The 144,179-nt window shown below is 41.2% G+C and overlaps 4 protein-coding genes across 19 annotated transcripts in view; 1 reads left to right on the top strand and 3 right to left on the bottom strand.

Moving 5' to 3' along the window:
- The first annotated feature begins 27,559 nt into the window (after positions 1 to 27,559).
- Positions 27,560 to 39,716, top strand: UTS2 (urotensin 2). 3 transcript variants are annotated; one of them, XR_007516521.1, is made up of 6 exons: positions 27,750 to 27,822; positions 30,828 to 30,902; positions 31,633 to 31,681; positions 36,965 to 37,278; positions 38,278 to 38,452; positions 38,955 to 39,716. XR_007516521.1 is itself a non-coding variant. In XM_049877817.1 (4 exons), the coding sequence occupies exons 1-3, from the start codon at positions 27,720 to 27,722 to the stop codon at positions 31,674 to 31,676; spliced, it is 255 nt and encodes an 84-aa protein (XP_049733774.1). In that variant the 5' UTR covers positions 27,560 to 27,719; the 3' UTR covers positions 31,677 to 31,681; positions 36,965 to 37,049. The 3 variants fall into 3 exon arrangements, 1 of the variants encoding a protein (XP_049733774.1); XR_007516520.1 differs by lacking the exon at positions 27,750 to 27,822 and having other exon boundaries at positions 28,895 to 30,902; XM_049877817.1 differs by lacking the exons at positions 30,828 to 30,902; positions 38,278 to 38,452; positions 38,955 to 39,716 and adding an exon at positions 30,695 to 30,802 and having other exon boundaries at positions 27,560 to 27,822; positions 36,965 to 37,049.
- PER3 (period circadian regulator 3) lies at positions 37,273 to 103,143 on the bottom strand. 5 transcript variants are annotated; one of them, XM_049877805.1, is made up of 21 exons: positions 102,968 to 103,143; positions 102,173 to 102,318; positions 101,118 to 101,233; positions 99,438 to 99,639; positions 90,762 to 90,813; positions 89,249 to 89,391; positions 87,272 to 87,350; positions 85,289 to 85,395; positions 84,878 to 85,034; positions 80,487 to 80,592; positions 79,379 to 79,507; positions 78,662 to 78,788; positions 75,294 to 75,426; positions 74,749 to 74,873; positions 74,176 to 74,346; positions 50,987 to 51,232; positions 49,482 to 50,179; positions 46,715 to 46,826; positions 40,459 to 40,642; positions 39,711 to 39,861; positions 37,273 to 38,288 (listed from the first exon to the last, which is right to left on the bottom strand). In XM_049877805.1, exons 1-21 carry the CDS (start codon positions 103,141 to 103,143, stop codon positions 38,205 to 38,207), a joined length of 3,444 nt encoding a protein of 1,147 aa, XP_049733762.1. In that variant the 3' UTR covers positions 37,273 to 38,204. The 5 variants fall into 5 exon arrangements, with proteins under 5 accessions (XP_049733762.1, XP_049733764.1, XP_049733763.1 ...); XM_049877807.1 differs by having other exon boundaries at positions 50,987 to 51,229; XM_049877806.1 differs by having other exon boundaries at positions 90,762 to 90,810.
- Positions 103,144 to 111,369: 8,226 nt separating this feature from the next.
- VAMP3 (vesicle associated membrane protein 3) lies at positions 111,370 to 121,266 on the bottom strand. The gene is made up of 5 exons (XM_049877794.1): positions 121,126 to 121,266; positions 118,394 to 118,475; positions 116,811 to 116,969; positions 113,817 to 113,868; positions 111,370 to 112,825 (listed from the first exon to the last, which is right to left on the bottom strand). Coding segments are annotated over exons 1-5 (315 nt in total). The 5' UTR covers positions 121,128 to 121,266; the 3' UTR covers positions 111,370 to 112,805.
- Positions 121,267 to 124,943: 3,677 nt separating this feature from the next.
- The window catches only part of CAMTA1 (calmodulin binding transcription activator 1), a 1,103,644-nt gene continuing 1,084,408 nt past the window's right edge, over positions 124,944 to 144,179 (bottom strand). For 2 of the 10 annotated variants that reach the window (XM_049877784.1, XM_049877782.1), the window contains exons 10-13: positions 142,133 to 142,153; positions 140,508 to 140,701; positions 138,921 to 138,995; positions 124,951 to 126,233 (exon numbers count right to left, since the gene is read on the bottom strand). In XM_049877784.1, the coding sequence (XP_049733741.1) occupies positions 126,170 to 126,233; positions 138,921 to 138,995; positions 140,508 to 140,701; positions 142,133 to 142,153 (354 nt within the window). In that variant the 3' untranslated portion in view covers positions 124,951 to 126,169. Of the gene's footprint in view, positions 126,234 to 135,675; positions 135,707 to 138,920; positions 138,996 to 140,507; positions 140,702 to 142,132; positions 142,154 to 144,179 lie in introns of all 10 variants that reach the window. The other 8 variants (XM_049877793.1, XM_049877787.1, XM_049877783.1 and 5 more) reach the window with 8 other exon arrangements.

Raw genomic sequence — 144,179 nt, 5'->3', positions numbered from 1 at the left:
ACAGAATCTGTGGGTCAGGAATTCAGACTAGGATGACTTGTCTCTGCTCCACAGTCTGGGCCTTTAATTGGGAAGATTCCATGGCTGGAAGTGACATCATAGCTTGGGGATGGATTGTCTGGAAGCTACTTCACTCACATACCTGGCAGTCAATGCTGGCTGGGACCTCACCTGGGGCTGTCAGCCAGAGCACTTACTCAAGGCCTCTCCACGAAGCCTGGGCTTCCTCACAACATGGTGGGTGGCTTCAGCTTTCCACAGGAGAGTCTCCCAATGAACGATGAAGAAGCTACAGCCCCTTTTATGGATTAATCTTGAAAAGTACAGTGTCATTTTCCTACATTATATTAACAACAAGTCATAGGGTGCAGTGGTTTTAAAGTATCCCCACAAATTCTTTCATATGCTGCCCTTCAATCGAACACTGAGACATCCATGAAGGAAAAGAAAGGAAAAGATCAGTTTTTAGCGTAACAGTTTCGTTTAGGTAGGGTTTCAACTCCAGACAGCCCATCTTCAGGGGAAGAAATTGAAGTATAAAACAACTACCGGAGAACTCTGAAAAGTAAACAATAGTAGGTGGACTGGGAAGGGAGTCAAACCTGAAGAAGAAACCTTGGACCAGGGGAGGGGCAAGAGGAATGAGTTTCCAGTTGCTTTTCCTTTTCTGTCCTGGCTTTGACCCAAAGACAGCTCCAATCACATTATTTAAATATATATATATATATATATATATCTCCAACAACTGTTAATGGATTTTTTTTTTTTTTTTTAATTAGAGGACAGAGATTGATGACCTCAATAAGGCACTATCAGGGATTCTGGAAAGATGGTGGCATAAACTGGCCAGTGTTCTAATTCCTCCTCCAGAAATCCAACAAAAAATACCACAAGGAAATGGTGCTCAGCTTTGAGGAACTCTGCACTGGGGAGTAGAGGAAAGCAGCGAGGCATTGCAGACAGGCAAGAATCAATGAATCAACAATGACTCCCATATGGTAGGAAAATTGCTTCTTCCACCGTCCCTGCCTCTCCCCCAGCCTCGTGGGCCTCTGGCTGTTGTGACCTGGGGAAGTGGCCCTAACAAAAGAGAAGTTTCCCTAACCACCACACCCCCTGCCTATACAAAGAAACAAGACCCCAAGCTTCTGCTTTAAAATCAACAAGGGAGATCTTCCTGGGGGCCTGTTGGAGAGTGCCAGTACCTCCCGCACCCTGCAAGCCTACCTTGAATTGCTACAGATTACCTTGCAGTGGAGTCTGCTCTCAGAGTCAACACACTACCTGCCTCCCTGCACACCCCATAGCTTAGGCATCTGAAACCAACGGGGCAGATGTCCCGGGGAGCCAGTTTGTGTCTGTCTTCTCCCCGTTTCGGTTGGTGCTGAGGACTGCTGACTGAGGCTGCAGTGTTCTAGGAAGCAGGCATCTTAAGTGGAGGCTACACCCACAGCCAACATACTACAGTGGGGGCTCTGATAGAAACAAAGCAGTCCGTGGGTCCATTCGGAGTGTGAAAACTCCTCCCCTACACAGACACTGTCACCTGCAAGCCTGCTGTGAATTGCTACAGAAGGCTTCTGCAGTGGAGTCTGCTGTCACAGTCAGCACTCTACCTGCCTCCCTGTGCACCACATAGCTCACGCCTCTGAAACCAATGGGCCAAACTTCCCTGGGGGTTAATTTGGGTTAGTCTGTCCCCACATCCCCACCTCTGGTTAGCACTGAGGACTGCTGACAGAGGCTGCTGTGTGCTAGGAAGCAGGTGTCTTGAATGGAGGCTGCACTCACAGCCAACAATCTACCCAGGTGGGGAGAGGAGGGCTCTGATAGCAATAAGGAAACCTTGTGAGCATCTGACCAGAGCGTGACACCCCCCCCACCCCCACACCCCCAACTAGTAACTGTTGATTGCCAGGAAGCCTCGAGTGAACTTAAAGGGCAATACCCAGCCCAGAAGGGGGCTGCTGGGTGTGGGTTTTCCACTGAAAACATGGTTGCAGGAACTGCTACAGAAGGCCCCCACGGTTGGTGTCTGTTCCCATAGCCAATACTCTATCTTCCTCCCTGTTCACCCCGTAGCTCAGGCCTCTGAAACCAACAGGAAAGACCTCTCTGGGGGACAATTTGGGTCTGTCTGATCTCTCTTCTGGTCAGTACTGAAGATTGCTGACTAAGGCTGCTGTATGCTAGGAAGTAGGCATCTTGTGTGGAGGCTGCTCCCACAGCCAGCATACTAGGACCGGGCTCTGATAGCAACAAGGCAGACCTCCCTGGGGGTCCTTTCAGAGTGTGACTACGCCTTTTCCATGTGGTAACTGCTGGATGCTGGACTGATACAACTCCTACAGAAGGTTTGCTACAGTGGAGCCAGAAGGAGGGTCACCTAATTGGAGACTGCTCCCTCCACCATTACAGGACCACTGGGGCTCTGAAACCAACAAGACAGATCTTTCAGAGGTCCTTCTGGGGAGTGCCAGCCCCTTCTCCTCCTGAAATAGAGGAAAGTCCGCCTGTGCTTCCCATGAATGGCACCTCAGATACAAGCAGCCCTTATAGACCAGGGAAGGAAGCCTCAGGCAAAACTGAAGGTCAATACCCAGCCCAGAACGGGGCTGCTGGGTGTGGGTTTTCTGACTAAAAACATGTTTGCAGAAATGATAAGAGAAGGGAGAAATCACCAGAGAGGGAGGACTGCACCCCCTGGTGGACAGATCGATTAGTGTATGATATCTCCCCTGAGTGCAGGTGCCCCTGGTGGACAGATTGACCAAAGTGTGCTCCCCTGTGTGCTTGGGAGACACAGAAAGTTGAAAACTGAGATCTGGAACTTTTGGATCCTAATCAACCAGGAAGGGAGAAAGAGACAGAGAAAGATAGGAAATGTAAGCAAAGGCTGGAGGCTCAGCCTGCCTAAGAGTTTTTTGCAGAAATTAGTGCAGAAGAAAAACACTAAATACTGGGGGGAACTGAGAAAGTTAACACCTTCAAAAATTCCAATGTCTCAACAAAAAAAAAAAAATCACAAGACACACAAAGAACAGAGAAATGAACATGACAAAGTGGTGAAAGTACACCTAGGAATGACCAAATAACGGAGGAAAAAAAGGGAAGACTCTAACGCAGCAGCATTAAACATAATCAAACAGTTAAGGGAAAACATAGACAAAGATCTCAAATAAGAAAAACAATACAAGAGCAAAACGAGGATCTAAAAAAAGAGATATTGCAACTGGAAGGAAAAATAAATGAAGTGAGAAACACAAAGAAGGATTTACTAACAGACTTAATCAGGCAGAAGACAGAATCAGTGAATTGTTGTTGTTAGGTGCCCTCGAGCCAGTACCAACTCATAACGACCCCATGTACAACAGAATGAAACAGTGCCCAGTCCTGCACCATCCTCACAATCCTTGTTATGCTTGAGCCCATTGTTGCAGCCACTGTACCAATCCATCTTATTGAGGGTCTTCCTCTTTTTTGCTGATCCTCTACTTTACCCAGCATGATGTCCTTCTCCAGGGACTAGTCCATCCCGATCACATGTCCAAGGTATGTGAGATGAGGTATTAGTGTTCAATGTGCCGAATCTATTCTTGAGATGGTCTCCAAATTCAGGTGAGATATATACTCAAGGACGTACTTTGGCGCTTGTGGACTTGTTCTAATTTTCTTCAGTTTCAACTTGAACTTGCATGTGAACAATTGATGGTCTGTTCCAGAGTTACCCCCGGCCTTGTTCTGACTGATGATATTGAGATTTTCTCTTTCCACAGATGTAGTTGATTTGGTTTCTGTGTATTCCATTGGCGAGGTCCACATGTATAGTCGCTGTTTATGTTGGTGAAAAAAGATATTTGCAGTGAAGAAGTCCTTGGTCTTGCAAAATTCTCTTTTGTCATCTCCGGCACTGTTTCTATCACCAAGGCCATACTTTCCAACCACTGGTCCTTCTTCTTTGTTTCCAACTTTCGTATTCCAATCACCTGTAATCATCAAGGCATCCTGATTGCATGTTCAATCAATTTCAGACTGCAGAAGTTGGTAAAAACTTCAGTTTCTTCATTTTTGGCCTTAGCGGTTGGTGCATAAATTTTATTAATAGTCATATTAACTGATCTTCTTTGTAGGAGTATGGATATTATCATATCACTGTGCTTCAGATAGAAGTCATTCCCAGCATAGCAGACCATATGATTGTTCGATTCAAAATGGCCAACACCAGTCCATATCAGCTCACTAATGCCTAAAATATCGATGTTTATGCGTTCCATTTCATTTTTGATGATTTCCAATTCTCCTAGATTTATACTTTGTACATTCCAGGTTCCAATTATTAATGGATGTTTGTGGCTGTTTCTTCTCATTTTGAGTCATGCTACATCAGCAAATGAAGGTCCTGAAAGCTTGACTCCATCCACATCTTTAAGGTCAACTCTATTTTGAGGAGGCAGCTCTTCCCTAGTTGTATTTTGAATACCTTCCAACCTGAGGGGCACATCTTCCAGCACTATATCAGTGTTCTGCTGCTATTCATAAGGTTTTCACTGGCTAATTCTTTTTAGAAGTAGACTGCTGGGTCCTTCTTCCTAGTTTGTCTTAGTCTGGACGCTCATCTGAAACCTGTCCACCATGGGTGACCTTGTTGGTATTTGAATACTGGTGGCATAGCTTCCAGCATCACAGCAACATGGAAGCCCTCACAGTATGACAAACTGACAGGTGTGTGTGCAATCAGCGAATTAGAGGATAAGATAGTTAAAATTATAGACGCTAAAGAGCAACAAAGAACAGAGGCTCAAGAAGGCTGAGCACAGTTTAATGGAATTATGGAACAACAGCAAAAGACCTAATATACACATCATGAGAATTCCAGGAGGAGATAATAGAGAGAAAAGGGGACAGAAAGAATATTTGAAGAAATAATGACAAGAAATTTCCCCACTATAACAAAAGACATGTATCTACAAATCCAAGAATCACAAAGAACTTCAAGCAGGACAAACCCAAAGAGATCTACACCAAGACACGTCATAATTTGTCTCTCAAAAAATAAAGATAAAGAGAGAATCCTGAAAGCAGTGAGAGAGAAGCAAACAGCCGCATATATAAGGACACCCAATAAGATCAAGGAAACCCTGGTGGCATAGTGGTTAAGTGCTATGGCTGCTAACCAAAGAGTCGGCAGTTTGAGTCTGCCAGGTGCTCCTTGGAAACTCTATGGGGCAGTTCTACTGTGTCCTATAGGGTCGCTATGAGTCGGAATCAACTCGACGGCACTGAGTTTGGTTTTGGTTTAATAAGATCAAAAGCCATTTCTCCTCAGAAACATTGGAGGTCAGAAAGCAGTGGAATGAAATATTTAATGGTGAAAGAAAAAACTGTCAAACAAGAATACAATACTCAGCATAACTGTCCTTCAAGAATAAGGGTGAAATTAAAACATTCTCAGACAAACAGAAGCTAGGATAGTACATATCCACCAGACCAGCCCTCCAAAAAATACTAAGGAAAGTTCCGTAGATAGAAGGGAAAAGACACTAGAAAGTAATTCAAAGACATACGGAAAAAGAAAGATCCCTAATAAAGGGAATTGCATGGACAAGTATAATGGCTAGTAATAAGGTATTCATGCTTGACAATGCTAATTGTTTTGCCCTTCACACTTTTTAATGACAAATGTATACAAAGCAGGGATAAAATTATGTAATAGGGCACATGAATATAAAGATGTAATTTGTGCTAACAACACCAAAAGGGGGGAAGGGGCATTGAAAGCCTATAGGTATATAATTTCTTGCATGTTCTTGAAGTTAAGCTGGTACCAACTTACCCTAGGATGTTATAAGTAAAAAGTACATGCTGTTAAATGTAATATTGATAACCACTAAGAAAATATGCAAAAAAGGAAAGGAGAAGGAAACCAAAATGGCTCACTAAAATAAAGCAACAAAACAGAAAAGCAAGCATTAGTAAAGGACAACAACAAAAAAATCTTAAGACACACACAAAAACAAATAACAAAATGGCAGAAGTAATTACTTCTTACTGTAATTACAGTGGATGTAAATGGACTAAATGCTCCAATCAAAAGGCAGAGAGTGGCAGAATGGAGAAAAAAACATGATCCAACTATATGCTGTTTAGAAGAGGCACACCTTAGACCCAAGAACACAAATAGATTGAAAGAAATAGTCCATGTAAATAATAACCAAAAGAGAGCTGGGGTGGCAATCTTAATATCAGACAAAGTAGACTTTAAGGCAAAATCTGGCAGAAGAGATAAAGCTAGACACTATATAGTGATAAAAAGGTCAATCAATCAAGAAGATTTAACAATCATAAATATATATGTACCCAATATTGGAGCACATAAATATATACAGCAAACACTGATAGAATTGAAGGGAGAAATAGCATTACAATCACATTTGGAGACTTCAACACACCACTTTCAATATTGGACAGAACAATCTAGAAAGAAGGTCAACAGGGAAACAGAGGACTTGAATAACACTATAAACCAACTAGACTTAACAGACATATATAGAACACTCTACCCAACAACAGCACAATATACATACTACTCTAGCGCACGTGGGTCATTCTCCAGGATAGACCGCATGTTAGGTCACAAAGCACGTCTTGATAAATTTAAAAATATTTAAATCATACAAAGTATTTTCTCTGACCACAATGGGATGAAGCTAGAAAGCAACAGCAGGAAAAAAAAAAAAAAAAACCCTGGAAAATACACAAACATTTGGAAAATTAAACAACACACTATTGAACTATCAGTGGGTCAAGGAAGAAATCATAAATTTCCTACAGTCAATTGAAAATAAAAGCACAATATACCAAAACTTATGAGATGCAGTGAAGGCAGTACTCAGAGGGAAACTTATAGCAATGAATGGCTACATGAGAAAAGAAGAAAGATCTCAAATCAACAGCCTAACTCAACAACTTCAGGAACTAGAAAGAGAAGAACAAACTAAGCCTAAACTTAACAGAAGAAAGCAAATACAAAGATCAGAGCAAAAATAAATAAAATTGACAACAGAAAAACAGCAGAGAGAATCAATAAAACCAGGAGTTGGTTCTCTGAAAAGATCAGACAAAGAAAAGATCAGGTAAAAAAGAGAAAAGATATAAATAAAATAAAAAATGAAAGGGGCACAATATAACTAACCCGATAGAAAAAAAGAGAAACTATGACAGAATATTATGAACAACTGAATGGCAACAGACTTAAAAACCTTGATGAAATGAATAAGTTCTTAGAAGCACACAACCTACCCACACTGGCTCAAGAGGAAATGAAAAGTCTCAACAGACCTATAACAAGTGAAGAGATCAAATCAGTGATCAAAAACCTCCCAACGACAACAAAAAAGCCCTGGACCAGATGGCTTCAGTGGGGAATTCTATCAAACATTTAGAGAAGAATTAACACCAATACTGTTTAAGCTCTTCCAAAAGATAGAGAAGAAAGGACTACTCCCTAATTCATTCTATGAAGCAAACATAAACCTGATACCAAAACCAAAGACACCACGACAAAAGAAAATTACAGGCTGATATATTGTATGAATATAGATGCAAAAATTGTCAACAAAATAATTAGCAAACAGAATCCAACAGCGTATTAGAAGAGTCATACACCATGACCAAGTGGGATTTAGTCCAGGAATGCAGGGATGGTTCAACATTAGAAAATCAGTGTAACACAGCACGTAAACAGAACAAGGAAAAGAACCACATGATCATTTCTACGGGTGCACAAAAAGCATTTGATAAAATCCAGCACCGTTTTTTGATGAAAACCCTAAAGAAGATTGGAATAGAAGGGAAATTCCTCAATATGATTCAGGGCATATACGAAAAGTCAACAGCCAACATTACACTTAATGGAGAAAGACTGGGAGTTTTCCCCTTGAAATCAGGAACAAGACAAGGGTGTCGACTCTCACCATGTCTCTTCAATATTGTATTAGAAGTCCTAGCCAGAGCAATAAGACAAAAAAATAAAAAATGAAATGAAAAGTATTCAGATAGGAAAAGAAGTAAAATTATGTCTATTCACAGAAGATATGGTCCTATATATAGATAATCCTGAAGAGTCTGCAAGAAAACTTCTAGAGCTAAGAGAGGAATTAGCAAAGTTGTAGGGTATGAGGTCCACAAACAAAAATCGGGTGGGCTTCTATACACTAGCAATGAGAAATCTGAAATGAAATTAGAGAAAAAAATTCCATTTATTGTGCATCTAAGAGAATAAAGTACCTAGGAATAAATCTAACCAGGGACTTGAAGGACTGATAAAATGAAAACTGTAAAACACTTTTGGAAGAGATTAAAGAAGACTTAAATAGATGGAAAGATGTTCTGTGTTTTGGGGTTGGAAGACTTAATATTGTTGAGATGTCAATACCACCCAAAGTGGCCTACAGGTTCAAAACAATCCCAATCAAAATTCCAACCACCTTCTTTACAGATATGGAAAAAAAATCCTCAACTTTATGTGGAATGCCAAGAGACTCCAAATAGCTAAAGTGATGTTAAAAGACTCACACTTTGATTTTAAAATATGTTATACAACTACAGTAATCAAAACAGCCTCCTGCTAGTATAACAATAGACACACAAACCAATGGAATAGAATCGAGAGTACAGAAATAAACCTACATGTCCGTGGTCAACTGATTTTTAACAAGGGTGTTAAGTCCGTTCAACGGGGGAAAGAAGGGTCTGTCTTTTTTAATGTTGGGAAACTGGATTTCCACAAGCAAAAAATGAAATAGGATCCATGCTCCACAGCACACACAAAAACAAATTCTATATGGATTAAGCACCTAAATGTGTAAACTAAAACCATGGAATTCCTAAAAGAAAATGCAAGGGCAACACTCTCAGGCCTAGCTTTTAACAATAGATTATTTAACATTATAAAAAAAGCACAAACAGCAAAAATAAACAAATGAATGGGATCTCATAAAAATTAAAAACTTCCATTCATCAAAAGATTTAATCAAAAAAGTGAAAAGACAAGCTACCGACTGGGAGAATATCTTTGAAAACATATATCTGATAAGAATCTAATAACCAAAATATATATAAAACTTCGACAACAACAAAAAGACATATAGCCCAATCATAAAATGGGCAAAGGACTTGAATAGACATTTCACTAAAGAGGACACTCAAATGGCCACCAAACACATGAAAAGACGCTAGACATCATTACCCATCAGAGAGATGCAAATTAAAACCACAATACAATGAGATACCATTTCACTCCCACTAGAATGCCTGCGATTTAAAAAACAAAAAACAAATGTTGGCAAGTATGTGGGGAAATTGGAACACTTATCTGCTGCTGGCAGGAATGCAAAATGCTATAGCCATTGTGGAAAACAGTATGGTGGTTCCTCAAAAAACTAAAAATAGAATTACAATGTTGTTGTTGTTAGGTGCTGTCAAGTTGATTCTGACAGCAGAATGAAACACTGCCCGGTCGTGTGCCATCCTTACAATTGTTGTTATGCTTGAGCCCGTTGTTGTAGCCACTGCATCAATCCATCTCGTTGAGAGTCTTCCTCTTTTCCTCTGACCCTCTACTTTACCAAGCATGATGTCCCTCTCCATGGACTGGTCCCTCCTGACAACACGTCCAAAGTATGTAAGACGCAATCTAGCCATCCTTGCTTCTAAGGAGCATTCTGGTTGTACTTCCTCCAAGATAGATTTGTTCATTCTTTTGGTAGTCCGTGGTGCATTCAATATTCTTCGCCAACACCACAATTCAAAGGGCTCAATTTTTCTTCAGTCTTCCTTATTCACTGCCCAGCTTTCACATACAGAATTACCATTTGACCCAGCAATTCCACTGCTAGGTATACACCCAAAAGACTTAAAAGCAGAGACTTGTACACCAATGTTCATGGCAGCACTATTCACAATAGCCAAAATGTAGAAACAATCTAAATGTCCATCAACAGATGAATGGACAAAATGTGGTATATACTGGAATACTACTCAACCAGTAGAAGAAATAAAGTCTTGATACATGCTACAGTATGGATGGAGCTTGAAGACATTATGCTTAATGAAATAATTTAATAACGAAAGGACAAATATTGTATGACCTCACTTATATAAAAAGACAAGAAAAGACAAATGTATAGAGACCAAAGTTTATTTGTGGTTACCAGAGGCAGGAGGGAGGGGGAAAGCAGGGATTAAGGGTATGGCTGCACAGCCAACTATAGTAATTGATGTCAATAAGTCCTACACCAGTGAAGAGTTGAATTGGCAAAAGTTGTGTGATAGATATATTTACAACAATGACAAAAAAAAGAGTAGCTGCTGAGACTGCTTGTGTATGACCAGAAGTAGCCCTCCAGGTCCTTCTTCCTAGTCATTTTTAGGAAGCCTAAGTATGGATTACACCTCAACATAAAGAAAATAAAACTCCTCACAACTGGACCGGTAAGCAACATCTTGATAAACGAAGAAAAGATTGAAGTTTCCAAGGACTTTATTTTTCTCTGACTCACAATCAGCACCCATGGAAGCAGCACTTAGGAAATCAAACGACACATTGCATTGGGCAAATCTGCTCCAAAAGACCTCTTTAAAGCGTTAAAAAGCAAAGATATCACTTTAAGGACTAAGATGTGCCTGACCCAAGCCATGGTGTTTTCAATTGCCTCACATGCATGCAAAAGGTGGGCAATGAATAAGGAAGACAGAAGAATTGATGCCTTTGAATTATGGTGTTGGCGAAGAATATTGACTATACCACCGACTGCCAGAGGAACGAACAAATCTGTCTCGGGAGAAGTACAGCCAGCAGGCTCCTTAGAAACAAGAATGGTGAGACTTCATTTCGCTTACTATGGACATTTTATCTGAAGGGATCAATCCCTGGCGAAGGACATCATGCTTGGTAAAGTAGAGGGTCAGCAAAAAAGAGGGAGACTCTCAATGAGATGGGTTGGCACAGCTGCTGCAACAATGGGCTCAAACATGCCTCTTACTGCAAGGATGGCACAGGACCAAATGGTGTTTTATTCTGCTATACATAGGATTAGTATCAGTTGGAACCAACTTGACAGCACCTAACAATTTCTTAGAAAGAAAAAAATTACTATGTTTTAGGTGAAAGTTTACAGCACAAATTAGTTTTTCACTCAAAAATTTACACACAAATTGTTTTGTGACATTGGTTGTAATCCTTACAATGTGTCAGCACTCTCCACCTTTCCTTTTCCACCTTGGGTTCTCGGTTCCATATTTCCAGTTTTCCTGTCCCTTCCTGCCCTCTCATCTTTGCTTTTGGGCAGGTGTTGCCCACTTGGTCTTGCATAACAACAATCACCTTAACAGAAGCAGATTGCCAGGCTTTTCTTCCGCAGGGCTGCTGGGTGGGTTCCAACCAGCAACCTTTGGATTAACAGTTCAGCACAAACCATAAATTGTAAAATAGTTTCTTAGCTCCAATTTGATAAATATTAATAATTTTATGTCCCTTGAGAAGGTAAAACTGTCCTCTGTTCCCTCAGCCTGAGCCAAGATGGACTTGGAGCGAGCAATCCTGGCAGAAGGAAAGCCATAGACTTGAAAGCCTCCGAAGTGTGGAGACTGCGTGAGCAAAAAAAAAAAAAATTGTCAGATCTTCCCCCTGTCCACATCTGAGATAGGAGGGGAGGGCGGAGATCCCCTCGGAGGCTGATACCTGGAAACCCCAGGTGCGGTGCAGGCGATTTCTGATTGGCCCGAGAGACAAGATTTCCTGATTCTGGGACTGGAGCAAGAAATGGCCGCCCCAGACCACACCTGGTTGGATCTTGGGTTCCCACGCCCTCCATCTCTGCCCGCCCGCGCCCCGCCCGCCCCACCCTACATGCCCAACCCCGCCCCCCCCCCGTTGCCCCGACTCCCTGGGCTCCGCCCCACCCTCTCGCCCCGCCCCCGCCCAACCAGCCTTGGCAACGCCCCTCCTTGCCCATCCAGCCCGCCCCCGCCAAGTTTTGGCCCCGCCCAGCCTTGTCCAGTGTTTTGTTCTGGTGTGCAGCGAACCGACTCCCCGGCAACTAATGACAGCCTGTCCCCCGCGCCACCCCAGCTCGGACCCGCCCCAGCACGGCCACCACACCCATCCCTGGCCCCACCCCGGAGACCGAATGAGCCCGAGGAAGCAGCCCAGGAGGCAGGTTCTAGCCCAGAAGGAGGCAGCGCCCTAGTGAGAACCCTGAGTCGCCCCTCCCCACCCTGGCTTCGAGGTCACCCTATACCTAGGCTTCTCTTGCCCTTCCAGGGCGCCGGGATCTCGTTCTCGTCCAGCTGCTGGTGTTCACCTCTCAGACCCACGGACATGGCCCAGGTGTTAGCGAAGCCCTATCGACGCACACTGAGGGCCAAGGATGCGCAGATCACATACGGACAGGCAAGAAGGAAGAAAAGAAAAGGTAGCTTGGGAAAGCCTTCAGAAGATGTTCGCTTTCCGAATGAGGATTACATACAACCCAATAAAAGCGGTGGGTGGATGGGTGGATGGGTGGGTGGATGGGTGGATGGGTGGGTGGGTGGATGGATGGGTGGGTGGGTGGATGGATGGATGGGTGGGTGGATGGATGGATGGATGGATGGATGGATGGATGGATGGATGGATGGATGGATGGATGGATGGATGGATGGATGGATGGATGGATGGATGGATGGATGGATGGATGGATGGATGGATGGATGGATGGATGGATGGATGGATGGATGACATGGAGAAGAAGGGAGCGCAAGGATAACGCAGCACTTGACTAAATGAGATCTTGCTTGCAAATGATCGCGAATAGTGCCTGTCACAGAGAGGACATAAAGGCACAAATGAATGGGAAGAGAAAGTGACCCTGACAGAGGGAGCTGACCCTCAAAGCTGGGTTTTAGTGAGCTCTATTTATTTGAAAATCAACAATGTCACAGAACACCAGCCTCAGACAAGACCGTCCCATGAGCATGACCACGACCATGACGGATCAAGACAAAGGCAAAACCCTTCTGTAATCACATCTGAACTCAGACAAAAACAAGAACATTGTCTAAACCACATAAGTGATCTAGCTTCCCCTAGCCTGGCTGAGACAAGTGACTGCTGCTACTTTAGCAATTATAACTTTTGCCTCACATGGTTTACCCTGCCTTCCAGATAATAACTATTAAGCTATCCAGACATAGAATTACCCCTGCTTCCAGAAACATCCAATCCAGAGCTAAGCCCTGCTTCCTTGGACCCTCCCCAAATCACCTAACACAAACACAAATCCTATAACAAGTCCTTTTCAATACCCTCTTAATGAGACACCCCACAGCTCCTGAAGGTATACAGGTTTATAAAATGAGTCAAAAAAGCCTTAACTTGTTCAGCTACAAATGTGTTCCTCGTAGGTTTTGGCTAGAGGATGTCAACAATGGGGAAGTGGTAAAATCAAATGATTTAAGCAGAAACAGTAGTTCAATATTCCATATTTTTAGAGACTTTAGGAGAGGTTCTTTACCTCTGTCTTGAAATTGGAGGACTCGGTTTTGGTCCTAGAAAGGCATCTTGTTGTTGGGTGCTGTTATGGATTGAATTGTGTTCCCCAAAAATAATGTGTATGAATTTGGCTAGTCCATGGTTCCCAGTATTGTGTGATTGTCCACCATTTTTCATCTGATGTGGTTTTTCTATGTGTGGAATTGACTCGATGGCAGTGGGTTTTTGGTGGTTTATGATATTAATGAGGTGGGATTAGTGGCAGTTATATTAATGGAGCAAGACTCAATTTACAAAATTAGATTGTCTTAAGTCAATGTCTTTTGAAATATAAAAAAGAGAATCGAGCAGAGAGGCAGGGGGACAACATATCACCAAGAAACAAGAGCCAGGACAATAGTACATCCTTGGATCTTGGTCCCTGTGCTGAGAAGCTACTAGACTGGAGAAGATTGATGACAAGGACCTTCCCCCAGAGCTGACAGAAAGAGAAACATAAATGCACAGAAAGCCTTCCCCTGGAGCTGGACGTGGATTGAATTTGGACTTCTAGTCAACTAGACTGCAAGAGAATAAACTTGTTTGTTGAAGCCATTCACTTATGGTATCTCTGTTATAGCAGCGCCAGATAACTAAGACAGGTGCCAATGAGTCAATTCAACTTATAGCAACCCATGTGACAGTGTAGAACTGCCTCATAGGGTTTTCTAGGCTGTAATCTTTACGGGAGCAGATCCCATGGAGGCAGGGTGGGTTTAAACTGTTAGCCTTTCAGTTAGCAGCTGAGCACTTAACCACTGTGCCACCAGGGCTCCTTAGAAAAGGCCTACAGGAAACCTAGGGAGAACTTTGGAAATCACAGCTTGACCACTACTAGCTTCCTGTGGCCGCCTGAACAAAACACAAAGTGGATGGCTTAAAACAACAGAAATTTATTGTCTTACAGATCTGTAGGCTAGAGGTTCAAATTCAAGGTGTCAGCAGAGCCATGTTTTTTCTGAAAGCTCTAGGGAGGATTCTTCCTACCTCTCTCTTAGCTTCTGGTGGTTGCCAGCAATCCTTGGTGTTGCTTGATTTGTCTGTGCATCACTCCAATCTCTGTTTTCACATGACCATTTTCCTGTGTCTCTTCTCTTTATAAGGACACTCCTCATATAGGATTAAGACCCACCCTACTCCAGTGTGACCTCATGTTCACTACATGATAACATCTTCAAAGACCCGATTTCCAAACAAGGTTAGGTTCACAGGTACCAGGGGTTAGGACTTCAACGTATCTTTTGGGGGGACACAATTCAATACATAACAGTTACTGTTCTTGGGGCCAAGAGGGTTTTCTCCCCTGAAAAATCAAACGTGCTCATGAAGCAGCTACTCCGATGCCAGATGCAGAACTTTTTATTGATGATGGAAATGGAGTAGAAGCATGAAGGACATAGCCTACCTTCCCCTATATATTCATTAGTAAAGGAAATAAAACTGATAACAAATAAAATCACCAAGCTGGCTCAGCTCGGCCCAGCAGAGTCATCACTATGGCACGGCCATGTTGGAATTTTTCCATCTTGTTTAACTTTCCACCCAGTTCTCAGTAGCGATGTCAGGAGTATGACAAAAATGCTGTCTGAAGCCTGCGTGCATCATTCAGGTGACATTTGAGTCATTCCCTCTATCCTATCCTTAACGAGCCTCCTAGTTAATTGGGTGAATGGAATCAATAAATAGAGCAGATATTTATACTTCACCCTGCCTCTCCCACTGCCTGTCACTCACCATGGTGACGCATCCCCTGGTGGATTAAACCCAGACCTAGAATGTCCTTTCTTTGGCAGCTCATCCTTCTTTGTAAAGTGGCCTTCTAAGTCACAAAGATGAAAATGAATGTCTCTGCTGGAAAAATGAGGCCTGGAAGTACCAACCTAAGTACCAGCCTACCTGTGGCTGCCCACAGTGTCCCATAGAAATGGGACTTTTCAAGGCAAATATATGGACATGTTTTTCAAGGTGCTTTTTTAAAAACTCGCCTTTATTTTTTACAGCAGTTTTAGCTTTACGGACATGGTGCGGAAAGTACAGAAAGTTTCCATAGAGCCCTCTTTCCTATTATTAACATTTTGCATTGGTGTGGCATATTTGTTACAGTCGATGGACCAATGTTGATACACTGTTATTAACTAAAGCCCGTAGCTTACATTAGGGCCCATTCTTTGTGTTGTGTAGTTGTGAAAATGCCCTGTGCTCCACCTATTCATCCTTCCCCCTACCCCCTGGCCACCTTCCAATCACTGATCTATATTTTTGCCTTCTGTAGAATGTCATGTTGTTATTAGGTGCCATTGAGTCAGTTCCGACTCATAACAACCCTATGTACAACAGAGTGAAACACTGCCTGGTCCTGCACCATCCTCACAATTGTTGTTATGCTTGAGCCCATTCTTGCAGCCACTGTCTCAATCCATCTCATTGAGGGTCTTCCTCTTTTTAGTTGACCCTCTACTTTACCCAGCATGATGTCCTTCTCCAGGGACTGGTCCCTCCTGATAACATGTCTAAAGTATGTGAGACATAGTCTCGCCATTCTTGCTTCTAAGGGCTATTCTGGTTGTACTTCTTCCAAAACAGTTTTGTTTGTTCTTTTGGCAGTCCATGATACATTCAATATTCTTCGCCAACACTATAATTCCAAGGTGTCAATTCTTCTTTGGTCTTACTTATTCATTGTCTAGCTTTCACATGTATATGAGGTGATTGAAAACACCAAGGCTTGGGTCAGGCACGCCTTAGTCTTCAAGGTGACATCTTTGCTCTTTAACACTTTAAAGAGGTCTTTTGCAGCAGATTTGCTCAATGCAGTATGTCGTTTGATTTCTTGACTACTGCTTCCACGGACGCTGGTTGTGGATCCAAGTAAAATGGACAACTGCAATCTTTTCTCCATTTATCATGATGTTGCTTATTGATCTAGAATGTCATATAGTAGGAATAATCCAGAATGTAGCTTTTTCAGACTGGCTTCTTTGACTTTGTTATCATTAGCTGCCATGGGGTGGGACTGGCTCATGGCGACCCCACGCACGATTGATCAACTGTGAATCGGACCATTGTGATCCTTAAGGTTTTTGTTGGCTGATTTTTGGAAGTAGATTAACATGCCTTTCTTCCTGGTCTGTCTTAGTCTGAAAGGTCTGCTGAAGTCTGTCCACCATGGGTGACCCTGCTGGTCTTTGAAATACTGGTGGCATAGCTTCCAGCATCATAGCAACATGCAAGACACCACAGTAAGACTAACAGACAGTTTGGCAGGTGGTGGAGATGTTGGTGGAATGACTATAAAATTGCCTCCTCTGAGTCTGAATTGAAAATTAGAAGGCTAAGATCCAAGATTATCCTCTTACATTGAAATGGGACTTCACTCCTGGTGGTGATCAAACCCATGTCTGGGAGAAAGCCACCTGCCTCATTTGCAGTAAATCAGTGGGAAGCATTAACATACTGACTCTGTCAAAGTGAAGATGAACACACTTTGTTGTTGTTGTTGTTAGGTGTCGTTGAGACAGTTCTGACTCATAGTGACCGTGCATACGACAGAATGAAACACTGCCTGGTCCTGTGCCATCCTCACAATCGTTGTTATGCTTGAGCCCATTGTTGCAGCCACTGTGTCAATCCATCTTGTTGAGGCTCTTCTTCTTTTTCACTGACCCTCTGCTTTACCAAGCATTATGTCCTTCAGGGACTGATCCTTCCTGGCAACATGTTCAAAGTATGTGAGAAACTTTAGGAGAATGCAAACTCTGAAAGATACCTTCATTAATAAAACTGCCAGAGCACAGAATAGCAGAAAAAGACTTTTTTTAGAGACTGATTGGCAGAACTATGAATTTGTTTTCAGTTTGTGGAAGCCACTGTGTAGGGAGAAAGAGCGAAGCTTTGAACTTTGCATTATTTTGTGCTAATTCTTGTCTAAATTTTTCTGGGGGATCTGATTTAATGCATTCTTTCATGCAACCAGCCAACATTTTATTATGTTAGGTTCTTCATTTGGGGGGAATCTCTCCCCCCTACTTTTTTGCAACTGAAATTGATAATGTATTTTAAACGTACACAATTTGATAACCTTTTATAAAAGCCCCAGTTCTGTGCTGGGTGATGTGGTTGGCACTAGGGAATGAAGATGCTTGGGGAATGAAATGGGATCCTGTGTGATAGCACCTAGCATGGTACCTGGTGTGGGCTTCTCGTGCCCTTCAGGGTGTTTTGCCCCAGATGGAGGAGAAAGGTGGGCTCAGGACTCTCTCCAACACAGCATTGTAAGTGCTTTTCTCCCTCCAGGCTCCCTGAGGAGGGGGAAGGGAGAGAGCTCAGAGGTGCCTTCAGCTGGGTCTTAAAGATGAGATAGATTTCTTTAAGACAAAGAGGGAGCATCATGGCAAAGAAGAGACTGTAGAGGGACAGGTTTCCAGCTAGAGGCTCACCCTCCCAAGGTTGGAGCCCAGGGCATATGGTCAGGAGCCGCTGGAGGTGCTAGGAAAGACGGTGTGAAGTCAGATTATGCGAAGACTGGAGCTTAGTGCTGAAGGGTCCGGACTTTTTCCTGAAGGCCCTGTCCCATGAGAATACTGATATCATATTTCCATTTTGTTGTCTTTCATGGTGAAACAAGTTTTGCACTATGGGAAAATCCATGCTAATCTCACAACCACCCATCCTGCCACTGATTCCTCTGATGAAAAACTCAATCTGCTGGTGTTGAGTGGAAGCACTTCCAAACTCTAGCCACGTCTGCCTTCTTGTCTACGTTGGGCAGTGAAAAGGGTCTAGAAGTGGGTGGTCTTATACGTTGGCGAAGGGATAAGGGCTGGTTTGCTAAGTGTGGTTTGCAACAGTTCCTCCATCCCTGTGTGTTCTCCATTTTGCCACAGTCCTCACCACTCTCTATTGCAATTCACCCAAATCTGCCTCACTCATTTACATTATCACCTCCCTGGATCCTATCATTCCTCATAGACCACCCCAACCATGACAGTCATTCATCCCCAAGATGAAAGTACCAAATAGGCTTTAAACACTTGACAAAGCCACTTCCTATCAATTTCTCTGCATGGAGCATCCATAAACAAGGACACTCAATTCAAATACTATGTTTGAAAATTTTGATCGTGTTGCAAAAGGGTAAAATGGCAGCAGAGAGGGTGGACTTAGGCCAATTTCAAACAAAAGACTGAAAAGAGGTTGTTGGTTTTTGTACTTACCCAATATAGATACCGGTGCTCTGTTGGCAAAAGTCACCCAAAGGATATCATATGAACTGTTTGCTTCCTTATGACACAAAAAATACCCCTCTGTTTTAAAAACATAATTGCCACTGGTTAAGGGTACCCACCTTTTGTAAAAGGTGGTCATTGCGCTAAGTGCACTGACATGAACGTGAAGCCATACTGGGTAGAACGATGTGCTCAGTGCATTTCTGGGACAAGGTGGCACTGTCATTGATGGTCTATTGATGGAAAGAAGCTAATTTTCTTTTTAAGTTTAAGCCTTTAGTATTAACTTAATTGGGCCATGCTGTAAAAGCATCACTAATAACTGTCAGAAGTACCCCCGAGTCACCAGAGAATGACAAAGCGTGGCAAAGGCCTCTTCCACTTGGTACAGAGTGAGCTGAAGTTCTCCTCCTGGCTCTCTCTGAAGCTGTCCTCAAAGGTCATCAAAGACCCCAAGGTGAGTTACTGTTTAAGAAGCATCGAGTCTTTTTTTGTGGGGATGGAAAATTTGGCAGAGGATATTGGCAATGGTAGTGTAACGTGATTGGTGTAATTGATCTCACTGGATTGTATTAATGAAAAATGTTAAATTGGCAAATGTTGTGTTGTCTATCTTTTTACAGAAATAAAAAGGTAAAGTAAAAAAGACCCTCAAATTCTCGGCCTACTTCCTTCTCCACCTCTCAGTGAGACTTCATTTCATAAATGCTTTATATATATAGTGTGAAGCGTGTGTGCGTAACACTATTAAATCACCTACTAAGAAAAGAAAAAAATCATCCATAATTCCTTTACCCTAACACAACTATTTTCATGTTTTTAATAGTACATGCTAGTTCTTATTCACATACCAGTTTTTTTTTAAACAGTGGCAAACACTTTATGTTCTAATTCCTTAATATTATATTTTCCAAGTTTCTATAATCTTTTAATTACTATTTTAATGATTGCTAAAATTACAAATTGATATGCTCAGTAATCTACTAATTTATGTCTTTATTGTGGATATTTAGGCCAAAGGTCAGAAACTGGTTGCCTGCCGGCCAAATTACGACCTGCAGAATGTACTTTGTTTGATACACACAGGAATAGCTCAATATCTAGTTTTGTTTTGTTTGAATTAGTTGCCAAGGAAAAACATGAGATAGCCCTTAAAATCCAGATTTCTCACATTCTAATGTGGCAACAAGTGGCTGCAGTCTACCTTTAGAGAGAGCATGTGCTCTGTACTTTCCCACTGTCCCCACCTCTCTCTATTGTCTCTCTATTGCTTCATTCATTCATATTAACATCTCCCTGGTTCCTATATGCAATGAGTCTGCAACCCTTGACTTAGTCACTATAGATAAGACTGCAGATAATACCATCAGATAATTTTTTGTTTCTGTTGTATTGTTTCCTTCAGGTCTGTTTCTGAAATCAGGCTTCCCAGGTACGTATACTTGGGGTCTTGCCAAATTGTGTTCCATTTGGGATGTCTTTGAGGGCCACAACCTTCTTTTTTTGCAAATGTTGCCCTATGTACTCCCCCTCCTCCCACACAGAGGTGGACAGTAAACTCCCCACTGAGCTGGGCCAATCAGTCCCTTCCTTCTAGGACTTTAGATAGAATTCAAAGATGTAACATTTCTGAGCTGATTGCTTAAACTGCGGAAATTAAATTTTGGCTATGGGGGGCATATTTGGCCAAATGCATGTGGAAAACAAAAGAAAACCAGTTTTTGCCAAGAGAAAAATAAAATACGTATGGACAGAAAGGATCCTTGGTGGTGCAATGGTTAAGCGCTCAGTTGCTAACGAAAAGGCCAGAGGTTGGAATCCAGCAGCTACTCTGCAGGAGAATGGTGTGGTAGTCTGCTTCCATAAAGTTTACAGCCGTGGAAACTCTATGGGGCAGTTCTACTCTGTCATATAGGGATGCTATAAGTCCGAATCAACTCAATGGCAACAGGTTTTATGTGGATAAGGAGGCAGTAAGGCAAGAAACCATGAAACTGAGAGACAGAGTTCCCAGTGGGATTCTGGTTCTGCTAGTCTGAATTTACTTGGGCTCTGGAAGCTATCCAGTGTCTTTCCAATACGCTTTTTCCTTTAAGCTGGATGGAGGTGGGTTTCTGTAGCCCCCATTTGAACATCATGCTCTTGAGGGCCAGATTTCTGTCCCCCTAGCAGTGCTGGCACAGAAAACCAAAAAACCTGCTGTCGTCCAGTTGGTTCTGCCTCACGGCGACACTATGTGCGGAGTAGAATGAGCACAGGGTTTTCAGTGGCTGTGGCAGTAGGTTGCCAGGACTTTCTTCCCGGGTGCCACTGGGTATATTTGAACCACCAACTTTTCACTTAGTAGCAGAGCACAATATCTTTGTGCCACTCAGCGACCTTTTGCTGGCACAGAAGAGGTGCTGAAAAGTACATGTTGAAAGAGTTAATGAGGCTTGAATAAGATGACCCCCTTACACTACCACCATGCATGTGACTGTGCCTTATCAAGGTCACTAACAAGGTCCACGCTCCCGATTCCAGCGGTCCAGTCTCGGACATTTTCTCCCTCTGTCAGCAGATGTGACCCAGCCAAGTTGCTCTCTGTCTTCACTTCTTCCTTTGGCCTCTAGGGGACTCTTCTTTTAGTTCTCCTCCTGCTTCACAGACCACAAGTCCTCCATTTCACTGACCTCCAAATGAACCTATTACTCCCCCACTTAATGAGGGTCTCAAATGTCACCTTTCGAGGGGCGTCCCCTGATGGCCCTATCAGGAATAACACTTCCCTCACCAAGCTTCCCACTGTGCTGTCTTCTTACTGTGATTTCTCCTCATAGCACTTGTCACCTGCCATATATTGTCTGTCTCCTCTAGTTAGAAAGTTCCATGAGAGCAGTGAGTTCTTTTCTTTTGTTCACTGCTCTCTCCCCTGGCATATGGTTGGTATCCCATTCATTGTTTCAACAACTGTTTATTGAGTGCCTATTATGTATGATAAATACAAAAAGTATAATATGTTTTAGAAGGTGGTAAGTGCTATGGAAAAAAGTTGAGCGATATAAGAGTGTTTCGTAACCCTGGGCTTTTTAAATAGCATAGTGAGGGAAGGCCTATGGAAAAGGAAATATTTCAGTAAACACTTGAGGAGGTGAGAGAGAGTGCCATACAGATATCTGGGGAAAGAACATTCCAGGCAGAGATATCAGCCAAAGGCAAAGGCCTTGAGACAGGGATATGTTCGTGAAGCAGCAAGGGGTTCAGAATGAACGGAGTGGAGTGTGCAAGGGGGAGAGTAGAATTAGGAGAGGTCAAAAAGGAAATGAGCCAATGGAGCTTTTTAAAATTAACTTTAGTCAGATATAATTTACATGCAATAAAATGTACCCGTTTTAAGTGTACGCCTTGATGAATTTTGACCAACGTACATATCCATGTACCCACTGCCTCCATCAAATGTAGAGCATTCCTACTGCCTGCAAAAGCTCCCTCCACCTCCCATCCCAGGGCCCCAGGCAAACCGCAGAACTGTTTTTGGTGGCAATAAATTCATTTTGGCTGTTTTAGAATTCCACTTAAAATGGAATCATGCAGTACTTACCCTTCTGGGCGCGGCTTACATTGCTCAACACGAAGTCTCTGAGATTCACCCCTGTGTGTACGGTGCAGTAAATTACTGAACGTGGACTTTCTAGCCACAGTCTTTGTGACTCCCACACAATGACTGGGTGGGCTTATGCAAATAACGCTGACATGGATAGAGTCAAACTTTCAGGACCTTGTTTGCTGATGTGGCACGACTCCAAATGAGAAGAAACAGCCGCAAATATCCATTAATAATTGGGATCTGGAATGTATGAAGTGTGAAACAAGGAAAATTGGAAATCACCAAAGAGGAAATGGAATGCATAAACATTGATATCCTAGGTGTTAGTGAGCCGAAATGGACTGGTATTGACCATTTTGAATCAGACAATCACATGGTCTACTATGTTGAGAATGACAACTTGAAGAGGAATGGCATTGCATTCACCGTCAAAAAGAACATTTCAAGATCTATCTTGAAGTATAATACTGTCAGTGATAGGATAATATCCAAGCACCTACAAGGAAGACCAGTTAATACAACTATTATTCAAATTTACACATCAACCACTAAGGCCAAAGATGAAGAAATTGAAGATTTTACTAAGTTCTGCAGTCTGAAATTGATCAAACATGCAATCAGGATGCATTAATATTACTGGTAATTGGAATGTGAAAGTTGGAAATGAAGAAGAAGGATCAGTAGTTGGAAAATATGGCCTTGGTGATAGACATGATGTTGGAGATTGCATGATAGAATTTTGCAAGATCAATGAGTTCTTCATTGCAAATACCTTTTTCAACAACAAAAAAGGCAACTATATATGTGGACCTCACCAGATGGCATACACAAGAATCAAATCAGCTACATCGGTGGAAAGAGACAATAAAAAAGCTTAATATCATCAGTCAGAACAAGGCCAGGGGCCAACTGTGGGTCAGACCACCAATTGCTCATATGCAGGTTTAAGTTGAAGCTGAGGAAAATTAGAGCAAGTCCACCAGAGCCAAAGTACAACCTTGAGTATATTCCACCTGAATTTAGAGACCATCTCAAGAATAGATTTGACACCTTGATGCTAATGACCTAAGACAAGATGAGCTGTGGAATGACATCAAGGACATCATACATGAAGAAAGCAAAAAGTCATTAAAAAGACAGGAAAAAAAGAAAAGACCAAAATGGATGTCAGAAGAGACTCAAACTTGCTCTTGAACATCAAACAGCCAAAGCAAAAAGAAGAAATGATGAAGTAAAAAGAGATGAACAGAAGATTTCAAAGGGTGGCTCGAGAAGACAAAGTAAAGTATTATAATGACATGTGCAAAGACCTGGAGATAGAAAACCAAAAGGGAAGAACACGCTTGGCATTTCTTAAGCTGAAAGAAGAAAAAACTCGAGCAAAAATTCAAGAAAAAATTCAAGTTGCAACATTAAAGGATTCTTTGGGGAAAATATTAAAGATGCAGGAAGCATCAAAAGTAAATGTAAAGAATACACAAAGTCACTGTACCAAAAAGAATTGGTTGACGTTCAGCCATTTCGGGAAGTAGTATGTGATCAGGAACCGGTGGTACTGAAGGAAGAAGTCCAAGCTGCCCTGAAAACATTGGTGAAACACGATGTTCCAGGAATTGACAGACTACCAGTTCAAATATTTCAACAAAGGGATGCAGTGCTGGAAGTGCTCACTTGTCTCTGCCAAAAAATTTGGAAGAGAGCTATGTGGTCAACTGCCTGGAAGAGATCCATATTTACGCCTCTTCCCAAGAAAGGTGATCTTAATGAATGCAGAAATTACAGAACAATATCATTAATATCACACTTACGTCAAATTTTGCAGAAAACCATTCAAAAGCAGCTACAGCAATATATAGACAGGGAACTGCCAGAAATTCAACCTGGATTCAGAAGAGGGCGTGGAACAAGGGCTATCATTGCTGATGTCAGATGGATCATGGCTGAAAGCAGAGAATACCAGAAGGATGTTTATCTGTGTTTTATTGACTCTGCAAAGGCATTTGACTGTGTGGATCATAACAAATTATGGATAACATTGTGAAGAATGGGAGTTTCAGAACACTTCATTGTGCTCATGAAGAACCTGTACATGGGTGAAGAGGCATTCAACAGAACAAGGGGACACTGCTTGTTTTAAAGTCAAGAAAGGTGTGCATCAGGGCTGTATCCTTTCACCACACTTATTCAATCTGTGTGCTGAGAAAATAACTCAAAAAGGTGGACTACATGAAGAAGAACGGGGCATCAGGATTGGAGGAAGACTCATTAACAATCTGCGATATGCAAATGACACAACCTTACTTGCTGAAAGTGAAGAGGACTTGAAGCACTTACTGACGAAGATCAAAGACCACAGCCTTCAGTATAGATTACACCTCAACATAAAGAAAACAAAAATCCTCACAACTGGGCCAATAAGCAACATCATGATAAACGGAGAAAAGATTGAAGTTGTCAAGGATTTCTTCTTACTTAGATCCACAATCAACACCCATAGAAGCAGTAGTCAAGAAATCAAAAGACGCATTGCATTGGGCAAATCTGTTGCAAAGACCCCTTTAAAGTGTTAAAAGCAAAGATGTCACCTTGAAGACTAAGGTGCGCCTGACCCAAGCCATGGTGCTTTCAATAGCCTCATAAGCATGTAAAAGCTGGACAATGAATAAGGAAGACCTAAGTTTTTTTTTTTTTTTTAAGAAGAATTGATGTCTTTGAATTGTGGTGTTGGCAAAGAATATTGACTATACCATGGACTGCCAAAAGAACGAACAAACCTGTCTTGGAAGAAGAAAAACCAGAAGGCTCCTTAGAAGCAATGATGGGAAGATTATGTCCCACATACTTCGGACAGGTTATCAGGAGGGATCAGTCGCTGGAGAAGGACACCATGCTTGGTAGAGGGTCAGCAAAAAAGAGGAAGACCCTCAATGAATGGACTGACACAGTGGCTGCAACAATGGGTTCAAGCATAACAATGATTGCGAGGATGGCACAGGACTAGACAGTGTTTTGTTCTGTTGTACACAGGGTTGCTATGAGTTGGAACCGACTCAATGGCACCTAACAACAACAACAATGCAAACAAGTGCTTGTGGACCAGCAAGGAAACTTGATGGCTTTCTGTTAATGTAAATAAAATGCATGGAACTGTTGTGGGGGTGGGACCATGCAATTAAGGTGTATAAAACCTTAACAAGGGGATTGGTCAGTTTTGCCATCGTGCTAGGCTTACAGGGAGACACGGGGAGAGAGAGCAGCTGTAACACAGAAGTCAGCATGAAACGGTGGTACAGCAGTAGCAACAGTGATAGCAGCTCGAGATGGCAAGAAACAGGAGATTGGCACGAGACGTCTGCAGTGGGGCTTGCCAACCTAGGGAGCTAGCTTTATGACACTTGCCCTAGCAGGGCAGAGGTGAGGCCGAGAGGCCAGAGAGAGTCCTGCCTGTGGGCACTCCTGAGAAGACGCTGTCCTGATCGAAGAACTGTATCCTGAGTCATTTCTGATTCTGAGTTATATCCCTGTTACTTCCTTAATGAATCCCATAACTGTGAGTATGGTCTGAGAGTTCTGTGTGGCCACTGCCATGAATTATCAAACCCAGCAAAGAAAGAGAGTGTCGTGAGAAGGACGGCTGGTGTCAGGTAAAAAGGATGGAGAGTGGAGGTATGTCTGACCTCCACCTCATAGCAATCAACTTTGGGCTGTTGATGCTGATTCTCCTCCTCCCTGGTGAAGTTAGGAGGTCAGATGCCTCTGCCATTTTTACATGTGTGTCAGTAGTTTGTTCCTTTTCATTCTGAGTATGATATACCACAATTGATTTATCCATTCATTCACCTGTTAGGCTGTTTCCAGTTTTCCACTATTATGAATAAATCTGTTATGAACCTCTGTGAACAAGTCTTTGTGTGGACATGTTTTCATTTCCCTTAAGTATATACCTAGGAGTGGGATTTCTGGGTTGCACGGTAAGTGTATGCTGAGCTTTATAAGAAAGTTTCTAATTGTTTACCACAGAGATTGTACATTTTATATTCCTACCCAATGATTGAGAGGCCTAGTTGTGTGTTTTTTTTTTCTTAGTAATCTTACATATGTTTAGATCAGTTCAGGATTTTGAGCAAAGAACTGACATGATCTGACTTATGTTCTAAAAGCATCACTTTGCTGTGTTGAGACTAGACTACAGTGGAACAAAATCTGGACTCAAGGACACTCCTTAGGAGACAATTGCAATAATCCAGGCTTGGCCAGGCTGGGTAGAGTGGAGGTGGTGAAGAGTGGTCAAATTCTGGAAATATTTAACAGCAAGGTTTCCAGGGAATGTTCTCCATCCTTCCTTGATGAATAATATCAAACTTTAAGGTAAGCTATTGCTTTTCTCAAGAGGCATGGTGGTTCAGTAGCAGAATTCTCACCTTCTATGCAGGCCGATATACCTCGTGTGCCACCAGCACCTGTCTGTAATTGGAGGCTTGCATGTTGCTATGATGTTGGATGGGTTTCAGCAGAGCTTCCAAGCTAAGATGGACTAGGAAAAAAGGCCTAGTGATCTACTTCTGAAAAGTTGCCAATGAAAAGCCCTATGGATCACAATGGTCTGATCTGCAACCAATCATGGTGATGGTGTAGGACGAGGCAGCATTTTGTTCCATTGTGTGTGGGGTCACCATGAGTCAGGGGCTGTCTTGATGGCAGCTAACAACACTGGTTTTCTCAGAAGATTCATGAGGTCAAGTGTGTGCACAGAACTTGCTTGAATGTGTGCTACGCATAGTAACTTCATTATTATAAAGTATTCTTCACTGTTTTAAAATAAATTACGGGTTTTAAATTTTGATCCCCAGATTGTAATTATTCTGGTATGGCAGCCCCAAACACAACATGCCAACTCAGCCATTCTCCTCACGATAGACTTAAAAAAAGAAAACCCAACACATTTCACATCACGGTCTGCTTCAGTTCTGCGAAGCCTCATAAATTGACATCTCACTGCTTTGGCCACTTCAGCTAATGTCCTGATTTATGATTTATGGCTGAAAGTTACTTTTTACGCCAGATTTATAAACTGGTCTTTCTTTAAGTAATACCGGCTTTGTACACCAAGCAAGACAGTAAATTTATTGTCTATGAATTGTTACCTTGAAAAAATTACATCAATGCAAAGTGATTGCCTTTTAGCCTCTATAGCCAATAAATTTATTTTTTTTTGAGAGCAATGATATTTGTGAGGTCACAGAATAATATATAATGGGTGATCTCAGACTGAAAAGGAGCAAGTTGGAAGCTCTGCACAACAGAAGCCAAGGAGGAAGACTTACATCTTGCTCCAGTCATGTATAAGCTAGCCTTGCTCTGCTTGCTTTTCATAGGTCTCTTAAATCCTTTCCTATCTTTTCCTGTCACTGACTCCAGGGAGATGTCCCCTCAGCTCTCAGGTAAGTTGAATTTTTTTCCTTCAAGGGGATTCTTAATTGACAAGTGTTGTCTTACGTATACTTTTGCAACCACCATCACAACAAAAATGAATGGGAATTCTTGCTTAATAGAGTCTTGGTGTTATTTATCATTCCAGCTATGGAAAGAATTATTACAAGATCCTCACTGTACATTTTAGATCCAGTAACAGATGCGGTATTTTTTTTCCCCCACTAAAATGTAAAAGTAGGAGGGTAATTGGTTATTTCATGTCATCTCTATAATTCAAATTTTTGTTTTGGTCAACTTAAAAAATTTTTTTAATTGCACTAAATTTGAAATACCATTTTTAGTTTTTATTTTAAATGAACTGATCAAGTGTAAGACTGGTTGTGCCTATTGTAGATTAATAATATATAAATTTTAAGATAAAGAGTAACCAGCTGATATATGAAACAAAAATGTTTATTTAAAAAGAAAAGTTAAAAGCTGGAGCTAGGGTGTCACAGATTCTCAGGTACATTGATCTTTTCTTTTTGATTTATGTTTCATTCAATCCAAGTCTAAGCTGGATTTTTTAAAAAATCTATCAGCCAGGTAGATACTTATTTTGCTATTATCTCTCATTTTTGTGCAAGAAATGAACAAGTTGATATTTGGGCATCAGGTTTCATGAAAAAATTAACTGGACTTTATCTTACCCTTAATTTTAGTCTTCTTTTTAAAATAAAGAGAAAAAAAACTCTTCTAAGCCATTGATTTTACCATTTCTAGTCTTTAATAAATAACATCTCCCAGGCAGGCTTTCTGGTAATTTCAAGCACTTTGTCATTCCTGCACTATCAATAGACTTCTAGGGTCACTGAGCTCCTAATTGCAGCCAAATTAATGGTCAAAAAGAGGCATTAACTTTACTGAATCTTTGCTATTTAAAAAGGAACAGTGAAAAGTACAAGATGAAATCAAGGGTGAATATTCAGATATTACTGTCATCTTTAAAAACTCACATATCATTGTTTTGATTAAATAAAAGAAACTTAGATGAACTAAGCATAGCATCTCACTCAAATTCTAACACAGGTGGCAGCTAGCTGACCTTACAACTTTTGCCAGGATTCTTCTCTCAGTTACTTATTTCTCCGTCAATAATCCTTCGTGACATAAACACTCCTATATGGTCAAATTTTATAGATTTTGATGAACGTTCTTTAGAAATACTGTGAGTGTACTCAGATGCCTTTATGATGGTTTGTTCACTGTCTTCCAATCAAGGTTGTAACTTAGTATTTGTAAGCCTGTCACATGCTAGTATTATATGTGGTCTCCCACCCTGACTCCCAAGGCTTCCAACCCTAACATAGTAGCATTGGCCAAGGGACCTATCCTGGTGCTAAGTCTGCACTTACCATATACCTTACATTTACTTATACTTCACACACTTGCCATGTACCTTACATGCACTTAATATACTTCACATGTACTTATCATACACACTACACATTTATAAAAAATCTTACAAAAGCTTATACCTTACCCACGTTTACCGTACACTTTATATGCCACTTAGCCTACCAAATTTCACATTGAAATATTAAGTCCCTGAAAGATTATTTTAAAGCACATTCTTTTCTAAGTTGTTTTTAGGTGCCACGGAGTTGTTTCTGACTCACAGCGACCCTATCTACAACAGAATGAAACACTGCCCAGTCCTGCGCCATCCTCACCATTGTTGTTATGCTTGAGCCCATTGTTGCAGCCACCGTATCAGTCCATCTCGTTGAGGGTCTTCTAAGTATAATAATATTTGTATCTAAATCTTGAAGTTCAGTAAGAGATGACACCAACTTATTTGTCCTTCAGGAAGAACATGAACAATACTATCTTTTAGAAAACCACTGCTTCACGCTTCCTTTCACTCCAATTTCACCACCCAAATATCTAAGAGCAAAAGGCAATAGGCAGCAGTTGGTAGGCAGAATGACGAAGAATCAGACTTTATGAGCCGAAAGTTTTTTTTTTCTTCCAACAAAACTATCTTTAATCCCAATTTACATAGGACTGTTTTGTAAAGTAAAACTACTGTTCATCATTTCCCACCCTGGAAGTACATGTGCAACCCTGCCCAGTCTTTGGCCTCTCTCTCTGCCCTCATTGTGTCTGTACAACAGTAACAAATACCACTGGGATAGCCAAGGATCTTTGGGCTAGTGAGTAGAGGGGGTTGATAATCCAAATCTATTGAAGGGTCCCCAATTCGAGGTTCTGACACGTGGAAGAGGAGAGCTCACTACTGGCTATAACACCACTTCTTCATTTTCTCAGGAGTTGAAGTGTCACACTTTGTTTTTAGAGGCATTGAGAGTTGGACCTCACTAATAGCCAAGGGTTGCCTCTCAGAGACTGCAAGGTCAGCCCCTGAGTAGGGCCTCTTGGCGGCAAGTGATGGGGCTCTAACTTGAGCTGGGATGTTAGACTTGGCAGCTGTATGTCCATGTTGGCTAATACTCTCTCAGGAGATAAGGGCTGGGATGCTTGCCAGGTGCCCCAAACTCCATGGTGCAGAATGCCCGAGGCAGGCAGAGAGCTCTTGAAACGGCTTTTAGAGATGCTGTGGAGCAGGCTGCCCCTGTAGTCAAGGAGGTTAAGCGGCTCGATGAAGAGTCAGCATCAGCTCCATTCTCGCAACTTCCTATTCTGACGGGTCCTACACTGGACTGTCACATTCCCATCTCTCTGCTGAAACACACCACTGACAAGTCATCAGTTTAGCATTTGAAGGTTTTCTAGTACTCCCACCCTGTTCTTGGTATCCCACCCCTAAAGACAACAGGGCACAGAAATAACAAATTGAAGAATGAACTGAATTGCTAATGTTGTTAGTCTGTGTCGCAGCTGATGACGATGCAAGATTAACTTTGGATGAGCTGGAGAGAGCTTCCCTTCTGCAGATATTGCCAGAGATACTGAGCGCAAAGAGAGACGGTGGTCTTGAGAAAGCAGGTAAAACGATTCTTGTGTTTTGCAGGTCGTCTGGTTTTATTGCTCTTGAATTTACCTTTTATACCCACCTACTAGATGAGGTGAAACCCTATCTTGGAAGGTAAATATGAACTGTGTGAATTAATTCTCCAACTCTCTCCCCTCCTGGCTTAAAGGCTCCTCTGCAGTTGCCTTTTGTCTTTTTCTCAGCAATTCTTTGCCAACGTCATGCTCTACTTGGCACCTCAGCACTTTTTTTTTTTTTTTTCCCTCTATGGGTATTTATTTTTTTGTGTGGTATTATCACCGATTCTAAAGAGTACAGTTTTAAATACTGGTTTCTGACTAACATCTTAAGCCAACTAATCTTTCTATACCCCAGTTTCTTAAATCAGTAAACAGGAACGATAAAAAGCACCCACCTCACGGGGTTATTGTGAAGAGATGCTGAGCACGGTCACACAGAAAATAATGAATAAAGTATCAGCTGTTACTATTTTCTCCATGACTGTATTCTTCCAAGCACCGATACAAATGCTCAGGGGCTTTTGAACATGAAATGGAGCCTTTTAATTGACATTGTTTAATAGAAAAGCATTCATCTGTTATACAGTATTTTGGGTAAACTACTGAAGTGCTATCCGAACGAGGAAAATCCTGCACCTTTTGTGAATTCCATAAATAAGAACTAAGGTGCTTGCCTGCATGAAAATAAATACAGCTAGAGTGTGAAAAAAAGGAAGACCAGACACTAAACATAGTTTAGTAATATTCTACTTTGTGTATGTTAAATAAACACAAAATAGAAATAATGGGATGATGGATCAATTTTTTAAAATACTGTTTTCCAGATCCTACTACCAACACTTTCAACCCAAGAGGAAGTGAAGTATGAGAAAGGTAAGTGACTTCATTTATGAAAATTAGGGTGGAAAAGTTGAACATTCTATACCCAATTTGACAAGATTCATAATTCACGAACTGAAGAGTGTTCTTGGCAGGAGCATTCTTGGTGTGAACTAGAATGTTCTTGATGGAAATCATACCTTGAAATAATGGGCCAATCGGTGTTATCTTAAAGCATTAATTTTTCCAAATTTTGGTTCATGTAAAATCTTAATGCAAGTAGTAGTTATCCAGTGTCTGTTTTGTGTAAATTGTCGTAACAAGTTGGAAGAGAATAAAAGATAGATAAGACCCCTGCTTTGAAGTCTGTAGCCCATTTGTGCAGTCTCATTATTTCAACACATGTCCAGGGACCAGCAGAAGGGTATCACAGGGAAGCTTGCAGAGTCTCAGACTCACCTAAGACCTTCTGAGTCAAAAGCTGCATTTTAACAAGATCTCCAGGTGGTTCACATGCGTGTTAAAGTCAGAAAAGCACTGCAATATAACAAACGCAAGGACAGCATGCTGAAAACACTGAGAAAGCATATATGTGGAAACCCTGGTGACGTAGCGGTTAGGAGCTATGGCTGCTAACCAAAAGGTTGGCGGTTCAAATCCACCAGGTGCTCCTTGGAAACCCTACGGGGCAGTTCTACTCTGTCCTATAGGATTGCTATGAGTCTGAATCGACTTGACAGCAGCGGGTTTGGTTTGGCTTTGGCTGGAATATATGCAGTGGAGGGCAGAATATCAAGAAAGTTACTTGGGATGTAGTGGAAAAACTCTAATGGGGAATGATGAAATCAAATGGTTAGAAATAGTGTACAATTAATAAAAACAAAAAGCAAAACAAAACCCCAAAATCAAAACAATTGCTGTCAGGCTCCGACTCATGGCAATTCCAAATGTGTCGGAATACTTAAAAAGTGGGGCTAATAAATGTCGACAAGGAAATACTACTGATGGGAGTTTATGTGTTCATGGGCTCTGTAGTGTTTTAATGGCTGGTTTTTCTGAAGTAGATCACCAGGCCTTTCTTTCGAGGTACCTCTGGGTGGACCTGAATCTCCAACCTTTCAGTAAGCAGTGAGTGTATTAACCATTTGCAGTATGTGGGAATTCCTATACAATAATTCGTTTTCCAAGTCAATTCCGACTCAATAAGACAGAACTGCCCCATTGAGTTTCCTAGGCTGTAACTCTTTACAGAAGCAGACTGCCACATCTTTCTCCCTTGAAGTGGCTGGTGGGTTCAAAACGCCGACCTTTCAGTTAGCACCTGAGCGTTTAACCACTGAGCCACCAGGGCTCCTTGTACAATTAATAAAAAATTAATAGAGGACTTTAAATGCTTAAAGAAAATCTGTATTTGACTGTTACCAACCTTCAGAAAAATCAAAATTACCAGTTCCTAAAGGGTTTTGTGTGCAGTCTTACAAGCCATTCCAGTCCACCCAGAGGCACCTCAGAAGGCCTGATCTACTTTCGAACAGTCAGCCCCTGAAAACCCTATGGAGCACAGTTCTACTCTGACACACGTGGGATGGCCATGAGTAGGGGTCGACTGGACAGCAACTGGTTATGCCTCGACTACAGATTCCTTTCTCATGTAGGACTCCTAATTCATTGACCTATCTAGTTTTTGTTCGGACTGTTTTGATCCGAACAAGACGCTAAGGTTTTATTGAGTCATCTTTTGGCCAGAACCAGGAAAGAGCGTAAGAAACATGAGGCTCCCTCTGAATGCTTCTGGAAATACTGTGTGTGATGCGAAATGCATGTCTGCTGGTTAACTACAATCATCTTAGAAATTAAAAATGCTTGCTTTAAAAACAGCACTACTCTGTTCATTACTATCTGGAAAATAAATCCTGTTTGCAAAAACCGTATGAGTGGCTATTTTCCTTATAAACATATCCTGAAGAATTACAATTTGACTTTCCTTCGATCAATCCCTCAGTTTAAAAAAAATCCTTTGAAAACTTAAAAGTGGGGCTAATAAATGAAGAGAAGCAAATACTACTGATGTAAGTTCATGTGCTCAGATTCCCTCTTAGTTGATTAAAGCGTTGGACACTGGGAAATTTTAATCTTTTAACACTGAAAGTTGTTTAATCACAGCCATTTATACTAGAGAAAAATCCCTTTAACTTTTTGAGAGAGAATACAAAGATGAAAAGGAGAGAGAGAAGAAAAGTTGAGGGGGGATTTAAGGCTGTGGAATGGAAGAAATAGCCCAGTTTATCAATTAAAAAAAGACCAAACATAAAGGAGCCCAGGTGGCACAATGGTAAAAGTGCTCCGCTGCCAATCTAAAGGTGGGCGGTTGGAACCCATCAGCTGCTCCTTGGAAACCCTATGGGGCAGTTCTACCCTGTTCTATACGATCGCTAGGAGTTCGAATTCACTCGACGGCAGTGGGTTTGGCTTTTGGGTTTGCTGCCCAGTATTAATTTATATTCTATTAGCACATCTACATAAGTGGTTTGTATATGTATACATACTCTGAGTTCCTCAGAGCTGTGTGTGGCTCCCAGCACAGAACCACGCATACAGTGGTGCTAAATCTTTTAATGATAGAGAAACCTGAGCCTCTGAATGGGCTCTGTCAGCGCAATGTCACGTTTGTACTGGTCTTGTCAACAAGCACCACAAATCTCTTACGAAGAACAAGCCTGATCAATCTTCCACTTTTCCTTATTTAAGACACCAAGAAGAAATTTATAGGGAAAAATGGTTCACGCTAAGAAACAGATGTGTAATCTTGAACATGCTGACATTAAGTATAGCTATGCCAGTGCTGTGGAATCTCCGTGTAGAAATTAAACTAGTACTAGCTCTCTAAAACAGAACTCTGGTGCCACAAGGCTATTTTATATTTATGATGCCAGAAAGAACTGAAAAGTGGGATTCCATTACAGTTTAAGTCCAAAACCCCTCACATGTCACAGTAATATTAGGCAGTTTTTCTTAAGGGTGGGGGCTCTGGAGTCAGATCACAAGGCTCGCATCCCTACTCCCAACACACACCAGCTGTTGAGTCCCAGACCAAATGACTCAGCTCTCTTGGCCTCTGCTTCCTTCTCTGTAAAACGAGGATAACAACAATGCGGATTTCACTGTGTGGCTGTGAGCATTAGCCGGGATAAAGCAGTTAGAACAGCACCTGCCAGAACAGTACACACTCTGTAAATACTGACCTGGCGGCACTTCTACTCTGTCCCAGGGGGTGGCTATGACTCACAATCAACTTGAAGGCAACCAGTTTTTTTTTTCTCCCTTTTTCTTCCTGCCTTTGTTATTGTTGTTTTGTTACAGAAAGGTGCAAATGCCTTGAAACATGTTAAGTTTTAAAAGCCCCGTTGGCTTCAGGGTCTTGTTCCAAATTTTAATTTCTAGATCCTGATGCCACCATCTATAGTCAGACTTTTTGTGAAACACAGGTTTCACCCCACACAATCTGCAGGAGTAATTTTGCCAACTCAATTTTATAAATGTGGTATTAAAATTGATAAGCATTAAAATATGTACCTGTATTCAGAAGCCACATACATTCTCCACAGTGCTCAAGTAAGGATTAGGTGACGATGCCCGAGTCTTACACACAGCAGGTGCTTAGACACACCTGACAATGGAGTATTGCTGAAACAACCGATAGCAATCGAACAGGAGGACCTTTTAATATCTTAATGTTGTCGTTAGGTGCCATCAAGTTGACTCCAGCTCACAGGGACCCCACGTGACAGAGCAGAACTGCCTCGCAGCATTTTCTGGGCTGCAATCTTTACGGGAGCAGATCTCCAGGTCTTTCTCTTTCTCCTGGGGAGCCGCTGCGTGGCTTCAAACCACCAACCTTTTGGTTAGAAGCTGAGTGCTGAACTGTCTGTGCCACCAAGCCTCCTTTCATATCAGAATAGATATTTCCCAATGTTATAATTTACATACGCAGGGCCAAGGTTTGTTGACAAGGTGAAGGAACAAGCTTTACATATACAGTTTATTGTTTTTACTTAAAAAAAAGTACCCAATTAAAAGATTAACAACCATTAAAAACAAGTAAATTCACACAGTTAATTAGAAATTTGGTGGAACAAAATTTCAATTTGGATTACATTTACCTTGTGAACTATACTGAAGTTTCAGTTCATTGCCAAACTACCCCAATTCACAGGGCAATTGGTTTTTCATAAATCCTGACCACTTACCCAAGAAACAACAGCTTTCTGGGTAACATTTCTGGACACACTGAAGCCTCTAATGTACACTTTTTATTACCAGTTTCTTTTTTTTTTTTTATAGTCATAGATATAAAAAGTTAATTGAGGTGACCGACAAAGTGGAGCCTGGGTGGGGCCCCTGTGGGGGGCGGAGCCGTCCTGCTGCCCTCCCCTCCCTACCTTCCTGTGCAGCAGCCCTAACACCGCAGGGATCCCAGCTCTAACCTGCTTATCGAAAAGTGAGAGTGTGTAAATGCTTTTACAGCTCTGCCTACAACAAGCACCGGTTTCAGGTCAAGCCCAGGGTGATATACACTCCCTAAAATGTGTGCTAAGGCAAAGAAATAAGCAGGTTTAGATGAAACAAGTCTCCCGAGACAATGGACAAGAGGGATTGGCATGACTGGAGAGCAGAGGTATAAATGCGCACACAGGAGGGCAGACGGCCCTCTGACAGTTGCAGGTGCCATTTCTGACTCATACGCATAAAAAACTTCATTAGCATAAAAAGGTCACAATGGCTACCTCAATGGGCACTATCCAGGCTGGTTAAAGTTTTAAAATTTGAGTTTTCACCAAGAATAAAAAAACCCCACATGACCTAACAACACAACAGTGCTTCAGGAGTCATTTACCCATCACGAGGTCATAGAATGGGAGCGTTCTCGCATCAGACGACAGGGGTATTTGCACAGGACTACTTAATATTACTTAATACTTAATATTAGAGAATTCCAAAAAATGTCAAAAGGCAGCGTTTGAAAATAGTCTGACACTTGAAGGTAAAATTACCATCCAGGAAAATGCTACTTAGAAAGGAGGCCTGCAATTCCAGGGGTCTGGGGTCAGGGTCCAGCAGTCCTCCTGGATACAACAGTCGATTCTCCCAATCCTTCTCAGGATGCACTTACAAAAAGCTATAAAACTTCAAAGGAGAAAGAAGTGTTTTCCTAAAAAAATAATAATAATGAAATAAAAAAAAGAAAAGAAAAAAAATTAGTCTCTCACATATTATATAAAAGGTAAAAGGTTACTGTAATCTTCATTTCCTTCTGTTTTCTTTTTCTGATCTGCCCAGGTGTGCATTGCTAAGTTTGGGAAGGAACCCTTGACTTCTCTAAAGAGCACCAGTAAAGAGCTGACTTATCAAGTAAACATCACACTCACTTCGTAAAAGACAATTAAAAATGGCCTAGAAAGCACTGACCATGGAAGACTTTGCAGCCTCCCAGGCTCGGGTTACAGAGCGCCCTGGACGCCTCTGTCACTGCGCAGGCCCTCGACGACATTTAGCCCTGCTTGCTGGCCAGTGACAGGCCAAGAGAGGCTGCCTCAGACACAGACACTTCTTGTGCGTCAATCGGTTGGGAAGAAAGCTAACCCTTAGTTCCGGTGAGACTGAGCATTTAAACAAGAAGACACATAAGAACAATATCAACTTTTACATAACTTGAAATTTTTTACAATCATTATTTTACAAAAACATTAAAAAGGAAAATTATCATTTGTTGAGAAAGTTCTTTTGGTTCAACATTAGACACACAAATATTAATTTCAGCTCTTAAAAGGATAAGCCAATTGTAAGCTTTTCAGTTTTTAAGATAAGACTTTCAGAAATTCAGCAGAAGGTAGAAAGGGTAGAAGGTAGAAAGGGTAAGACATCTACAGGAATGAAGGTCAAAATTCGACCCTAAAATCTCAGTATTCCAGCTATACCAATGGGCAATATAGTTGAGTACTGGTAAATACTAAAGTGACTTGTGTCATGTAGGAAAAGAAAACTGGAGTGTTGTCTTAATTTTTAGGGGAAGCACCAAACTGTACAAAGTCTAGATGAATGAAGTAAATTTATGGAAACCACTATGGTAACCGTATGGCCCATGGCGGGGATTTCTTTAAGGGCTCTCATGGGGAAGATGGTTTATGTTAACAACAGAACACAAAATAAATGATGCTAAGGTTTTGGGCTCGTTTTAGCTAAACTTCTAATCATGATTTAGTTTGGGTGACACCTGAAATAAAGTTCTGCCATGCACATACCTGGTTTGAGGCCATCCAATCTCTTTAGAAGACAGGTAAACTAGAAAGAGAGTCTAATGGACAGTTTTAATGCACCAGGAACAAAGAAAAGTAAAAGATTCTAGATGCAATGTCCACTTCAGAAAAATAATGTCTATTAAAAAAACAGAGAAGGAAAAACCTTAACATTCAATGATAACTTCATGGTCGTTTACAAGTCAAGCGTTTAAAGCGACACACAGAAGTCTAAGTGTCCAGCATGTCCTGGGAAGGGTGTGAAGGTGCCTATTCGTAGTCACTCAACTGCTGTCCTCGGCTGGACCATGGTTGGAGTATTCTGCAGCTTCACCAACTGAGTCTTTGTTTTCGCAGGTGACACAGCCCTTCAGAACAGAACAAGAGCAGATGCGTTGTTTGATGCTAATGTCATCCGAAGCCTTTTAAAACCTTCAGTAAAATACTGACCAAGGAACATACTTCAGTTTCCACAACTGATTCAGTTCAGAGCTAAGCACACCCATCACAGTTCACTATTTACTACTGGAAGGTAAATGACAGCAACTGTTTAAACGCTTCCTTTTTTAGGGGGCGGGGTGGGGGGCTCATTGTCCATATACTCTTGTCATGGATTGAATTACATCCCCCCAAGAATGTGTGTATCAATTTTGCTGGGCCATAATTCCCGGTATTGTGTGATTATCCTGTATGTTGTAAATCCTGCTTCTACGATGTTAATGAGGGAGGACGGGCAGCAGTTGTGTTAGTGAGGCAGGACTCAGTCTACTAGGTTGGATTGTGTCTTGAGGCAATCTCTTTAGATAAAAGAAAAAAGCAAGCAGAGAGACAGGGGATGTCACAGCACCAAGAAATAAGTGCCAGGAGCACAGTGCGTCCCTTGGACTCAGGGTCCTTGCACAGAGAAGGTTCTAGTCTGGGGGAAGATTGATGAGAAGGAGTTGACACCCTGAATTTGGACTTTTAGCCTATTTTACTGTAAATAAATTTCTCTTTGTTAAAGCCATTCACCTGTGATATTTCTGTTATACCAGCACTAGATGACTAAGACAACTCTTCTACTCAAAAACCAGCAAAGTGACATTTTAAAAATGAAGACACTTAATAGTGATCAGCCCAGCTCCTACTTTTTGACAAGACCACATCTCACCATTCCTAAATGGCAGGAACTCCTTTTCTTTAAAAATGGGAGTGAGTGGACTCCAATGACTTGTTTACTTTGTAAACCTTGGCATCGCACTTTTTTGAACTTCTAACTTTATTCTTTTCTAATTGTTAACATCACTCCTCATCCTCCATCTTGGCGTGTATGGGAATAAAGACCTCATCACTAGTACAGCCATTGCTGCCATCATCACAGCTGCTGCCACCACCATCTGTCTTGATCCTGGTCCATCAAAGTGTCACTGTTCAGGCGCACTCACAGATGATCTCCCTGAGACGGCCTCGTAACAGCAAAAGACCACTGGGTCCTGTGGCAGTCCCTGCTATATTGAAGCACTGCTCTGGTGTAAATCTTACATCTTGTGTTCTAAGTCCTTTCAAATATGCACTCCAACCGGTGGAAGAAAAAGTCAAAAAGACCTGTATTCAAAGCCCAGTGAACTGTGTGACCTTATACAAATTGTTGAATATCTGGACACCTTACTTTGTTGCTTATCTGTAAATGAGAGATAATACCACCTGCCACCAAAGTAACCACAAGGATTCACATTTTCAAGGGGTCGTGCAATGCATGGTACCTGGCACAAAGGACATCACTATATAGAAGCTGTCACTGCGGTGCTTACTTGCATGTCTATTTCTTGAGGGACGGTCTGGCTCTGAATCCAAGAATGCACCTTGGCCAGCTCCTCCCTCTGTTCTCGGGAAAACTGGGGCTGTCCCTGCCTCATGCTCTCCAGCTTTTCTAGGTCTTCTTTTAGTACAACTTCTTTAACCCTGCAAACAAACCAGCCAACAAACAAACCTTAATAGCCTGGGATAAGGTACAGGGTTCTTATGCTGTCATCTAAGAAAAGCACATGTCTTTTTTTTTTTTCTAATGATGAGATACCTCGTATCTCTTGTTATGACATACACTGAAAAATAGCTGAATTGCTTCTTTGTCAAGTTGGTTAAGCTTGATCTTTTTTTCTTGGTAAAAACAACTGAATAGTGTTTTAATGAGGCATACAGAAGAATGAGATTTCCCTTAGCTCTTCTATTCCTTTAGACTGAAAAAAGGAAAGAAAACAAAAACCCAGAGTCTAAAAAGAAACGTTCTTTTGCTTGTGTGCCATCTTGCAGAGCACTGCTTTTGTTTTCTTGTCTCATGACATGCAACATGTTTGTTTAGTCTCAGTCTTAACATATGTGGTACCATCGCCATAACCCTTATAAAAAATCATCCTTCACTTGACTTCAAATGAATGAATTTTACAATGCATTTTCTACGTGCATGTATAAAAATATTTTAAACCCATTTTGCATTATAAATCACATAAGAACCCATAAAGAACTTCAAGTAAAGGTGAGCCTTCTAAAGTGCTTCCTTACCTCTCGGGCACCTGATACGTCATTAGAATGCGCTCAGGTGTCTGTTCTATCATTCTCCAGATGGACTCCTGGACGGAATTGGGAGCTGTCTCTTTTTTCTGTGCATCCTGGGTTATGTGCCCATTTTGGGAGATTTCAGAAGAGTAATCACTACTAGCAAAGTATATACTGCTGTCACTGCTTCCTATGAAGAATCATCAACAACAACCGATTAGGAAACACCTGTCAGGCACTCGTTTGCAAAGCTGGCCCAAGCACAAAAGCCAGCTGGTGGTCTTTCTCACCACTAAGCCTCCCAAGGAGAGCCTTTTAGTCCTTGATCTTCCCAGTATCTCCTTTTCTACCCAAGTGGCTCTCCTCTGAAGGCCACAACTTGTTCCTTATCACCACCCACAACTGCTCCACCACTAGCACCACTGCTCAATCACTAGCATCCCAGCCTCACTTGCTTCTTTGCTTGTTCACTTTTCCCACTACAAATCTCAGACTCCCAGGGCCTTATCCTTTCTTTACCTCCCTCATCTTTCAACTTAGAGTCCACATTGCTTCCTCTTGATAACGCTCTTTGCAATACCTTAGACTTCTTTTTCCCTCTGACTTTTCCCAACTACCAAAATGTCAACTCTGAAAAAGCCAGTTATGGACTTGGTTCTTACCTAAACCCAAGCAGCAAAAGGCATGCTAGAGAAAGCCACACCTAACAGGGTAGATGGTTCCACTACAAATTCATTGCCACCAACCCCAAAAGGGCCGTCCCCTGTCTTATCAGCTATTAAGAGAGGGCTGTTAAAATGTCCAACTATAATTGTGAAGCTTGTTTATTAGTGCTTACACATTTAGGATTCTTCTTTCCTCATGATGAATCGATCCCTTTATTATGAAATGTACACCTTCCTTTAAAATCAACTTTGTCTGATATCAGTGTAGCTACTCCAGCTTTGTTTTATTGTTTGCATGGTATATTTTCCCCCTTCTTTTAACTTATCTGTGTCTTTATATTTCAAGTTAAGTCTCTTATAACCAGCATGTACAGTAAAACCTGCCAGAGAAGGAAAACTAAAATATTTTCCATAAAACAAGTGACAGAAAGGAGGTAAGAACGCACCCGTCAAAGGCAGAAAGCTTGCAAGACCTGGAAAAACAAGGCAATCCCATCAAGTTCCGGCTCTCACATATTTCACTATAGTTAGTATTGCTTTTTTATCCACAAGACAGTCAAGCGGACAGAAAACCAGTTAAGACATAAGTTAAAGCAGGTCAACATTATCAAATATTACAGATTAAACTGTGTCCCCCTATACCTCTAGGTGTAATCCTATTTGGAAACAGAATATTCTTTGTTATGTTATTGAGGCCCTATCTCTGCAGGATGTGTTCTAAACATATCAAAAAAGCAGGTTAGACACAGAAGTAAGCACAGAAGGGGGTAAAAGAGATGCCATGTGAAGATCATCACAGAACCAAGGAACACTGGGTCTACAGAAGCCGAAAGAGACAAGGATCTTCTAGCAGAGTCGACAGAGAGCCTTCTCCTACAGCTGGTGCCCTGAATTCAGACTTCTAAGCTCTTAAAAAAAATTAAAAGAGAAAATAAATAATCTGTTCCTTAGAACCACTTGCCTGTGGTTCTGTTACAGCAGCACTATCAGACATCAACCAACGTGATCTAATTTTACATTTCCAGTACCTTCTATTCAACAACAGAACACACATCTCTTTTCAAGTGCCCACAAAAAATTCACCAAGATAGACCAAATTCTGAGCCATTAAATGAGTCTCAATAAATTAAAACACTCAAAGAATATTCTCTAGCTACAATGGGATTTAACTAGAAATTAAGAAATATATCTAGAAAAGTCTCCAAATATTAGGAAATTAAACAACACATGTCTATATAACCTATGGGTCAAAGAAGAAAGCAAAAGGGAAATTAGAAAATGTTTTGACCTGAATGAAAACACAGTTATGTTAAAAAATAAGGAGTGCAGGTAAAGCAGTACTTAGAAATTAATAGCATTAAATGTTTATACTGTCGTTGTTAGGTGCCATTGAGTCGGTTCCAACTCATAGCGACCCCAGATACAACAGAATGAAACACTGCCTGGTCCTGTGCCATCTTCACAACTTTTGTTATGCTTGAGCCCACTGTTGCAGCCACTGTGTCAACCCAACTTGTTGAGGGTCTTCCTCTCTTTCCCTGACCCTCTATTTTACTAAGCATCATGTCCTTCTCCAGAGACTGGTCCCTCCTGATAGCATGTCCAAAGTATGTTAGACAAAGTCTTGCCATCCTTGCTTCTAAGGAGTATTCCAGCTGTATTTCTTCCAAGACAGATTCGTTCCTTCTTCTGGCAGTCCATGGTATAGTCAATATTCTTCGTCAACACCATAATTCAAAGGCATCAATTCTTCTTTGGTCTTCCCTATTCATTGTCCAGCTTTTTCATGCATATGAGGCAGCTGAAAACACCATGCCTTGGGTCAAGTGTACCTTAGTCCTTAAAGTGACATCTTTGCTTTTTAACACTTTAAAGAGATCTTTTGCAGCAGACTGTCCAATGCAATGCACTGTTAGATTTCTTGATTACTGCTTTCATGAGTGTTGATTGCAGATCCAAGTTAAAATGAAATCCTTGACAACTTCAATCTTTTCTCCGTTTATCTTGATGTTGCTTATTGGTCCAGTTGTCAGGAGTTTTGTTTTCTTTATGTTGAGATGTAATCCATACTGAACGCCGCAGTCTTTGATCTTCATCAGTCAGTGCTTCAAGTTGTCTTCACTTTGTTCTGCTGCACAATGTTCCACTGTTATTCATAAGGTTTTCACTGGCTAACTTTTTCAGAAGTAGACTGCCGGGTCCTTCTTCCTAGTCTGTCTTATCCTGGAAGCTCAGCTGAAAACTGTCCACCATGGGTGACCCTGCTGGTATTTGAAATACTGGAGGCATAGCTTTCAGCATAACAGCAACACAGAAGCCATCACAGTATGACAAACTAACAGATGCATGGGGAAATGTTTATATTAGAGAAGAAAAAAGATCTCATATCAATAATCTAAGCTTCCATCTTAAGAAATAAGAAAAAGAACAGTAAATACAACCCAAAGTAAGCAAAAGAAAAATCACAACAAAGATTACAGCATAAATAAATAAAATAGAAAGCAAAAGGAAAAAAATCAATAAAACCAAAAGCAGGCTCTTTGAGAATAAAATTAATGATAAACATACAGCTAGATTAATCAGGAAATATTACTAATATCCAGGATAAGAGAGGGGAATCTTATGATAGATTTTACGCACATTAAAAGCATAATGGAAAAAAAGTGTAAGGGACTATTAAAAACAACTTTATGCCAATATATTGATTACAGATGAAATGCATGAGCTCCTTGAAAGATACAAATTACCAGAGATTACGCAAAAAGAAATAGAAAACCTGAGCAGACCTCTATCCATTAAAGAAATTAAAGTTGCTGTTAAAAACCTTCCCATAAAGAAAACTCCAGGCCCAGATGGTTTTACTGGTGAATTCTATCAAACATTTAAGGAAGAAATAATACCAATTCAATACAAACTCTTCCAGCAAACAGAAGAGGAAGGAACAACTCCCAACTCATTTTTTGAAGCCAGCATTATCCTGATAACAAAACCACACAAAAATATTACAAGAAAAGAAAACTATGGACCAATATTACTCATAACAGGCACAATAATCCTTAATAAAACACTAGGGAATAAAATTAAGCAATGTACAAAAAGGATAAAATAGCACGGCCAAGTGCCAAATTAGTATTTGAAAATTAATTAATTAATTCTCTATTAAAGAATAAGGGAGAAAAACTATATATGATCATTTCAACAGATGCTTAAAAACGCATCTTAGTAAACTAGGAATAGAAACACCATCCTCAATCTGACAAAAAGCATTTAAGGAAAATCTACACTTGATTTCCTAATTAATGGTGAAACAATGAATGCTTCCCCTTAAGACTGTGAATAAGGCAAGAACGTCTGTTTTACCACTTTTACTCAACAATGTACTAGGGGTTCAAGTCAGTTCACAAGGCAAGAAAAATAAAGGCGCACAGATTGGAAAAGAAAAAGTAAGAGTGTATTTGCAGACAACAAGATTGTCTATGTAACAAAGCTCTACAGAATCTACAAAAGAGCTATTAGAACTAATAAATAAGTTTGGCAATCCTGCATAATATAAGCTCAAAATATAAACTTCTACTGTATTTCTATATGTTAACAACAAAAAATTGGAAACTGAAATTTTAAAATGCCATTTGCCATACCATGAAAAAGTATGCAATTTTAGGAATAAATTTAACAAAATGTGTGTAAGATCTGTACACTAAAAACTATAAAACACTGCTGAGAAGAACCAAAGACCTACATAAATAGAGAAAAGTACCATGCTCATGGATTAAAACACTCAGTATTTTTAAGATGATTATTTTCTCCAAATTGATGTACAGAGTCAAATAATCAAAATTCCAACAGGCTTTTTTGTAGAAATTGACAAACTGATTCTATAATTTATATGGACAAAGGATCTAGAATATCCAAAATCATTTTGGGAAAAAAAAAAAAGTATTGAAGTTGGAGGACTTGCCCTACCAGACTTCAAGGCTTACTTGAGAGCCACAGTACAGAAGAGAGTGTAGTAGGAGCCTGAGCTAGCCATATCCGTCAATGGAACATAAGAGAGTTCAGAAACAGAACCCATATATTTATATTCCAAAAAGGTGCCAAGGTAATTCAACAGGAAAAGATTAATCTTTTCCACAAATTGTGCTAGAACAAGTGGCTATCTATATGCAAAAAAAAAAAAAAAAAGTATCTTGACCTTACCACACATAATATGCAAAAATTAACTCAAAATGGATCACAGACCTAGATATAAAAGCTAAAACTATAAAACTTCCATGAGAAAGCACAGGAGACCATCTTAGTGACTTTGGGTTAGGCAAAGATTTCTTACATAGGACATAAAAGCCACAATCTATAAAAGAAAAACAATTGATAAATTGAATTTCATTAAAATTTAGAACTTTTACTCTTCAAAAGGCACTATTAAACAAGTATTTGATAAAAGATTTGTATCCAGATAAAGAACTTGTATCCAGAACATATACAGAACTCTTACTACTCAATAACAATTTTTTTTTTAAACAGGCAAGAAATTTGAACAGGTACTCCACCAAAGAAGACATATGGATGGCAAATAAGTACATGAAAAGATAATCAACATCATTAGTGAATAAAAAACCCACTCATAGTGACCCCATAGGACAGACTACAACTGCCCTATAGAGTTTCCAAGGAATGCCTGGAGGATTCAAACTGCGGACCTTTTGGTTAACAGCTGTAGCACTTAACCACTACACCGCCGGGGTTTCCATTAGTGAACATGCAAATGCAAATTAAAAAAACCACAATGAGACATCACTACATGCCCACTGTATGGCTAAAATTAAAATAGCGGACAATATCTGTATTGGCTGAAATAGGCTTTAAGCTGGTCCTGTCCTATGTTGCTAATATAAATGAAAAATGGTACAGTCACTTTGAGTTCAGCAATTTCTTATAAAGTTAGACATACACTTAACATACGACTTAGCAATTTCATTATTATTCACCTGAGAGAAATGCGAACGTAAGTCTACAAAAAGACTCCTACTCAAATGTGCACAGCAGCATTATTGGTAATAGGACCAAATTGGACACAAGCCCAATACCCATCAAGTGGTGAGTGGACAGCCATTAAATGTAATGCTCAGCAATAAAAAGGAATAAACTACTAACGTGCACAGCAATAACCATGAAATCTCGGCTAACTGAAAGAATTCAGACCCAGAAGACTACATACTGTATGATTCAATCTGTATGAAATTACAGAAGAAGCAAAACTGAAGTGACAGAAAGCAAATGAATGTCTTCCAGGGCAGAGGACTGACTACAAGGGTCACAAGGAGACTTTTTGAGACGGCAGTGATGTCCCATAACGTCATTGTGGTGGTGGTTACGTGAATGTATATGTTTGTTTTGTACACCTAAAATTGGTGAATTTTATTGTACATAAATTATTATTATTATTATTATTATTTTTAAAATTATACCTCAATAGAGCTTGCAAAAAGAGAAGAAAAATACTTTACTCCCACACCAGTGCCAAACCAGAGAGTCCAAGTCCATTTTATAGTGACCCCCTGGCAACAGAGTTTGAAGAACTCGCTGTACCCATCCATTACCTGATGCTGCAGAATGGGTTCCAGAGGGAGAATTCTGGCGAAGTAACACAGTGGACAGTTCACTGGCTGGGCAACAGTTGTTGTTATTCCCACTGTTGCCTAGAACATGTTGCTACAAAGTAAGGACAGAAGAGAAGACAGTTTAAATCTTAACATCTCAAGCATCATATTACAAAATAACTTTGCAGATCAAAATGTTCACGTTAAACAGAATAAAATTTACATATAAAACTAAGAGGTAAAATTTTCAGCCTGTCCCCAGGAATGTTCTCAAGCTTCCTTTGTATCTAACGGTAAAGGCACTCCTGTTTTTTGAGCACCTACACATGTCATCTTCCAGCGCTATGTCAGACAATGTTTCCCTGTTATTTAATAAGGTTTTCACTGGCTAATTTCTCACTGGCTAAAGACCCCCAGGAACTTCTTCCTAGTCTGTCTTAGTCTGGAAGCGTAAGTATGGATAACACCTCAGTATAAAGAAAACAAAAATCTTCACAACTGGACCAAGAAGCAACATCGTGATAAATGGAAAAAAGGTTGAAGCGGTCAAGGATTTCATTTTACTTGGATCCACAATCAATACCCATGGAAGCAGCAGTCAAGAAATCAAATGATGCACTGCATTGGGTAAATCTGCTGCAAAAGACCTCTTTAAAGTGTTAAAAAGCAAAGAGGTCACTTTAAGGACTAAGGTGTGCCTCACCCAAGCCATGGTGTTTTCAACCTCCTCATACGCATGCAAAAGGTGGGCAATGACTGAAGAACTGATGCCTTTAAATTATGGTGTTAGCAAAGAATATTGAATATACCATGCATTGCCAAAAGAACCACCAAATCTGTCTTGGAAGAGGTACAGAGCCAGAATGCTCCTTAGAAGCCAGGATGGCGAGACTACATCCCACATACTTTGGGCATGTTATAAGGAAGGACCAGTCCCTGGAGCAGGACATCATGCTTGGTAAAGTAGAGGGTCAGCGAAATAGAGGAAGAGCCTCAACGAGATGGACTGACACAGTGGCTGCAACAATGGGCTCAAGCGTAACGATTTTAAGAGTGGCGCAGGACCGGGCAGTGCTTCGTTCTGTGGTACACAGGGTCGCTATGAGCCGGAACCGACTCAACAGCACCTAACAACAACACACATGCCAGACACCATACAGATGTGGGCTTTTTTTGGTTTTGTTTTGTCATTCATTAAGCAAATATATATTGAATATTTTCTATGTTCTAAGTGTTGTTCCAAACGTGAGGGATACAATAGTGAACAAAACAAAGTTCTAGTGATCCTGAAGTTTATATTGCAGTGGGGAGAGGTATAATATATTCCTTCATTTAACCCCATTTTATAAACCATGCAGCATTAATCTTCTCGTTTTTCAAATAAGGAAACAAAGGCAAAGAAAGGTTCAATAACTTGTCTAAGCCGGCCCCCCTAATAAGTGGCAGAGCTGGGATTTAAATCCAGTATCCTAGTCCACAGCCCTGCTTCCTCACTCCAATCACTGTGTGGCATTAGATTTTTAACAACCGTACTAATACCAGGCTTTCAAAGCAGAGCATACTTTTTTGATGTATATCATCAGAGTCTGGACATCTGTTAAAGGGGGGTGTTAAACCTCAAGGGAAAGACAGAAGAAGAGCTCTGTGTAAATATTCACATACCTCTTGGACCCTGTAATTAAATATAAGGAGTTCATATTCCAAAGTTTAACCTGGTAAATAAATCTGAGTATGTCTTTTTAAGTAAAGGGATGAAAAGCTAAAGGAACCTGACCAAAAAATTTTCATTTTTGGCAATGACACGTTAACTGTGAAACTATAAACAGCCTACTTTTTTGATAAGTCACACAGAGAGGATATCCTGCCTCTTCCCTGTTAGGACAATAGAGGCTCGCCCACTGTGGCAGAACACTGAGCCTCAGTGGGTCTTATAGCTATGGCTGAAGAAATTAAAATCTCTAAACTCCTGTTTAATCGATATGGGTTCTTCTCATCTTTCCAGACCATAACCGCAGTTGTAAGTAAGTAAATACACGCCATAGGAAATAAACACGTTAATACCTGGATATGAAATGTTAAAGGAAAAAAAAAAAAAAGGCCAGTTCACACAGAAAACCTGAAAGACAGGTATCTGTTATGGATTGAAGTATGTGTTAGAATCCCAACCCCTATACCTCTGGATGTGATCCCATTTGGGAAGAGGGTTTTCTTTGTTATGCTAATGAGGTCACATCAGTCTAGGGTGTGTCCTAATACTAATCACTTCTGAGTTATAAAATGAGCAGATTAGACACAAGGAGAAGCAAAAATGGGGCAAGACAGATGCACGTGAAGATTGCCAAGGAACTGAGGAAAGCTGGGACTACAGAAGCTGAAAGAGACAAGGATCTCCCCCCAGAGTGAACAAAGACAGCAAAACCCTTATAGTAGGTGACCTGAACTCAGACTCGTAGCCTCCTAAACTGTGAGAAAACAAATTTCCGTTCTTTAAAGATACCTGTTGAATTTCTGTTACAGTAGCACTAGGAAACTAAGGTTGTATATCTAAGAGACCAGGACGTAACAGATTCTCTCATGCTTGCTTTTGAAATGTAGTTAGGTAGCCATTTCCCACGCTCATCTTCAACAAGGCTTACGGCCCCAATCAGACAGTCACAGCGCAGATTTTCCTGAGACGCACCGTTCTGCCCAACGGGAGAGCCTCAGTTGTAACTAAAGGACCCGTGTTTACTTTCTCACATACGCGCTGAAAGTCAGCATCACTTACACACTCAGCTTCTGAGCAAACATCCCTTTTCATCTGATCTGGAGATTCAGAAGACCCAGGCATTTCCTCCTGAAGTAAGTCCAACTGCAGTGGTGAGCTGCTCCGGGAAGAAATAAAAGGATGTTCTTCACCATGTGTCTCCCATCTTTCCTCCACCCTCCTTTGGTTGGTGACTGAAGATGGTGGTTCCAGGCCTGGGGCCTCCGGTGACGAGGAGGGTGGTATTTCAGGAGAGCCTGCTGCTCCCAGGAGCGGGTAAGGAGAGAATGACGGCGGTAACAGGGGACAGGCAGGGGGCGCATGCAGAAAAACAGTCATGAACGTGTCCAAGTAAGGAGCAGGGAAGGCTGGGACAGACATCAGGCTGCCGGGTGGAGGAGGCCTGGGGAAACATGGCAGTGCAGGTCCTGAGGCTGCACATGCTTCCCGCAGAGAGGTCAGGGCTGGGAGGGGACACGCTGACGTGAGGTAAGGGGCCTGGCTGGGCATCACCACTGTGGACGGGAACGACAGGCCAGGGCTGTGTGGCAGGAAGTCCCTAGGAGGCCACCAGGGCTGTGCGTCCTGCACCCCTTCTCTGAAGTGAGGACAGACGTGGTCAGCACAGCGGTTGCTGTCTGAGGGCACAGGCAGCTTCTTCCGTTTGTGTTTCCCTTTCTTCCACCTAGCTGATTTGGTCTGCCTGGAAGTAGAATCTCCTGAAAGGATAAAGATGCAGGCATATTATGGAAAACTAAACTCCCCACCCCCCTTCAAAAAAAAGAGAAGAATGCCATGTACAGGTAACTATAAACAGATTAGGTCTCTGGGTGGTACAAACAGTTAAAACACTCAGCTGCTAACTGAAAGGCTGGTGGTTCAAGTCTGCCCAGAGGTGCCCCGGAAGAAAGGCCTGGTGATCCACTTCCAGAAAAACAGTCATTGTAAATCCTAGGGAACACAGTTCTATTCTGATATACATGAGGCTGCCGTAAGTTGGAGGCGATGCAACAGTAACTTTGTCTCACATACTGTGGACATGTTACCAGGAGGGACCAGTCCCTGGAGAAGGACATCATGCTTGGTGAAGTAGAGGGTCACCAAAGAAGAGGAAGACCCTCAACAAGATGGGTTGACACAGTGGTTGCAACAATGGGCTCAAACATAACAATGACTGTGAGGATGGCACAGGACCAGCCAGTGTTTCATTCTGTTGTACACAGGGTTGCAGTGAGTCGGAACTGACTTGCCGCCACCTAATAACAACAACATAAATAGATCACAAAGGGATAAACGATTTGCGAAGAGTACCTATGTCTGCTACAGGGATGGTGAAAAAGAAGCCCTAAAACAAGGACCAAGACCCTGGATAAAAGCTGTTGCTATAAAGTACACTTACTTCAGCACGTCTCAACCAGTTTCTTACAAGCGAAACTCCCATTCTTGGCTGCTCATCTCCCAGTGCATTTGAGATTTGTAAAACTGACAGGCAGATAACGAAACATTTTAAAAATGTGGGTAACTACCTTGAACATGTGAGTATTTTGCTTTGCTTGTGCTTTCTTGCTGAAGGTAAGAGCTGTAGGGTGAGGACAGGATCTTTTCACGGAATTTATCGACATAATTCTGTTCTTCCTTTTGCGTGTGGGCTGATAAGACAGCCTTTGTGAGCCCCACGTGTTTAAATCCTTCTGAGGTCAGTGAAGCTGCCTGTGGGTTCAGGGTCCAGGGCTCGAATGCCAGAGTCGCTTCCTCTGCTGCAGTCAATTCTGCTGAGGTGGAAGAAGAAGGCTTTAATTTTAGTTTTTTTACCAAATCCTTGTACTTACTTATTTTTGACAGTTTAAATGCCTTTCAATGAATTTAACAAACATCATGATGGCAACTGGAATATAAAAAATGTCATTAGCTTAGCATTTACATTCATTTTATTTTTCTGCCTTTCTCTATACTTCTTGTACATGTGTATACGCTTTACAGAGTTATAATAATCGGTACACATATATTTAATTAAATCTTGCTTTTGTTACAGACACTTTTCTATCTCCCTAAACTCTTCAAAATTTTTGTTTCGTCTTTGAGTTTAATTTCTAATAGGTAACATGTTCACATGGTTAAAAAACCAACAAGTATTAAGTAGGTATTTATTAAATTTGCCCCATCCTCGTCTATCAGCTGCCTAGTTCTCATTCGCTCCCCCTACAGAAATCTATTACTTTTATTTGCTTATACGCCTTCTAATTTCTCTGCCTACATAAACAAGCATGGACATAGATTCTTCTCCCTCTGCCGTTTCATCCCAGAGATATACTATATGTACACTAGTCTGCACCTTGTACTTTTCATTTAACAACACCCCTTGGAGAACTTGATCAGTACACAGACAACTGTCGCAGGCTTTTCTACACTGCAGATGATTCCATTTTATGTACATGCCATAATTTATCAAAGTAAGCAGGTGAGACGTGGTTTAACAGTGCCTTTCAGTATTATAAGCACTGCTACAATAAATGTTTCATAAATACTTTTAATGAAAAATACCAATTTTGGAACAGTGGGATACAGACCACAAATTCGCATAAAAAGACCAGACTTAATGGTCTAAGACAAGAAGGACCCCGGGGACCATGGTCTGCCTTCTGTTAGCCCAAGACAGTAACCATTCCCAAAGCCAACTCTCCAGATAAGGATTGGACTACATGACAGAAAATGATACTGGTGAGGAGTGAGTTTCTTGGCTCAAGTAGACACACGAGATTATGTGGGCAGCTCCTGTCTGGAGGCGAGATAATGAAGCAGGAAATCATGAAAGGGTTATTATGGGTTATTAACCATCCCATAATAGTTGTTTTTCAGAAAAGTCTACTCTTGCTATATTCTTATTACAACTTTTACAGCACTTCACCATAACTGGTCGAATCCCCAGGTTTCTTGTCTTCTCTTGGCAGGGGGCCGAGGCACAGGCACCCTGACTCCAAATCTACCTGCTATATCACCTTCCTGGGGTGGCAGTAGCGAGCCACTGCCATTTTTTCAGGGCTGTGTGCAGTATTTTTAGAGCCGTGCGCAAAAACTCATTCACTAAAATTATGCGGACTGAGCATGCATCACAAGACTGAAGATCCTCCCCTCACTGTTCATGCATATGTACGTCACTCCCTATAAAAGGAGCAAACCTGCCTCGGTTCAGGGAGCTGGCAGCCTTAAGTCACAAGACCCTGCCTGTCTCCCAGTTTGCAAAGTGCGAATAAACCTTTCTGTTCTTCCAACCCTGTGTCTGGCTGACTTCGATTCACTAGTCTGCTTGACAAAAACCCATTAGTTGACAGCTTCATTTGGCACCCCAGATGGGACACAGCAGAGACTCCAGCTCAGGGTAAGTTAGGTCCTGAAATCTCCGAAGGGTGCCCTCGGCTCTCCACTGGGTCGGGAGGACTTTCCGGGTGGTATCAACCCCGGACCAGACAACCCATGAGTCCCCTCTTGGAGAACAGAAATGTTCTAACAGCACTGTGAAAACAGGTACCTATTTTAAGTTTCATTTTGGAGTAGCTACTAGGTGGTGGATTATGTCTTTGGTAACGGGTGTTATTGAGCCTTGTGGTGATCTCGCTGTATCCTGGGGCTGACCCCCCACGTGCATGAGGGAACAGGTCTCCATCTGGTCTTCTGTCTTGATGGCTGCATGTTTTTTTGGTTGGGATCTGGTTATGGGATCTGGTTAATTGTCTTTGTGTCTTGGGCCCTGGTCTGTCTCGTGTGTTAGCTAGGAAGACCCGACTGGCTCAAGTCCAGGACCCTCCCCTGCACGGGACAGTTTTCTCTCTCACTCTTTCACTTCTTAGGAGTGTACTGAAACATTCTTTCTAATTTTAGATACTACATCTTACGTAAGACACTAACTTAGCTGGAGAAAATACACTCTTTACAAACACTGGCTTTGAAAGGTGTGCTACTTGAACTGCACCATCTGAGATTATTTATCAAGGTAACCAAGCTCTGTACCTCTGTACAGCCAGGGCCTCCTGAATACATCCTTCCCCTGGCCAACTAATTAGAAGCAATAAGATCTATAAACAAGTTGGGTGCTGGTCAGTCCACCCCTAAACCATTTCTGTTAGAGTACATCTTGACCCACTGGCATTTTTTTTTAAACTGGTGACACCAGGAAGAAGCACGTGAGGTTCCTCTGTGGCACAGCTTGGCCTCAATATAACTTAAAAGATCAGGAAAAGTGGCTGGCTGAGAAAAGTCTGAATTATAATACCATTTTACAATTAGATTGGTTTTGTAAGAAAACCCACGAGTGGGATGAAGTGCTTTATGTTCAAATGTTCATTGCTCTGTATCATATTCAGGGATTACAACAGCAATACAAATTAATGGTTCAGGTTAATCAGAAGTCTAAACAAGTTCTCAAGGCAGAAGAGTCCGAGGTTGTGGTGGGACTGCCACCCCCATATAATGCTGTTTACCCTCAGATTCCCCAAGTGGTTCCTGCTGACCCTGGCCCCAGGGCCTCAGGAGCGGCCCCTGCCGATTCTGGGACCTCAGGAATGAGAATGGTCTCCCCACCTCACACCCGCAGTGGTGCTACATTTGGCCAGAGACAGTCCATTTCCGCAACTAGCCAGAGTACTGACACGGAAGGTGAGCCAGAAGTGGGCCAATTCCTTTTAAGAGAGGCACTGACCTCAACAGGAGCGGATAGGAGAATTAAGAACATTTTGGTGCATGTCCTCTTCACCACTTCAGATTTGTTTAACTGGAAAAATAATCTCCCGACATACCATCAGGATCCTCAAAAGATGCACGACATGTTTTCAGCCATCTTTAACACCCATCAGCCCACCTGGACAGAATGCCAGTCCCTGGTGGAAGCTCTTCTCTGTTCCGAAGAGAGGAGAATGGTCTTGGAAACAGCTAGACAATTTGCTGATAAGTAACATAATGAAGACCCCCAAAATCCTGACGAACTGCCAGCCAAGAATGCAGTCCCTAGAGTTGATCCAGAGTGGGACTACTATTTGAAGGAGGGCCATCAGCTGGCTGAGACATTAGAGAAACTGCTTACTTGAAGGCCTTAAAACTGGGGTACAAAAACAGAAAAACCTCTCAAAAATTTATGAAGTAATTCAGGGACCTGAAGAAAACCCCTCTGAGTTTCTTGTAAGAATTTTTCAGGCCTTCTGGAGATCCTGAAGCTAATGAAAATCAACGAATGGTTAGTATCGTCCTCATAAGACAAAGCTCTACAGATATCTACAAAAAACACCAGAAATTGGATGGAAGACCAGGTATGCCTATCTCTCAATTAGTTGAAATAGCCTTTAAAATTTTTAATAATAGAGACCAGGAACAAGAACAAAAAGAAACCCACCGAACAAGACAACAGGCTACCCTGCTTGCAGCAGCCTTAACTGAGAAATCATTCCCCTCACAACATCAACCAGAATCGAGAGTGGAAAAAACCCTGCCAGCAGAACTTTGGCCCCCTGAAAAGGGACCAATGCGCCTGCTGTCAGAAAGAGGGACACTGGAAAAAATGCCCCGAATGAGGTCGGCGAGACCCCCAACCATGAAGGAGCCCGGGGCTTCCCACAGATTGCCTCCAGCGGGAGAGACTGTCACCATCTACCCAGAAGAGCCCCAGGTTAACCTAACAATAGAGGAAAGGCCAATACAATTCCTCTTACCACTGGGGCCACTCACTTGGTTTTAAATGATCCCCTTACCTTACCCCTGACAGCCAAAAAAACTCCAACTGTCAGTATGTATTTTAAGAACTTTTTAAAGCCGGCTATATACACGACTGGGAGCTCCACTCTCACTCATCAATTCCTGTACATACCAGAATGCCTGACCCCCTTACTGGGACGAAATTTCTCTCTCCAAATTAGGGGCCAGTATCTCCTTTTATGAAACTGAAAACCCAGTTATCCAAATCAAGGTTTCAGCCGAAGAGGGCTGGCAGTTAAAAGCAGTTCTCCTGTCCCAGAGGATAGAAGACGCCTTCCAAATACTGGAACATATCCTACAAGCAGTAGGCCCCATTGTATGGGCTAGTAGAGAGTCTGGGAGAGCAATATCCACAGCCCCGGTGGTAATCAAACTAAAGGAAGGGGCCGAGACTCCCAATCTAAAGCAGTACCCCATGAGAAGAGAGGCTCGAGAGGGACTTCAGAAACTGGTAACCTGATTCTTGAAAATGGGACTGCTCCAACCATGCCAGTCAGAGTACAAGACACCCATCCTGCCAGTAAAGAAACCCAATGGAGAATACAGGATAGTACAGGACCTGAGAGAGCTATCAACCAAATCATAAGTGATATCCACCCAGTTGTCTCAAACCCCACTACCTTGCTAGCTATAATACCTAGAGACTGTAACTACTACTCTGCGCTTGATTTAAAAGATGTGTTTTTCTGCATCCCCATTGCCCCCAAATCTCAGGCACTGTTTGCCTTTTAGTGGAAAGACTACAACGCAGGACACAAGTCTCAATTAACTTAGACTGTAGCGCCCCCACCTCCCCGCCAGGGATTTAAAAACATGCCAACCACCTTTGGCAAAGCACTCAGGATCTCCAGGGCCTCAAATTAGAGGAGGGCGTCCTGCTCCAATATGTTGACGATCTTCTCATCGCCAGTAAAAGGCGTAAAGCCTCCAACCAAAATACTGTTAAGACTTCGAAATCTCCTGGCCTGATTAAAACATAAAGGCTTGAAAGAAAAAGCCCAGATATCCCAGCTACAAGTCCAATATGTGGGATTCCTCATATCACAAGAACTTGAACCTTGTCACCCGCATGTGAAGATGTTGTTTGTGCTACCCGAAAACCATCCATCAGACAGAAACTTAAGAGATTTTTAGGTATGGCTGGGTTTTGCAAACTCTGGATTCCAAACTTTGACCCAGTTGATAGCAAAACCCCTTTACGAAGCTATGAAGGTGGGGGATGGAGACCCATTCATTTTGTTTCCTAGCTTTCAACAGGCCTTCAAAAAAGATAAAGGCTGCATTATTAAAGGCCCCCGCTTTAGGCCTCCCTGACCTGGAAAAGCCTTTCCATCTCTACACCCATGAACGCAAAGGGACGGCCCTGAAAGTCCTTACCCACGGTCTGGGGCCTCATCAGAGACCCGTAGGATACTTCTCCAAGCAACTGGACTTTCCTGCACAGGGACAGCACTGGAGCATTGGGCCCACACCCGGCCATTGCCAGCAGATGACCCAGCACAAAGCAACAGTTGAAACAGCAGGGAAAAAAGAAAAAAAAAAAAAAGGGTAAAAAGCCCTTCAAGATAGCTTGTGTTGAGTGACCTTGAAGAGACCTCAGAGGCCCTCTCTGGAATTCTTTGCTAGCTGCCCCTGCCAAGATAACCAAGCAGCAACATAGCTGCAGCAGCAATACTACAGGAAAAGCTAAAATAGGAGGGCCCACCTCCATGTTACCAGGCAGCTGGGCTGGACCCATGTTTCCGCTCAGTGTGGTGGAGGCGTGGCCCCAACAAATGACGGAGGGCTCTGCCAACTCTTCCCAGATCTTCTTTCAGAATAATTAAGACTAAAGATTAAGCCCAGGTCCCTCTGTCACCAGAGAGGGCCAAAGGCCTTATGTTACAATTAAAATTGAATGAGGTGAACTTTGGGGTCTGAGGTCACTATCATTGAGACACTTACCCCAGCCAGAGTATGGATGAGTCTCTTTGGGGCCCCTACAAATCCTTATTGTATGTACTGATGAAGTTGATGTACTAAGACACACCTTTGTAGACTTTTGCCTCCAAGTCCTGACGAATTGCTACAGTTAGGGCCATTTTTAGAGGGACACATGGAAACAGTAATGTGGGCTGTAGCTAATAGCCTGGTCATCCCATCTGGACACTGACAACCCTGACTGACATATAAAACAAGCCCCTATGGAAATGAGACATCTAGACAAAAAAAACCAAAACAAACAAACAAAAGAACCAAAATCATTTCTGCCCCTGAAAAGCTTTTGTTACTTGTGTAGATAGTCATCAAAAAAGCCCCTGTGCTGACAGTGAAGAACAACCAATGAGCAGACTGGTCTTACCAGCTGACCAGAGAAGCTGAAAGATTTTCTACTCCAGAACAAAGAGATGTGCAACCGACTACCTCCTGGACTTAAGAGAGGACAGTCCGTAAAGATTCACACACCATCCGAGACTGGGCCTACATGCATGGACTGCCACTGTCAGAAGCACCAGACAACACAAAAAAGGCTGACCTGCCTACAAGACGCTGGCCAAGGCTAAAACCTGCGCAGGGACCGATTCCAGAGCCAACAGGCCAGGGCGTTCCAGGTGGGTAAATCATATCGGGGCCTTTTACCCTACACAGAGGCTTCCACTGGATCTTAAATAAACTCTTCACATTCTTTATCGCCCCAAACCATAGGGACAATTGAGCACTTCAACAGACAGGTTTAAATGGCTGATGAGAGGGGACAAGACAACCCCACCCTAGACCATGCATCTCAGGCAAGCAGTCTGGCGTCTCAATGCAGCAAAGCCAAAACCAAACCAAACCCACTGCCATTGAGTTGATTATGAATCACAGCAACCCTGTAGGACAGAGGAGAACTGCCCCATAGAGTTTCCAAGGTGCACCTGATGGATTCGAACTGCCAACCTTTTGGTTAGCAGCAATTCCCTACAATGACATTTCTTACTTGTGCTGTATGTTTGATCTGTCTTTTCTATAAAACGTATTTCTTTGATATACAATTGTTCCTGACAAAAGATCTGAGTTCCCACAGAGGTCACTGCCTGAAGACTAGGACAGAGAGCCTGGGTGGCTATACCCAGACAACGCTCACCTCAAGTGCCATGGAACAAATAAGAGAAGCGTCAGACACTTATCATTTTGTACTCGACTTGGCTAATGCTTTCTCTAACATCCCTGTACACCCAGACAGCCAAGACCAGTTTGCTTTCAGTTGAGAGGCTAGAGAGTGGGCCTTCACCGTGCTCCCATAAGAGTACCTGCACAGCCCCACCACATGCCATAGCATGGTTGCTCATGCGATAGACTCCCCCTATGAGGTGGCCATATTCCACTACGTTGATGATGTCATGCTGACCTGTGACTCATTTGCTTCTTTCCAGGCTGCAGCTGGTAAGATAGTCACACATCTCCAGTTGCAGGGATGGGCAGTGGACTAGAAAAAATACAGGGTCCTAGCTTGTCAGTCAAGTACTTGGGTGTTATCTGGTAGGGTAAGACGCGAGTGATGCCTGAAGCAGTGATAAGGTCCAAGCCTACCCCCGCCCAGAAACTATAAAGCAACCACAGGCATTTGTCAGGCTCCTAGGATATTGGCGCCCCTTCATGAGTCGGAATCGACTCAACAGCACCGGGTTTTCTGGGTTCATACCCCATTCAGCCCACACCCTGTGGCCCCCAGGAAGGTTAGTGAAGAAAAAAAGTGAGACTGAAAGCAACAGAAACAAAAAGACTGGATAAAAAAGTGATACAGGGGGCTAGAGGAAAAGAAAATGAGTGAGAGAGAGAGAGACAAAGAAAAAAAAAGATCAGTGAAAGAGAAAGAGGGACGGTGAGGCTGGGCAGAGTTCTAAAAAGTGAGGGTGTGAGAAAAAGAGAGAGCTCATAAGAAAAGAGACACAGAGACACAGAGAATGTAAAAAAAGGAACAGCATGAGACTGAGAAACAAAAGAGGGGGAGGCCAAGATATCTGGTGGGCAGTGCAGGAGGCACTCTTTCCCGGCCCTCTAGCTGCTATCCTTCTAATTCTGATTTTTGAACCTCGTCTCCTCAAGCTTCTGATAAAGTTGGTATCCACTAAAAAAAAAAAAAAAAAAGGTTACAACAACTCCAAGATGATGCAGGGTCTCCAGCCCATTCCTGCTAGTGAGGCCGCCTGCCCTTACAGGTCTTTAAAACAGGCAGACAGACATTTTTACTCAGTGAAACAAGCCAGTGCGTCTTGACAGCCTGAAAAAAATGATAAAAGTAAGACCTTTGCCCCTATTCCCTTTAAGATGAAAGGGACCCATATTAGAGGAGGGAATGAAGCAGGCAGTCATGAAAGGGTTATTAAGGGTTATTGCTGTTCTTGTTGTTGTTAGAACCGTGGAGTCGGTTCTGACTCACAGTGACCCTATGCACAACAGAACGAAACACTGCCCGGTCCTGCGCCATCCTTACGATCATTGTTATGCTTGAGCTCATTGTTGCAGTCACTGTGTCAATCCATCTCGCTGAGGGTCTTCCTCTTTTCCGCTGGCCCTGTACTTTGTCAAGCATGATGTCCTTCTCCAGGGACTGATCCCTCCTGACAACATGTCCAAAGCATGTAAGACGCAGTCTTGCCACCCTTGCTACTAAGGAGAATTCTGGTTGTTCTTCTTCTAAGACAAATTTGTTCATTCTTTTGGCAGCCCGTGGTACATTCAATATTATTCGCCAATACCACAATTCAAAGGCGTCAATTCTTCAGTCTTCCTTATTCATTGTCCAGCTTTCACATGCATATGACGTGACTGACAATACCATGGTTGGGGTCAGGTGCACCTTAGTCTTCAAGGTGACATCTTTGCTCTTCAACACATCAAAGAAGTCCTTTGCAGCAGATTTACCGAATGCAATGCATCTTTTGATTCTTGACTGCTGCTTCCGCGGCTGTTGATTGTGGATACAAGTAAAATGAAATCCTTGACAACTTCAATCTTTTCTCCGTTTGTCATGCTGCTCATTGGTCCAGTTGTGAGGATTTTTGTTTTCTTTATGTTGAGGTGTAATCCATACTGAAGGCTGTGGTCTTTGATCTTCATTAGTAAGTGCTTCAAGCCCTTTTTACTTTCAGTAAGCGAGGTTGTGTCATCTGCAGGTTGTTAATGAATCTTGCTCCAATCTTGATGCCCCATTCTTCTTCATATAGTCCAGCTTCTCCGATTATTTGCTCAGCATACAGACTGAAGAGGTATGGTGACTTGAAACCAACCAGTATCCCCTGGTTCCATCTGAACAACTGCCTCTTGATCTATGTAAAGGTTCCTCATGAGCACAATTAAGTGTTCTGGAATTCCGATTCTTTGCAACGTTATCCATATCTGTTATGATCCACACAGTCGAATGCCTTGGCATAGTCAATAAAACACAAGTAAATATCCTTCTGGTATTCTCTATTTTTGGCCAGAATCTATCAGACATCAGCAGTGATATCCCTGGTTCCATGTCCTCTTCTGAAACCAGCCTGGATTTCTGGCAGTTCCCTGTTGATACACTGCCACAGCCATTTCTGAATGATCTTCAGCAAAATTTTGCTTGCATGTGATATTAATGATATTGTTTGATAATTTCCACATTCAGTTGGATCACCCGTCTTGGGAATAGACATAAATATGGATCTCTTCCAGTCAGTTGGCCAGGAAGCTGTCTTCCATATTTCGCAGCATAGACGAGTGAGCACCTCCAGCGCTGCATCTGTTTGTTGAAACATCTCAATCGATATTCCATCAATTCCTGTAACCTTGTTTTTCGCCAATGCCTTCAGGGCAGCTTGGACTTCTTTCTGGACCATCGGTCCCTGATCATATGCCACCTCTTGAAATGGTTGAATATCGACTAATTCTTTCTGGTATAATGACTCTATGTATTCCTTACATCTTCTTTTGATGCTTCCTGCGTCCTTTAATATTTTCCCCATAGAATCCTTCACTATTGCAACTTGAGGCTTGAATTTTTTCTTCAGTTCTTTCAGCTTGAGAAATGCTGAGCGTGTTCTTCCGTTTGGGTTTTCCATCTCCAGCTCTCTGCACATGTCATTATAATACTTTACTTTGTCTTCTAGAGCTGCCCTTTGAAATCTTCTGTTCAGTTCTTTTACTTCATCAATTCTTCCTTTCATTTTAACTGCTTGACGTTCAAGAGCAAGTTTCAGAGTCTCATCTGACATCCATCTTGGTTTTTTCTTTCTTTCCTGTCTTTTCAATGACCTCTTGCTTTCTTCATGGATGATGTCCTTGACGTCATCCCACAACTTGTCTGGTCTTCTGTCACTAGTGTTCAGTGCGTCTAATCTATTCTTCAGGTGGTCTCTAAATTCAGGTGGGATATACTCAAGGTCATATTTTGGTTCTCGTGGACTTGCTCTGATTTTCTTCAGTTCCAGCTTGAACTTGCATATGAGCAATTGATGGTCTGTTCCACGGTTGGCCCCAGCCTTGTTCTGACTGATGATATTGAGCTTTTCTACCGTCTCTTTCCACAGATGTAGTCAATTTGATTTCTGTGTGTGCCATCTGGCGAGGTCCATGTGTGTAGTTGCTGTTTATGTTGGTAAAAAAAGGTATTTGCAATGAAGAAGCCGTTGGTCTTGCAAAATTCTATCATTCGATCTCCAGCATTGTTTCTATCACCAAGGCCATATTTTCCAACTGCTGATCCTCCTTCTTTGTTTCCAGCTTTCCCATTCTAATCACTAGCAATTATCAATGCATCTTGACTGCATGTTCAATCCATTTCAGACTGCAACAGCTGATAAAAATCTTCTATTTCTTCAGCTTTGGCCCTAGTGGTTGGTGCATAAATTTGAATAACAGTCGTATTAACCGGTCTTCCTTTTAAGTGTATGGATATTATCCTATCACTGACAGCATCGTACTTCAGGATAGATCTTTAAATGTTCTTTTTGACAATGAATGCAACACCATTCCTCTTCAAGGTGTCATTCCCAGCATAGTAGACCATATGATTGTCCACTTCAAAATGGCCAATGCCAGTCCATTTCAGCTCACTAATGCCTAGGATATCGATGTTTATGCGTTCCATTTCATTTTTGACGATTTCCAATTTTCCTAGATTCATACTTTTGTACATTCCAGGTTCCAATTATTAAAGGATATTTGCAGCTATTTCTTCTCATTTTGAGTCGTGCCACATCAGCAAATGAAGGTCCCAAAAGCTTCATACCATCCACGTCACTAAGGTCGACTCTACTTTGAGGGGAAACCCTGGTGGCATAGTGGTTAAGCACTACGGCTGCTAACGAAAAGGTCAGCAGTTCGAATCCACCAGGTGCTCCTTGGAAACTCTATGGGGCAGTTCTACCCCGTCCCATAGGGTCATTATGAGTCGGAATCAACTCGATGGCAGAGGGGTTTTCTACTTTGAGGAGACAGCTCTTCCCCAGTCATCTCTTGGGTACCTTCCAACCTGGGGAGGGGGGCTCATCTTCCAGCACTATATCAGACAATGTTCCACTGCTATTCATAAGGTTTTCACTGGCTAATGCTTTTCAGAAGTAGACTGCCAGGTCCTCCTTCCTAGTCTGTCTTAGTCTGGAAACCCAGCTGAAACCTGTCCTCCATGGGCAACCCTACTGGTATCTGAATACTGGTTGCATAGCCTCCAGCATCAGCACAACACGCAAGCCCCCACAGTACGACAAACTGACAGACACGTGGATTAAGGGTTATTAGCCATCCATAGTTGTTTTTCAGTAAAGTCTACTCTTCCTACATTTTTGTTACAACTTTTACAGCACTTTACCATGATGGGTCAAATCCTCAGGTTTTTTGTCTTCTGGCAGGAGGCAGAGGCTAGGCACACTGACTCCAAATCCACCCGCTATATGACCTTCCTGGGGTGGCAGTAGTGAGCCATTGCCATTTTTTCAGGGCTGTGCAAAGTATTTTTAGAGCTGTGCCCAAAAACCCATTCACTAAAATTAGCACTCATCACAAGACTTAAGATCCTCCCCTCACTGTTCATGCATATGCATGTCACTCCCTATTAAAGGAACAAATCTGCCCTGATTCAGGGAGCTGGCAGCCTTCGGTCATGAGACCCTGCCTGTTTCCCAGTTTGCGAACTGTGAATAAGCCTTTCTGTTCTTCCAACCCTGTGTCTGGCTGACTTCAATTCGCTAGTCTGCTTGACCAGAACCTACTAGTTGACAGCTTCAATGAGAAGGCAGAGGGGGGCAGGAACTGGTTGAATGGACAAGAGGAATACAGGGTGGAGAGGAGGAGTGTGCTATCTCATTAGGGGGAGAGCAACTAGGAATACATAACAAGGTGTATGTAAGTTTTTATATAAGAGACTGACTTGATTTGTAAATTTTCACTTAAAGCACAATTTAAAAAAAACAAGAAAAAAATCATCTATTTGATTTATCAGAGTGTACGTAACTGTTTTTTCCCATTTAATTTACTCCTTAATACTTACATGCGTTCTGCCAAACAAAAAAGATCCTATGATGGACACTGTGGTGGGCCTCCCTGACATCCATTCTATCTCTCGCTTCCTGTGTAGTATCCAGGTGGTTTGGGTGGGTTCTGCCCCACTCTATTTCTAGAAGGGTCCCCACTACTCTTTATCAATACCGTAGACAGCAGACTTCTACTTCTGGCCAGATGGAGTAACACGGACCGAATTTGCCTTCATGGCTCAAACAACTGAACAATGGACAAAACATATGAAAACAACAGGTTTCAAGACACTAAGCATGAGGTAATAAAGGAGCGTAATCCCTGAGGAAGGGAAGCCCCAGGTAGAATCTGGTGAAGGGCATTTGTGATCATGGTCCCTAGACCCAACTCATTCTTAGGTATAAACTGTGGGGATACAGGCTTTCCACAAAGCAAAAGACATAGAGATGTTAGACAGCTTAAGGCCATGTGAGCTCTGAATCTGCTTTCTCTCCTTGGAATAAAGATGTGGTCTAACAGATACTGAGATTGGTTTTAAGTATCAACGGAAACCATTATAAGTAAATACTATCTCAAAGGAAAGCATACAGATTGCAGTATAAATTCTTTCAAAATGGTAATACAAGACCACAGTATAAAAAACATGGTGGTTTAGGCAAAACAAAACAAAAAAAAAGAACTTTCCATATTAGGGGGCGGAAAGCCCTACCTTGCCTGGCTCTGTCACTGGCAGTTAAACACCCCTATTAGGAACCCAAAGTATCAAGAAAAGGAGCACTAAAATAAGTGCACCTGCTCCTATCCCGAGGGGCTCACTCAAGTCCAATAAAATTCTGCATCTTTGTCTAATTAAATTGGAAATGTAATCGAATCTCACAATAGCTGTGTGTCTGGTCTTTTCCTGCCAATCCACACCCTGCCTGTCAATACTGCACTGTCCACCTCATGAGGGTAGTTATAAGCATTAAATGATTTAATGCCTGTGAAGAACTAGGCACACAGCAACAGCTCCATTAAAACAAACAAACAAAACTTGCTGCAATCGAGTCAATTCCAACTCATAGCGACCCTATAGGACAGAACAGAACTGCCCCCATAGGGTTTCCAAGGAGTGGCCTGGTGGATTTGAACTGCTGACCTTGTGCTTAGCAGCCGAGCTCTTAGCCACTGCACTACCAGGCTCCAAAAGCTCCATACAATGTTAGCTAATATGCCACTGAAGACTGTTGTTGTTGCTGGGTGCTGTCCAGCTGATTCGAGCTCATAGCTACCCCATGTCACAGAGTAGAACTATCCCCATATGGTTTCCTAGACTATAATCTTTATAGAGCAGATCGCCAGGGCTTTTCTCCCATAGAACTGCTGGTGGGTTCCAACTGCCGACCTTTCAGTTAACAGCCAAGGGCTTAACCATTGTGCCACGAGGGCTCTTTTGCTGAAGACCAGTAAAGATAAAGATAATTCAAAAGCCTGAGTTAACACATTTGTCACCATTTCTTCATTTACTAAATTATTATGAGTAACTGAAAAGTCAAAATGATAGGGGGAACTAAAAAGGAACAAAAAGAAAACATTAGATTAGCATAACTTACCAAATAATTATGTTGTTAAAGCAAGAATTCAAACATACTCTACTAGTTATCAGACCAATACAAAAATTTGTAAGTACATATGATCTGTCAAGCCACAACTAGAGTCATGGTTTGAAACGGACACCTTCTTTAAAGGCCAGCAACAAAGTGGCCTAGTTCAGCCCATCAATAATTGCATTAAGACTCCAACCCTACTTAAACTTTCCTAAAAAGCAGCAAGGGCCATAAAATAAAACAAGACTAAATGGGCACACCAGCCCAGGGGTAAGGATGAGAAGGCAGGAGTGGACTGGAAGGCTGGTAACAGGGAACCAACCTAAGGTTGAGAAAGGGAGAGTGGTGACATGTTGTGGGATTGGCAACTCAAGTTACAAAACAATATGTGCGTTAACCAGTTAATGAGAAACTAATTTGCTCTGTATACCTTCATCTAAAAGTATGATTTAAAGAATAAAAATAAAAAAAACAGCAGAGGGAATGCTACATTACATTACTCGTTCTATGAGGCAAACATGACCTGATACCAAAGTCTGACAAAGACACCACAAGAAAACTACAGATCAATAGTTCTAAAAAATACAGATGCAAAAAATACTCAAAAAAAAAAAAAATACTAGCAAACTGACCAAAAAATGTATTAGGAGTATACACCATGATCAAGTGGGATTTATCACCCCAGGAATACAAGGGTGGTTCAGCAATGGAATCCACCACATTAACAAAGAAGAGAACCACACAACCATCTCGATCGACGCAGAAAAGGCATTTGATAAAATTCAGCACCCCTTCATGATAAAAACACTCAACAAGATAGAAAGAGAAGAAACATTCCTCAATACAATAAAGGGCATTTATGAAAAACCCACAACCAACAACACACTCCACAAAGAAAGGGCGAGAGAGGCTGAAAGTGTTCTCAGTAAGATCTCGAACAAGACAGAGATGCCCACTCTCACCACTGCTATTCAACATTGTTCCGGAAGTCCAAGCCACAGCAATTAGCCCAAGTCAAAAAAAATAAACAGTATCTAAACTGGGAAGGAGGAAGTAAAACTATCCCTTTTCTCAGATGACATCATCCTATACAAAGAAAACACCAAAACATCCACAGAGAGCTATTAGAACTAATAAATGAATTCAGCAGAGTGGCTGGGTACAAGGTCAACACACACCAGCGAGGAGCAAGTGGAAAAGAAAATTAAGGAAGCATTACTATTTACAATAGCATCTAAAAGAATAAAGTATCTAGGAATAAATTTAATCAGGAAGGTGAAAAACCTGTACACAGACAACTATAAAACATTAAAAAAAGACCTAAAGAAATGGAAAGACATTCAGTGCTCATGGATTAGATGGCTTAATATGGTTAAGATGTCAATACTACCCAAAGAAATCTATAAATTCAATGCGATACTCACCAAAATTACAACAGCCTTCTTTGCAGAAATCTCAAAGGTAGTCCTCGATTTTATATGGAAGAACAAGGGACCCCAAACAGCTAAAGCAATGGTGAATAAGAAGGGTAAAGTGGGAAGACTACACTTCTTGATTTCAAAACATACTACAAAGCTACAGTAATTAAAACAGCCTGGTACTGGTATAATAATAGACATGTAGTCCAATGGAATGGAATTCAAAGTCCAAAAATAAATCCATACATCTGTGATCAACTGATTTCCAAAGGGGAAGGCAGGGTCTCCTCAAGAAATGGTGCCAGCAACATTGGATTTCCATACGCAGAAAAATGAATCAGGATCCATGCCTCACACCACACACAAAAACCAATTCAAAATGGATCACGAACCTATGTAAAAACTAAAATCATAAAATTCTTAGAAGAAAATGTAAGGGTGAGGCTGTGGGACCTAGTTTTTAACGATGGACTATCAAGCATGACAACAAAAGCATGAGCAGTAAAATATGGAACAGATAAATAGGACCTTATGAAATTAAATACTTCAGTTCTTCAAAGGACTTCATCAACAAAATGAGAAGACAACCTAGAGATTGAGAGAAAATTTTCAGGAATCATATACTGAATAAGGGTCTAATATCATATACATAAAATTTCTATACCTCAACAACAGGATAAACCAACCTAAAGATAAGCAGAGGGCTTGAACAGATATTTCACTAAAAAGCATATGCACATGGTCAGCAAGCACCTGAAAAGATGCTCAATATCATTAGTCATTGTTGCTGTTAGTTTCCACTGAGTTGACTCCACCTCATGGCAACCTCCTGTGTTACAGAGTAGAACTGCTCCACAGGATTTTCTTGGCTGTGTTTAACAGCACCACATCATCAGGCCTGTCCTTCTGCAGGACTGCTGGGCGGCATCGAACCACCAACTTTTAGGTTAGCAGTCAAGCATTAACCATTTACACTACGTAGCCCTGGTGGTGCAATGGGTAAGTGCTTGGCTACTAACCAAAAGGTCAGCGGTACATAAAGACTAAAACAATAAAGATCATGGAAGAAAAAATTGGGACAACCCTAGGAGCCCTAATACAAGGCATAAACAGAATACAAAACCTTACCAAAAATGATGAAGAGAAACCAGATAACTGGGAGCTCCTAAAAATCAAACACCTGTGCTCATCTAAAGACTTCTCCAAAAGAGTAAAAAGACCACCTACAGACTGGGAAAGAATTTTCAGCTATGACATCTCCAACCAGCGCCTGATCTCTAAAATCTACATGATTCTGTCAAAACTCAACCACAAAAAGACAAACAACCCAATCAAGAAGTGGGCAAAGGATATGAACACACATTTCACTAAAGGAGATATTCAGGCAGCCAACAGATACATGAGAAAATGCTCTCGATCATTAGCCATTAGAGAAATGCAAATTAAAACTACGATGAGATTTCATTTCATACCAGCAAGGCTGGCATTAATCCAAAAAACACAAAATAATAAATGTTGGAGAGGCTGCAGAGAGACTGGAACTCTTATACACTGCTGGTGGGAATGTAAAATGGTACAACCACTTTGGAAATCTATCTGGCGTTATCTTAAACAGTTAGAAATAGAACTACCATACAACCCAGAAATCCCACTCCTCGGAATATACCCTAGAGATACAAGAGCCTTCATACAAACAGATACATGCACACCCATGTTTATTGCAGCTCTGTTTACAATAGCAAAAAGTTGGAAGCAACCAAGGTGTCCATCAACGGATGAATGGGTAAATAAATTGTGGTATATTCACACAATGGAATACTACGCATCGATAAAGAACAGTGACGAATCTCTGAAACATTTCATAACATGGAGGAACCTGGAAGGCATTATGCTGAGCGAAATTAGTCAGAGGCAAAAGGACAAATATTGTATAAGACCACTATTATAAGATCTTGAGAAATAGTAAACCTGAGAAGAACACATACTTTTGTGGTTATGAAGGGGGGAGGGAGGGAGGGAGGGTGGGAGAGGGTTTTTTATTGATTAATCAGTAGATAAGAACTGCTTTAGGTGAAGGGAAAGACAACACTCAATACATGGAAGGTCAGCTCAATTGGACTGGACCAAAAGCAAAGAAGTTTCCGGGATAAAATGAATGCTTCAAAGGTCAGCGGAGCAAGCGCGGGGGTCTGGGGAACATGGTTTGCGGGGACTTCTAAGTCAATTGGCAAAATAATTCTATTATGAAATCATTCTGCATCCCACTTTGAAATGTGGCGTCTGGGGTCTTAAATGCTAACAAGCGGCCATCTAAGATGCATCAATTGGTCTCAACCCACCTGGAGCAAAGGAAAATGAAGAACACCAAGGCCACACGACAACTAAGAGCCCAAGAGACAGAAAGGGCCACATGAACCAGAGACCTACATCATCCTGAGACCAGAAGAACTAGTTGGTGCCCGGCCACAATCGATGACTGCCCTGACAGGGAGCACAGCAGAGGACCCCTGAGGGAGCAGGAGATAAGTGGGATACAGACCCCAAATTCTCATAAAAAGACCAAACTTAATGGTCTGACTGAGACTAGAGGAATCCCGGCGGCCATGCTCCCCAGACCTTCTGTTGGCACAGGACAGGAACCATCCCCGAAGACAACTCATCAGACATGAAAGGGACTGGTCAGCGGGTGGGAGAGAGACGCTGATGAAGAGTGAGCTAATTATATCAGGTGGACACTTGAGATTGTGTTGGCAATTCTTGTCTGGAGTGGGGATGGGAGGATAGAGAGAGAGGGAAGCCGGCAAAATTGTCAAGAAAGGAGAGACTGAAAGGGCTGACTCAAGAGGGGGAGAGCAAGTGGGAGTAGGGAGTGAGATGTATGTAAACTTATATGTGACAGACTGATTGGATTTGTAAACGTTCACTTGAAGCTCAATAAAAGTTATAAAAAAAAAAAAAAAAAAGAATAGATACATACAAAAACAACCAAGTGGATCATTACAAGAATGTTACCTGACAGCCAGCAGCAACATGCTAACTTTGCTCTTTTGTACTCTTTCCAATAAATGCAGACTGAAGACTTCAAAAAAAAAAAAAAAAAGGTCAGCGGTTCAAATCCGCTGACTACTCTGAGAGAAAAAATCTAGCAATCTGCTCCCGTATGATTGTTGTTGTTGTTGTTGTTGTCAGGTGCCATCGAGTGGGTTCTGACTCATAGTGACCCCATGCACAACAGAACGAAACACTGCCCAGTCCTGTGCCATCCTCAAAATCGTTGTTATGCTTGAGCCCACTGTTGCAGCCACTGCATCAATCCATCTTGTTGAGGGTCTTTCTCTTTTTTGGTGGCCCTCTACTTTACCAAGTATGATGTCCTTCTCCAAGGACTGATCCTTTCCGATAACATGTCCAAAGTATGTGCGACAGTCTCACCAATCTTGCTTCTAAGGAACATTCTGGTTGTCTTTCTTCCAAGACAGATTTGTTCATTCTTTTGGCAGTCCACGGTATATTCACTATTCTTCTCTAACACCACAATTCAAAGGCATCAATTCTTCTTTGGTCTTCCCTATTTATCACTCAGCTTTCACATGCATATGAGGCGATTGAAAACTTCACGGCTTGGGTCAGGCCCACCTTAGTCTTCAAGGTGACATCTTTGCTTTTCAGCGCTTTAAAGAGGTCTTTTGCAGCAGATTTGCCTAATGCAACGGGTCTTTAGATTTCTTGACTGCTGCTTCCATGGCTGTTGATTGTGGATCCAAGTAAAATGAAATCTTTGACAACTTCAGTCTTTTCTTTGTTTATCATGAAGTCACTTACTGGTTCAGTTGTATGGATTTTTGTTTTCTTTATGTTGAGGTGTAATCTATACTGAAGGCTGTGGTCTTTATCTTCATCTGTAATTGCTTCAAGTCCTCTTCTCTTTCAGTGAGCAAAGCTGTGTCATCTGCATATTGCAGTTGGTAACGAGTCTTCCTCCAATCCTGATGCCGTATTGTTCTTCATATAGTCCAGCTTCTCAGATTATTTGCTTAGCATACAGACTGAACAGGTATGGTGAAAGGATACAACACTGAACCAACCACACCTCTCCATACTTTAAACCTCTTGATCTATGTAGAGGTTCCTCATGAGCACAATTAAGTGTTCTGGAATTCCCATTCTTTACAATGTTATCCATAATTTATTATGATCCACACAATTGAACACCTTTGCACAGTCAATAAAACACAGGTGAACATCTTTCTGGTATTCTCTGCTTTCAGCCAGGATCCATCTGACGTCAGCAGTGACATCCCTGGTTCCACGTCCTCTTCTGAGCCTGGCTTGAGTTTCTGGCAGTCCCTGTTGATATACTGCTGCAGCTGCTTTTGAATGATCTTCAGCAAACTCTGACTTGCGTGTGATACTAACGATATCATTATCTCCACATTTGGTGGGATCACCCTTCTTGGGAATAAGCATAAATATGGATCTCTTCCAGTTGGTTGGCCAGGTAGCTGTCTTCCAAATTTCTTGGCATGGATGAGTGAGCATTTCCAGTGCTGGCTCCGTTTGCTGAAACATCTCAATTGGTACTCTGCCAGTTCCTGGGAGTTTTGTTTTTGGCCAATGCCTTTAGTGCAGCTTGGACTTCTTCCTTCAGTACCATCGGTTCCTGATCATATGCTACCTTCTTAAATGGTTGATTACAGCCTAGAAACCCTATAGGACCATTCTACTCTGTTATATAGTCACTATGTGTTGGAATCAACTCGATGGCACCCAACAACTACAGGAACCTTCATTAGCCATTAGGGAGATGCAAATTGAAACGACAATGAGATAGCACTTCACCCCCATTAGAATGGCAATGACCAAAAAAGCAAAAGATAAATGGTGAGATTTTGGAGAAACTAGAACCCTCATCTACTGCTATTGGGAATGTAAAATGGTACATCCATTGTGGAAAAGTTTGGCAGGTCCTCAAAAAGTTGAAGACGGAACTACTGTATGACTCAGCAATACCAATCCGAGATACTCATAAGACGGTCAGGAACACAACCAAAAATCTGTATACCAACGTTCATCGCAGCGCTGTTCACAAAAGCTAAAAGGTGGAAAAAACTGAAATTTCCATCAACAGATGAATGTAGTACATACACACAATGGAATACTACTCAGCCATAAAGAGAAATGCATGCCACAACATGGATGAACCTTGAAAGCATCACGCTGAGTGAAATCAGTCAGTCGCAAACGGGCAAGTACTATATGATCTCACTTATACAGTATTGTGGTATTGAAGGAAGAAGTCAAGCTTCACTGAAGACACTGGTAAAAAAACAAGGAATTGACACAATACCAGCTGAGCTATTTCAATAAACAGACGCAACGCTGCAAGTGCTCACTTGTCTCTGCCAAGAAATTTGGAAGGCAGCTACCAGGCCACTGACTGGAAGAGATCTATGTTTGTGCCCATTCCAAAGAAGGGTGATGCAATAGAATGCAAAAATTATCAAACAATATCATTAATATCACAGGCAAGTAAAACTTTACTAGTATCACAGGCAAGTAAAACTTTACGGAAGATCATCCAAAAATGGTTGCAGCAATACATCAACAGGAACTGGCAGAAATTTAAGCTGGACTCAGAAGAGGACATGGAACAAGGGATATCACTGCTAATGTCAGATGGACCCTGGCTGAAAGCGGAGAATACCAGGAGGACGTTTACCTGTTTTACTGACTATGCACAAGCATTCCACTGTGTGGATCATAACAAACTATGGATAACATTGCAAAGAATGGGAATTCCAGAACACTTAATTGTGCTCATGAGGAACCTGTACATAGACCAAGAGGCAGATACTGCATGGTTTAAAATCAGGAAAGTTATGTGTCACAGTTGTATCCTCTCATCATATTTATTGAATCTGTATGCTGAGTAAATAATCCAAGAAGCTGAACTATATGAAGAATGCAACATCAGGACTCATTAACAACCTGGGATATGCAGATGACACAACTTTGCCTTGCTGAAAGTGAAGAGGACTTGAAGCACTTACAGATGAAGGTCAAAGATCAAAGATCACAGCCTTCAGTATGGACGACACTTCAACATAAACAAAAAGCCTCACAACTAGACAAATAAGCAACATCACGATAAAAAGAAAAAATAGTGATGTTGTCAAAGATTTCATTTTACTTGGATCCACAATCAATGCCCATGGAAGCAGCAGTCAAGAAATCAGGTGACGTATTGCACTAGGCAAATCTCCTGCAAGAGATCTCTCTGAAGTATTAAAAAGCAAAGATGTCACTTGAGGACTAAGGTGCACCTGATCCAAGCCATGGTATTTTCGATTGCCTCATATGCATGTGAAAGCTGGACAATGAATAAGGAAGACCAAAGAAGAACTGATGCATCTGAATTATGCTGTTGGTGAGAAATACTGGATATACCATGGACTGCCAGAAGAACAAACAAATCTGTCTTGGAAGAAATACAGCCAGAATACTCCTTAGAAACGAGGATGGCGAGACTTCATCGCACATACTTTGGACATGTTATCAGGAGGGACCAGTCCCTGGAGAAAGACATCATGGTTGGTAAAGTAGAGGGTTAGCAAAAAAGAGGAAAATCCTAAATGAGATGGACTGACACAGTGGCTGCAACAGTGGGCTCAAAACATAGCAACAATCCTAAGGATGGCCCAGGATGGGGCAGTGCTTCACTCTGTTGTACACAGCGTGGCTATGAGTTGGAACCAACTTGACGGCATCTAACGACAACTCGCTTACATGAAATGAGCAAATATATAGAAACCAAAGATTATTACTTGTTCCCAGATGTGGGAAGGAGGAAAAAAGGAAGACTTTTTGCTTAAGGGGCGTTGAGTTTATGTTAACGGTAGTGGAATGATTTGGAAAAGGCTGATGATAATGGTTGCACAACTTGAAGAACGTAATCAGCGTCACTGAATTGTGTTCTTGTTGTTAGGTGTTGTCGATTTTGACTTACAGTGACCACATGTGACAGAGTAGATTTGCCCCATAGGATCTTCTAGAACATAATCTTTATGGGAGCAGACTGTCAGGTTTCTTCCATGGTGCTGCTGGGTGGGTTCCAACTGCCACCCTTTCAATTAGCAGCTGAGTGCTTAACCACTGTGCTACCAGGGCTCTTCTGCTCAATTGTAAAATGTAGAAATTGTTAGAGATGGCATTTTTTAAATGTGTATTTTCAACACAATAAAAAATTGCATTAACGGCTAACACTAATTGTTATTGTGTACCAACGTTCTCCAAAGCACTTTACACGTATCAACTGATTTGACTGAAAAATAGTCCAAAACATGTAACCAAGATAAATAGAGTTCCAAAAACCCTAAATGAACTAAAGAAAAGAAAAAGTAAGTAAGATTTAGCAGGTACAACCAAATAAATGGTATTAACGACATTTGTTTTCTAAAGTTATCGTATTTAAAGTTAAATATACTTTGGAAGTGGAGGGTGCTGCCGTACCTGGCTCAGGTGGTGGGACGTGAACGATGGTGCTGCTGTAACTGCACTGGCTCATGCCGGACACCAGGCTCAGGGCCTTTGCAGACGGGGTCTGTAGAACCCCTTCCTCAGCATCTGTGGACTGGCCAGCTGTCGTCATTTCTGATTTAGCTATGACTGGGATCTGAGAAACTGATAGTGAAAAGAAAAATCACCCAGAAGTTTATAGCTGACAAATTAAAACCCACATGCCATAAAGAGGTAATATGAAACTAAGATTATTTGTGATTGTTGTTAGGTGCCGTCGCGTCAATATCAACTCATAGCAATCCCACATGACAGAGCAGAAGTGCCCCACAGAGTTTTCTAGGCTGTAATCTGTACAGAAGCAGATCACCAGGTCTCTCTCCCATGGAGCTGCTGAGTGGGTTCGAACAACCAAACTTTCAGTTAGCAGCTGAGCCTTGTGCCATCAGGGCTCCTTTATTTGTGATTTCAATGAAGTGTTTAAAGACAGGAGATTACAGAGAAACAGAAAGAAAGGATAAGACAGGCTTGTAACCGTTCTTTAACTCTGAAGGGCATTCCTGTTACCTTGCGACTCGTGGACACCATCTGCCTTATGGATTTGTCTGCCGTCTTCTGACGACGACGAATTTGTATTCGTACAGGATACGCACTTTCTTTTCAAATCTGGAAAGCTGCAGCTCTTCAGATATCTGCAACAACATGATCAGGCCACACATTCTCACCTGTCCTCCTACTGTGCCATTTCCCATCTCTTTGCCGCTTCTGTTTGGGATACTTTGTATCTTCTTTGATGAAGTTTTCCCTGCCCATTCCAGCCTGAATCACTGGATTCTGACATCGCCTTACCTAGGGTCTTGAACTGATGTTTAAGTCTTGTCTTCCTACTGTACTATAAGCTCCTTCAAAAAAAAGGAGGCATCTTCTCATTTTTCACATCCCCTATAATGTTCAATATATTACACTATATATTTAATAGGAACTGCTTAATTATCGACTGATTTTATAGCGAAAATTCTAGACAGAATAGCTGTTAAACATTGTATGAAGGCTCCACGGTAACCACATGCTTTTGGAAAAACTAACATTTTATGGAAACATGTGTCTCATACCTGATAACACTATCGATAGAGTTGATTTGCTGGTAGGATGGGCTGTGCCCATCTTTTCTCAAATCCTTAGAAGACGCAGTGTGTGTGCTGTGGTTTTTCGATGTCTGGAAGGAAGAAAAGGCCTTCTGTTCATCTGAAAGGGAACAAAATTATGTGAAATTAAAACATTTAGCATATAGTTAAGGACATGTTCTTAACTATATGCTAAATGTGGCCTGGTAGCTGTCAGCCAAATCAAATCATGGTACTTCATGATGCACGCATTCAAATGAATGTTAGGCAGCGATCACAAAAAAAAAAAAAAATCACAAGTGGGCGCAAATCCAAACGTATTGATGTAGAAGATACGTAATAATGTGAAAAAAATAAGATGCAGAGCACGTTACATATAGAATGATAACATGATAGATGACATACATATTTTAAAAAATTAGGAGTGAAATAAATGTTTCAGGCAAAGATTATCAACAAACGATACGATGAGGTGAAAGGCCAACTGGCAACTTTACAACAGAGGAACCAGGCTGACGTTCCCTACTCCCACTGATCAATCTTAGCGTCACTGGGAGTAGGACAACCAATGTGTTTTTTATGTGTTGCAATGTAAATAAAGTACACCACATTACCTGTTAAACCTGTGTCCAAGAGAACCTTCTGTAGTGACAGAAATGTCCTCTATCTATACTGCTTGACGCAGTCACCGACAGACACATGTAGCCATTAAGCACTTGCAATGTGGCTAGAGCGACTAAGGAACCGAGTGTTTAATTTTATTTCATTGTAATTGACGTAAATTTAAATTGCCAGATGTGGTTAAAAAAAAAGTTGCTGTCGAGTTCATTCCAACTCATGGTGACCCCATGTGTGTCAAAGAAGAACTATGTTTGATATGGTTTTCAGTGGCTGATTTTTGGGGGGTAGATCATTAGTTAGTGGCTATATTTAACACCACAAGTATACCAAACCAAAAAAACCAGTTGCCATTGAGTTGATTGACTCATGGTGACCTAATGTGTGTCAGGGTAAACTGTGCTCTATAGATTTTCAGAAGCACATAGACAGGCCTTTCTTCAAAGGTGCCTCTGGGTGGGTTCTAACTGCCAATCCTCCAGTAAACAAATGTTTAACTTGAGAGAAGAAAAAAGGCCTTCAGACTTAAACACTGAAGAACTTAAACTTCCTGAAGAGGAGAATAGAGCCAATAAAGGAGACCGGAAAACAGGAGCCAGAAAAATAAGGGAAGATACTGGCAAGTATGCTGCACGGGAGCCAAAATTGGAAACTATTTCAAGGAAGGACTGTGTCACATAACGTTGAGACACCGAGTTAGAAATGTCAGCTGCTGGAGTTGTTATTTTTAATAAAAGTCACTGAGCTGGTATGGAAGAGGGTTCTCTGTTGCTTGTATTAGCTTTCACTCATGATAACTTTTTTTAACTTTGAATTTTGAAATCATTTGACTTAAAGAAGCGTTGCAAAAATAACAGAGGTTCCCATAAACCCTTCACTCAGCTTTCCCTAACGTTAACATCTTACATAACCAAGCACAGTGAACAAAACCATGAAATTAACAGTGGTAAAATGCTGTTGACTGAGCTTCCGGCTTTATTTGGGTTTCACAGATTTCTCCACTTGTGTCCTTTTGCTGTTCCAGGATCCAGTCTAGGATCTCATACTGCACAGTTGTCACGTCTCCTTAGACTCCTCCAATCTGTGACAGTGCTTCAGTCAGTTCTTGTCTTTCACGATCTTGACACTTTGAAGAGTACTGGCCAGGGACTTTGTAGGTACCCCTCAATTTAAGTTTCTCTGATGTTTTCCTATGATAATGTCTGATGATTGAGGTTATCCATTTGGGGAAGAATATCACCAAGGTGCTGTGCCCTTCTTAGTGTACCACGCCAGGGGTACGTGATGCTGGTACGTTTTATTACTGGAGTATCATTTATTACGTGATCACTTGGCTAAGGTGGTATCCACCAGGTCTCTTCACTGTAAAGGTACTGTTTTGCAATGTAATAAATAATGTAAACAACAAATGTTCTGGAGGAATACTGGAGATCATGCAAATATCCTGTTTCTCTTAAGCTTTCACCTACTAGTTTTAACATTTACTGGAAGACCTTGCCTGCAACAATTATTGTGGAATTCCAATGGCGATTTTCTGTTTTCCTCATTCTTTCTAAATTCGTCACATTTCTTCTGTAACAAAGCGCCTCTCTTCTTTTTATTTATTCAATCATTTATTTCCCATTATGGACTCATGGATATTATTTTATCACTTGGGTTATAATCCAGTACTATCATTATTTATTTTGTTGCTCAAAGTGTTCCCATTTTGACCATCATGATCTCTTTCAAGCAGCCAAAATCCATCACGGCTCCCATTATATTCACGTTAAAGGAGGAAAATGAAGGGAAAGTGAGCTAAGTGAAAAAGTCCTTACATTTGATCTCTATATTATAAAAGTTTCCTCTGCAAGTAGTTTAACTTTTCAAAATAATGCCAATTATTAGGAATGATCCAACTGGTTTCGAGCGCTTCTTACCTCACATTTCAGAAAAGTAAATAGTATCAAGAAAATGGCCAGTTTTCCTTCCAACTTAAGTCATAGTTTCCATTTGTTTGAAATGATAGGAAGGGATTATTATTTTAATATACTTTATTATCTGAAATGCATTCTAACAACTGAGTCTTCTGAATCATAAACAGCTCATATGTTGTGGTTGTTAAGTGCCATCGAGTTCACTTTCCATTCATAGTGACACTATGACAGAGTAGAACTGCCCAAAAGGTTTCCTAGGCAGTAATTTTTACCGGAGCAAATCACCAGGTCTTTCTCCTGAGGAGTCACTAGGTGGGTTCGAACCAACAACCTTAACCATCTGCTGTACCATCAAAAAACCAAACCAAACCAGTTGCCATCCAGCTGATGCTGACTCATAGCGACCCTACAGGACAGAGCAGAATGCCCCACAGAATTTTCAAGGAGCAGCTGGTGGATTCAAACTGCTAACCTTTTGGTTAGGAGCCAAGCTTTTAACTACTATGCCACCAGGGCTGCACCACCAGTGCTCCTTAAATAGCTCATATAGGGCATAAAGTATCTACGAACTTGCTGGTATTATGAGAAAAGTTAATTCTTTAGTAAAAGTGTACTATAGCTACCTTCTAATGCTTCTTAACTTTTGTAATAGTATTTGCTCTTCTTATTTTTACTATTATCATTATCGTGCAGGCAAATAATAGAAATATGAAAGGAAGCACCACAGGTCACAGCCTTGTGCTCACGGCCTCCATGCTTCATGTGTGTGCAGGTAAGAACGTGGCCTGGGAGAAAAACCCCAGGGCTACCCTGCTAACTTACCACCCAATGGCTCTGTGCACTTCCCCGCTGCTGGCTTGTTTGGCGATTTCGTCATTGACTCAATGTAGAGCTGCTGACCCCGATTCTTAATCTTGTTTACACTGGCATAGACCTGCTGTAAAGTCATCTTAGAAAAAAGAATGATAAAATACGCTTCAAAAATGATAAAAATGTACATTAAAAATATATAAACTAAAGACAGCTTCTAGTTCTCTGAAGACATCATAACTAAAAGCCCAGTAGTAACTCCAATCCTGTTCCCCACTGTGCCAGGGTACAGAGATAAAATCAAAACTTCAAACAAGTCTGTTCACAAGATGCTAATTTTTTTTTAGAAAATACACCATTAACTCACGAACCACTTTCCAAAGTTGCTATTTTCTTTGTATAAATATTTTCCTGAACCGAAACCAATTAAAATATCTTCTATCAGATAAAGGTGCCTTGGTGTTGCAATGGTTTTAAATGCTCCACTGCTAGCCAAAAGGTTGGCAGTTCGAACCCACCAGTGGCTCCATGGAAGAAAAGATATGGCAGTCACTATGAGTCAGAACTGGCTCAAGGGCACACAACAACATTATCAGATAAGGTCTTCAGGTCAAGAACATATACTGAGAAGCCACCACACGCTGAGGGGCAGAACTAGCACTGACGCAGTCTAGGTAAGACGACTAAGGAAATGACACCTGTACAAAAAGACAAAGCTTGCTGACTTACTGGCTCCTTTTGTATTTCCTCCACACAGTGCCCACTGGACTCACTAGAAGATTCGATGCTGACATAATGCTCCTGGGAGCCACTGCTTTCGAGGCTTCCATAGCCACTGGAATCACCCACGTGAACCGGCTAAAAGAAGACCAATTTTGGAGTTGCTGGTTATGTGGTGGGCAGAGGAGAGATACAGCATTACCTACCTCAGAGCTTATCTGAAACAATCAGAAAATTAAGATTTAAATTCCTAACTCCTAAATTAGCTGTGTGAAGGTTAATGCTTTTGGCCCTGGGGCTGATGGGAAAGACAGTCCCCTGTCATTTCAGTGATTCTCATAGGCTAAGTCTGGCTTTCTAGTCTAAGCGGGCATTTCTAGAATAACAGATTTTTAAAAATCCATATGAGCTCCACATAAAAACTCCAGTCTTTTCATGCTGAGTATAGGATACCCAGAAAAAATAAAATATACACTGTAATTTTTTAAAGGGCTTCACAGATACTTCCTAAACCCTCGAGATTCTACAAAAGACATCTTGAAAACTACTGGGCTCAGTTAATTCTTTTGAACATTCTAAGTTTTTGTTTAATACTTCACAAGCTTACTGAACCCCTAATAGAAACCATCTTCAGTATTTCTTTCCAACAGTTAATTTTTCCTATTTTTACCTTATAATAACTAGCGATACTGAGATCTGCCATCCCCATCCCATCCCCATTTTAAAAGAAATTATTTAAAAAACATACTGAAATCAAAGCCCAGAAGCTTCAAACACTAGCAGTGCTCCCACTTGGAGAGAGCTCTCTCCTCCTACTGCTCACTGTAACTGTTTGCTGCCTGAAAATGAGTTCTCACGAAACATGTTATGTGTATTTAACACAAAAAGGGACCAAAAATTTCAGAACAAAATTTAATTTAGAAACAAAAAGAGAATTGTTATTACAGGTATCTTTACTACAGTTTTTTTAAAAAAAGTAAATTTTCTGGAGAGGGTAAGATTTCTCTCTCCCACAGTTTATTCTTGTAAAGTGATTTTACTAAGACTGAATGTTAATATAGAACACAATAAAACATGATTATGAGGTTTTTGTGTTTTTTAAAATCTCTCACTTTACCTGCAAGAGAAGTTTGTGAATTTGTTCCTGCAATTCTGTGATATCCTTGTCATTACTGTTCACCTTTTTCACTCTGGTAGCAAAAACATCCTCATTTAGCGGACTCCTACAAAACGTCAAGTAAAAGACTGAGGTAAGCAATTTGAAATTCATTTACATCAAGTCTAAAGTGATTCTTAATAGCATACTCAAAGGATAAATGTGTTCTTACAAAGCAACTCTTTAAACTCCAACTATAGAAAATGTGAAGTTAAAATTCTATTCGTGAAGGTAAAAAATACTGAGAAACAAATGAGACATTAACAGGTTTCTTCAGTGGTACAGTGGTTAAGCGCTTGGCTGAGAAACAAAAGGTTGGTGGTTTGAACCCACCAGCTGCTCTGCGGGAGAAGATGTGGCAGTCTGCTTCCCTAAAGATCACAGCCTCGGACACCCTGTGGGGCAGTCCTACTCTGTCTTACAGGGTTGCTGAGTCAGAACTGACTTGACGGCAATCGGTTTTGGTTTAGTTTCTCTACAGGTACCGTCTTTCTAATGAGTCCTGAGTGGTGCAATGGCTAAGCACTTGGCTGCTAACCGAAAGGTCAGTGGTTTGAACCCGCCAGTGACTCTGGGGGAGGTAACACCTGGCAATCTGCTCCCATAAAGATTACAGACTAGGAAACCTTATGGGGCAGTTCTGCTCTGTTATACAGAGTCACTACAAGTCAGAATTGACGAGGACGGCACACAACAACAACGTAGTCTTTCTGTAACTGTTTCAGCACTCTATCAACATAAATAAAATCAGTGGCTAAATAACTTGCTTATGTGCTAAAATATCTTCAACAACGACTGGTTTCAAAACTTAACATTAACTGAGTCACCTACTGTAGGAATTTTAAGATCCTAAGTTTACCAAACAACATAATGTTTAATGACCCTAGTCATGTGACCTATCTAACAAAGATGATTCTGCAACCCAATTGAGTGGTGAAAATGTGACTGTCACGATATCTTCAGGCTTCTTTATACTCAAATTCTACAGCATTTTAAATCTACTAGTCCCTGCATGGTGCAAACGGTTAACATGGCTGGCTGCTAACTATAAGGTTGGAAGTTCAAGTGTACCCGAAGGCTCCTCAGAAGAAAGGCCTGGTGATCTACTTTCAAAAAATCAGCCACTGAAAACCCTGTGGAGCACGTTTCGACTCCGATATACATGGGGTCACCATGAGTTGGCACTGATTCTACAACAACTGGTTTTGCCTGATGACAGGCAATGGCATATGAACCCACAAAAAGAAAAGAAAGAAGAAACTAACATTTACTTAGGACCTTCTGTGTGACAGGAACTATACTAGTTTGTTTTACAATATACAGTAGCAACTAGCGTTTTCTAAACACTTACGATGCGCCAGGCACTGTTCCAAATGCTTTACAAACACTACTCATTTAATTGAGCTAAAAACTTGCTCGGCATCACCTGGCTAGTAGATGGCTAGTAGAGAGTCAAGAAGGAACCCAGACGTCCAGATTCAGAGCCCACACGTCACACCACCAGGCTTTCCAGCCTCACGGCACCTCAATAAAATAGGTACTATTAATAAGCCCTGTTGTCTCTTCCGTTTCCTCCTGATTCTCTAGTTCCTAGAACACTGCCTGGCTCATAGCAGGCACCTGCTAGGCATTTGCTAAAAGAATGAGTATGGAAATGAATGCTCAACCTGAACTAAAAGTACCCTTGATTAATCTATAAATACATCCTATGCACTGTAAGTCTAATTATCTTTTAGAGGTGTTTGGGTTTTGTTTTCTGAGTGAAATTCTGAAATGGAAAAAGAATGGACTGCTTTTATATGAGAAGATTTACATATTCCTCACTGTGAAATTGTCTACAAAACTAAGCTGCATTTTTAATCAGTAACTGTGTAACTTAAGGAGTCTCTGGGTGGTGCAGTTAATGCCCTCAGCCGCCAACCAAAAGGCTGAGGGTTCAAGTCTACCCAGAGGCACCTCAGAAGAAAGGCCTGGTAATCTACTTCTGAAAAATCAGCCACTGAAAGCCCTATGAGCACAGTTCTACTCTGACACACATGTGGTCACTATGAGCCAGAGTTAACAGCTACGGTTTATAAAATCCAAATTGATTAATTTGTTGGTGACAGACACAACCTTCACCCAACAGTGGCAAACATGCCGTGAAGTGTTAGGGCAGTGTTGTGTGTAAAGGGATTGGGCTAGGAGCAAGAAAGCAAGCCTGACCCTAGTCTCTACTTTGCAACTTCCTCCCTGTGTGACCCCTGGCCAAGGTACCTTCTTCACTGACTACGGGATTTATCTGTCAGATGAGAGAAAACAGTACCTAACACGCCTACGGAGCTGTTGGCAAGGATCCAAAGGCATCATCTGGTCATGTCCCCTTGCTGGCCACACTCCTAGCCCCTTTGCATTTCAGTTGTCACGTTTCCCAAAGCTTCGCCTGATGTACCCATGCCATTTTTATTTGCTGTTTCTCTCACTATACTGTGGGTTCCGAGACAGTGAAGAGGAGGCCTGTCTCACCCTCTTGTTCTCGCTGTCTCACACATGCCTGACACAGAGTAGACACTCCATAATCCTTATTTGGAGGAATAAATGCATTAAAATAATTTTAGAAGTATGATGGACAATTATTATTTTACAAGAAAGATTAATATCCACTAGACTAATCTAAACTCTTCCCTCACACGATTTTGGGTCTTGAGATGTAAATGCTGGTATAATTTTTAAAACACTGGAAACATCCTGGGCATCTATGACAACTCTGGAACTTCAGAACGCACCTCCAGCACTGACTGTGGGAAGGTACACAGGCCAATCAACAAACACCTAGATGACATCCCATGTGAAGGATCTTACCTGCCCCAGGTGTCCCTAAATTCACACTAAGCAACCTCCTGATTTTATTTTAATTTCCCTTCTGGGGGCAAAAAAAGTCCTTTCTGACCAACTTACTCGGTAATCGTACTTCTTAATTATTACTTTTCTAGCACAAGTCAGTCTCAAGAGTTAGGGTGACATGCTCAAGAGTTAAGGTGACATGATGCTCGTTTCCTCCATAAGGTTCCAGACCTGCTCAGCTGAGAGGCCAAACCCTGGGGCACAAAGAGGTAAGAACAACCTTGAGGCCTGTGCTGACCACGGGCACACATTATCATAAAATCAAGATGTGTGATCAGATGAGTCCTAATGGTAGACTTGGTGGCACAATGGTTAAGCACTCAGCTGCTAACCAAAAGGTTGGCATTTGTAACCCACTCCGCAGCTCTGCAGGAGAAAGACCTGGCGGTCTGCTCCAGTAAAGATTACAGCCTCAAAAACCCTATGGGGCAGTTCTACACTGTCGCATGGGGTCGCTAGGAGTTGGAATTGACTCCATGGCACTGAACAACAAAAACACTGGTAGAGTCACTGTTCTTAGTTTGATGCTTATGTATACATTACTGCATAACAAAATACAAGAAGCTGCTCAATCTCAGCACGATACTGAAGAGTTAAGTACAATTCTCAAGCTTTAAAAAAAAAAGATATCAAAGGGAAACCTACAGTCACATCTACAATCTATAGATCAATTAAAAATGGACCAAAAACTCAAGGTGTTGAATTGACCAGAAGTATTTCAGGCTACAAGATTGGTGAGCTGGGTTGTTCAGATTCATTTCACGTGATTCTGCTATATGGATAGGCAAGAGCAATGAAACGGCCCGGATAGCAGGAAAAGAAATCTTAAAGAATCTAATTTAAAAAAATGAGGATTTAATAAAATAGACACATATAAGGGGCATTTGATAGCAGAAGCCTGATATAAAAAGTTGCACATGCTCACTAAATTTTAATATACAAAAAAAAAAAAAAAACCTCCTTCATAGTTCCATAACTTATGTATAACCAAAATTTATATTTTGATTAATTTCCTTCCAATCGTTTTTTGGTCTATTTCACAGTTTGTGTTTGCATGTGTGTATATTTTAAACACAATTATAATCACAGGGTATAAATAATCCTGTATACTTTTTACATCTAATGACTCAAACATTTTTCCATGTTACATAATCTCTGTACAAAATTTTATTCACCAGTATAATCATATTTCAAAAAAGATTCCAGACTTTACCTAATGATGGTTAAAATGGACAACTTAGCTATTTTAAATCTGTAGTGATGATTACATATTGCCAAGTCTTTCCTTACAAAGATTTTCTGTATTTAAGACTCTTGATACACACTACCGAACTATCTCCTAAAAGCACTGAAAAAAACCTGCATTTTATTTATTTCACGTATCAACTGATTCAAGGGGGAGCCAATGGCTAAGAAGTATTATTTGGTAAAAAAGAATCTTTTGAAAATCTGAACAGTGATTGACTTACGTTCGAACTTTATGCCGACCGATGATGAAAGAAACCTTCCGGCTCCAAGGGTTCACAAAGCTAGACCAACTGGAATCCAGTATGATGTAATCTCCATTTTGAGTACAAAATCTAATGGGTAAATGTTCAAAGGGGGGCTGGCCTGCGTACTTCAAGACTATATAAAATAACAAGACAAAAACAGAATTTATTTAACAGAGAAACTGATTACAAAAATGTCTTGTCTTACTCATTCGTTTGTAAATTTTTTCGTATGTCAAAATGGAAAAATAAACTGTTTTGGCAATTTCAATACATTGCTTACCCAGTTAAAGGTGAAGTTCTAATGATTAGTATCATCAGAAATTGAATGGAAAATCAGAACAGAACAATGATAAAAGGTTTTCTGCCAATAAAGAAGTAGGTCCTTACCTTTCCGGTGTATGGCAACCATCAGGGAACGATCTTCTGGGTGCAAATACATTAAGATCGATGTTCCAATCAGATCCTGAGGTAGGTAACCCAGCAAAGGCACTGCTCTGCGATACAGACACAACACATCATCACAAATCAAAGATGCAAGAGATCTTTATAGACCTTCTGGAGTCTTCTTACTAGCGGAAGCATGTTAAACTCATCGAGTAATTTTTGAAATGTATACTTTTTTTTTTTACTTAATTCCAAATATGAAAAATCTTCATGGAAAAGATATTTATTACAGCATTTACAAAAGCAAAAAGTTACAAACCATCCAAAATGCTTCTATGTGGGGAAATGGTGGTCGTCTGACATGCTACATCACAATCACCTAGGGAACTTATAAAAAACAGATTCACAGGCTCTGCAAGCTTACTAAATCAGAACCCCTGGGAGCAGGGCTGGGAATCTGCATTTTTAACAAGTTCTTCAGAGAACTCTGACACCCAGCCAAGTTAGGAACCACTGGTCCACTTAGTGGGACATCCCTCTGCCATTTCAAAAATCTACAAAGATCACATCACATCACAGAAAAATTCTTAGGCTGTTAAATAAGTAACACAGGCTATTTATACAGTGATTAAAATGATAAAAACAAATTATCCCCCAAAAGGTAATAGCAAACAGACAACTAGTACACGAAGACATTTTCAGGATAAAAGTTCGCAGGAAACCTCCAAGAAAAAGACACTAAAAAAAATTCACAAAAAACTCCATAAAATGTTCTGTGCATTAAAATCCACAAGTATTTTCTAATGCACTGGGTTTAACCAATTTTCAGAGTTTTACATTTAGTTAAAATTGCTTACTTTATATAGACTGTATTATACAAAGTGCCTCACTTAGTGCTGCTCAGTCTCAGGGTAACTATTATTAAATAAACCTATTTTCAAATGTTAAGATTCTTTTAAATGAAAATGAATACCTAACAATCCTAACTTCCAGGTTTCTTATACATTGTTCGTTTATATTTGTATGTGGTACAGTGCACTGGTCTGCAGATTTTCAGATTTCATCAATAAGTAGAATTTTAATATAAATGTAGAGAAAAACCGGAGTATACCAATGTAGGGATACCAGTGTTTTACTTTCCCAAACATACTAAAAGGACAATAATAAGCAACAACTACTGACCAATATCACTATCTTTTAAATGAGAAAGACTACTTTAATGCCAGAAAAAAAGTAGGAAGTTCAAAAGAAAGGACAATCCTTTAAATTAATTCAGCTTTATAAAAAAAAAACTGCCCCCTTATTTTTCTTTCATTTTTCTCCTTCCTTGCTTCCCCTCTACCTCTCACTTCACAATGATAAAAATTTCATCATAAATTGGTTTAGGAACCACTGATCTAGCGGAAATGACACTGGAGTAGGTGCCAGGAGACCAGCATCTTCTCCCCAGCTTGAGTGAAATTACATACTATGTGAACTCTCAGCAAATTGGCCCAGGTTCCTTGCCTTCTCCTTCTGACCCTACAGGAGCAGACTGCTGTGAAATCAACTATGAGAACTTGTAAATCACTCCTAGAACTTGAACGTGCAAGATCTCACATATATCCAAAATTTATACAACACATTTCAATGTCACTAACAAAAACCAAATAGGCAAATGGGTAGATGTCAGCTATATACTATAAAACCAAACCCGTTGCCACAGAATCGATTCTGACTTATACCGACCCTACAGGACAGAGTAGAACTGCCCCATAGAGTTTCCAAGGCTGTAATCTTTATGGGCGCAGACCACCACATCTTTCTCCCACAGAGCAGCTGGTGAGTTCTAACCGCTGACCCTTCAGTTAGCAGCCAAGTGCTTTAACCACTGTGCCACCAGGTCTCCTCATATACTATAGAGGTATATAAACATGATGTAAACTTTTTTCTATTTTTTATTTATTTCCAGAAGCAAATTTTCTTTAAACTTGAAGAAGTACTTACCTTTCATCTACTTCAAGAAAAACACACCCTGGGGTATGCATTGTGGTAAAAATTCTTTTATCCACTGGGATTCGAGGAGCTAAGAAAAACACAGACCCATTTAAAGGCAAACATCTAATCAATCTTCCACTTACTACCCACGTAACATTTAAAAAAGGGAACAAAACCTCTACGTCAAATAGCAGAAATTTCACTTAGGGGACTGGCCTTAGAGAAGCCAAAACTGCAGCTGACAATGTTTTCATTACTAACTACCTTTGAATTAGGTCAGAATGGGATGTCTGGTAAAGTTAACTTTAAACAGAGAGAGAAACATCTGTGCACACTGAAGAGCTAGTCTTCTCATTACAAGGTCAAGGCTGAAGTAGATTAAAGTTCAGGACTAACAATTGCTTGGTTGTCCACTAAACACACAAAAGGATTTAAGATGTCACTTAGTACTCTATGGACATTATTAATTTCTGTGATAAAACTGATACAGTCAGTTCTGCTATAACACTTGTTTTGAAAATGCAAATCTGCTCCAAGATAAGGGATATATTAGGGACCAAGTTGAGCATAATACCAATTTCACATTTGCTTATGCACAGCTGTAAGAAACGCTAGGTGCAGGCAGAAAACAGAACCCAACCAAACAGAACCACTTAGGAGTACACAAAACACACACACATTTCAAACATCTACCCACGACCTCAGTTCACAGGTGCGATGAGCCACACCCATCTGAATCTGGGGATGGAAATTTCTGCCTGATTTCAGATAGCCTCCTTCCACTACTCACAATAACACAGAAGCTGCAACCCTCCCGGCACCCACTTCCACAAACTTCAAGTCTTTTTCAAGGCAGAGTAACATACTTATTGTGGTTTTTGTGTATTTCTTAAACATTCAACATGTGTAAAACTGTGCTACTACTTTTATTAGATTCCTACCCTTTTTTATTTCTAGGATTTATTTTTTAAATAGTATTTCACTGTGTCTTCCGTAAAGGTTTATACAGTTTAGGTTCCCATTCAACAATTTCTTCACGAGTTGTTCAGCGGCATTGGTTACATTCTTCACAACGCGTGAACAGTCTCATTTCCATTCTGATTGTTCTGTTTTCCTTCATTTAGGTTCTCTGCTCCCTTACATTTCATCTTTGTCTTAAAGTAATTGTTGAACCTAATCCTTTTTTCTTAATGTGTCACTGATGAAGTTTTTGAGTGTTGTGCCTCTAAACCCATTTGTCACATAAGTCCCGTGGTTTTTCACTGTGTGATTTCTGCACAGGGCAGTGATTTTTAGGACTGTAATTTCAAATCATGAATGCAAGCTGCTAATGTACTGATATATGAATTCAGAAATGCTGTTCTGGCATTAGAAGATATATGATCTATACTCTTTACTCAGGGGATTTCAAAATACTTTAAAAACATAAATTCACTCTCGTGACCTCTGTGAAACACTTTCAATACCTCTTGTTTCACATACGACAGAAGCAAAAGGCCACACAACAGATAACCAGGGCAGAAGGAGCTGGAGGACTGCTTATCTGTCACCCAGTCCCACGCTCAGACCACTAGGCCATGCTGTCCTTAAATGAGGTGACTGCTGGCTGTGCAGAGTGTCAAGATATATAAACAGAACTACCATTTGCCGTTTAGTCGGTTTCGACTCATGACAACCCCACGTGTGTCAAAGAAGAACTGTGCTCCACAGGGTGTTTAATGGCTGAGTTTTCAGAAGATCGCCAGGCCTTTCTTCTGAGGTCCCTCAAGGTGGACTCGAACCTCCAACCTCTTGGTTAGCAACCCAGCATGTTAAAAACCAGTAAAAAAAAAAAAAAAAAATCCCTAACGCATTCAGGGGACAAGGTGAAGGCTCAAGCTGTCTTCTGTTTCTGTGACTGCACTAAACAGGCTTTCCCAGGTTCCTATCTGCTGTGCTGGCGTTTCTACATCTTTATCAGAAAGCAGAGATGCCAGACAGACTCACCTTCATAACCAGAGTGAATCTTTTCAACCAGCATGAGACAGCAAGGCTCAGCTCCTGGCTGGGTGGGGCTACGCACGTGAATCAAATAGGAGATAACCCGGAATGGGCGGTAGTTCTTCTCTAGCTCTCCACCTTCACCACCACTGAAGAAATTAAAAATGTTAGGTCTGGTCCCAAGGCACTCCACTGGCCCAATGTACAGCAAGGCTGGGGAAATGTTTTATTAGTAATTTTCAAGAAAGATGTATCCAAATCTAAAATGTTTAAACATGTTTCCTTTTAAAAGAAAGAAAACGTTGCTTTAAATGTCCCCAGTACCCAAGGGCAATTATTCCTTGATTATTCAATACAGAAAAGGTCCTATTTAGATGACTGCGAGTGTGAAGATGGAACTAGTCATTCTGTGACTTTTTTCCTGACCTCAACTACTACTAAGACTCTTCCACTTGCAAAAGCAGGTCAGGCAGAACCATCTGTCTTATTTGCAATGTCTAAATCAAGTGCCGTAAGACCAAAAACTGGATCCTTGCCCCTCACAGCCCCTGATGGACCACTCTACTAGCCACTTCTCAGCTGTCCCTCTCTAGGCTCTCCTTTCCAGAAACTAAGTCTCGGCTTCAGCTACAGCCTTGCCTGGCAGAGGCCCTGCACATGGTTCAGCACTCCATAAATGCACTGTCTGAGGAGAGGTAGAGGGGGACACTCCAGCCCACTATGAGGAAAGTAGGGGCTACACTGCAGCCCACCAAGCTGGGCCATGAAAACAGAGAGAATGCCACCTTCTAACTCTCACAGAGGATCCCCAGGAAGGCGCACCCTGATTGCTCACTATAAAGCTCCTCACCTGGCTTTATTGCTCCAGCTGCTAAGGGGGATTTTCAACAAATTCCATGGAGTCTCTAATACAGGACAAGAATTTTTCTCTTCTCTAAATATCTAAAGCAGTTAGTATCTTCAATGCCGATGTTGGCAATCATATTGTCGTTAAAAAAATATTTTTTCCTTTTATTTTGAAAGCAAGACTAAAACAGTAAATTCAGAAGAGAAAAAAATCACTAGTAATCCTATTCTAAAGCAATGGGTATTAAGGTTTTGGTCCTTTTTCTTCTAGTTCACTGTTTCTGAACTGTTTAAATCTTCATAAATATAAAAAATTTTTTAATTAATTTAAACTGTGACTGAAAAACAAAAACAGAAGAGCCCAAAACCATGGTCATTTTAAAGTGCATTTAACACCCAGTAATTCTTGCACTGGGTTGGTGGGGTGAATTCTCATATGCCCCCATGTTAAGAATTGTCTTTCTGGTCTTTTCTCCTATTGCTTTATCATCTAATTTTCTCCCAAGTACATGTATCTTCTCTTCCATGAAATACAAACTCTTTGTGTCAAGACCTCAGTCTTATCTTCTGTATCCACACCTGAACTTAGTCGAAAACAAAAAAGTTGAAATAACTGTTAAGTAAAATTAGAGAATAATCCACTTTTTTGGCTGCCACAAATCCCAATACTTACCGAATCCTGCAGAAAAAGGATTTCACAGGAGCAAATTCGTACTGTGAGGCTGCTGGGGACAGAGACAAACCGTCAATCACCCATTCCCAGAGAGGGAAGGTGGAGCAGTTGCACTGTTACCAAAGAACAACCCTTTGGTGACCCAATTATTTTCTGCTTTGAATTTTCTGTTGCTACCTCCCATTTTCACTAATGCAAGGCATGCTGATTAAATGACCAATTCAGAATTTTGTTATGAATTATGGATTCTGATGCCCATTATCTGGGATCCCATATGCCCCAGTGGACCCTGGACAGCCTGACTCCTGCTGATATAAGTTAATGATAAAATTGTCTTTCTTACTTCTTTAAAATTTGCAAAACATCAGGTAAAGATGAAGGCACCTGGAAATGACTGCACATACATTTTATTCCACTCTTCTGGGCCTTTTTATTATTTTTCATGCAACTTTTCAAAACATGGTACAACGTTCCTTAATGCAAAAGCAGTACTTACAGCCCAAATAAATAAATTCAAGGGATGTTTTTTGTCAGGAAAATTACCAGGACAATGCATTCTTCATTACTGCAAAAGCAGTACTTACAAGTCAAATAAATTTAAAAAAAGGAATTTGAATTAAAAAAAAAAAGGAATTACCACCCTTAGTTGTAACAAAAGCAGTACTAACAGCTAAAAAACAGTGACGGCTGCCCTGGAATACTGCAGAACTGCTCACAGAGGTGCATTCTACCTGCTGCATGTGGAAGCAATGACTGGGTCCTAGGATATAATGCAGGGTAAGAATAACTTCTAGAAGTTCCAGTCTCTTGAAAAGTATCACTGCAATGCAGTATTCCTTATTATAATGGCATTATTCACCGTTAAGAAGCTAGAAAACCAGGGAGCCAGTTAACACCTGGAAACAATGGATGGTGTCTAAGAGAAAATGGCCACCATGAGTGAATGAAGAGGGGGACTGGCATATTCTCTCCATAAGTACATTCTCATGAGAATACAGTAACTGGGAAACATAGTGAAGAGGCTTATTTCACCAAAACAGAGGCAAACCTGTCAAAAGTTTAGAAAATTCACATATTCAGGAGGCATCACCTAGGACAATGTTCAATCTACACAAAAATGAGACTCCAAATCAGCGTTCTTGAGTTTCATGCATTTCAAAAGGCTCCCACCTTGAGGCTAAATGCATTCATATCAGGCTACCTCTTTCCCAAAGAACCCCAGAGGCATAAAAATTTGTTGGGATACCATATGTCCCATGGGTTACCAAAGGGAGAAACTATCTTTTTAAGACAACAGTACTCTTGATTAAAACAGAACTCTTCTCCCTCACTTTTACGGCTTTGCATTCTGTATTTCCAAGAGCTTTCGTATTATACAGTAACCTTCAGGGAAAAAAAAAACACAAAACACTGAAGTTTCTGATTTATAGCTTTCCCTATAATCCTTCCCATCTTTCTGTTATTGCTGTGTGCTATCGAGTGCATTCAATTCACAGCAACCCTACAGAGCAGAGCAGAACTGCCCCATAGGGTTGTCACAGCTGTAATCTTTATGAGATCAGATCACCAGGTCTTCTTCCCTGCGGAGCCGCTGGTGGGTTCCAACTGTAGACCTTTCAGTTAGCAGCCTAGCACTTAACCATTGCGTCACTAACGCTCCTCCATATTTCTATAACTGCTCATATTTGTTATCTCAAACACCAATATGATAATCCTTCAGCACAACTATTAAACAGTAATACATTAACTTTTCAACAATTGGGAATTTAGATTACTTTTAGATTTTAGCTATGATACATAATTTTTTTTCCTTCCCCTTTAAATTCTTCCTTTGGATGAACTCTGGATAAAACTGTGTCCCTAGGTTAAAAGATATCATCTTTTGTGACTCTCATCATGTATTGACAAATTAATCTCCAGAACACTGTACCCACCTGCACTGTCATTATTATATTAATGTTTTCTCACAACCCTGATGCCATTGGTTTGCATCGATTTTATTGATTTTTGCTAGCTCTGGTGTGAAGTGAGGAGCCTTGGTGGCACAGTGGTTAAAGCAGTCGCCTGCCAATTGAAAGGTCAGCAGTGCGAACCTACCAGTTGCTCTGTGGAAGAAAGACATGGCAGTCTGCTTCCATGAAGATTTACTGCCTTAGAAACCCTATGGGGAAGTTCTACTCTGTCCTATACGGTTGCTAGGACTTGTAATTGACTCGATGGCAACGAGTTTGGTGTTTTTTTATTTATTTATTTTTTTTGGTGTAAGATGGCAATTCAGAACTGTTTAAACTTGCCTTTAAAGACAGGGGCAGAACCTTTTCCCAAGAGCTTGTGGGCTACCTATATGGCCTTTGGTTAGAGCTCTCTGAAGCTATCTTCTGGGCACTGGTTCACTGGAGATGAAGGTCCTCAGTTACGGGAAGCAAGGAAAACTGTGAGATGTTTAACAAACATACGCTGAAGGCAGTGTAAACAACAAGAATTCTAAAGAGCTGAGATACCAGATACAGCCCAGGTCTGTGTACTTCTAGAGAAAAGACTGTGGGAAGGCTCAGAAAAAGGCCTTTTGAATGGCTGAGGAAAACGTACACGATTCTAAAAGATACTCTGTTTAAAAGTAAAGGAACCAGTGATCAAAGCAGCACAGTTCATAAAAGTATGAGAGTGACAGTCTCACAACTCTGGAGCCAGAAGATAGTTCTTACAGTGCGTCTGTGAAAAATAAACGGAAGAACAACTTTATGAGTGAGCTTAAGAAATTAATTACTTTAAGGGATGCTACAGTTTTAACACAGAAACAGTGTCAGTAAAGGCTTAAATAAACTCATGGAGGAATTAATGCAAGAAAAGGACTTTTCAAAAACATTCTTAATTTTCTCAGATGATTTCAGGGAAGGGAACTATATGTTCCTTCAAAATATTCACTGGCACGCCTTTCAAACTTGCAAACATATTCCTTCATTTGATCATGGCTTCCCTATCGTAAAGCTGGAGTCCCTGGGTGATACAAACAGTTAATGCACTTAGCTGCTAACCAAAAGGCTGGAGGTTTGAGTCCATCCAGAGGTGCTTTTGAAGAAAGGCCTGGCGATCTATTTCTGAAACATCACAGCCTTGAAACCCTTATGGAGCACAGTTCTACTCTGACACACATGGGGCTGCCGAGAGTCAGAATCTACTCTATGTCAACTCTTTTTAAAAAAAATTTTAAAGCTAGAGTCGCACACAGTCATGCAGCCAGGAGACTTCCCTACTTTCTGGGTAGTGCCTAAGAGCAGGGCTCTGGATTCTGACTGCCAAGGTGAATCCCAGCTCCCTGTCTCCTCAGCAGTGTGACCTCAGATGAGTCACTCAACTCTGTGCCTCAATGACTGTGGCAGCTCCGGCTTCCAGGGGCAGCACTGGCTAGAATCTACAGCTGCAGCCCTGCTTCATCTGCCACCGGTCACGCCACACTTCCTTCCTGCGGCAGCTCCCAGCCAGTGCCCGTGCACAGGCGCACGAAGGCAGGACCATTCTGTGGAGAGGCTGGATGTCTCCAATGCATGACTCTGGCTCCTAGATTTCCCTTAGGCTTCCAAGCCTAGCTGTTCTTTAAACTCGGCTGAAGTCAAGATACTTCCTTTCCTATATTCCTTCCTTTTCCCTTCTTCCGGAGTGTCCTTCCTCTCTGTCCCCCTCTCTCTTCTTCTGGGTTGTCTTTCCTGTCTGTCCCCTTCCCTTCTCTATCCTTTCAGTGTGTCCTTCCTCTCTGTCCCCCTCCCTTCTCTATCCTTCCAGGGTGTCCTTTCGCCCTGCCCTCTTCCTTCTCTTTCCTTCCAGGGTGTCCTTCCTCACTGCCCCCTTCCTTCTCTTGCCTTCCAGGGTGTCCTTCCTCACTGCCCCCTTCCTTCTCTTGCCTTCCAGGGTGTCCTTCCTCACTGCCCCCTTCCTTCTCTTGCCTTCCAGGGTGTCCTTCCTCACTGCCCCCTTCCTTCTCTTGCCTTCCAGGGTGTCCTTCCTCACTGCCCCCTTCCTTCTCTTGCCTTCCAGGGTGTCCTTCCTCACTGCCCCCTTCCTTCTCTTGCCTTCCAGGGTGTCCTTCCTCACTGCCCCCTTCCTTCTCTTGCCTTCCAGGGTGTCCTTCCTCCCCTGTCCCCACCACCCCCTCTTTTCAGGGTGTCAGATCTGCATTATGGTCTGAAGACACTTCCCACCTCTCCTACTCCCTCCTTCAATGCATCTCTTGCACATCTAATCCCAATTTGGCATTTGCTTCCTGGTAGACCCAAGCTAACACAGTTACCTTATCTGTGAAATGGGGGTAATAACAGTACCTACACCCCACAAAGTTACTGTGAAAATTAAACTATTTAGTGCATATGAAACATTAACAACAGTCCCTGGCAAACAGTAACAACTCCAAAGATAATACTAACATTATCCTTTTAGTTTATAAACCAAAACTAAACCAGTTGCTGTTGAGTCAATTTCAACTCACGGCAACCCCACGTATAGCAGGAAGAACTGTGCTCGGCAGGGTTTTGAATGGCTAATTTTTCAGAAGCAGATCTCTACAGCTTTCTTCCGAGGCACCTGTGGGCGAACTGAAACCTCCAACTTTCCAGTTAGCAGTCGAGCACGTTAACTGTTTGCACCACCTAGGCACTCCTTTAGGTTTACAGAGAACTCCAACTATCCAATGTGCTTTCCCAGCATGGGCTTGTTTGAGTTTCACGGCAACCCTGTGTCTGTAGGCTGGTCAGAAGCTATCATTCTTATTTTACAAAGAGAAACCAAGTGATTCCCAAAGTTAATGAAGGGACAGAACTCAATTTAAAACTCAGACCTTCAAATTCCTAGTTTAAAATTCTTTGTGCACAGAAAATACTGTAACTGTACTGTGATATAAACTTGCATATACCATTTACATATCACATCAAGTACCTCAATTTCAACTGTCTTCTCTAGGAATCTTGCAACACAGGGAGCAAGCCAACATGACCTCAGACTCCACGTGCCTGCGCCCAGAAGAACTGGATGGTGCCCGACTACCATCACTGACCACTGACAGTGATCACAATAAGAGGCTTCTGGACAGAGTGGGAGGAAAACATAGGAAAAAATTCCTGCATACAAAAAAAGACCAGACTTACTGGTCTGATAGAGACTGGAGGAATCCTTGAGACTATGGCCCCCAGACACTCTTCTATCTCAGAACTAAAATCATTCCTGAAGTTCATCTCTCAGCCAAAGATTAGACAGGGCTATAAAACAAACAATAAACACATGCTTCACAGATCAATCAAGTATATGAGACCAAGTGGGTAACATCTGCTCAACAGCAAAGATGAGAGGGCAGGAAAGGACACGAAAACTGGACAAATGAGAACAGGAAATCCATGGTGGAAAGGGGGAGAGTACTGACACATTGCAGGGATTGCAATCAACGTCACGAAACAATGTGTGTGTGAATTTTTCAATGAGAAACTAATCTGCTCTGTAAACTTTGACCTAAAGCACAACAGAAAAGATATGTAAACAACCAATAAATACAAATTGAAACCAAAAAGAGAAACCACTTCACACCCGGTAGAATGACTAAATTTAAAAAGGCTAACGATACTGTTATGGATTGAATTGTGCCCCCTCAAATTTAATGCTGAAGTCCTAACCGCTGTAACCTGTGAACTTGATCTAATTTGGAAGTAGGGTCTCTGAAGATGGTTATCAGTTACTGTGAGGTCATATATGAGTAGGAAGGGTCCTAATCCTATCTGAATGACGCCCTTGTAAAAGAGATACAGAGAGAATGAGGAAGAATGCCATATGAGGATGGAGCTATGCTGCCGATGCAAGTCAAGAACACGTGAGGCTACCAGAAACTGAGTGAGAATCTTCCCCTAGAGCCTCCAGAGAGAGAGAACGTGGCCCCGGTTACGCCCTGAGTTTGGACTACTAGCATCCAGAACTGTGAGACGATAAATTTCTGTTCTCACAAGCAAAAAAAAAAAGAGACGGAGAGAGAGGAACAGAAGCAGAAAGAAGAATCTTCCCCCAGAGCCAGAACCTTGAATTTGGACTTCTAGCCTCCTGAACTGCGAGAAAACAAATTTCTGTCCTTTAAGCAAAAAAAAAAAAAAAAAAAGTCATGTGATCTCACACAGCCAATGTGAGCCCATGAGCATTTCAACAGCAAAACTGATTCCCACTCATAATGACCCATAGAACAGAGTAGAACTGCCCCATAGAATTTCCAGGGAGTGCCTGTGGATTCAAACTGAAGACCTTTTGATTAGCAGCCATGGCACTTAACCACTACGCCACCAGGGTTTCCTTCAACAGCAAGGCTGTATGTAAATTCTGCTTTTGGAAGTGTATTCTAAATAGTGGTCAGATCCTTCTGAGAGGTTCACACTACAAGCTGATATTGAAACATGTTTTAATACAGGGTCAAAGGCTGGCCATAGCTGATCACATAGCTGCCCATGTCCTTTATGTTCTATGAGCTCAAAGGAAGGGTCGTTGTTGTTGTTGTTAGTTGCTGTCGAGTCACCTCCAACTCGTGGTGACCCCACTGTACAAGAGAAGGAAAGGTTGCCTGGTCCTGCACCATCTTCACAATCACTGGTATGCTCAAATCCACTGTTGGGGCCACTGTGTATTTTGAGTGTCTTCCAACCTATGGGGCTCTTCTCCAGCACTACACTGGACAATATTCTTATAATCTATAGGGCTTTCATTGGCTAGCTTTTGGAAGTAGATCGTCAGGCCTTTCTTCCTAGTTTGTCTTTGTTTGGAAGCTCCACCTGAACCTGTCCACCATGGGTGATCCTGCTGGTATTTGAAATACCAGTGGCATTGCTTCCGGCATCATAGCAACACATAAGCCACCACGGTATGACAAACTGATAGGTGGTGGAGAGAAGGGACAGGAGGAGGTAACAAGGGCACAGCTTAGAAACGGCATAGAGCTACGCAACTGCCCTCAATGCGAGTCTGAATCCTTGAGATTTACAGACAAAAGTACGATACAAAGATTAACTGGGTTCCACGGTCTTATGCAGTAAGTAAATTTTGAGGTACAACAGGCAATAATTTCACGGCATGTTAAGTTTCTGTAGAAGGAAAATAATCAGTAATTAGCAAAGACAAAAAGCTTGCAAAGACAACATAGAGAATACATAGGCAATACTGAAGGAAAAATACCTGGGGTGAATGTGAAAGAGCTGGCAAACAGTCATATCAGGTGTCTGTCCTGTTCAGAGCAGTATCTCAGCATCTAGAATAGTTCCTGGTCCATAGAGATTACTGAAGAGCTGTTTATGGAGTAAGTGACTAAATGGAAGTGGAAGAACAAACGCGGACAGTTAAAAGAATGAGAAAACATGTTTAGGCAAGAGGAAGAGAAATGAAATCAATTATTCCTGAATGATGGGAAAAAGGGAGATGAGGAAGCTAGAAGACAAGGACACCATAGGTACGTTTTCTAAAGTTTATATAATAAAATACAAAAAGGTCAGGCAAAGCTCTATAATTGGAAAAAGATGGAGGCAAGACTGCTCTTCACCGGATCAAGCAACAGATTAAAAAATTTGAGAAGCAGGCTCAGAATCAAAGGAAAGGCCGATATACATTAAGCACTTTAAGAGACAGATCACAAAGAATACGAACTAAGTGGTAAAGGATAACTTAAAACAAAAATAATTAATTACTTAAGGATCACGAAGACTAGACTGAACGTCACAAAGAAAACTCTGAATAGGCATCTCTGGTACTGAAATACGCGTTATCTTTCAGAAGAAAAAAAAAGCAATGAGACTGATGAACTTTTATGAGCAAGAAAAACCGGAAAAGTGAGCTAACCATTACAATTTAATCTGCAAAGTAAAATCTATCATACAAAGGAATAGTGAAGTCAGTATAGAAGGGAAAACATTTAATTTTACTAACTTGAAGGAAACAAGAGTCCCTGGGTGGTGCAAATGGTTATTAATACACTCAGATGCTAACCAAAAAGGCTGAAGGTTCAAACCTACCCAGAAGTGCTGCATAAGAAGTGCCTGGAGATCTCCTTCCAAAAAATCAGTCATTGCAAACCCTATGGAGTATAGTTCTACTCTAACATACATGTGATGCGATCCCCATGAGTCAGAATTGACTCAACAGCAACTGCTGGGTTTTTTTTTTTTTTAAAAAAAGGAAACTGAGCCTTGACATTGATTATACTCCTATGCAACATGCTGGTGACCACACCACATTTATGACATGTGGTGCAATGATTAAACACTTGGCTGCGTTTAATGCGAAAAGTCGGTGGTTTGGAAACCATCAGCTGCTCTTCAGGAGAAAGATGTGCCAATCTGCTTCCATAAGCATTACAGCCTAGAAAGCTCTATGGGGCAGTTCTACCCTGTCCTATAGGGTTGCTATGAGTCGGAGCTGACTCGATGACAATGGGTTTGGTTTCAGATAACGTATGCAATTAATCTAACATCAAAGCACATTTACTAGATCTTTATTTATGTTATTACAAGCAATTACAAAGCTTTTCACTATACTTTGGCCTTTTTTTTTTCAAGCAGTAAGAAAAATCACAGAGTTCACATGTTCTAAATAGTGCATTAATTTCCGTGTTATTTCTGGAAGAACAAAACTGATGTCTATGAGGCAAGATGAACGTATTGGTGTAGTTACCTCTTTGGGTCCAGTTGTTCCAGAAGGGAAGCTGGGCGTGGGCAGTGTGTGCGTAGAACACCCTCACATCCTGAGGGGCAAGTAGTTCAACAAAATGGAAAGACTCCAAGAAATCTTTTTCATAATTCAGGATTGAAGTAGCCTGTTCAGAAATGTGCACTAACCTTCCAGACAGAAATGAAACAACTGCCATAAAGGTGTCCTATGAAAAACATTTAAAATAAATGCAAATATTGAAGTACTTGCTAGCAATATGCACTGGAAGATAAATTTCTTATAGAATTCTACTATGATTAATACCTTAAAACACACACACACATCCCGTAACAGCAACAAACCTCCCAAAACCATTTTTTCTAACATACTTCTTAAATGTTATCATAAAACTTGAGTTTTACCTTCTGAATGTTTAATTTCCATGCTAAAAATATATATACCTACTAGCTTATTCTACATCCTATAAGGCCGTGTTTTTGTCGTTAGGTGCCGCCGAGTCAGTTCTGACTCATAGCGACCCTACGCACAACGGAACGAAACACTGCCTGGTCCTGAGCCATCCTCATAATCGTTGTTATGCTTGAGCTCATTGTTGCAGCCACTGTGTCAGTCCACCTCATTGAGGGTCTTCCTCTTTTCTGCTGACCCTGTACTCGGCCAAACATGACGTCCTTCTCCAGGGACTGACCCCTCCTGACAACATGTCCAAATAAGGCCATATGTATGTTATATAAACTCCCAATTCCTGCTTTCCAGGCTGTGCCTTACACACCTGGGGGGACTGTCTTCTATCAATCAAGTGTGTATTCTGGGCTTCAAGATCAAGCTCAAGATTCACCTCCTTCAAGAAGCCGTCCTTGACAAACCTCATTTAGTAAGAACCACTTCTCTAATTTGTTCTATTGGACATAAATATAATATACTTATAATCAGCCACTGTGTGTATCCACTAGCATTAGCATATGTTTCCTCTCTAGCTTTATTTTAAAGATCTTGAAGGACGGGCAAATGTTTTCTTAAATCTCCGTAGCACCTTGTACAGTACTATGCACACACCAGTTAGTGAATGCGCACTATTATAATCCTAGATATAGCTTATGTTACCAAATGATAGCATCTTTAACTTACCTTCATGTTGAGATCTAAATATAAAATTGAGCAATCTCCACTGTTATTCAGCAAAACACAAGGCTTAATTGTTCTGTCAACATGAAGAGAGTCAATAAAGATATACCAAACATCTCTTCCAAAATTTCATAAAGAATGGCAGCCTCTCAACTCACCTGCTCTATAAAATCTGGTTGTTACAACTTGAAGTAGTAGGTATTGGAACTAAAAATGATATAAATAGAAATGAACAATTCTAAGATTAGGATAAAATGCAAGAAATTCCTCTGCAGTGTTATTTGTTTGTTTCTTAATTTGAGAGAACTCAGGTATGGTAAAGAGACAGAACCACCTCAGAATCAAAGCAAATCAACTACCTGACATGCTGCTTCCTGCATTTGGGCATGTTCTCTGTCAAGAGTAGGAAAAACTACACAATGCCTCCTTAGCAATTTTCTCCTTTTGTTTACCTCCAACTGTGGTTATTGAAACTTACAGTATTGTTAAAAAAATCTGCATCTACAGAAGGTCTTTAGGAAAGTCACCCAGGTTGGTACGGCAAAATGTGACTCTTACTGTGTTTTTGGAAGTGTGTTCTGAGGCGATAGTGGACAGCTTCTCAAGACTGTACATGGTCACATCTGTTGGAGGTGCTCCATTTTGACTGAGAATCTGGAAAAACTCACTGTTTGCTAAGAAACACAGAAAAATAAACAGGTAGTCCAGTGGCAACAGTATCTTTAGGAAATCACTTTTATCATTCTTAAACTGGCTTACTATTTAGGAAAGCACACCTCATTTTCTTCTTTCACTTAAAATATGGATAAAAACAAAAACAAAAAAAACCAAACCAAGTGCCGTCGAGTCGATTCCAACTCATAGCGACCCTATAAGACAGTAGAACTGCCCCATAGAGTTTCCAAGGAGCACCTAGTAGTGCAAATTAAAGATTTTAAATTTCCTCGGGGGGGGGGGGAAGTTCCTTATGAATTTAGCATTTTCTGGATCACAAGGATTAAGATACATTTAACCTATTAAAACAAGCTGTCAAAACCCAAAATTCCAAATATACATACTTGTGCACACACACAAATAATTTTTTATGACAGAAACATTACCCGAATATTCAGTATATTTGAAGCCACAGAGGTTTGTGCTAAAGAGAATATGCACTTCATGAAATTTCCCAAGAAGAAAAATCAGAGAGAAAAATAAAAAATTGTTTACATTGCTCATTTTTAACTTGGTAAATTTCTGATGTATTATGATCGTATTTTAAAAGTATGTGTATGACTGGGACATGTACATTGTATTTAGTCAAGTGTGTTTTTTCCTAACACCCACAGAAGACAACGCTCCTTTAAAAAGTGAATCTTCAAAATGTGCTTACGCTAAACACTAAGCTCTTGCAATAAGCCAGCAAAAGACTGCATATTTACTAAACTATTCTGTAAGTAAGGTTCTCCTGGTCTTCTTAGTTTGAAAAATTAAGATACTAATGAAATCACTGTAGCTCTGCTCATCTTGCAAAAAGTGTCATAAAAAGCTCAAAAAAATTCTATGAATAAAACCACATTGACAAATTCTCTGGGTGTATTTGTACTACTGGTTCTTTCCTTCAGCTAGTTTACCTTGGACACTGTGTACACAGTGAAGAGCATAGTTGAGGGCTTCTAGAGTGCTGGGTTTACTGTGCCTCTCGGATGGGAAGTACTTTTTCATTTCCTGGACTACCATTGTAACTTCTTCAGAAACTCTGATTCGATCCTGCTGTTTACTGTTAAGATAAAAAATAATAAAGTCACATATTCAACAATAATACCAGCCAACATTTACTGCACGCATACTACACTCCAGGCCATTTTGTTAGTGCTTCAACTCATTTAGTTCACAAGTTTATTAGTCTCAGGATGGTGCCAACAACTGATGTGCTTGGCTGCTAACCAAAAGGCTGGAGGTTCAAATTCACCCAGAAGTGTCTTGAAAGAAAGGCCTGGCTATTGACGTCTGAAAACTCAGCCATTGAAAATCACATGGAACAGTTTTACTATGACACACATGGGGCTGCCATGAGCCAGAGACAACTCCACATCAATAGGGTAAAAAAAAAAAAAAAAATTACAGCTGGGGAAATGGAGGCAAAAAAATGGGTAAATGTTACATATATTCCATTCTCATTCCCACTTCAACCTCAACTCCGGGAAATTCTTTAACCACTTTTTATGTACTTCTGGTACTCTTTGGCAATTTTCTCCATTTTCCCAAATCTTCTCATTCTAATTTCTCTATGCCCCCCCCCCGCCCCCAAACTTTCGCCCAGGCTTAAAAACAAAAGAATAAAAGTACTGCAGCCCTGCTTTCCATTTTACTACTCCCGGGAAGAACAACAAACAAATCAGGCTGTGAAATAAAAACAAAAGTGTCACCTGTTGCTCTCCCCGTATTTCCTGGGCAGTTGGTAGTTCTGGCTCCACGCCGCATCGGGTTCTGCTCCAAGGGGCTCCTGCCCGCGGGGCAGGGGTCCTTCAAGCTCATCGGGCTCCTTTTCCCTGGAATCGTGCGCCTGACTGCGGGGCAGGTCCACACCTTCGCAGAGCTCCATCCCGTGCTCGGTGTCCCTCACGTCTGTCGCCTGCTTTTTGTTTATTTTGGAGCCCCGGACCGAAGTTTATTCCCCATTTTCGACCCTGCCATACATAGCGTTAGGGAAAGTGAGCTGCCATCGTACACCGGGAACTAACGATCTGTGGTCACCTGGAAACACTTTTCTCCCAGGGTTTCCATAAAACCTTCCTGGGTGTTTGCACCGCAGCGGGTCTGGCCTGGGGGGCCAAAGGTGACAGGTGTCCAGTAAAACATACGACCAGTGCCGGAGACGGGGTCCGCTAGGACTTGCGAGCCCCGGGGACGGGTCCTTCGCCCCTTGTCGCTGCACTGAAGATTCACACAACTTCCCTCAGTTCTGAAAAGTCGGCGCGCGTCAGGCACTGGGCCGGAGAAAGGGGGTCCCGGGAAGGAACACAGTTCGGGGGCTGCGGCTCCCACAGCTGACGCGCACGGCACGCTCGCGCAGAGGCCACCAGCCGAGTGCTCAACCGCCCCTGCCGGGGAGCGGGGGTCCCGAGGCCCGCCGCGTGCCGGCGCCCGCGCCCCCCGGCGCCACGTGACGGCGCCCCGCCCCCGGGCCGCGCGATTGGCCACCACTGCCAGCTGCGCTGGCCCTCATTGGCCTAGGAGCGGTGTCCGACGCTAGGGCGCCCGGGTTACATAAACTCGGGCGAGTGGGGCGGGGGCGAAGGCCTCAGAACACGTTACATAACGCACGGGAGTAGGCTGAGGACCGCTCTCGGCCAATCGCCGCAGGCCGGCGCGTAAGTAGGGGGCGGGGTGGCCTTGAGGAGGCTCGGGCAGTGGTAGTGACAGGGCACTGGAGCTGCCAGTAATGTGGGCGGGTCCGTCGCGGCTTCCACGTGAGACTAAAGCTGGGAGGAACGGTCAGGCCGCCGGGCACTTCTGGGGTGGGGACGTAAGGACTGAGTTACGCACCTGAGGTTCGCGCGCGGTTTTTGCTGCCCCAGAGGGAAGCAGGGTGAACCCTGGGTAGGGGCGGCTGTTGGAACTAGGAGCCTATTGGAGCAGCCGGAAGAAGGAACGGGAAATCCCAGTGATTTCTCTGCGTTTTCTTTGGTTCCCATTATTTTCCTCCTGTTAACCTTCTCGCTTTCCCTCCAGCCAACTCCCTAGGTTAGTGGGCTTGGAAGGACCAGGCAATATCACAGCCCTGGTAATTTTAAGAATTTATAAGCCCACTATGACTGAAAGGAGTTCCTGGGAGGTGCAAGCAGCACTCAACTACCAACCAAAGGTTGGCACTAAGACCCCACCCCCAGGCATCTTGGAAGACAGGCCTGAGGACGTTACCTAAATGTTATAGCCTTAAAAACCCTATGGAGCAGTTCTACTTTGCACACATGGGATCGCCATGAGTTGGGATGGACTGGAGGCAACTACCAACCACCACTGACTAAAAAGAAAGGTCAACCAGATTTTAAGAAACTTAATTTTGACAGCAGTACTTTAACATTTTCCTGGTCTTCCTCAAGTTACAGATTCATTTGGCAAGTGGAGAAAGACAAGTGTATGTAAAAGACACTCCGTTTCAGAAAAAAAAGGTGCAGGGAAGCCTCCCCCTCTTTTTTTTTTTTTTTTTTACCAGTGTGGAAGCCCTTCTTAGATTATATTTAGATTATATCTTGACTACCTGAAATAATCAGTGCAGATGCCCCGCGTTCCAGTGCTTGGTACATCAGAAATGTTCAATATTTATTACATAAATGAGAGGAATTTTATGTAAAAGAGGGAAAAAAAGTTTCTCAAATGATGTATTGGATAAATCACCTTGTTTTTCCAACTGATACCCTAGATTGGATCTTCCTCTTCTTGAAGCTCTGTTCTGTCAAGCTGCATTCATTCCACAAATATTTATGAAGCACACATCTGGGTAGGGCTGGCTGCAGGCCCTGGGGACAGAGTGGTGGGCAAGATGAAGTCCCTGCCACTTGGGGAGTGTGCATCTTACTGAGGAATAGATAAGACATATGAACAATTCCATAAGTAAGTTCAGAAAGTGGAAAGCACTATGTAGAAAACAGGACCAGGTAATGGGTAGTGTCACTGGGATGCAGGTGAAGGTGAAGGGTGGAGGTAAAGGAGGCCTCTCTGAGAAGGTGGAATGGGAGCAGGAGTGGGGAGGAGCCAGCCATGGGTATGTAAAGTGTCCCCTACAGAGGGAATGGCCCTGCAGAGGCCCTGAAGTGGGCAAGTTTGTTGAGAAACTCAAAGGCTGTACTACCTGAAGAGAGTGTGGCATGGGAGAGTGGTATGTCTGCCAGTTAAGAAGGACCAGATCCTGCTGGACCTTGTAATCAGGGAAAGGGACTTGGATTTTTCCTAATCACAGTGGAAAGCCAATGGTGGGTTTTAGGCAAGATCTGTGTTTTGATTTACACTTTCATAAGCTCAGTCAGGCTGCTGCATATAACACAGAATTTTTAGTTAGGAGGCTGTTAATTACAAGAGGAGTGCCGATAAGATAGCTAGGGTGAGTGGTGCTAGTAAAGGTGGTGTGAGAGAGTGATGGGATTTGAGATCTATTTGAGGACACAGAGCCTTGCTGATGAATTACATGTTACGAGGACAAGACAGCAATCAAGGATGACTCCTGGATCTTTGGTTTAAGCAAAGTTGCATATGATAGGGCATAAGCTAAGATGGGTAAGTCTGGGGACAGTAAGTTTTGATGAAGGGAGAAATCAAGAGTTGTATTCCACATGTTCTATTTGAGATGTGCATTCCACATCCAAGTGGGGATGTCAGTGGGTAATTGGATTTCCAAGATTGGAACTTAGGGGAGAAGCCAAGCATAGAGATTACATTTGGGAGTCATCTGCGTGTACATGGAATTTAAAGCAACAGAGTGGATGATATCACCTAGAAAGGGCAGATAGAAAAGGGAGAAAAGCCAAGACTTTGGGCACATGGGGACTCAGGTCAAGCAGAGATCCAAACAAAGGAGAATGAGGAGGAGCAGGAGGTAAGGTTGAAAGAAAACCAGGAGAGTGGGACTCAGGTCAAGCAGAGATCCAAACAAAGGAGAATGAGGAGGAGCAGGAGGTAAGGTTGAAAGAAAACCAGGAGAGTGCTGGTTCATGGAAACCTAGAGAAGAAGGTATTTCAAGGAAAAAGTTGGCAACTGTGTCAAATGCCGGTGAGAAACAGCTTAAGAAGAGAATTTTACTGTTGAGTTTCACCAAGATGGTGGTCTTTGATGACCTTGGTTAAAGATGTTTCAGTGATGCGGACTGAGGAAAAAGTGGGAAGTCAAGAAGTGGGATAGTGAGTATAAACAACACTATGGAGGACCTTTGCTGCAGGGAATGTAAAGCATTTGTCTGCTGGAGAGAGGGGTGTGGGGGTCCAGGGAAGGATCTTAAAAGAGGATCACTATTAAGACCCATTTGATGGGATAAGCCAATAAAGAGAGGGAAAAATGAATGATGTAGGAGAGGGAAGAGAGAACTACTGGAGAGAAGTCCTCCATTAGGGGTTGGGATCAGAGCGCTGGCTAGGAGCAGAGCACTGGCTAGAAGCAGGGTTTCTGTTCACAGGTGTGAAGGCAGAATATAGAGGATTAGCCTTGACCTTGGTGGTATGAAGATAATAAGATTTTTTAAACTCTCTTAGTTTGTTATTTAAAGAGTCAGAAAAATTATCTCCTAACAGATAATTACGCAATAGTTGGCTTATTTAGTAAATTGAAGCTTCTAGTATGAAAACTGGCTCAGTTATAAATCAGTATGCTTGTTGTTAGGTGCTGTCAAGTCAGTTCCGACTCATAGCGACCCTACGCACAACAGAAAGAAACACTGCCCGGTCTGGCACCATCCCCACAATCGCTGTTATGCTTGAGCCCATTGTTGCAGACACTGTGTCCATCCATCTCCTTGAGGATCTTCCTCTTTTCTGCTGACCCTCTACCAAGCATGATGTCCTTCTCCAGTGGCTGATCCCTCCTGAGAACATGTCCAAAGTATGTGAATGTAGTCTCATCATCCTCGCCTCTAAGCAACAGTCTGGGTGTACTTCTTCCAAGAGAGATTTGTTTGTTCTTTTGGCAGTCCATGGTATATTCATGGTATATTCAGTATTCTTCTCCAGCACCACAATTCAAAGGCATCAATTCTTCCTTGGTTTTTCTTATTCATTGTCCAGCTTTCACATGCATATGAGGCGACTGAGAACACCATGGCTTGGGTCAGGCGTACCTTAGTCTTCAAGGTGATATCTTTGCTTTTTAACACTTTAAAGAGGTCTTTTGCAGCAGATTTGCCCAATGCAGTGTGTCATTTGATTTCTTGACTGCTGCTTCCATGACTGTTGACTGTGGATCCAAGTAAAATGAAATCCTTGACAACTTCAATCTTTTCTCTGTTTATCATGTTGCTCATTGGTCCAGTTGGGAGGATTTTTGTTTTTTTATGTTGAGGTGTAATCCATACTGAAGGCTGTGGTCTTTGATCTTCATCAGTAAGTGCTTCAAGTCCTCTTCATTTTCAGCAAGCAAGGTTGTGTCATCTGCATAAGGCAGGTTGTTAATGAGTCTTCCTCCAATACTGATGCCAAGTTCTGCATACAGTCCAACCTCTGGGATTATTTGCTCAGCATACAGATTGAATAAGTGTGGTGAAAGGACACAACCCGGACCCGCGCCTTTCCTGACTTTAAACCATGCAGTATTCCCTTGTTCCGTTTGAACAACTGCCTCGATCTATTTACAGGTTCCTTACAAGAACAAGTAAGTGCTCTGGAATTCCCATTCCTTGCAATGTTATCCATAATTTATTATGACCCACACAGTCGAATGCCTTTGCATAGTCAATAAAACACAGGTAAACATCTTTCTGGAATTCTCTGCTTTCAGCCAGGATCCATCTGACATCAGCAATGATATCCCTGGTTCCACGTCCTCTTTTGAATCGCCTTGAATTTCTGGCATTTCCCTGTCAATGTACTGCTGCAACTGCTTTTGAATGATCTTTAGCAAAATTTTACTTATGTCTGATAATGATATTGTTTGATAATTTCCACATTCAGTTGGAACAGGCATAAATGTGGATCTCTTCTAGTGCTGCATCCATTTACTGAAAACATCGCAATTGGTATTCTGTCAATTCCTGGAGCCTTGTTTACCTTTAAAAATTATTCCTTTTCAATGGTATCCATAGTTTGTTATGACTCACAGAGTGCAGTGCTGTTGCATAGTCAGTGAAACACGGGTAAACATCTTTCTGGTATTCATTGTTTTACTTGGATCCATAATCAACGTCAAGAAATCAACATATTGCACTGGGCAGTTCTGCAAAAGACCTCTTTAAAGTTTTGAAAAGCAAAGATGTCACTTTGAGGACTAAGGTGCACCTGACCCAAAACCCGCTGCCACTGAGTCGTTTCCAACTCATAGTGCCTGACCCAAGCCACGATATTTTCAGTTGCCGCATATGCATGTGAAAGCTGGACAACGCATAAGGAAGACCGAAGAACTGATGCATTTGAATTACAGTGTGTGCAAAGAATAATGAATATGCTATGGACTGCCAGAAGAACAAGTAAGTCTGTCTTGAAAGAAGTACATCCAGAGTGCTCCTTGGAAGCGATGATGACAAGACTTAGTCTCACATACTTTGGACACGTTATCAGAACGGACCAGTCCCTGGAGGACATCATGCTTGGTAAGGTAGAGGGTCAGCAAAAAAGAGAAAGACCCTCAACAAGATGGATTGACACAGTGGCTGCAACAATGGGCTCAAACATAGCAACAGTTGTGAAGATGGTGCAGGACCAGGCAGTGTTTCATTCTGTTGTACCCAGGGTCACTATGAGTCGGAAGCAACTCGACAGCACCTAACAACAACAATCCTTACGGGAGCAGATCATCAGTCTTTCTTCCATGGTGCCACTTGGTGGGTTCAAACCACCAACCTTTCAGTTAGCAGATTGCTTAACCATTGCACCATCAGGGCTTCTTCCTCTGAGGTTTGACATGGTCATGTGGCTTGTTCTGGCTAATGACATGAGAGCAGAGCTGCTTGTGCTACTTCCAGGCAGAAGTTTTAAAAGCCAGGACACAATTCATCAAAGTCCTGTCCTACTGCAGTGATAACCTTGAAACAGATTTTACAGAAGTCCCTCCCTGAGTGGCTCTGATGAGTACAGCATCCCTGCTGACTGGCATTGGACAAGCAGTAAGAGCGATGAAAAAACTTTCAAGTCATTGAGATTTGAGGGAGGTTGGTTGTACAGCATGCCCCCAACTTATCCTGGGTGATACGGTGATCGAAAATATTACCCAGTCCAGTGGACGTACCTAGCTCAGACACTGGGTGGATGATGGTGCCACTCTCTGAGACAGACTATTATCAATGATAGGAAGAGGAGTGTAAGGCAGGGGAATGATTGATTCCGTTTTGGGTATGGTGAGTTGGAGAGGCCAGGAGTTAACAGTACATTAACAATTAATTATGAGAATACATAAGCTTGCCCTGGAAAAGTAAGTCCAGTGGGAAGAGAAGACCCTGCCCTGAGGAGCCCTAACGTTTAAGGGAGGGGCAGAGAAAGAGAAGCCTGATTACTGCAAAGAAATATTTTCCTTCAAAATCTTAAAATTGGCACCAGAAGTTCATACAGATTTCATTATATATAGGCCATGAATAGAAGGAACAATTCCACAGTTAGTTCTTTTCCAGAACACAGTAGTATTTCAGACAAGGAAAGCAGTGACCATCTATCTGAGGCTGGAGAAGTTGATTGGCTATACCAGAAATCTCCCAGTAGGATCTGAGGGGAAACTGGCATTTCATTGTAATCATAGGCCAAAGTCTACTTTCACCCTTCTTACATTAAGGCTGTGTCTTAGTCATCTAATGCTGCTACAACAGAAATACCACAGGTGGATGACTTTAACAAAGACAAGTTTATTCTCTCAAAGTCCAGTAGGCTAAAAGTTCGAATTCAGGGCTTCAGCTCCAGGGGGAGGCTTTCTCTGTTGGCTCTGGAGGAAGGTCCTTGTCACCAGTCTTCCCTTGGTCTGGGAGCATCTCAACATAGGAACTTCAGGTCCAAAGAATGCACTCTGCTCCCTGCAGCTGCTTTCTTGGTGATTTGAGGTCCCCATTCTCTGCTAGTTCCCTTTCCTTTTATCTCTTGGGAGACAAAAGGTGGTACAGGCCATACCCCAGGGAAACTCCCTTTACATTGGATCAGGGATGTGTCCTGGTGAGGGTGTTACAATCCCACCCTAATCCTCTTTAACATAAAATTACAATCACAAAATGAAGGATAACCACATAATACTGGGAATCATGGCCCAGGCAAATCAGTACACACATTTTGGGGGGACATAATTCAATCCATGACAGGTTGTTCCCTAGGGGTGGCAGATTGAATGCAAGTATGTTCAAGGGGAAAGAAGACAGAATCAAAATGAGAGACCTGTTTTTGGAGCTGCCATTCACCATCCACAGCCCAGGCAGGCGGCTATCTAGTCTACCATCCACAGGCCTGACTGCACATCGCTTTTGAAAGACCATATGTCTAGGTAATTCAATAGTCAAATCCTCGAAATTTTGGTAATCATGTGGAAACCAATCCCCACTCATCTAGTAGCCTGAAAAGCACTTTTCACCAGGGAGTGGTTTATTTCTACTCACTTGAGTAAGAGAAGACATTTTGTCCTACAACACAGGATAGGAGGAAATGGCACCTGGGAAGTGGACTCGTGAGAGTGGAGAAGAGACAGTGTAATCTGGGTGTTTATAAGGGAGAGGTGGGGAAAGCAGCAAGGAACACCATTTGTATGACTTGGTCCAGGGGCAGCTATTCTAGCTACCCCTCTACAAAGAACACAGGAGGCAGAATTATGTTTATAAACACTTTATTCAGTCCATTATAACGGGAAAGTTCCCAGCTAAGTGCACAGGTACAAGCGAGGTATCCTAGGTTAACGCAGGAGCCAGTGGGTTACATGGGACTCAACATTGAGGCCACCGAGAGAGCACCACAGTTCAGAGTCAGACCTGGCCAGAGACCCTGTGCTGACGACAGCTAATGTCCCAACACTGACAGCTGCTCCCTGCTCTCACTGTAAGGCAAGTCTTCAACATTACATCATTTTAGTGATGTTAGGGGACAGGTATTAAAGAAATGGAAGCAGTGTCCTGGGACACCTCAGCTGTTCTTGCTTTTAAGTCACATAATAGCTTATGAATAAGAATTTTAGAACATTCCAGTAACAATAGGCCACAGAGTGGTGAACCTCTGTGTGGCTCCCTTGTGCCCCCTTGCCTGTTTTCCTTCATACCTGCACTCCGGTCTTTAAGCTGCATGCCCTGAGGTTGGAAGTCTCACGGTACACAACAAAGGCTCTCAAATGGCAGCAGCTATTACCAAGCAGCAGCACCCTGTGCAAACAGTTTATCACATCAGGGTCTCTGGTTAGCTATCCTCTGTAAAAACCATCCACTCCCGACCGATGCCGAATTGAAAGCATAATTTAGAAGACTGATTTGGGAAGTGGAATATGGAGTAAAAATAGGAAACAAACTCCAAAAAGCAACTGTCTAAGAGGATTGGGCCAGATAGGGATCAAATGCATAGAGGGTCTTACTTGAAGCTACAGAGTTGTTTCTCACATAATTCTTGGAGTCCACAGCCAATAATCTGCAAACTGCTGGATAACACTGCCTATCTATGGTATGAGACGGACAGAATCTGGCACAAACCTCCTCCAGCTCCTGGGAAAACGCTGAATTGGAAGGGCAGTTACATCATCTACAGCATCTCAAAGGCAAGGATGGCCTGCCAAGACGTAGAGGCTTCGGCACAATATTACAGTTTTAATTTTGAAGGGCACCCTGAGTTCCATTTGGCACTTTTCTGCATTTATCTGTCAGGAACAGACTTACAGGACATTTACTGGGATTTAACTTTTTGGCAAAATAGAAACTTTGGTCATAGCCATAGTTCTGTAGACACAGTGCTTTTAAAGGGGTTATTATTTCTGACTAAAATACTATTTTTTAGCAAGTCATACAGAATAATAAGATAAACATCTTCATATCTAATATAAGAGCAAAAGTCCTTTACCAGCATCTTATTTTAAATTCAACAAATACACCAGTAATGCTTATAAACAGTAGTGGGTTCTTTTAGAGGGACTCAGAAAAATATCAAAATAAGGCACGGCCTGTTCCTTTCCCAGATTTAGGCTAGGTAGTAGTGTTCTTTCAGGAAGGCACAAGTCGGAAATCTGATTACACAAAGGTTTAAGATGTGGCTCTGAAGACAATATCATCTGAAGAGGGCAGCTAACTTGGAACACACTCCCTTAACTGGAATCAACAGGAATTAATCAGTGACAACGTTTCTTGTAGATTATAACACTTTGCAACTTTAGAAGTCCTCTTCATCAGCCCGTATGTAAATTTGTAAGGACACTGTACAAAATGTGGGCTAGACCGACCACAGTTCTAGTTTCGAGTGCATATTAAAAAAACAGAGGCACATTTCATAGAAATCAAACTTTACATTAACTAACCAAAAAATAATCATTTTAGAAATAACAGTAGATAAGCTTGATAACATAGCAGGTTGTAAGTCAAAAGTCTTAGAGAGGCTTCTTGGACAGCAGACTTGAGTTTCACGGGATATTCATGGAGAAAGACTCCACACTAATGAGCAGGGAGGTGGGGAAAATCAGGGGAAAAAAGCAGTTCAGACTTTTGGTGCAAATCCAGAATGAACATCAAATGCTAAAGTCTAAACAAATAGGTTTCCAACCACAGATGACAGAAATTTAACTTGGCCCATTTCCTCCTAACAACTTCTCTACATTCTATAGGAGACTATCAAAAGGGAGGATTCAAGTAACGGTACATCCTTGATAAAAGGAAACTTCCACTAACATCAATCTATCAGTGAAAGGAAGACATGTTTCTCTAAACAGTTCCCATATACTGAGCTAAAAATGGCAATGGATTGTTTCAGTAGTCATAATAATAGCATGTTCTATATTGGAGTCCCTGGGTGGTGTAAGCATTTAATGTACTCACTACTAACCAAGGCTGGTGGTTTGAGTCCACCATAAAGTGCCTCAGAAGAAAGGCCTGGCAATCTGAAAAATCAGCCACAGAAAACCCTATGTGGCACAGTTATACTCTGACACACATGGGGTCACCATGAGTCAGAATCATCTTGATAGCCACTGGTTTGGTTTTGGTTATACATTTATTATTATTATCATATGCCAGGTATCATCCTCAGGACTTTTTATATATTATTAATTTGGTACTCATAACAAGCATAGGAGGTAGGTATTATCATTATCCCCATTTTACGAATGAGGAAGCTGAGGTTCAGAGATATTAAATTACACGCCCTAAGCCACACTACAATCACTACACTGTACCACTTCTCATAAAAAGAAACAAGATGAAAATCTCTTCAAAGAGAAAAACTGATAAATCAGTGGAAATGAATACATTTCTCTTTCTTCAAAGGATTAATATCTACATCAAAAATTTCGGGGGGGGGGATCTCATCCCAACTGAAGCTGTGTAAAAATTTGCTAAAGAAATAGAAATTTCTTGGAATAAACTAACATTCATGGGAACCTTTTATTTGTTCATGAAACCCATAGAGAAGACTATTACAGTGACTCACCGATGATGATGATGATGAAGATAACCACAATGGTAATCCCAATTGCCCACATCTGTAACAAAACAGATTTCCATTCACATTTCAAAAGTGTGCTTGTTGAAGAGTATCAAAGAACAACATATTATTGTAGTCACTGAAAGATATTAAGGTGTACTACAATCTGAAATAATTCATCATTTCTAAAGCCTAAATTTAATGTTTTCAATTAGGGCTTGTAGGGTACTTACTTGCTTTTTGTAAGGTATTCAAGTGATCTGTGGTCCTGAGATAGGCATTTGTTTGTGTATACAAGTTTTCCATCTAAAGAAGGGCTACTAAACTTGTTCCATGTGTCTACAGGCATTACTTCTAAATGAGGAAGGGACAGCACATGTCTTTGGTGACTACATAAAAGCTGCTTAGGCCATGCCCCTTGTGTGGCTGCTTTCCACTCTCCTGGTCCTGCACACTGTGGCTTTCTAGAAGCTCCTTCCCTGGGCCCTAGGACCATTCACAGCACCACAGGCAAACAGACCAGTAATTCCAGCTGTGTCCTGTCAATCTGTGTCCCAGGCTCTGCTGGTGACGGAGGTCGGAAGGGGCTGATGTCTGTGACTGATTTTGAACATTCCTGTTTTGGGGACATGTTCCCAAGGTCAGCCACAAAACAGGGAGAATTCCTAGTTGGGAGGATAGTGAAATGGTATGCAGTCAATGTTTTGGACTCAGAGTCAAGTTTCCATGTGCCGAACCCACCTCTCAGATTCATGGAAGTCCAATATCTGTAGCTGTGGTGCCACAGATCACTTTTGCATGGCCTTTCTAGCCATGATCATATAACTTCCACCCAAGTGATTAGGCAGGACTGTGTGATAGGGTAATTGTGGTCCACTGAGGGGCTTGGTCAGTTTTGCCATCCTGCTGGGCGTGAAATGAGCCACCCTAGAGGTGGAAAAAAGAAGAACCCACCATCACCAAGGAAGAAGAGCCAGCATGTCTTTGGATCGGGGATCCCTGTGCTGAGAAACTCCTAGAATCAGGAGACAGAGAGAAAGAGAGAACTGTAACACTAATGGCAGTGAGAAGCGACAGGAGACTCAGTAGGAGAGACACAGCAGCCGGAGATGGCACAGTGGGCTTCCTGGCCCACCCAGAGAGAAAGCTGACAACCTTTGGGCAGGGACCTAGGGCCGGGGAGAGACATGCTGAGAGCACAGCTGGGAAGAGGCCGTCCTGATGGAGGAACTGTATCCTGGAGTATTCCTGACCCTGAATTGTAACCTGTTACTTCTGGAAGTACTCACTCATCTATGGCAAGAAATTTGGAAGAGAGCTACCTGGCCAAATGGCTGGCAGAGATCCCTATGTACACCTATTCCAAAGAAAGGTGATCCCACCAAATGTGGAAATTATCAAGTAATATCATTAATATCACACACAAGTAAAATTTTGCTGAAGATCATTCAAAAGCATCTGCAGAAGTATATTGACAGGGAGCTGCCAGAAATTCAGGCCGGATTCAGAAGAGGACGCGGAGCCAGGGCTGTCACTGCTGATGTCAGATGGATCCTGGCTAAAAGCAGAGAATTCCAGAAAGATGTTTACCTGTGTTTTATTAACTATGCAAAGGCATTCCACTGTGTGGATCATAACAAATTACGGATAGCATTGTGCAGAAAAGGAGTTCCAGAACACTTAATGGTGCTCGTGAGGAACCTGTACATAGATCAAGAGGCAGTTGTTTGGACAGAACAAAGCGATACTGCGTAGTTTAAAGTCAGGAAAGCTGTGCATCAGGGCTGTATCCTGTCACCATACTTATTCAATATGTATGCTGAGCAAATAATCCCAGAAGCTGGACTATATGAAGAAAAACAGGGCATCAGGATTGAAGGAAGACTCATTAACAACCTGCCTTACGCAGATGACATAACCTTGCTTGCTGAAAGTGAAGAGGACTTGAAGCACTTACTGATGAAAATCAAAGACCACAGCCTTCAGTATGGATTACATCTCAACATAAAGAAAACAAAAATCCTCACAACTGGACCAATGAGCAAAATCATGATAAACGGAGAAGAGATTGAAGTTGTCACAGATTTCATTTTATTCAGAGCCACAATCAACACCCATGTACGCAGCAGGCAAGAAATCAAAAGACATACTGCGTTGGGCAAATCTGCTGCAAAAGACCTCTTTAAAAAAGTGTTCAAAAGGAAAGATGTCACCTTGAAGACTAAGGTGCACCTGACACAAGCCATGGTGTTTTCAATCACCTCCTATGCACCTGAAAGCTGGAAAATGAATAAGGAAGACCGAAGAATTGACTCCCTTAAATTGTGGTGTTGGAGAAGAATACTGAATATACCATGGACTGCCAAAAGAACGAACAAATCTCTCTTGGAAGAAGTACAACCAGGATGCTCCTTAGAAGCAAGGATGGCAAGACTGCGTCTTACACACTTTGGACATGTTGTCAGGAAGGATCAGTCCCTGGAGAAGGGCGTCATGCTTGGTAAAGTAGAGTGTCAGCAAAAAAAAAGGAAGATCCTCAATGAGATGGACAGACATATTGGCTGCAACAATGGGCTTAAGCAAAACAACAATTGTGAGGATGATGCAGGACCAGGCAGTGTTTTGTTCTGTTGTACCTAGGGTCAATATGAGTTGGAACTGACTTGATGACATCTAACAACAACAACACTTCCCTAATAAGCCCTATAACCCTGAGTATGGTCTGTGAGTTCTGTGTGGCCATTGCAGTGAATTATCAAACCCAGAAGAGAAGTAGAAAGTGCTATGGGAGGAACAGTTGGTGTCAGAATTGGTGAAGATGGCAGACAGAGGAGGCATATCTGACCTCTCCCTCACAGGAATCAGCCTTAGGCTGTTATCTTGATTCTCCTTCCCAAGTGTGAAGTCAGAAGAGGTCAGACACCATCCCCACGCCGTTTTGTACAGTAGCCTTTGTCTAGCCCTGAGAATGAGAGGGTGACACAGTGTAAAGAGGATTACCTTGCAATTCTTCCACCAATATTTCCTCTTCAACTTGGCAGCACTTGTTTCAAACTGGGATGCTCCTGCCTGCAGCGCGTCTGCACGATCGTCTAGCTCAGAAAGCTTTTGATCTCTTTCCAATACCTTGTCCACGTTGACACGCATGATGTCCACCACCTACATGGAGATGTTCACACTACATTACACAGAAAGAAATGGGGAAAAAAAATTTCCAATAAAATCCACCAACAGTTTTTTTTCAGGTCAGCACGTTATTACCTTGGGCCAAACTTTCATTAAATGGGGGGAGAAGGGGGAAGGGGAAATTTGATTTTGTAGAAAAATAAACGTTTCAGGAAGGACAGAATTAGATTGGGTTTTTTAGCTTGAAAATATGAAATTTATAAAAGAAACAATCAAATCAAAACATTACTATATGATTTAATGAGTATCTAGCACAGCTTTAGCTTTGCTTTTTAAGGTGGCTAAACATTCTGTCGTACACATGGTTGCTGTAAGTCGGAACAAACTCAATGGCACCTAACAACAACAAAAAGTGCAGAATGGCTGAGCTATCTTTGTTGGACAATAACAGTCTGAATTTCTCAAGCAATATTCTGTCGTGGTTACGCACATAGAGCATGTAACAAAAGATGCTGTGATGGTCCTCCAGCTCAAGAATTCTACAAATACAGATTTGTTGGGCTACACCAGTTTGTTGGTATCTGCCTGCTATGTGTCAATGGGCAGCAGTCAGGGACGAATTCTGCAGGGGCCTGGTCCGGTTAGGTAACTAGTAAACCCTAACGAAGCATTTTGATCGATAATTTAGTCAGAAAGATTGGTCCCGTCTTGAGCAATTTGAAGACCTAATCCATAAAATTCTATAAACTTGTTTTACAAAGTGGTTCTTAGGGAACATTCTCAGGGAGGAGTCTGTTTGTTTTATGATGTGTTTACAGTTATAGGAAAATAAGAATGAAGCTAGGAAGAATCTGACTTCTGCTTAGAACAGGGCTTCTAGACTACAGGGGGGCAAATTTTTGCTACGTTTGTGATACTACCAGGAGCTCTGGTGGCACAACAGTTAAGCACTTGGCTGCTAACTGAAAGGTGGGAAGTTCAAACCCATCCAATGGCTCTGAGGGAGAAAGGACCTGATAATCTGCTTCAGTAAAGATCAAAACCCATTGCTGTTCAGTTGATTCCGGCTCATAGCTACCCTATACAACAGAGTAGAACTGCCCTAGAGGGTTTCCAAGGCTGTAATCTTTACAGAAGCACACTGCCACATCTTTCTCCTGCAGAGCAGCTGGTGGGTTCAAATCGCAAACCTTTCATTTAGCAGCTGAGTGCTTAACCACTACACCACCAGGGCTCCCCTGTAAAGATTATAGCCTAGGAAATCCTATGCTGCAGTTCTTCTCTGTCACATGGGGTCACTATGAGTCAAAATGAACTCAACGTCACCCAACAACAAATGATACTGTCAATATGTACTTTACATCTATACTTTTATGATACTTTTTCTAAACAGAATTATCTCCAGAGTGCTCCCATGCCTGTTTAAAATGCATGTTTACAGTATTTCAGAGCAATACCTCATCCACTTGGTTTTGTGTCTGCTGCAGTCTTCGATTACTGCCAGAGGCAGCGCTTGAACCTGCAGGCACACCTGTAGACCTAAAATATAAAGGCGCAAGCATGAATAAATTATGATTTCAAATACATTTTTGTAAGTATAAAGATTTTATTCCAGGATCTCAGTGTTAACAATTTCTTACATCAGAACTAAAGTTAAAAAAAAAAAGTCCTTCCTGCAGTAATGAACAAAGGTTTCGATAGGCATTTCTTCTAATTCCTCTCTAACTTCCAAGATTCTCCCACATGTTAAAAGTGAACAGGGTCTAACGCCAAGTTTTAATAGGATCTACTTTGCACCACTGAAGTACCTGATCCCAAGATAGGTTAAAGTGTACTTTCTAATTTGTTATTATTTGTTTTAAAGCACACATCTGCCTTAAATGTACTTAGTACTCTTCTGATCTTTTCACTGGGGCAAGAACTGTTCTCATAGTTAGGAACAATTATAAAACGAATGCCCTTTCGCAATACAAAGAAATGGATTCATTTACAGAAACAGGGTCCTCTCTCAGAAACATACTCAGGTTTTAAAACTCTCACTGAATGCTTTATTCCTATCCATGCGGCTCTTTTCTGATCGCTCTGTCTCTGAAGTCCTTAACGTCTCCATTACCTGGTTGGCATTGCTTTGCCTCCCCTAATAGATTGCAGGCTCCCATGTCTTAGTATTCTACTCTATGAATCCAAGACACCACCTAGCATGTGGCTTGCATAGGGTAGCCACTGATTTATTGATTGGACAGATAATTACTGAATATCTGTTGTTGTCAGATGTCATCAAATTGATTTCAACTCATAGCAACCCCATATAAAAGAGAACTGCTCCATAACCTTTTCAAGGCTGTAATCTTTACAGGAGCAGATCACCAGGTCTGTCTCCTGAGGGTTCAAACTATCAACCTTTCAGTTAGCAGCCAAGTGTTTAACCATTCATGCCACCAGGGCTCCCTGTTTTGAATACCTACCATGTGCCCAGGAAGAAGTACAACCAGAATGCTCCTTAGAAGCAAGGAGGGTGAGACTTTGTCTCACATACTTTGGACATGTTATCAGGAGGGATGAGTCCCTGGAGAAGGACGTCATGCTTGGTAGAGGGTCAGAGAAAAAAAGGAAGACCCTCAATGAGATGGACTGACACAGTGGCTCCAACAACGGGCTCAAGCATAGCACCAATTGTGGGGATGGCGCAGGACCAGGCAGTGTTTCATTCTGTTGTGCACAGGGTCACTATGAGTTGGAACTGACTCGGCGCCACCTAACAATAATAACCACCATGTGCCAAAGACCAGGGATATAGCAGGTCCAATCCCTGCCCTCACAGAGTTTAGTGTCTGGCAGATAACAGCTAAGGACCAGGCACTAGTCCTCATAGGCCCTCTCACTTAATTCTCCTAAGTGTTTAAGGAGGATATGATTATTACCCCTATTTTCTATGAGTAGAGTGAGGTTTAGAAAGCCAACACAGCTGGTTGTAATGAAGCTTGTGCTTAAGCCAGGTCCTGTATAATTCCACAGATCTAGATCTTAACCACCATGATCTATTGGCACAGCAGCCTCAGCAGGAACATTCTACAGAGTGGTGTCCCCAGTTCCTAGGAGGAAGAATTCCTTTTTACCTCTGTGGGTGAGCAATGAGCCAGGTGGGAGAGGGATCAAGGGTCCCTGGGATTCCTAACAACTTGGATTCTCTGAATGATATCACTGAAAATGCTGTGTTTTCAAGGGCTATCACAACAGTGTTGTTGTTATTGTTAGGTGCAGTACAGTCAGTTGTGACTCATCACGACCCTATGCACAACAGAAGGAAACACTGCCCGGTACTGCCCCATCCTCACAATTGTTGCTATGCTTGAGCCCACTGTTGAGAGGTTCATCTTCCGGCACTACATCAGACAGTGTTCCACGGCTATTCATAAGGTTTTCACTAGCTAATTCTTTTCAGAAGTAGGCTGCGGGGTCCTTCTTCCTAGTCTGTCTTAGACTGGAAGCTCAGCTGAAACTTGTCCGCCATGGGTGACCCTGCTGGTATTTGAATACCAGTGGCATAGCTTCCAGCATCACAGCAACACACAAGCCCTCACAGTACACAAACTGACAGTGCTTTTGCTTAAAAAGGTAGAACCATAGCCAAGTTATCTTTCCAAGTTCAGCTCTTATCTTTCCAAGTTAAAGAAACAGCACTTTTGCCCTTATGAGCTGCTCTGGTACTCAGGCTGTAGGTGCCTCAAGACAGGGCCGAGGTCCTTTCCCGTGCAAAATCCGGAGCCCAGCACAGCGCCTGCCAGAGAGAAGGCGCTCAGGGAGGGTAGTAGTCGCGCCACTCCTCTTAGGGACCTTCCAGGGGAAAGAACCGAAGAGCCAAGGGTCGAGGCCAGGAAGGGGTGGGGTGTCTTGCGGGAGGTGGGGACAGGTAGTCTTTCTCCAGGAAATCCCGGGGTCCCCGCTCTCGCCTCTTCCGCGTCGCCCGCCGGGCCCTCCGGGCAGTCGGCAGCGCCGCGGGGGCTGGGCTGGCCCGGCCGGTCCGCAGCCGGCACCCCTGGGCCACCGCCCATCCCAGGCCTCGGAGCCCCCGCGCTCGCGGCCTCGGCCCGCGTCGGAGCCGCGACCGGGGACAAGCCCTGAGAGGCTCCCAGCCGCAGGCCGCCGCCGCGGGATCCGAAGCCACTCCGCGTCCCGTCGCGTCACTTACATTTCGGCGGCAGTAGAGACGGTGGGCGAAGGTCGGCGACAGCAAACAGCCGAGACCACAGCCGAGGAAAGGGGCGGGGCTGTGGGTGGTGCGGAGGCGATGATGTCACCAGGCGGGGCCAGGCGGGACGCGGTGGCGCCAGCGCGGCCGCGGAGGGCGCGCCGGAAGTGGGCGGGGCGCCGCCGAGGGGTGGGATCTGAGCGAGGCTTCCACGCCCACGGCGAGGCCGCCGGACGAACTGTTACTGGGTCTTAGGGAACTAAGCTGCTCTGAGTCGTAACGTGCATGTCAGTAAGCGGGGCTCCCTCTCTCCACGCCGCCCGAGCTGACGGGAGAAAAATGAGAACGACCGAGTCCGCGGCGTGGTCAGTACACGTGGTCTGGCCGGCGGTGCATTAGGCACTGAAGAGACTGTTATTGGAGTAAGTGTGGGTGGGCGCTCTATGTGATTCTGAGCCCGTGGACCATTTTTCTGGGCCGATGTGCTCTGCTTATCGTCCCAGATTAACTTAGTGGTCTTGGGGACGCCACCTTTTCCGAAAGTTTAGAATGAGATAGGAAGTTCATTTGGGGTATTTGTTCACAGGCATCGATTGGGTTAGGCTCCCTCTCTTCATGTATTCATACGTGACACTGTCATTGCACATATCATATTATGGTTTATGGGAGCTTTGGCATCAGGGACAGGTGTCTTTATTTCTGTATTCCTAGGGCCTAGCACAGAGTAGGCCCTCAAACTTTCGGTTGAATGGAAGGAGGCACAAGTCTGCAGTAAGCTACTTTGTAATGTATTTTAAGTTGCTACGGGACACGGGACCTACTCCTAAAAACACAATCTTTGTCCTACATTAAAAAAAAAAAAAACACTACAATGCATCAACTAGAGGATCCATTAGTTATAAGGTGAAAAATAAAATATTTAAATATTGAATTGTCTCGTCGACCTCTAATTTGGATGGCTAGAATTTGCAAAGGGAAATATTAGTGTATATTAGAATAAACGGAGCCCGGGTGGCACAGTGGTTAAGAACTTGGCTGCTAACCAAAAGGTGATAAGTTTGAATACACCATCTTCTCCTTGGAAACCTTATGGAGCAAGTTCTAGTCTGTCCTGTAGGGTCACCATGAGTCAGAATCAACTTGACTGCAATTTCTTTTTTTTTAGAATAAAGAGTGTCACAGATGACATGGGATTTAAGTTGGTTAAGTAGCTAAAAGGAGAACTTTGCAGGCAAGGGATGAATACAAACAGACAATAGTGGAGGGAGCATGGTGAGCACAGACCAACCAGAAGGTGCAGGTTGGGGCCCAGGTGGAAATAAGATTGAATCAATTGTGAACGTAAGCAAAAAAAAAAAAAAGTCACTTAAATGCAGTGGGCTTTGGAAAGCCACTGAGGACTCACAGGGTGGGGAGGCCTATGATGCAAAATTTGGTCTGGCAGTAGCATAGGAGATAGATTGGATGGAAGGAGAATTATTAGGGGTAGAAAGAGGCTCTGCAGTGAAAGAAAATGGAACAATGATGTTTAAAGGAGGATGCTCAGAAAGGAGAACTGATAACAGTAGCCAGCTAGAAAATGATTTTTAAAAAACTTCACAGAACTTTAAGTGAAAGGATGAATTTAGATTGGTGTCTTTACCTTTTAAATAACTTAGTGAAGTTCTAGACAAATTATATGTTGAGAGGTGCCTGGGAAGACAGGTGAAAAGCACGTGCTCTAGGAAAAATGGCCTAAGATTTTTTTTTTTCATTCACAACATACCTGGACCAAAGGAAATACAGTACTGGAAATTATTTCAATTGGTTTGAAACATACTGATCACCTTGGATTTCAGTATCAGGTAAAGTTAAAGCAAAACACACACTTAGTATGGGGAAATTTTCTTCATTTTTTTTAATTTACAGCAGAAAGAATATAAAGCATTCAGAAAACATTTTCCATATTTTAAGGGCAATTCAAAACATTTTGCATGGTTTCCAGCAGCTGAGTTCTTCAACAGATCCATTGATTCAATGATGCTTTACATGCACAATTACAAAAATAAAACTTACAAAAAAGAAGACATCTAGACTAGTTTTACATGCAAGTCTCAGGGACCCCCCATTGGGCGCCAACTACTGTGTGGAACTGCCATAAGCGACCGTGCAGCCAGAGAGGGGTTCGTGTTATTGTCTGTATTTCGTTCACACAGTACAGCTGATTTCAAATGGGTAACAAGAATAGCAATTAAATCTTCAGGAGACAGAATAAGATTAGCTATTAATTTTTAATGAAATCCTACTCCTGGCACTTGGGAATTCAGATTATCCAAGAAAGCTGCGCTTACCTATCATCTTATATTCAAAATTAAGATTCACAACCAAGAAAAAGCGGTTGGAAATGCTTTGTTTCAGTGGAAGTGCATTTTCACCTCACCTAGGAGTCACAGTTGTACTGGTAGGTTACACAGGTAGGTTATGAACCTACTTCCTGTCCCCTCTATAAGAACTCTCCTAATTCTATCTAAGTCTCTATCTTCCAGAATCTTCTAACTTACCCAGCTAATAATGTAACATGTGAAACATTTAAAAAAAATTAATGTGAGGGTTAAAGCAAATCCACTGAGGTCATTACTCTTGTCAAAAGACCAGTTAGTTTTACCGTAATAAATGGAATAAACACACCTAAGTTCAGTTTCAATAGAGGATATTCTGAAAGAGCTGGCTTTCACATTCTATCCCTTCATATTCTCTTCCCATTTATGAATGCAATTGTGTGTTTGTAAATTACTCAGTGTCTTCCTATAGGTCAAGCTGGGTGAAATAATAGGTACTTGGGGGACTGCAACAGCTGCAACATAACCCACACATTTAAAAACAAAATTGAGTCAGGTCAGTTTACAAATATACAGGTGGCTACTAGTTGTGGGGCTGTCACTGTTGTCAAAGCTGATCACAAGCAGTAAGACGTATACTGTACAGTAATTCGAGGTTGGCAGTGAAAGGAAGTAATTAAAAAACAAGTACAATTATAGAAAAGGCACCAAGAGCACTGACCCTAGTTTTTACCACAATCTTTTTGTATCTACCTTCCTTCTGGAGACACCAGTTTAAGAGCTTATTTGTGAATATTTTTAGGCTTCACAACAAGCCTTGAGTTTTAACTTACAGTTGGTAGCCAGAACCAAGAAAAAACTATTCTCTCAACTGATCCTCAAACGTAACCTGGGAATTTTAAACTGGCATCAGCAAATACTAACTTTATCCTCTCAATTTCACATTAGTAGTTTAATTTTTAAAAGCATCAGATTTCTTTGGCTCCTCATTACGTGGAAATAGTAATATACCATGACAATCCCTACAAGACCAGTTTGCATCTTTTTATAGTTTTTTTAATCTTTTGTGCAACTTTTATTACATTTTCTGATTTCCAGCAGGAGATATGAAAACGTGAGACACTTTTCTGCTTTTCACTCTGTTTCTTTCATCAGGTTTTGATCATTCTGAGTATTCTTTGTGGTAGTGAGTGGATGGAGTTAAGCCATATACTGATTCATCTTATGATTCTGTTTTGCAAAAGTAACTTAATTTTCTTAAGCAATATTAGCATTCACATTACTTGGCACCGTTGGCAAAGAAATTTTAAATAAAATAAAATAAACTCCTGGTAGCCAAAATTAAATGTAAACATTTTTTTTTTTAAGTAATGTTACTCTGCCTTTTGTCCTAAGTCTAAATACAGTAGCTCTTTTTTTTTTTTTTTGCTGTTTAGTCATGCTTTAGCAAAATGTTCTTCTAAAGAACACTTAAAATAAAGTACTCTTATAGTGAAATAAAGTTTTTTTGTTTGTTTGTTTCATTTTACAGACCATAGCCACTAATGCTTTGCTTTTGCTCATTTCTTTTTTCTTTGTTTCATGCACATATCTCTTTTGTTTTAATATATACAATATATACAAACAATACATCCACGTTTTTCTCGCTTCATTCAGACAAAACTATACAAATAATTTTATCTTGCCATGTTATTGACCTTTGTGAATAAAATATTTAGCAATTAATATAATCCCTTTCAAATATTTTCTCACTTTCCATTTCTACCTTCTATATATACACAGAAACTGCTCAGTTTTGATGAGAGATAGCCAAAAATATGGAATTTACTGGCCGGAACGCAGCACCACACTGATCTTTTTTAGGTGGCAAATGTCCAGGCAAGGTTTATGATTCCTTAGAATAACTAGTTTCCAAGGTTACTAAAAAAAGCTACATGCTTTACCAATTCTCTAATTCTCATTGCACATGAAAGTAAGGCAAAAAATTAAAGTGCTGAACATGAGAAAAGGGACAAGATGATACTACACTTGCAGGTTCTCGGGAGGTGGTGGGGATAAGAGAAGAAGTTGAAACTCTGTAAGCTGTTTCTCATCAGTTCCCATGTATTACCCGTTTACCACACACCCACCCCTCTGCAAATTTCCGTATCAAAAACCTGCAGATTTTAAAAGTTGCATTAAGTGTGCTGTAGAGATTAAAACAAAACACAAACAAAAATAGGTAACAGTGAAGGAAATGAGAACACACGGACCCAATAAAGATTTATATGATCTAAGCCCTCCACTGAGATTCAGTCCCAAAGGTTCAGCTTCTTGGAAGTAACTGATAGGTGCAGGAACAGCATTCGTGGTTGTTGCTAACGCAGCCCCACCTTTTCTTATCTGTATTTTTGGTATAAATATTTGTACAGTTCCACACGATGTTTGAATACAGCCCTATATGAGAAGGAAAACGGCTTCCTCCTAAGAAAAGGAAGCCTCTTTCACATTCTTCCTGGTGTCTTGTTTTCCCATGATCCAACAGAAGATTGAGTTCCAAGATGTCTTGCTGATCAAATTAAAAGTTGTCCATGAAAGTGCAAATGCAATGACCAAAACATTACTGTTAAAATCCTGCAGCTGATCTGCCCAAAACTGCAGAGGGATTGTGTGTGTGTGTGTGTATGTGTGTGTGTTGTTGCATGTCTCTGCTAAAAACAGAAATGAAAACAGTCTGAAAAGCAATGTCACATTGCTAAGGGATGCTGCTGTATGTCTTCAAGTTCCTTGGCCTTTTTCAATTCTTTCACTCTGGAAGAGAAACAAAACAAAACACCAGGCAATAACTATATAGTGAAACTGTGACCAAATAAAGCAAAGGGGTATTACCATTCCCTCTGAAATGAAAAACCAAGACAAAAGCCCTTTTGAGGATGGATGGCAAAAGAAACTCCTGTTAAGTTGTTGAGAAAAATATTCAAAGAGGAAGACATGGCCCTTCAGAAAGTGATTAAAAAAAAAAATTAAAACTGCTCTGTATCAAGTTCTCTAAGAACAGAGCAAAATCCAAGTCTACACTCCTGTATTAAATCAAAAATTAAATCAAGCGTAAAAATAACATGCTCGTCCTAGAAAGATTTAACTGTTTAAAAAACTCTCTTTAGCCTGGTGGGCCACCATAATGCTCTACAATCTCATATGATGCAAACTAGGGAAACTGCACACACATTTTGTTTTTAATACACCTACGGGTTGAACTTGGTAATGCAGAGAGTCAGCGAAAAACAGGAAGACCCTCAAAAAGGTGGACTGGCATAGTGGCTGCAACAATGGGCTCAAACATAGCAATGACTGTCAGGATGGCACAGGACTGGGCAGTGTTTCCTTCTGTCATGCACGGGGTCCCCATGAGTCAGAACTGACTTGATGGCACCTAACGACAACAACAGGGGCCAAACTATTGCTTTATTTTCACAGACTTAAGATTTTTAGATAGCTTGAACCTGGTCATAGATCTGCACAGCTCTGAGATTTCACTGATGTATGGTGGGGTCTTTTTGATTTTCACAATCCCTCATTTTCTCTCATTTCACTGTAACTTCAAAAATGTTCAGGTTACATCCCTGTGCTCCCAGATGGGCAGCAACAGCGTACAATACTGGTTAGGTACTTTGTTCTATTTATCAAGTTTGCTGTAGTAAAAGGAAAAAAAAAAAAAGCCTTAAATGACATTGCTGTAGAGACACAGGGCGTTAATGTCAGCACATTATCACCTCGGTTTTTTAATATGGCTGTCTGACATAGGCGGGGTGCCAGGAAAGGGGCTGTAAACTGTAAGAATATTTCTCTCTACTGATGAAGAGCCTGCCTTAATAGCTGAATGATCACATTCAGGTGTGACTTTAGGGCCTAACTTCTGTAGTCACTGCATGCTGTAGAAGCTCCAGTCTGTAGTACTGCACACTATATAACAACATTTGTTTCCCAAAAACAGATGTGAGGATGATTTTTGCCAAATAAGAAGTGGGAGTTTCTCAGGACACCTGATTTCTTTTTCTAACCTGGGCCTCTACAGAGGTCAGTAACTCCTCAGTACAGCATTCTAATTCCCTAAAAGCAAGGTCTCTCCTGTTACATGATACCAGTAAATCACAGTTTTTTTTTTTTTTTAAAAACAGATGCTTGTTTACTTTCTAAATAGATTCTTGATAATACTGGGGCAGGAAGAAAACATCTTGAAAAACCAGGAATGAGTTACTGCTGTTTTACGTATCCTGGGATGCAATGAACGCATGTACACTGTAAGAGTGATGTAAGAAAACACTGTATTTACCACCTCCAAGCAGAATCATTTCTGAGTAGTCTGCAAAGTTGATATAAGCTCTTCAAAAAGAAGATGCTCTCTTTTCAGGAGAAAAGCTTTATCGTCTTTAATACTGAAAAGAATTGTAACATTTGAAAACTTGCTTATTTGTCTGATTTATTTACTCAATACACCAAAGCCCTGCTTGCTCCTAGCCATGTATTTACAAATGACAGTGACAACCAGTATATTTCCAAAACTGTCCCATCCTTTTTTCTTAGTGAGTACATTGAGGAGGCACTGCTATGTTCTTAATTGGATGTAGGTTTTATTTAGTTTTTAATCTTATAATTAAATATACCATGGATCATTAAACTTTAGGGTAAGTTGGGTCATATTATGGTATAGAACTGTGCATCATTATAGGTCCCTGATTTTGGACATGCATACTTGATAAATGGCGTTTTGAAAATTGAAACATGCTGTATTCTGTGTTCAGTTTTTAAACATGCAGCATCTATACTAACAGCCCTCTGGCTGGAAAAATGCAAGGCATGCACTGATGCCAACTTTACCTCTGAACATGCAATATCTGTACTTGTGCAGACCTGTTTGCTGAATCACCGCAAAATGTGCATGCTACTTCAAGTACGACATCTTATTTCTGCACTAGTACAGAACTCATTCACGAATATGCAACAGTGACTCCATCACTGATGAGATTTCTACAGTTTGAAGAATGCTGAACTCAAAATCTGATAGCATAAAGATATTCACAATTTTTCTACTTCATCATGGTGATGAGCTAAAAAGGAGTGAATTATACACCAGCCATGTTTTCTGCAGTTTCATACCAAGGAATCTGTAATCAGCTGGTCAGGGTAGGTATAACTTAAAATATTTTTGTTTCAGTTCAAATGGTGTAGTCTTTTGCTGTTCCTTTGAGAACGAATTAAAAGTGAACTAGGTTTTCCTAAGGTGTTAAGGTGACCATATAAATACTCTGCTGTACAATTAGTGATGGCCTCACATGCCACCAAGGGGAGACACATGTCCACACAAAGAGATGATTACGGTTGTCTACACTGGGAAAATGGAAACGTTCCAATTTTCAAATGCATTTCCTAGGCTTTCATAATTCCTGAGCTAAAATGGAGAATCTAGTTCTTAGTTTCATGACGAAGTTACCACGATACACTAGCCATGTAAATGACGTCAAAATGACTGAAATGGCATAGGAGACATTTTTACAGAAAGCAGTTAAAGGAGGGCTTAGAAAAATGGAAAAAAATACTGAATGTTTCCATAGCTGTACCAGGTCACCTAATATTTATTACCTTATTTAGTCCTTACAATGTTACCATTCTCTCCATTTGTAAATACAGAAACTGAGATATACAGGTGAAGCAACCTGCCTCAAATTACACAGTAAACGGCAAAGCAGGGATTTGAACCCAGGTTTGTCTGACTTCAAAGCCCGTAGTTTCGCCAGTCATTCCACTGCCTCTAAGCGTATCTATCGGGATTACAATTAAAAAAAAGATTCTTACTTACTTGGCTTTTCTAATACACTTTAGAGAAAACATGCACTTAGAAAATTTCCATAGTATGAGCTGACTGCTTGTTTTTGAAAACCGATGACAATTTTATTTTCTTAATTTTAAGATGTTATGCTTTATAAGACACTATGTTGATTTAATTACTATATTTTAGAGGAAAAAATGCCTCCACGTAAAACATACTTATCAATTTTAAGACACAATTAAATTTAGAAACCTAAAACATGTGAAAAGAAGATGTCAAAGAATCAAGGAAATGGAAGATTTTTTGCCTCATTCTCCAATTTGCAAACCATGTTGATATTGACTTACCTCTCAAAGTTTACATGAGGTTGAGAAAATTTTACTCTTACTGAAATCATAAATGGAGTTTTATGTTACTTGAGGGCAGATTATTAGGAGGAGATAGACGGGGTGCTGAAGTTGTTATTGCTGTTTTAATCAAATGTCAACTGGATAAAATGATATTTTAATATTCTCTGTTTCTACAAAGAAACAGAAACAGAAACAGAAATTGCTTAAGTGATTTAAAAACAACACCTGATACTGGAATTTTTGTTGAACAAATTCCAAGAAATTGATGTTTCACATCAGAGTGTCTCAAATAGCTACAGAAGTTTTTTTGCTGTCTTGTTAGTCAAGGACGTGAGCAATCACTAAAAAGGCATATGTTAACTAAAAATACATCTTTACCAAAAAGAATAAAAATACATCTTTACCAAAAAGAATACACGACAAAAATTTAAGTTATTAATTATCTCTGGATGATTCTCCTTGCTTTTTTGTATTTACAAAATTTGCTACAATGAGTATGTGCTTCATTTGTAATAAAAATTATGCCTGCTTGTCATTCTTTAAAATAACTTTAAAAAAAAAAAAAAGCTTATGTTTTTCTATCCGTCTGTTACTACTGCTATATCTTACAAATGCTGTGTTCACATGACAGAAAAACAAATGAAAAATTCAATGGAGTAAAAAAAAAATTAAGCTGGCTGACCAAAAACAGAATCAATTGACTAAACTGGTTTCATTGACATAACCTGTGTTGTAAGCATATTTGTCAGTATGCAAACTTAGTTAAATACAGACCAGAATTTCTGACATTAGAATTGTACCTGAAAATCCAGTACCTATGTTCACCATATCTATAAACTTAACACACAGGTTAATAAACCTTGTTGAGTTATGTTACAGAAACTCAGCTAAGGGATACTGAGTTTTTGGTCCTCTTAAGGAATAACAATGCTTAGACTAATTAAGGGCTAAGAAGGAACTGAACCTATAAAAAGACATAACATGACAAATGCCTAGATTATCTATAAAACAAAACACTATTATTGCACTTACTTCTGAATTCCATTACACAGAAGACAGGCAAAGCAGTCTTCTTTAAGATCATCAAGGCAATTAGCACAGGATGGAAATTACCATCTCTATAGGTACTTTTTTTTTTTTTTATAGGTACTAGGCTGCTGCTACTCTACAGAGAGCTGTGTGAACCACATTTCTGAACCTCACATCAGTAACCAGAAAATATTATTCTTCAGTGAGTAAAAGACAACTGAATAGGGTAAGAAAGACTAAAGTTCATAACTATTTGGCCTTGCAATAAAAATAGTACTTATATTACTAGCTTGGAGTTGAGGTAATTAGGATGCTAAGATAAGACTTTGATCTGTGACCATTCAACTATTAAAATTATAGACAATCCCCAGATTTCCCCAAGCATTCTAGGCTAAAAGTAATCACCACCTTGGGATACTGTTGCAGTCTCAACCAAAAAAAAAAAAAAAAAAAAAGAGTTGCATCTTAATGTAGTGAAGTGAGAGAGTAAGCAACAGCACTGAAAGCCAGCAAAAGCCCACAGGGTTTATTTCTGTCAGACGTCCAATGGTATCTTAATGAATAAATGAAGTAGGCCTGCTTCAGAGACTTGTAGCAAACAATGGCTCCATGGGTAAAGCATAACGCAAAGCTGCTTCATTACATCTACGCAGCCAGAGAAATGTGTTATGAGTCAGTGGATTTCAGCAGGCATATTCTCGCAATGCTGGACGTCAGAAATATACAGGGCAGCCAGAGAAGGCTTTCTGATTAGTTACCTGTTGCTCTGAGAGCTGCAATAGCTTGTGGGGAATTTAGGCAAAGAGAGATCTTGCCATTTTCCAGAAATCTCATTTGGATTGCAAAACAAAAAAAACAGAGAGGCCCAATAAGAATGACACAGAGCCTGTTGTCTGCAACTTAACACACACCACTGTGTTCCAAAAATATCCATTTCCTAAAAGAGGCAAGTGAGAGAAAATTACTTTGGAGATTTTAAATCACATCGATGATGACACATCCCACGTCCATTTCTTACTCCTCATGGGGCAACTTGGAAAATACATGCCAAATTTAAATGAGCGTGATATCACAGTCATTGACCTGGGGAACTGTTTACTCTTGTCAATTAAACAGTACACTTCCAGGCATTGTCAGAGAATTGTCCCTTGATTAAAGTGTATATAACAAAGCAAAAAGTTTTAATAGAGTAACCTTCCAGAGCTTGGCAATGACCCCACTGAGACGTTTCATAAGGCTGCTCTCAATAGTCAGTGCTGAAATCACTACTTACCAAAATGACTGGCAGCTTCGGGCAAAGTGTTTGGAAACCGGTTGTCAAAAACAGAGAAAATCTGTTTTTTAAAACTTGTGACCAAAAAGTGCTATTTCTTCTTCCTCCACTTAAGGTTCTTTTATTCCTGTAGTATAGCTGCACCTACCTTCACTGAACACGAGTAACTAGGCCAGCAATTTACAGGAAATGTGTTATTTAAATACTGGAATTGCCACTGCTGCTGATAGTATCTGTAGTGATTGTTAATAGTTTATTAAGCCCCATCATAGAAACAGTATGTCACTGAGGGAAAGAAAGAATTGTCTAGTGGTTGTTGTTCACAGAGTGGTCTCTGATCTCTAAACACACTTCCTAAAATCTGTAAAAAAAAAAAAATGTCTTAAAGGAAGAGGTAAAAAAAAATTTTTTCATCTAGAAAAAGAGGCATTGTTCTCTTTAAGCCAACTAAGTCTCAGTCCCGTGAAGATAAGTCTGTTACACAATTCAAAATACTTAGTATTTCTTTTACAAAGAGGTATATTGGATTTTTTTCTGCTCTAAGACTGCATTAACCCTCTGTCAGATATATTTAAAATCCAACTGGAAAGTAGTACCATTTTCAGCATGTATGCTTTAACTAATTGTTTCTTCAGCCTTAAAATCATCCTGTCATTTGCTGAAATTAGTATAATATTCACAAAATTAAAAGAAATAATTATAGCTGTTGAATTAAATATCTCTGTTTATAAGGGAAATTCTCTCTTAAGTAGACAATTACTGTGCCCACGGTAAAACTAATTCAGATGATAGCATCAAGACTGGCTAACTCCATATTAGGTTATTGGATAAATTAGGGGCAAGCCTGGAAAGGAAGGTTGAGTGACAATGAGCTGGATCAATGAAGAATACTTGGTGCTTTTTCTTAATCTTCCCCAACCAAAGACTAAAAAGTTCACAACACAAATGGTATTTTCTGGTTGCTGTGCTGCTGGGATTAGCCAGTTGCATCTTAATTCTGATGATAACATACTCTTAGATGTCCTTCTGTTTCACTAACCTAGGACTTTTGGTCAACAATAGTGTTTTACAAACAGCGTACCATAAAACTGAATTCTTGAAGTATTCAAATGTGATTTTCCAACGTATAAACCTTAAATGTCTTAAATATGGTATACTTTATAAATTAGTAAGTATAGCTATTGTCTTCTTTGATATAAATTCCAGGAATATAAATCCTCCTCAGAGAATGTCTGCCTCCGAAGAGTCATGGCAACTTGGGGACTAGCAGAGGGAAAACTGCTCTAACTTTTCTGATGGAACAGAGAGGAGAGGGAGCTTACTGGCGGTTAGACAAGGCCTTGTATAGAAGCTCTTCCTCATGTCATACAGTTAGACAGATAATGGCCACACTACAAAGAACCTGAAAGCTGCTTGGCAACTATCTCTCACACTCCCTAAGGACTGTGAGGCATAAGGGATGTTATGGAATTCCAACTTTCCGTGCAAGAGTAGGTGTTTTAGGATTTCACAACAAAATGGAGCAGGCACTAAAGAAATTAAGGTAGGGAGTCTGGTTGGCATTGAAAAGCACCTTTAGAAAATGTACTCTTAAAAACGATCATTTACATACCAGAAACTAACAAGCTTCAAAGTGCATAAGCAACCACTTTTACTAAAATGTTGGTCCCTTGCAGCAGGCTATATTAATTGCATATAACGTACAAGATACTACGACTTTTAGTTAGGTTGAATGGGCACGCATTTGTTCTCTTGGAGGTTTGGTTTTGTTTTTTAATGGAAAGAAATGGTATTTATGTAAGCAGAGAGTGAGAGGGAAGGGAAGGAGAGAGAAATGGCACTTTTGCTCTCTTTTTCTCTTATATTTCAAACAGACATCTAAGCCAGCTCTACCACATGAGAGACCTAAAATAATCCAACTGCAAACAACTGTCTAATTCTAAAGATGATTAACTAGTCAAATTTATAAACACAAGTGTAGCTGCTATTTTTTTCCCCCTCCAAAACAAATTTCTCCTTTAGCAACTATCTGTGGCTTTAAACAGGTAAGACTTTAAATCTTTTAGAGGGTGAATGGCAGAAATATAGCTAACTGCTGGTCAGTTCTAAATCCTCTGCAGCATGTAAAAGTTAAGATTTGTGATTCATTTATCAAAGAAAAATCTATGTAATAGCATTTTAATCTCTTCCCCTGAAACAGATTTCACCTTGACAGTTTACACAACCTAAAGATCTGAGTAAATTATATTTTAAAAACATCATTTAATAAGGTCTTCATTTAGGAAGAACTTATAAATTATAACCCAATTCTCCTATTATTATCTAAGTTAGCAAACTATAGCCTGTGGGCCAAATCGAGCCCAAAGCCTGTTTGTGTAAATAAAGTTTTATTAGAACACAGCCACGGACATTCAATTATGTATTATCTACAGCTGCCTTCGTGTTAGAATGGTAGAGTTGAGTAGTTGTTATAGAGACTGTATGACCTACAAAGATAGAAATATATACTAACTGGGTTCTTAAGAAAAGTTTTGCCAACTCTTGGCTTAAAACATAATGACTAAATATTAGTCAACATAAATGCAGTTAGATGGGATATAAATAATGAACAGCTCCAGAAAAATAAAAGATTTTTTCAATTATGATCTCTTCTCAGGAATCTAAAAATGATTAAAGTATTAGTGTAAGGTTAAAAGGTGGGGGAGGGTGTTGCGTGTCACTGATACTGAGAACTCCCATGTTCGCTTTGGAATTCATCACCTTCTTAGACAATGCATAGGGGAAAAGCTGTCAAATTAATCTAAATTCAGGCCTGACTCTGGTGACTTCCATACCTGGCTTTTAAAAAAAGGGTTTTCTGACACTCAGTCTTTTATCATAACTCAGGATGAACACATCTGAAAGTCACGTCTGGCAGACTTTCGCCACTTGTGCAAACTTACAGATCAGCATCATTTTCTAGGATCTCAGGAACACGAATACTCTGTTGAATACCTATTCATTTATGATTTATTTACAATACAAATTCTATCGGAATATCCTCTCTCAACTACAATATAGAAGATTACATGTTTTCGATGTTTTACATTTTCTTTCTTCAGCATAGCCATTAAATGCTGCAAGTGTGGTTCACTCACTATTTTGTAAGTGTCCTGGGTTGGCTCAGAAAGGGCAGCTTTGTGTATCGACTTACCTCATACTCATAGCATCAGGGGAAGAGAGATTTAGAAAATGCAACTATAGAACAGGACAATGGGGAAAGAGTGATTCTGAACAAGAAATAGGTAAGTTTTAAAAAAAAAACCAAAAAACAAAGACCTAGTCCCACCTAGTGAGCTGCCTTGCTTTAGAAATTTTGATGAAACACTAGTTGAGAAAATTTCGTGGGGCAGTTTTTTTTATATCACAATCAACCACTTGTTCGATATTTTCTAAGAGCAGCCTTATTTAGATTTTAAACTTGTACCACCAGACACCTGTGTATACTGAAGGTGCTTCCACCAGGTTCTATGCATGCCCTGCTATGGCGGCCTCAGAAGGTGCCTCCCTTTGACTTACTCATGCATTTGTACATCTACTGTATGAGACTGTTCTCCTGTCGTATAAAACAGCAGTGTTAGTAGTTAGGGTTAGTTTTTATCTTATCTTATTTCATTCAAAATGGATGTGAAACTTACTGGCATACCTAGGCTGCAGCCCCATGCAAGCAAGCAAAAAGCAAAATATCGAAAATGGAAGATAAAGATAAACTGGCTAGCAGGCAGCTAAACTCACCCTTTTGTACAGCCTATGGTCCACCAGGGGGCTTCAGACAGTAAAACAATACCAAACAGCTATTAGCATATGAGTGTCATAACAGAACTTTATCAATAGCTTTATTTTAACAAAAAAGAATATAAAGTGGCTCCTTTTTGGGGCGAGGGGGAGAAAAGAGTGGTGGTGGGGTGTGTGAAATGAGCAGGTAAAAAATTCATTAACTTCTCTTTAAGTATAAAAATGTTGGGGTCATATAACTTAGCAAAATCCTTAAGAAACAGGACATTTCGTATCGATTCCTGAAGCCACTATCTACCTACCTTTTGAGGGGGTGTCATAGATTTTAATGCCTCTAAGAGACAATAAACATGACACTATTTTCTTAAGATGATATTAAATAACACAGACTGGAAATAGGGTTACACACATCCTAGGGAAAATATGATTTTAAAGCAAACTTTTGGGAAAAGATTTGGACAGATGCTCAGGATTTCTTCAAATTCCTTAACTGAATATTTAGGAATGGGAAATGAATGCTTATACCGCCAGTAGGCAAAGGTTATTAAAATTTGCCTGCACATTTTTCAACATGTGAACTATAAAAGGGCAAGTAAGGGAAGCTGCCCACAGTGGTCTTTATTTCATTCCAAATAACGGACAGAAATTCAAAGCCCATAATCTGATGTTCTCTTCAAACCTTCTTGTTAGCATTCTTATGAGGTTTTTCCTAGTTAAAATATGAACCCAAGAAAGGAAAAATCTTCATGGAATTCTTCTCTATTGAGTTTACAAAAAAAAAAAAAACAAAAAACCCATTGCCATCAAGTCTCAGAGTGACCCTATAGGACAGAGCAGAATTGCCCCATGGGGTTTCCAAGGCTGTAACCTTTATGGAAGCAGACTGCCATATCTTTCTCCCAAGGAGCAGCTGGTAGGTTCGAACCACCAACCTTTCGGTTAGCAGCCAAGCACTTAACCCCTGCACCACCAGGACTCATAAGTGGTTTACAAAAGTAACTCTAAAACGAGTAATTCTTTGTTCAGCTGACTTTGGGAGGGAGCCTTTTATGCCTTTGTTCTGTTTAAGTATCTTACCCTCTCAACTCACCCAGTGTAAACTCAGGGCACCGCTTTGGCAAAAAAAGAGTGAGTGTGGGACTTCATGCCATTTTGCTCAAAATCATTGCTATATGTATGTATAGCATGTGAAACTTTGTATATGTCAGACTTTGATGATAAGACTAGAAGAAATTAGGAAAAAAGTATCAGAGAATTTAATGTGTGAACACTCCAGTTTGTATGAAGTGGCCTAAAGAACCACGTTAATATTTTTAAAAATAAAATCTGTCTGGAGAGTATTAGCCACAACCTCATGAAAGAAGAGGTGCCCATGTGCTTCTGCTCAAAGGAGTTCACGTCTATACATAGTTCTGGTGCTGAAGAGTCTTCTCATTGTGCAGGTAGGAAGAAAAGGGAAAAAAGGAGCCTGAGTGTACATACCAACTGAAGGGAAAGCACCTATATAAGCCCTTGAGATTTCCACCAAATGGAGAAAATCAGCTACTCTTTGGTTGTAAGTATGTTAAAACCAAAAAACCTGTGGCCAGCGAGTCAATTCCAATTCATAGCAACCCCACAGGACAGAGTAGAACTGCTCCATAAGGTTTCCAAGGAGCCACAGGTGGATTTGAACCACCGACCTTTTGGTTAGCAGCTGAACACTTAATCACTGTGCCACCAGGGCTCCATAAGTATGCTAATGCTAGGTAAAAGGTATGATTGATAAAGAAGACAGACTAGCTTTTGGTAAGGCTTGTAGAATTAACTGCATTACTTCATTGCCATACCCCATGTTTTGATATGTAATTCCTAACAGGACTTCCTATTTTAGAGTACTGGTAATGGTGTCTCATTTGTTAGCAATCATGGTGGGAAAGTCCCCCAATTACTGCATGGTAGAGAGCAAATGGGCTGCTGAGGATTATGGTCAGTGTCCCTTAGCTTCTTTCTCAGCATTCTAGCTGGAGAATGCCAGCTCTATCCTAAAGGAATGCTTTTCTTAAAGTTTTCATAATTGTTATTGTAGTGGCTGTGCATGTTTACTTCTACAATCATATAAATAAACTCTTTTGTGCATTTAAGCAGAGGCAAAAGTAAGCAGTTAAACCCTAGTAAGTCTCAAAATATTTTCAAAGTTAGCAACCAGAGAGTTTTAGGAGCAAGACAAGCTCAAGTAAAATGCAACGTCTGAGGAATGAAACTGCATGCGAACATTAGGGCTTTGGGTATGCTTAAATAGGAGGAGGAAATGTGACATTAAAGAGCCTGCTTCCAAGTTTGCTTCTACAGACTGCACTGCTCCTGATGCTGCAAAACCACCAAACCACCAGGAAAGTCATCTAAACACAGCGCAGATGGCCACTGTCACAGATGTCACACTGGAATATTAACCGAAGTAAAGAAAACAAAACACTTCTCACCAGGCCCCCCAAAATCAAAGAACCTAATCTTCATAAAGAAAGCTCCAGATTAATTAGGAGACACTACTCCAGCTTAGCTCCATGAGAAGACATTGTATCTCTGTGGAATGCCTGAGTTCCAGGAGCCCAGCTCCTTCTCACTGAAAATTCCCTATGATTGCAGATGTCCTTCTTCTCCTGCATAATTTTATTTCAATAACTATTTTCTTCTGTCCCTCATCAGACTAGCTGTAGATGATGATCGGCACGCTAGCTATTATATATCCAGCAGAGGGCGCCAGCTATTCAAGTGGAAATTCTATGACGGAAATCCTGGATACAATGAATTCATGGTTTTCTTTCCTTCCCTTGAGAACAGAAACTCGGTTTATTTTTCTGTTTGGATACACATCAGCATAGTAGGGCTCAGGGGGGAGACTATATTGCAATATGGCATATAAACAATAGACTAAAGAGAAACTTGGAATGAAAAGCTAGTCCAACTAAGTTGTCCATACACCCAAATGAATACAGAAAAACACTGGCAGGAATCTCCACTGTTCAACATAGACAGCACAGTCTGAAACAGTCACCATAGTCACAATAGCAGGAATTTAGTCCCTACTTAAAAAGTGCTATTATCCTATTGTGATTTGGGACGCTTACCCTGGTTGGTTGCTGGGGGCATTAGCTATAAAAAAAAGAAAAAATTAGCTATACTCGGGTATTAATGACTGGTTAGGAAGATGAGCGCTCTTTTTATCATTCTTGATGAGCAAAACGTATAGATGAGGATGAATGTACCTGTGGCGACAGCGGCGTAGAAACCTCATTATTTTTCGAGCAGCTTGGTCCTGCTTTTTGGTTAGCAAACTGCTCCTGAAAAAGTCAGAGGGTTATTGTCACAAGAAGGGTTCCATGAAGCCTAACATGCACAAGATGAAAACAGGTCAGCGCTGAGAGAACTCTTAATACAACAGTTCACCGGGGCAAATCCGACAGCACAAGCACGGGCTGCTTTTCTAGGACTACGTCAGGGCTCCTCTGGGAGAGGAGGAAGGAGGCAGCCTGTAAGCAAGCGCTTTTACCTAGTTCCACGGGAGACAATATAAAGACAGGAAATAAGATGTCACTTAAACATCCCTTCATTATTCCTTATAAGCTCATTTCCTTGAAAATGGCATTAGGCAGGTTTTCTTAGCTTAGAAATCCTTTCTCCTGAGTTTGATGCTCTCTTTGGGGGTATTATTTTGTAAATTTCTTTTGTCAATGTCTTTCACTTGACTAAAAGCTTTCATTAAACCAAAACCAAACCAAACCCAGTGCCATCGAGTCAATTCCGACTCATAGCCAACTCATAGCGACCCTGTAGGACAGGGCAGAACTGTCCCATAGACTTTCCAAGGAGCACCTGGCAGATTCGAACTGCCAACCCTTTGATTAGCAGCCGTAGCACTTAATCACTATGCCACCAGGGTTTCCTAAAAGCTTTCATTACAAACCAAAACCAAACCAAACCCACTGCCGTTGAGTCAATTCCAACTCATAGTGACCCTTAGGATCTCTAAAAAGCAACAGCTTTCACCCTGATTAGTCTTCCAGGAGCCCTGGTGACGCAGTGGTTAAGCACTCAGCTGCTAACCAAAAGGTCACAGGTTGGAACCCACCAGCCGCTCTGTGGGAGAAAGATGTGGCAGTCTGCTTCCACAAAGATTTATGGCCTCGGAAAGCCTATGGGGCAGCTTTACTGAGTTGGAATCGATTCGACAGCAATGGGTTTTTCCGTTTGTTTTTTTCAAGTTATTCTTCCAAGGTCTTAGATGTGATCACTCTGTAATTCGGACTAGTCTAATTAGAAGGTGGAAACCCTGGTGGTGTAGTGGTTAAGTGCTACAGCTGCTAACCAAAGGGACGGCAGCTCGAATCCGCTAGGCACTCCTTGGAAACTCTATGGGGCAGTCCTACTCTGTCCTATAGGGTCGCTAGGAGTCGGAATCAGCTTGACGGAGCTGGGTTTGTTTTGTTTTGTTTTGTTTAATTAGAAGGTTTTTTTTGTTTTGTTTTGTTTAATTAGAAGGTCACCTTTTTTCGTCCTGCCAAATTCTGATATATGTTGAAATTAGGTGAAGATACCAAAATAATTACGGGGAGGGGGCGGTAGAGGGAGAAGGAGCTAAACAGAGAAAAACAGACTGGTAAAAAAAATAGACAGGCATAACTATACAAAGTCACAATACCTAGAATGGTCTGAAAAAGGTTATTAATAAGTGCCAAACACTTTAGGCCCCACACAGACCCTAATGCTAGCTGCTAGCACAGGACAATTTTTTCAGCTAAAACAGAGTTCTTTTCCCTATACGGCTTTACCTCCATGCCACCGTCCCAGCCCACCTGAGTCTCTGCTGTACAATCACGGCCGTCCGGCGAGCCTGCCGTCCTTTGCCGCATTTCTTATAGCTCCGGTAAAACTTCTGGATCAGCATGGCAGCTCGTCGGCTCTGCTGGAACTTTTTCTGCTCATGGTAGCTTCGGAACTTGCTCTGGATAAGGATGGCAGCCTGTGTCATCTTTTTATAAAGTGCATACTGCAGGGGAAACAAGAATAAACAGAACAGTAACAAGAGGAGCCACACAAGTTTGTGTGTCCTTTGGGCTTATGGACCAGGAAGAGTGACTACTTCTTCCCCTTTATTATCATATTCTCTATTTGGGGTTTAAGTCACTAAAGGGGCAAAATAGGAATCCTTTCACCTACCTTTCCAAAATGCAAAATAATATTTTAAGGGTCACCTTCAGACAACGCATTGTTTTAAATGTACCTTTTGCCCAGATATCAAAATATTTTGCTGTAATTACCCTCCTTGCAAAAATGATTTCAAAAAGCAGTAAGCTTAGACATTTACAAATCTTAAGGTCATATACAGGGAGTAAAATTTTAAATGTTCAAGGTTAATATTTATGAACCAATTCTGAAACAATTTTACTTGACCTTTTTTATGCCTCCCCACTCCCATCATATATAAATCTTAGTCGGCATCTGATTTCTATCATTCCATATGACAAATTTCTGACTGAGTTAAAAGGTCCCAAATACAAGGGTTATCATGAAACGCTGACACCTTAAAACTATCTTAACCTGCAAGAAATGAACACTCGTAAAACCGACACAGCGGTGAAGCAAGGCTGTCACAGAGCCAAGGACTAGTCGCTCAGGAGCCAATACCAGCAGCCCTCTACCCAGCCTGCTGCAGAGCTATAAAAGGGGGATTGAGGGAGCAGGAGAATGAGTTCTCTTCAACACCAGTCTCCAGGCACTAAAAATACAGAGCTCTCTGTATTTTAAAAATGCTGTGTTCAAATTTCTATGAAATAGAATATGACTCTGGGGGCAAGAAGTCACAGTGAAGCCCTTTTCCTACAAGAAGGCGACTTACCATTGTAAGGAAAAGTATTCCTCAGAAAATCTCTGTGCCTAAGGACATGTCCCGATGTATGAGGTGGTAAAATGACGGAAGGAAAATGACTTCACAGAATGTCCAAGAAACAGGACAATTTTGAGAGGATCTGCTTTAGTTTTATCTCACCCGCTCTTCATTTTCATTTGTAAAAAAGTCTTTTAAGACAAGATCGCTATATCCTACAGGGTCTCTGTGATTTTCATTGTCTTGGCCTCTACAAACTGCATACTCAGAACCTACTGGGCCACAGTGAACATGTAGCTAAAAAGGTCAATTTACTGCCTGACTCACTGGGCCAATAGGAACAGGCTAACACGATGGATTCTTTAGATTGCCACTAGCCAAGAAATGTCCAAGTATTATTAGGGACAAAACACACTCCAAATGAATAACTATGTGGCCCCCAGAGAACAGGTACACCGGGTTTTGAGTCTAGCAAAGGGAGTATGTCTATTTCATGAACATGCCATCTTAATGGCTCTTCTTTGGGTTGGTAATGGGTGTGAAGTTTGTGACTCTGGTGGAATGGTTTGTGAGAAGACTTGGGTTTATCATTACCTTCAAGGCTATCCATGTCAGCTTGGGGGAGAAACAGAAAATACAAGATTAATGTTAGATTGCTGAATATAATTAAAAACCAGAACCAATAAAACTCTCAACCAAAAAAAAAAAAAGAAAAGAAAAGAAAGGCAACCTGGCTCTATTCTCTAAAAAAATAATGTCTCCCATCTTCTTAGTTGTAGATGATACTTCTTTGGGAGGGGTTTAACGGAAAAAAAAAAAAAAGACCCCTCATATTTTGGAATAAATACCTGTCATAGTAACACTTTAAACTGCAATGTTGCACATCATTAATGCGAAGCCTACTTATCAAACAGAAACCAGTACAGTTCCCTGTTGTAGAGCTATTGTACTGTGGTGTCAGCGTTTACACAATAAACCTTCATTCTCTGGGATTATGATCTCAACTGGCTATACGCCTGAAGCTTTTCCCTAATTAACAAGACTTAACACTAGAGAAACCTAAGAAAATGGCAACCCCTATCACAGAACAAAGCAAGACACAGATCATAACAAGAGAACACAATCCCAAATTTCCGTGTGCACTCAACTGCTAACCAAGAGGTTGATAGTTTGAGTCCACCCAGAGGTACCTCGGAAGAAAGGCTTAGCGATCTACTTCAAAAAAAATCGGCTATTAAAAACCCTATGGAGCACAGTTCTACTCTGATAAACACGGGTCGCCGTGAGTCGGAACTGACTCTACGGCAGCTGGTTTTTTATTATACACCTTAGCATTTATTCTTCCTTAAATAAAAATTAAAATCTATGTAAAGCACAACTCAAAAAAAGATACTATAATCTACTGGCAGTACTGAACTTTAACACATGAACAAGTCAAAACTCAATTGGGGAGTTTTTGCTTAGGAGAGGCGTCCTTGAGTGGTACAGTACGTTAAGCGCTCAGCTACTAACTAAAAGGTTGGCAGTTCAAACCCACCCAGAGGGACCTAGGAAGAAAAGGCCTGGAGATCTACTTCCAAAAGGTCACAGTCTTGAAAACACTATAGAGTGTAGTTGTACTCTGCACACATGGGGTCGCCAAGAGTCAGAACTGACTTAATAGCACCTGGTTTAGCTTGTTTTGGTTTTGGTTTGCTTAGTGGACATGAGTTTATGTTAATGGCGGTGGAATAACTTAGAAAAGGATAGTGATAATGATTGTACAATATGAAGGATGTTATCAATGTCTGTGAACTTCACATGTAGAAATTGTTGACTTGACCAAAGTTTTGGTGTGTGTATTTTCACCACAATAATAATTAAAAAAAAAAAAACCCTATTTGGCAATCTTTTACATTGTATAACCACCTCAACAATTACAAAGGTCTAATATTTAGTTAATTTCTCTGAGCCTCAGCTTCTTCATCTATAAATTGGAAATAAAACTGTTTACTTCAAATAATTGTAAAGAGTAAATGAGACGATGTACCTACAAGCTCTAGTACATACTGATAGTTCAACAAACATTAGTTCTTTTTTTCCTTTTTTAATGGTAATTATATAACCCTACGGGTTATTTTGGAAAACAGTCATCCTGCATGACAGAGCACTTAGATACTCTCAAAACTTTTAACTAAGGAATACAGAAGTCGTTTAAGACGTTCCAAGCTTCCTAAGATTTTCGAAGATTTTTATAAGCCTTCGTTTAAAAATAGGTTAAGTCGATGCTGAAAGGAAAAAATGGCCAAAGATCATATAATTCAATGTTAAAGGGAGTAGCCAGCATATACCATCTCCAGTCACTCTATCAAACTCCCTGGAGTTCTGTAATTACTACAGAATTTACAGGTAAAAATAATGGAACATAGATCCTCACTTTAAACACAAACAACTTCCTTCGTATCAGACTATAATCTCAGGGAGGTGATAATAACTAAAAAGCCAAATATTTGAACAAAAATTATTTTGTGGCATCAGTTTAGTGAAGATGGTTTGTTTGCATTTCTCCAGAACACTTCCCTCTGGCTTTTAATCAATGCAATTCAAATTTAAGTCTTGGTAATTAAGTAGTGGATGTAGTGCTCTTCTGCCAAAGTACACA

This window comes from Elephas maximus, chromosome 3 (assembly GCF_024166365.1).
Source record: "Elephas maximus indicus isolate mEleMax1 chromosome 3, mEleMax1 primary haplotype, whole genome shotgun sequence".
NCBI classification, from domain to species: domain Eukaryota; kingdom Metazoa; phylum Chordata; class Mammalia; order Proboscidea; family Elephantidae; genus Elephas; species Elephas maximus.
The sequence above is the reverse complement of the archived record's forward strand: the minus strand, read 5'-3'. Positions and strand labels throughout refer to the sequence as shown.

Excerpts from the sequence above, each read along its gene's own strand:
- VAMP3 (XM_049877794.1), bottom strand. Across the intron at positions 116,970-118,393 it reads CACAAAACCAAGTGGATGAG|GTGGTGGACATCATGCGTGT; the intron begins GTATTGCTCTGA and ends ATCTCCATGTAG. Across the intron at positions 113,869-116,810 it reads ATTGGTGGAAGAATTGCAAG|ATGTGGGCAATTGGGATTAC; the intron begins GTAATCCTCTTT and ends GTTTTGTTACAG.
- PER3 (XM_049877805.1), bottom strand. The coding sequence starts at position 103,143 with ATGGAGCTCTGCGAAGGTGTGGACCTGCCCCGCAGTCAGGCGCACGAT. Across the intron at positions 87,351-89,248 it reads GATTCACTCTGGTTATGAAG|CTCCTCGAATCCCAGTGGAT; the intron begins GTGAGTCTGTCT and ends TGTTTTTCTTAG. Across the intron at positions 85,396-87,271 it reads TTTCTTGAAGTAGATGAAAG|AGCAGTGCCTTTGCTGGGTT; the intron begins GTAAGTACTTCT and ends TCTGTATCGCAG.
- UTS2 (XM_049877817.1), top strand. The coding sequence starts at position 27,720 with ATGTATAAGCTAGCCTTGCTCTGCTTGCTTTTCATAGGTCTCTTAAAT. Across the intron at positions 27,823-30,694 it reads GATGTCCCCTCAGCTCTCAG|CTGATGACGATGCAAGATTA; the intron begins GTAAGTTGAATT and ends TCTGTGTCGCAG. Across the intron at positions 30,803-31,632 it reads CGGTGGTCTTGAGAAAGCAG|ATCCTACTACCAACACTTTC; the intron begins GTAAAACGATTC and ends ACTGTTTTCCAG.